Below are 118,839 nucleotides of genomic sequence, written 5' to 3'. Positions count from 1 at the left end.
TCATGGCAGACCCTGGTGTCACATGACCCGATCCCCATCAGGGCAAACCCTGGTGTCACATGACCCGATCCCCATCAGGGCAGACCCTGGTGTCACATGACCCGATCCCCATCATGGCAGACCCTGGTGTCACATGACCTGATCCCCATCACGGCAGACCCTGGTTTCACATGACCTGATCCCCATCATGGCAGACCCTGGTGTCACATGACCCGATCCCCCATCATGGCAGACCCTGGTGTCACATGACCCGATCCCCCATCATGGCAGACCCTGGTGTCACATGACCCGATCCCCATCAGGGCAAACCCTGGTGTCACATGACCCGATCCCCATCATGGCGGACCCTGGTGTCACATGACCTGATCCCCATCCCCTGGTGTCACATGACCTGATCCTCATCAGGGCAGACCCTGGTGTCACATGACCCGATCCCCCATCATGGCAGACCCTGGTGTCACATGACCCGATCCCCCATCATGTCAGACCCTGGTGTCACATGACCCGATCCCCCATCATGGCAGACCCTGGTGTCACATGACCTGATCCCCATCATGGCGGACCCTGGTGTCACATGACCTGATCCCCATCCCCTGGTGTCACATGACCTGATCCTCATCAGGGCAGACCCTGGTGTCACATGACCCGATCCCCATCATGGCAGACCCTGGTGTCACATGACCCGATCCCCATCATGGCAGACCCTGGTGTCACATGACCCGATCCCCATCATGGCAGACCCTGGTGTCACATGACCTGATCCCCCATCATGGCAGACCCTGGTGTCACATGACCTGATTCCCATCATGGCAGACCCTGGTGTCACATGACCCGATCCCCCATCATGGCAGACCCTGGTGTCACATGACCCGATCCCCATCATGGCAGACCCTGGTGTCACATGACCTGATCCCCCCCCTCCATCATGGCAGACCCTGGTGTCACATGACCCGATCCCCATCATGGCAGACCCTGGTGTCGCATGACCTGATCCCCATCATGGCAGACCCTGGTGTCACATGACCTGACCCCCCCACCCCCATCATGGCAGACGCTGGTGTCACATGACCCGATCCCCATCATGGCAGACGCTGGTGTCACATGACCCGATCCCCATCATGGCAGACGCTGGTGTCACATGACCTGATCCCCATCATGGCAGACCCTGGTGTCACATGACCTGATCCCCATCATGGCAGACCCTGGTGTCACATGACCCGATCCCCCATCATGGCAGACCCTGGTGTCACATGACCCGATCCCCCATCAGGGCAAACCCTGGTGTCACATGACCCGATCCCCCATCATGGCAGACCCTGGTGTCACATGACCCGATCCCCATCAGGGCAGACCCTGGTGTCACATGACCCGATCCCCATCAGGGCAGACCCTGGTGTCACATGACCTGATCCCCATCACGGCAGACCCTGGTTTCACATGACCTGATCCCCATCATGGCGGACCCTGGTGTCACATGACCTGATCCCCATCATGGCGGACCCTGGTGTCACATGACCTGATCCCCATCATGGCGGACCCTGGTGTCACATGACCTGATCCCCATCATGGCAGACCCTGGTGTCACATGACCTGATCCCCATCAGGGCAGACCCTGGTGTCACATGACCCGATCCCCATCATGGCAGACCCTGGTGTCACATGACCCGATCCCCCATCATGGCAGACCCTGGTGTCACATGACCTGATCCCCATCATGGCGGACCCTGGTGTCACATGACCTGATCCCCATCCCCTGGTGTCACATGACCTGATCCTCATCAGGGCAGACCCTGGTGTCACATGACCCGATCCCCATCATGGCAGACCCTGGTGTCACATGACCCGATCCCCATCATGGCAGACCCTGGTGTCACATGACCTGATCCCCCATCATGGCAGACCCTGGTGTCACATGACCTGATCCCCATCATGGCGGACCCTGGTGTCACATGACCTGATCCCCCCACCCCCATCATGGCAGACGCTGGTGTCACATGACCCGATCCCCATCATGGCAGACGCTGGTGTCACATGACCTGATCCCCATCATGGCAGACCCTGGTGTCACATGACCTGATCCCCATCATGGCAGACCCTGGTGTCACATGACCTGACCCCCCCACCCCCATCATGGCAGACGCTGGTGTCACATGACCCGATCCCCATCATGGCAGACGCTGGTGTCACATGACCTGATCCCCATCATGGCAGACCCTGGTGTCACATGACCTGATCCCCATCATGGCAGACGCTGGTGTCACATGACCTGATCCCCATCATGGCAGACCCTGGTGTCACATGACCCGATCCCCATCAGGGCAGACGCTGGTGTCACATGACCCGGTCCCCATCATGGCAGACCCTGGTGTCACATGACCTGATCCCCATCATGGCAGACCCTGGTGTCACATGACCTGATCCCCATCATGGCAGACCCTGGTGTCACATGACCTGATCCCCATCATGGCAGACCCTGGTGTCACATGACCCGATCCCCCATCATGGCAGACCCTGGTGTCACATGACCCGATCCCCATCAGGGCGGACACTGGTGTCACATGACCTGATCCCCATCATGGCAGACCCTGGTGTCACATGACCTGATCCCCATCATGGCAGACCCTGGTGTCACATGACCTGATCCCCATCAGGGCAGACCCTGGTGTCACATGACCTGATCCCCATCAGGGCAGACCCTGGTGTCACATGACCCGATCCCCCATCATGGCAGACCCTGGTGTCACATGACCCGATCCCCCATCATGGCAGACCCTGGTGTCACATGACCCGATCCCCCATCATGGCAAACCCTGGTGTCACATGACCCGATCCCCCATCATGGCAGACCCTGGTGTCACATGACCCGATCCCCATCAGGGCAAACCCTGGTGTCACATGACCCGATCCCCATCAGGGCAGACCCTGGTGTCACATGACCCGATCCCCATCATGGCAGACCCTGGTGTCACATGACCTGATCCCCATCACGGCAGACCCTGGTTTCACATGACCTGATCCCCACATGGCAGACCCTGGTGTCACATGACCTGATCCCCATCATGGCAGACCCTGGAGTCACATGACCTGATCCCCATCATGGCAGACCCTGGTGTCACATGACCTGATCCCCATCATGGCAGACCCTGGTGTCACATGACCTGATGGATCCCCAATCCTGGTAGACCCTGGTGTCACATGACCTGACCCCCCCACCCCCATCATGGCAGACGCTGGTGTCACATGACCTGATCCCCATCATGGCAGACCCTGGTGTCACATGACCTGATCCCCATCATGGCAGACCCTGGTGTCACATGACCCGATCCCCCATCATGGCAGACCCTGGTGTCACATGACCCGATCCCCCATCAGGGCAAACCCTGGTGTCACATGACCCGATCCCCCATCATGGCAGACCCTGGTGTCACATGACCCGATCCCCATCAGGGCAGACCCTGGTGTCACATGACCCGATCCCCATCAGGGCAGACCCTGGTGTCACATGACCTGATCCCCATCACGGCAGACCCTGGTTTCACATGACCTGATCCCCATCATGGCGGACCCTGGTGTCACATGACCTGATCCCCATCATGGCGGACCCTGGTGTCACATGACCTGATCCCCATCATGGCGGACCCTGGTGTCACATGACCTGATCCCCATCATGGCAGACCCTGGTGTCACATGACCTGATCCCCATCAGGGCAGACCCTGGTGTCACATGACCCGATCCCCATCATGGCAGACCCTGGTGTCACATGACCCGATCCCCCATCATGGCAGACCCTGGTGTCACATGACCTGATCCCCATCATGGCGGACCCTGGTGTCACATGACCTGATCCCCATCCCCTGGTGTCACATGACCTGATCCTCATCAGGGCAGACCCTGGTGTCACATGACCCGATCCCCATCATGGCAGACCCTGGTGTCACATGACCCGATCCCCATCATGGCAGACCCTGGTGTCACATGACCTGATCCCCCATCATGGCAGACCCTGGTGTCACATGACCTGATCCCCATCATGGCGGACCCTGGTGTCACATGACCTGATCCCCCCACCCCCATCATGGCAGACGCTGGTGTCACATGACCCGATCCCCATCATGGCAGACGCTGGTGTCACATGACCTGATCCCCATCATGGCAGACCCTGGTGTCACATGACCTGATCCCCATCATGGCAGACCCTGGTGTCACATGACCTGACCCCCCCACCCCCATCATGGCAGACGCTGGTGTCACATGACCCGATCCCCATCATGGCAGACGCTGGTGTCACATGACCTGATCCCCATCATGGCAGACCCTGGTGTCACATGACCTGATCCCCATCATGGCAGACGCTGGTGTCACATGACCTGATCCCCATCATGGCAGACCCTGGTGTCACATGACCCGATCCCCATCAGGGCAGACGCTGGTGTCACATGACCCGGTCCCCATCATGGCAGACCCTGGTGTCACATGACCTGATCCCCATCATGGCAGACCCTGGTGTCACATGACCTGATCCCCATCATGGCAGACCCTGGTGTCACATGACCTGATCCCCATCATGGCAGACCCTGGTGTCACATGACCCGATCCCCCATCATGGCAGACCCTGGTGTCACATGACCCGATCCCCATCAGGGCGGACACTGGTGTCACATGACCTGATCCCCATCATGGCAGACCCTGGTGTCACATGACCTGATCCCCATCATGGCAGACCCTGGTGTCACATGACCTGATCCCCATCAGGGCAGACCCTGGTGTCACATGACCTGATCCCCATCAGGGCAGACCCTGGTGTCACATGACCCGATCCCCCATCATGGCAGACCCTGGTGTCACATGACCCGATCCCCCATCATGGCAGACCCTGGTGTCACATGACCCGATCCCCCATCATGGCAAACCCTGGTGTCACATGACCCGATCCCCCATCATGGCAGACCCTGGTGTCACATGACCCGATCCCCATCAGGGCAAACCCTGGTGTCACATGACCCGATCCCCATCAGGGCAGACCCTGGTGTCACATGACCCGATCCCCATCATGGCAGACCCTGGTGTCACATGACCTGATCCCCATCACGGCAGACCCTGGTTTCACATGACCTGATCCCCACATGGCAGACCCTGGTGTCACATGACCTGATCCCCATCATGGCAGACCCTGGAGTCACATGACCTGATCCCCATCATGGCAGACCCTGGTGTCACATGACCTGATCCCCATCATGGCAGACCCTGGTGTCACATGACCTGATGGATCCCCAATCCTGGTAGACCCTGGTGTCACATGACCTGACCCCCCCACCCCCATCATGGCAGACCCTGGTGTCACATGACCTGATCCCCATCAGGGCAGACCCTGGTGTCACATGACCTGACCCCCCCACCCCCATCATGGCAGACCCTGGTGTCACATGACCCGATCCCCATCATGGCAGACCCTGGTGTCACATGACCTGATCCCCCATCATGGCAGACCCTGGTGTCACATGACCCGATCCCCATCATGGCAAACTCTGGTGTCACATGACCTGATCCCCCATCATGGCAGACCCTGGTGTCACATGACCCGATCCCCATCATGGCAGACCCTGGTGTCACATGACCTGATGTACTGAATGTTTTTTTTGTTGCCCCCATTAGTTTTATCTGACTCCGCTCTATGACTTCTCTCTGCAGTATTTGGGGCAGTTGACCTCCATCCCCGGACACCTCAACCCCTCCAGCCGGACAGAAATCCTGCAGCTTCTAGACAATGCAAAGGTGAGCAAAGGGGCGGAGACACAAACTACTGCAGGGAAATCTCCCCATTGTGGGAGGGGCAGAGACACAAACTACTGCAGGAAATCTCCTCATTGTGGGAGGGGCAGAGACACAAACTACTGCAGGAAATCTCCCCATTGTGGGAGGGGCAGAGACACAAACTACTGCAGGAAATCTCCCCATTGTGGGAGGGGCAGAGACGCAAACTACTGCAGGAAATCTCCCCATTGTGGGAGGGGCAGAGACACAAACTACTGCAGGAAATCTCACCATTGTGGGAGGGGCAGAGACACAAACTACTGCAGGGAAATCTCCCCATTGTGGGAGGGGCAGAGACACAAACTACTGCAGGAAATCTCCTCATTGTGGGAGGGGCAGAGACACAAACTACTGCAGGAAATCTCCCCATTGTGGGAGGGGCAGAGACACAAACTACTGCAGGAAATCTCCTCATTGTGGGAGGGGCAGAGACACAAACTACTGCAGGAAATCTCCCCATTGTGGGAGGGGCAGAGACACAAACTACTGCAGGAAATCTCCCCATTGTGGGAGGGGCAGAGACACAAACTACTGCAGGAAATCTCCCCATTGTGGGAGGGGCAGAGACGCAAACTACTGCAGGAAATCTCCCCATTGTGGGAGGGGCAGAGACACAAACTACTGCAGGAAATCTCACCATTGTGGGAGGGGCAGAGACACAAACTACTGCAGGGAAATCTCCCCATTGTGGGAGGGGCAGAGACACAAACTACTGCAGGAAATCTCCTCATTGTGGGAGGGGCAGAGACACAAACTACTGCAGGAAATCTCCCCATTGTGGGAGGGGCAGAGACACAAACTACTGCAGGAAATCTCCTCATTGTGGGAGGGGCAGAAACACAAACTACTGCAGGGAAATCTCCCCATTGTGGGAGGGGCAGAGACACAAACTACTGCAGGAAATCTCCCCATTGTGGGAGGGGCAGAGACACAAACTACTGCAGGAAATCTCCTCATTGTGGGAGGGGCAGAGACACAAACTACTGCAGGAAATCTCACCATTGTGGGAGGGGCAGAGACGCAAACTACTGCAGGAAATCTCACCATTGTGGGAGGGGCAGAGACGCAAACTACTGCAGGGAAACCTCCCCATTGTGGGAGGGGCTACTGCAGGGAAATCTCACCATTGTGGGAGGGGCAGAGACACAAACTACTGCAGGAAATCTCACCATTGTGGGAGGGGCAGAGACGCAAACTACTGCAGGGAAACCTCCCCATTGTGGGAGGGGCTACTGCAGGGAAATCTCACCATTGTGGGAGGGGCAGAGACACAAATTACTGCAGGGAATCTCCCCATTGTGGGAGGGGCAGAGACACAAACTACTGCAGGAAATCTCCTCATTGTGGGAGGGGCAGAGACACAAACTACTGCAGGAAATCTCCCCAATATGGGAGGGGCAGAGACACAAACTACTGCAGGAGATCTCACCATTGTGGGAGGGGCAGAGACACAAACTACTGCAGGAGATCTCACCATTGTGGGAGGGGCAGAGACACAAACTACTGCAGGAAATCTCACCATTGTGGGAGGGGCAGAGGCACAAACTACTGCAGGAAATCTCCTCATTGTGGGAGGGGCAGAGACACAAACTACTGCAGGAAATCTCCTCATTGTGGGAGGGGCAGAGACACAAACTACTGCAGGAAATCTCCTCATTGTGGGAGGGGCAGAGACACAAACTACTGCAGGAAATCTCCTCATTGTGGGAGGGGCAGAGACACAAACTACTGCAGGGAATCTCCCCATTGTGGGAGGGGCAGAGACACAAACTACTGCAGGAAATCTCCCCATTGTGGGAGGAGCAGAGACACAAACTACTGCAGGAAATCTCCCCATTGTGGGAGGAGCAGAGACACAAACTACTGCAGGAAATCTCACCATTGTGGGAGGGGCAGAGACACAAACTACTGCAGGAAATCTCCCCATTGTGGGAGGGGCAGAGACACAAACTACTGCAGGAGATATCACCATTGTGGGAGGGGCAGAGACACAAACTACTGCAGGAAATCTCCCCATTGTGGGAGGGGCAGAGACACAAACTACTGCAGGAAATCTCACCATTGTGGGAGGGGCAGAGACACAAACTACTGCAGGAAATCTCCCCATTGTGGGAGGGGCAGAGACACAAACTACTGCAGGGATATCTCACCATTGTGGGAGGGGCAGAGACACAAACTACTGCAGGGAAATCTTCGCATTGTGGGAGGGGCAGAGACACAAACTTCTGCAGGAGATCTCACCATTGTGGGAGGGGCAGAGACACAAACTACTGCAGGAGATCTCACCATTGTGGGAGGAGCAGAGACACAAACTACTGCAGGAAATCTCACCATTGTGGGAGGGGCAGAGACACAAACTACTGCAGGGAATCTCCCCATTGTGGGAGGGGCAGAGACACAAACTACTGCAGGAAATCTCCCCATTGTGGGAGGGGCAGAGACACAAACTACTGCAGGAAATCTCCCCATTGTGGGAGGGGCAGAGACACAAACTACTGCAGGAAATCTCCCCATTGTGGGAGGGGCAGAGACACAAACTACTGCAGGAAATCTTCCCATTGTGGGAGGGGCAGAGACACAAACTACTGCAGGGAATCTCATCATTGTGGGAGGGGCAGAGACAAACTACTGCAGGAAATCTCATCATTGTGGGAGGGGCAGAGACACAAACTACTGCAGGAAATCTCATCATTGTGGGAGGGGCAGAGACAAACTACTGCAGGGAATCTTACCATTGTGGGAGGGGCAGAGACACAAACTACTGCAGGGAAACCTCCCCATTGTGGGAGGGGCTACTGCAGGGAAATCTCACCATTGTGGGAGGGGCAGAGACACAAACTACTGCAGGGAATCTCCCCATTGTGGGAGGGGCAGAGACACAAACTACTGCAGGAAATCTCCTCATTGTGGGAGGGGCAGAGACACAAACTACTGCAGGAAATCTCCCCATTGTGGGAGGGGCAGAGACACAAACTACTGCAGGAAATCTCCCCATTGTGGGAGGAGCAGAGACACAAACTACTGCAGGGAAATCTCCCCATTGTGGGAGGGGCAGAGACACAAACTACTGCAGGAAATCTCCCCATTGTGGGAGGGGCAGAGACACAAACTACTGCAAGGAAATCTCTCCATTGTGGGAGGGGCAGAGACACAAACTACTGCAGGAAATCTCCTCATTGTGGGAGGGGCAGAGACACAAACTACTGCAGGAGATATCACCATTGTGGGAGGGGCAGAGACACAAACTACTGCAGGAAATCTCCCCATTGTGGGAGGGGCAGAGACACAAACTACTGCAGGAAATCTCACCATTGTGGGAGGGGCAGAGACACAAACTACTGCAGGGAAATCTCACCATTGTGGGCGGGGAAGAGACACAAACTACTGCAAGAAATCTCCGCATTGTGGGAGGGGCAGAGACACAAACTACTGCAGGGATATCTCACCATTGTGGGAGGGGCAGAGACACAAACTACTGCAGGGAAATCTTCGCATTGTGGGAGGGGCAGAGACACAAACTTCTGCAGATCTCACCATTGTGGGAGGGGCAGAGACACAAACTACTGCAGGAGATCTCACCATTGTGGGAGGGGCAGAGACACAAACTACTGCAGGAGATCTCACCATTGTGGGAGGGGCAGAGACACAAACTACTGCAGGGAATCTCCCCATTGTGGGAGGGGCAGAGACACAAACTACTGCAGGGAAATCTCCCCATTGTGGGAGGGGCAGAGACACAAACTACTGCAGGGAATCTCCCCATTGTGGGAGGGGCAGAGACACAAACTACTGCAGGAAATCTCCCCATTGTGGGAGGGGCAGAGACACAAACTACTGCAGGAAATCTCACCATTGTGGGAGGGGCAGAGACACAAACTACTGCAGGAAATCTCCCCATTGTGGGAGGGGCAGAGACACAAACTACTGCAGGAAATCTTCCCATTGTGGGAGGGGCAGAGACACAAACTACTGCAGGGAATCTCATCATTGTGGGAGGAGCAGAGACACAAACTACTGCAGGAACTCTCACCATTGTGGGAGGGGCAGAGACACAAACTACTGCAGGAAATCTCATCATTGTGGGAGGGGCAGAGACACAAACTACTGCAGGGAAATCTCATCATTGTGGGAGGAGCAGAGACACAAACTACTGCAGGAACTCTCACCATTGTGGGAGGGGCAGAGACACAAACTACTGCAGGGAATCTCATCATTGTGGGAGGGGCAGAGACACAAACTACTGCAGGGAAATCTCCCCATTGTGGGAGGGGCAGAGACACAAACTACTGCAGGAGATTTCCCTATTGTGGGAGGGGCAGAGACACAAACTACTGCAGGGAAATCTCTCCATTGTGGGAGGGGCAGAGACACAAACTACTGCAGGGAAATCTCCCCATTGTGGGAGGGGCAGAGACACAAACTACTGCAGGAGATCTCACCATTGTGGGAGGAGCAGAGACAGAAACTACTGCAGGAACTCTCACCATTGTGGGAGGGGCAGAGACACAAACTACTGCAGGAGATCTCACCATTGTGGGAGGGGCAGAGACACAAACTACTGCAGGAGATCTCATCATTGTGGGAGGGGCAGAGACACAAACTACTGCAGGGAAATCTCATCATTGTGGGAGGAGCAGAGACACAAACTACTGCAGGAACTCTCACCATTGTGGGAGGGGCAGAGACACAAACTACTGCAGGGAATCTCATCATTGTGGGAGGGGCAGAGACACAAACTACTGCAGGGAAATCTCCCCATTGTGGGAGGGGCAGAGACACAAACTACTGCAGGAGATTTCCCTATTGTGGGAGGGGCAGAGACACAAACTACTGCAGGGAAATCTCTCCATTGTGGGAGGGGCAGAGACACAAACTACTGCAGGGAAATCTCCCCATTGTGGGAGGGGCAGAGACACAAACTACTGCAGGAGATCTCACCATTGTGGGAGGAGCAGAGACACAAACTACTGCAGGAAATCTCACCATTGTGGGAGGGGCAGAGACACAAACTACTGCAGGGAATCTCCCCATTGTGGGAGGGGCAGAGACACAAACTACTGCAGGAAATCTCCCCATTGTGGGAGGGGCAGAGACACAAACTACTGCAGGAAATCTCCCCATTGTGGGAGGGGCAGAGACACAAACTACTGCAGGAAATCTCCCCATTGTGGGAGGGGCAGAGACACAAACTACTGCAGGAAATCTTCCCATTGTGGGAGGGGCAGAGACACAAACTACTGCAGGGAATCTCATCATTGTGGGAGGGGCAGAGACAAACTACTGCAGGAAATCTCATCATTGTGGGAGGGGCAGAGACACAAACTACTGCAGGAAATCTCATCATTGTGGGAGGGGCAGAGACAAACTACTGCAGGGAATCTTACCATTGTGGGAGGGGCAGAGACACAAACTACTGCAGGGAAACCTCCCCATTGTGGGAGGGGCTACTGCAGGGAAATCTCACCATTGTGGGAGGGGCAGAGACACAAACTACTGCAGGGAATCTCCCCATTGTGGGAGGGGCAGAGACACAAACTACTGCAGGAAATCTCCTCATTGTGGGAGGGGCAGAGACACAAACTACTGCAGGAAATCTCCCCAATATGGGAGGGGCAGAGACACAAACTACTGCAGGAAATCTCCCCATTGTGGGAGGAGCAGAGACACAAACTACTGCAGGGAAATCTCCCCATTGTGGGAGGGGCAGAGACACAAACTACTGCAGGAAATCTCCCCATTGTGGGAGGGGCAGAGACACAAACTACTGCAAGGAAATCTCTCCATTGTGGGAGGGGCAGAGACACAAACTACTGCAGGAAATCTCCTCATTGTGGGAGGGGCAGAGACACAAACTACTGCAGGAGATATCACCATTGTGGGAGGGGCAGAGACACAAACTACTGCAGGAAATCTCCCCATTGTGGGAGGGGCAGAGACACAAACTACTGCAGGAAATCTCACCATTGTGGGAGGGGCAGAGACACAAACTACTGCAGGGAAATCTCACCATTGTGGGCGGGGAAGAGACACAAACTACTGCAGGGAAATCTTCGCATTGTGGGAGGGGCAGAGACACAAACTTCTGCAGGAGATCTCACCATTGTGGGAGGGGCAGAGACACAAACTACTGCAGGAGATCTCACCATTGTGGGAGGGGCAGAGACACAAACTACTGCAGGGAAATCTCCCCATTGTGGGAGGGGCAGAGACACAAACTACTGCAGGGAATCTCCCCATTGTGGGAGGGGCAGAGACACAAACTACTGCAGGAAATCTCCCCATTGTGGGAGGGGCAGAGACACAAACTACTGCAGGAAATCTCACCATTGTGGGAGGGGCAGAGACACAAACTACTGCAGGAAATCTCCCCATTGTGGGAGGGGCAGAGACACAAACTACTGCAGGAAATCTTCCCATTGTGGGAGGGGCAGAGACACAAACTACTGCAGGGAATCTCATCATTGTGGGAGGAGCAGAGACACAAACTACTGCAGGAACTCTCACCATTGTGGGAGGGGCAGAGACACAAACTACTGCAGGAAATCTCATCATTGTGGGAGGGGCAGAGACACAAACTACTGCAGGGAAATCTCATCATTGTGGGAGGAGCAGAGACACAAACTACTGCAGGAACTCTCACCATTGTGGGAGGGGCAGAGACACAAACTACTGCAGGAGATCTCACCATTGTGGGAGGGGCAGAGACACAAACTACTGCAGGAGATTTCCCTATTGTGGGAGGGGCAGAGACACAAACTACTGCAGGGAAATCTCTCCATTGTGGGAGGGGCAGAGACACAAACTACTGCAGGGAAATCTCTCCATTGTGGGAGGGGCAGAGACACAAACTACTGCAGGGAAATCTCACCATTGTGGGAGGGGCAGAGACACAAACTACTGCAGGGAAATCTCCCCATTGTGGGAGGGGCGGAGACACAAACTACTGCAGGGTAATCTCACCATTGTGGGAGGGGCAGAGACACAAACTACTGCAGGAGATATCACCATTGTGGGAGGGGCAGAGACACAAACTACTGCAGGAAATCTCCCCATTGTGGGAGGGGCAGAGACACAAACTACTGCAGGAAATCACTCCATTGTGGGAGGGGCAGAGACACAAACTACTGCAGGGTAATCTCACCATTGTGGGAGGGGCAGAGACACAAACTACTGCAGGGTAATCTCACCATTGTGGGAGGGGCAGAGACACAAACTTCTGAGGGGGAAATGTGACGGGTGACTCTTCTTCTTGCAGAGATTGCATCACCTCCCGGCACAGCTCACCCAGGAGCACGACGCTCTCATCAGCCTGTCCGCCTACAACGTGAAGGTGGTATGGAGGGACAGAGAGGACATCATTCTCAGGGTTCCCATTCACGACATTGCGGCCGTCTCCTACATTCGAGACGATTGTCTACACTTGGTGCTTCTCAAAACCGGTAAGATAATAAATATGACGGATGTGATGATGTAATAATGAGAACAGCGCTGCATTCATTTGTCCTTTGTATCTGCCTGAAGTTCACCTTAAAGCTTCCAAACACAGGGATGGGGGTCGCACTGAATGCTGGGGGGGGGGGGGTTGCACTGAATGGGGGTGGGGTCACACTGAATAGGGAGGGGGGAGGGGTCACACTGAATAGGGAGAGGGGGGGTGAGGTCACACTGAATAGGGGGGGGGGGTCACACTGAATAGGGAGGGGTCACACTGAATAGGGAGGGGGGAGGGGTCACACTGAATAGGGAGGGGGGGTGAGGTCACACTGAATAGGGGGGTGAGGTCCTACTGAATAGGGGGGTGAGGTCCTACTGAATAGGGGCGGGGGGGTCACACTGAATAGGGAGGGGTGAGGTCGTACTGAATAGGGGGGGTGAGGTCGTACTGAATAGGGGGGGGGGTGAGGTCACAATAAATAGGGGGGTGAGGTCCTACTGAATAGGGGGGGGGTGAGGTCACAATAAATAGGGGGGGATGAGGTCACACTGAATAGGGGGGGGGGTGAGGTCACAATAAATAGGGGGGTGAGGTCCTACTGAATAGGGGGGGGGTGAGGTCACAATAAATAGGGGGGGATGAGGTCACACTGCATAGGGGGGGGGGGGTGAGGTCACAATAAATAGGGGGGTGAGGTCCTACTGAATAGGGGGGGGGTGAGGTCACAATAAATAGGGGGGGATGAGGTCACACTGAATAGGGGGGGGTGAGGTCACAATAAATAGGGGGGTGAGGTCCTACTGAATAGGGGGTGAGGTCACAATGAATAGAGAGGGGGGTGAGGTCACAATGAATAGGGGGGGTGAGGTCCTACTCAATGGGGGGGGGGGGTTTGCATGCATAGCGTGTAGAATTCATGGCGGTTTGTCTCTGCGCAGCGCCGGATCCCGGAATCTCTCCCAATCAGAGTCTGTCTGCCGAGAGCGCCAAAGTTCTGACGTCCGGGTCCTTGTCGGAGTGCGGGAGCGGCCCCGTGGAGTCCTGCTGTCTGGTTATTCTGGCCACAGAGAACAAGGTAACGTTCAGTCCTCCTGCTGTACACATACCTGGGGGGCCTCACCTCACCTGGGGGGTCTCACCTGACATTTCCTGCTGTACACATACCTGGGGGGGTCTCGCCTGACATTTCCTGTTGTACACGTACCTGGGGGGGTCTCACCTGACATTTCCTGTTGTACACATACCTGGGGGGTCTCACCTGACATTTCCTGCTGTACACATACCTGGGGGGGTCTCACCTGACATTTCCTGTTGTACACATACCTGGGGGGGCCTCACCTGACATTTCCTGCTGTACACATACCTGGGGGGGCCTCACCTGACATTTCCTGCTGTACACATACCTGGGGGGGTCTCACCTGACATTTCCTGTTGTACACATACCTGGGGGGGGCCTCACCTGACATTTCCTGTTGTACACATACCTGGGGGGGTCTCACCTGACATTTCCTGCTGTACACATACCTGGGGGGTCTCACCTGACATTTCCTGTTGTACACATACCTGGGGGGTCTCACCTGACATTTCCTGTTGTACACATACCTGGGGGGGCCTCACCTGACATTTCCTGCTGTACACATACCTGGGGGGGTCCTCACCTGACATTTCCTGCTGTACACATACCTGGGGGGTCTCACCTGACATTTCCTGTTGTACACATACCTGGGGGGGGGGGTCTCACCTGACATTTCCTGCTGTACACATACCTGGGGGGTCTCACCTGACATTTCCTGTTGTACACATACCTGGGGGGGTCTCACCTGACATTTCCTGTTGTACACATACCTGGGGGGTCCTCACCTGACATTTCCTGTTGTACACATACCTGGGGGGGTCTCACCTGACATTTCCTGTTGTACACATACCTGGGGGTTCTCACCTGACATTTCCTGCTGTACACATACCTGGGGGGTCTCACCTGACATTTCCTGCTGTACACATACCTGGGGGGGCCTCACCTGACATTTCCTGCTGTACACATACCTGGGGGGGCCTCACCTGACATTTCCTGTTGTACACATACCTGGGGGGGCCTCACCTGACATTTCCTGCTGTACACATACCTGGGGGGGTCCTCACCTGACATTTCCTGCTGTACACATACCTGGGGGGTCTCACCTGACATTTCCTGTTGTACACATACCTGGGGGGGTCTCACCTGACATTTCCTGTTGTACACATACCTGGGGGGTCTCACCTGACATTTCCTGTTGTACACATACCTGGGGGGGGGGTCTCACCTGACATTTCCTGTTGTACACATACCTGGGGGGGGGGTCTCACCTGACATTTCCTGCTGTACACATACCTGGGGGGGCCTCACCTGACATTTCCTGCTGTACACATACCTGGGGGGGTCTCACCTGACATATTTCTTGTTGTACACACACCTGGGGGGTTCTCACCTGACATTTCCTGCTTTACACATACCTGGGGGGGGTTCTCACCTGACATTTCCTGCTGTTCACATACCTGGGGTGCCTCACCTGACATTTCCTGCTGTACACACACCTGGGGGGTCCTCACCTGACATTTCCTGTTGTACACATACCTGGGGGGTCTCACCTGACATTTCCTGCTGTACACATACCTGGGGGGTCTCACCTGACATTTCCTGTTGTACACACACCTGGGGGGGGTCTCACCTGACATTTCCTGCTGTACACATACCTGGGGGGGGTCTCACCTGACATTTCCTGTTGTACACATACCTGGGGGGTCTCACCTGACATTTCCTGCTGTACACATACCTGGGGGGGTCTCATCTGACATTTCCTGCTGTACACATACCTGGGGGGGGTCTCACCTGACATTTCCTGCTGTACACATACCTGGGGGGGGTCTCACCTGACATTTCCTGTTGTACACATACCTGGGGGGTCTCACCTGACATTTCCTGCTGTACACATACCTGGGGGGTCTCACCTGACATTTCCTGTTGTACACATACCTGGGGGGTCTCACCTGACATTTCCTGTTGTACACATACCTGGGGGGGTCTCACCTGACATTTCCTGCTGTACACATACCTGGGGGGGTCTCACCTGACATTTCCTGCTGTACACATACCTCGGGGGGGTCTCACCTGACATTTCCTGCTGTACACATACCTGGGGGGGTCTCACCTGACATTTCCTGCTGTACACATACCTCGGGGGGGTCTCACCTGACATTTCCTGCTGTACACATACCTGGGGGGGTCTCACCTGACATTTCCTGTTGTACACATACCTGGGGGGGGGGCCTCACCTGACATTTCCTGCTGTACACATACCTGGGGGGTCCTCACCTGACATTTCCTGTTGTACACACACCTGGGGGGTCTCACCTGACCTTTCCTGTTGTACACATACCTGGGGGGGGGTCTCACCTGACATTTCCTGCTGTACACATACCTGGGGGGGTCTCACCTGACATTTCCTGTTGTACACATACCTCGGGGGGGCCTCACCTGACATTTCCTGCTGTACACATACCTGGGGGGGGGCCTCACCTGACATTTCCTGTTGTACACATACCTGGGGGGGTCTCACCTGACATTTCCTGCTGTACACATACCTGGGGGGTCTCACCTGACATTTCCTGTTGTACACATACCTGGGGGGTCTCACCTGACATTTCCTGTTGTACACATACCTGGGGGGGGGTCTCACCTGACATTTCCTGTTGTACACATACATGGGGGGTCTCACCTGACATTTCCTGTTGTACACATACCTGGGGGGTCTCACCTGACATTTCCTGTTGTACACATACCTGGGGGGGGGGTCTCACCTGACATTTCCTGTTGTACACATACATGGGGGGTCTCACCTGACATTTCCTGTTGTACACATACCTGGGGGGTCTCACCTGACATTTCCTGTTGTACACATACCTGGGGGGGGTCTCACCTGACATTTCCTGTTGTACACATACATGGGGGGTCTCACCTGACATTTCCTGTTGTACACATACCTGGGGGGGGGGGGGGGTCTCACCTGACATTTCCTGTTGTACATATACCTGGGGGGTCTCACCTGACACATTTCTTGTTGTACACATACCTGGGGGGGGTCTCACCTGACATTTCCTGCTGTACACATACCTGGGGGGTCTCACCTGACATTTCCTGCTGTACACACACCTGGGGGGTCCTCACCTGACATATTTCTTGTTGTGTATACAGGCCGCAGCGGAGGAGCTGTGTACTCTCCTGGGACAGGTCTTCCAGATCGTCTACACCGAATCCACCATGGACTTCTTGGACCGCGCCATTTTCGATGGAGCGTCCACACCCACCCGCCATCTGTCCTTACACAGCGGTACGGAGAATTGTAATCTATGTAAACCTTCATCTTTTCTCTCTGGGGCTCACAATGTGAAAACGAACTAAAAAACTTAAAGAATTTTTTTAACCACTTGAGGACCGCCGCGCGACTAAATACGTCGGCAGAGTGGCGCGGCTGGGCACAGGGGTGTACGGGTACGTCCCCTTTAAGATCTCAGCCGAGGGTCACGAGCGCGCCGCCGATCCCGGTCCTCTTCTCCGTGACCATTCCCGCAGGACCCGATCACCGCCGGTGTCCCGCGATCGGGTCTCGGAGAGGAAGAACGGGGGAGAGGTGAGTGTAAACAAACCTTCCCCCGTGCTTCCTAGTGAGCCTGTCATAGGGAACGACGATCAGTGACATCACACGCCCAGCCACGCCCCCCCCTCACTGTAAGAATCACTCCCTTAGATCACAGTTAACCCCTACAGCGCCAATCCTCCTGGTTAACCCCTTCACTGCCAGTGCCATTTTCACAGTATTCGGTGCATATTTATAGCGCTGATCGCTGTATAAATGACAATGGTCCCAAAAATGGCGTCAAAAGTGTCCGCCATAATGTCGCAGTCACGATAAAAATAGCTGATCGCCGCCATTAGGAAAAAAAAAATTATTAATAAAAATGCAATAAAACTATCCCCTGTTTGGTAGGCGCTATAACTTTTTAACTGAGGACGTTTTTGTTTTTTTTATATAATATGTTTTTGGGGGATATTTATTATAGCAAAAAGTAAAAAATATTTTTTTTTTAAAAATTGTCGCTCTATTTTTGTTTATAGCGCAAAATATAAAAACCGCAGAGGTGAAGTGTGGGGGGGAAAAAGGACGCCAATTTTGTTTGGGAGCCACGTCGCACGACCGCGCAATTGTCAGTTAAAGCGACGCAGTGCCGAATCGCAAAAACTGGCCGGGTCCTTTAGCTGCAAATAGGTCCGGGTCTTAAGTGGTTAACCACTTAAGCCCCGAACCATTTTGCAGCTAAATGCCCAGGCCAGGTTTTGCGATTCGACACTGCGTCGCTTTAACTGACAATTGCGCGGTCGTGCGACGTGGCTCCCAAACAAAATTGGCGTCCTTTTTTCCCCACAAATAGAGCTTTCTTTTGGTGGTATTTGATCACCTCTGCGGTTTTAATTTTTTGCGCTATAAACAAAAATAGAGCGACATTTTTGAAAAAAATGCAATATTTTTTACTTTTTGCTATAATAAATATCCCCCAAAAACATATATACATTTTTTTTTCCTCAGTTTAGGCCGATACGTATTCTTCTACCTATTTTTGGTAAAAAAAATCGCAATAAGCGTTTATCGATTGGTTTGCGCAAAATTTATAGCGTTTTACAAAATAGGGGATAGTTTTATTGCATTTTTATAAAAAAATTTTTTTTTTACTACTAATGGCGGCGATCAGCGATTTTTTTCGTGACTGCGACATTATGGCGGACACTTCGGACAATTTTGACACATTTTTGGGACCATTGTCATTTTCACAGCAAAAAATGCATTTAAATTGCATTCTTTATTGTGAAAATAACAGTTGCAGTTTGGGAGTTAACCACAGGGGGCGCTGTAGGAGTTAGGGTTCACCTAGTGTGTGTTTACAACTGTAGGGGGGTGTGGCTGTAGGTGTGACGTCATCGATCGAGTCTCCCTATAAAAGGGAACACACGATCGATGCGCCGCCATAGTGAAGCACGGGGAAGCCGTGTTTACATACGACTCTCCCCGTTCTTCAGCTCCGGGGAGCGATCGCGAAGGGGCGACTATAAACGAATAGCCGCGCCGTCGTCCCGGATCGCTCCCCGCGGGAATCTGCCCGCCGCATGTAGCGGGGGGGGGGGTCACGATCGGACCCCCCACCCGCTAGAAGGCAGGGACGTATATACGCCCATTTGCCTGTCCGTGCCATTTTGCGGACGTATATAGTCGTGTGGCGGGCGTTAAGGGGTTAAAGTGATGTCCCACTTACCTGCTCTGTGTAATGGTTTTGCACAGAGCAGCAGGTTTTATTTAGTTGAGAAGAGGGGAACAATAGAACGCAAAATATAAGAAAGTTTGAACTTCAGCTTTCAATAAAGTGAAGGCCGGGGGCAGGGCCTCCTGTAATAACAACATTCATGGATCGATCAATCGATACGGAAACCAGTAAGCGGGGAAATAATTGGAGACTTGGGATTTCTGGGTGTTTATTACCTACGTGTGAGAGATGAGCTCAGGGACCAGTGTTTGTATTAGGTTGTCATATGTTGTCGTTGGCTGTGAAATGATGGAAGAATCATAATGTTGCCCATTCATGTGTTTCAGACGATTCTTCCAGCAAGGTGGAGGTGAAGGAATCCTATGAGCTGGAGGCCGGAGTTTTGTAAGTCTCCGCTGTGGATGTGGGTTGTATGCTGGGACATCTGTATATAGGAACACTAGTTGGATCTCCTTTCCTTATGTATCCCCCTGGGGGGTCTGGGGTACCTTGTTTTTCCTGAGGGGTCTGGGACCCATGTGCCCCTCTATTGGGGGGAGGGGGTTCCTGGATCCCATGTGCCCCTCTATGTGTGGGTCCTGGATCCCATGTGCCCCTCTAGTGGGGTCTGGGACCTCGCGTTCCCTTGTAGGGGGGGGGGGGGGTCTGGAAACTCACGTTCCCTTTAAGGGGGGGGTGGCTCTGGAAACTCACATTCCCTTGTAGGGGGGGGGGGGGGTCTGGAAACTCACATTCCCTTGTAGGGGGCGGGGTCTGGAAACTCACGTTCCCTTGTAGGGGGGGGTCTGGAAACTCGCGTTCCCTTGTAGGGGGGGGGTCTGGAAACTCGCGTTCCCTTGTAGGGGGGGGGGTCTGGAAACTCGCGTTCCCTTGTGGGGGGGGGGGTCTGGAAACTCGCGTTCCCTTGTGGGGGGGGGGGGGGGTCTGGAAACTCGCGTTCCCTTGTAGGGGGGTCTGGAAACTCGCGTTCCCTTGTAGGGGGGGGGGTCTGGAAACTCGCGTTCCCTTGTAGGGGGGGGGGTCTGGAAACTCACGTTCCCTTGTAGGGGGGGGTTCTGGAAACTCGCGTTCCCTTGTAGGGGGGGGGGGGTCTGGAAACTCACGTTCCCTTGTAGGGGGGGGGGTCTGGAAACTCGCGTTCCCTTGTGGGGGGGGGGGTCTGGAAACTCGCGTTCCCTTGTAGGGGGGTCTGGAAACTTGCGTTCCCTTGTAGGGGGGGTCTGGAAACTTGCGTTCCCTTGTAGGGGGGGTCTGGAAACTCGCGTTCCCTTGTAGGGGGGGGGGGTCTGGAAACTCACGAAACTAACCCCCCCCCCCCTTTCACTCACACAGGCCCAGAGCTGAGGCTGTCAGTCACAGGCTGTGTGCTGGAGCTCCCACCCATGTCACCATTTTTTCTCTTGGTGTCAGGAAAACTTGTCAGAAGTGACTCCTGCAGATAGCAGAGGAAGGAGACAGCAGACAGAAAATACACTTGGTGCTCTGGACTGAGATCAGTACACACTATAGAGGGATGTGCTTTGTTCAGATTTCATGTCTGAGGTTTACAAACACTTGAAATGCAGAGCCTGACATTCCCCCAGAATTGGGATCAGGGACGCGGGTTGTTTATGTCCTTCAGATATAATAGTAATATAAATCCTCACACTGTTCTCTTCTCTTCAGCTCTTTCCAGGATTCTCCTGACGGCGACGGGAATTCTCCTCATAACAAGACGGCCAGCGAGAGCGAGCTGAGCACTTCAGCGGCAGAGCTGCTCCATGATTACATGATGACTGTAAGAAGCCCCTCCCACTGGTGGTCATGTGACCGCGTTTTATAGACGTAGTGAATGTTTTTTATTTGTCTGATTTTTAAGATTTTATTTTTTCAAAAGTCACTTGTTCATCACCACTTCCCGCCCGGCCTATAGCAACATGATGGCGGCCAGGCTGGACGTCGTATGACTTCCTCACGGGCGCGATCTGTCACCGCCGATGACAGATCATTGTACCAGCCCGCTGCTGGTACCATGTCAACCCCCAGTGACCAATTGTGCAGGTCACATGACGGCTGTACACAATGGATTCCCTTTTCAATGCTGTGATTGGTCACAATGATCACATGGTACAGACAGGGCCAATCACAGCAGATCACATGACAATTGTACACAATGGATGGCTTCCTTTCATGGCCTCCATTGTGTACAATTGTGTTGCTAGCTGGGATTGGTCACCGTAATCACATGGTACAGACAGGGCCAATCGCAGCAGATCACATGATGGCTGTACACAATGGATGGCTTCCTTTCGTTCAATCTGTTGTGTACAATTGTGTTGCTAGCTGTGATTGGTCACAATGATCACATGGTACAGACAGTCAATCACAGCAGATCACATAACAATTGAAAACGGTGGATGGCTTCCTTTCATGGCCTCCATTGTGTTGCTAGCTGTGATTGGTCACCGTAATCACATGGTACAGACAGGGACAATCACAGCAGATCACATGACAATTGTAAACAGTAGATGGCTTCCTTTCATGGCCTCCATTGTGTACAATTGTGTTGCTAGCTGGGATTGGTCACCATAATCACATGGTACAGACAGGGCCAATCACAGCAGATCACATGATGGCTGTACACAATGGATGGCTTGTTTTCATGGCCTCCATTGTGTACAATTGTGTTGCTAGCTATGATTTGGTCACCGTAATCACATGGCACAGACAGGGCCAATCACAGCAGATCACATGACAATTGTAAACAGTGGATGGATTCCTTTCATGGCCTCCATTGTGTTGCTAGCTGTGATTGGCCCTGTCTGTACCATGTGATTACAGTGACCAATCACAGCTAGCAACACAATAGTGGCCATGAAAGGAAGCCATCCACTGTTTACAATTGTCATGTGATCTGCTGTGATTGGTCACTGTAATCACATGGTACAGACAGGGCCAATCACAGCAGATCACATGACAATTGTAAACCGTGGATGGCTTCCTTTCATGGCCACCATTGTGTTGCTAGCTGTGATTGGTCACTGTAATCACATGGTACAGATAGGGCAAATCACAGCAGATCACATGACAATTGTAAACAGTGGATGGCTTCCTTTCATGGCCTCCATTGTGTACAATTGTGTTGCTAGCTGGGATTGGTGACCGTTCTCACATGGTACAGACAGGGCCAATCACAGCCAGATCACATGATGGCTGTACACAATGGATGGCTTCCTTTCATTCAATCTGTTGTGTACAATTGTGTTGCTAGCTGTGATTGGTCACAATGATCACATGGTACAGACAGTCAATCACAGCAGATCACATGACAATTGTAAACAGTGGATGGCTTCCTTTCATGGCCGCCATTGTGTTGCTAGCTGTGATTGGTCACTGTAATCACATGGTACAGACATGGCCAATCACAGCAGATCACATGATGGCTGTACACAATGGATGGCTTGTTTTCATGGCCTCCATTGTGTACAATTGTGTTGCTAGCTATGATTTGGTCACCGTAAACACATGGTACAGACAGGGCCAATCACAGCAGATCACATGATGGCTGTACACAATAGAGGGCTTCCTTTCATTCCATCTGTTGTGTACAATTGTGTTGCTAGCTGTGATTGGTCACAATGATCACATGGTACAAACAATCACAGCAGATCACATGACAATTAAAAACGGTGAATGGCTTCCTTTCATGGCCTCCATTGTGTTGCTAGCTGTGATTGGTCACTGTAATCACATGGTACAGACAGGGCCAATCACAGCTAATCACAACAATACATACTGAATGAACCAGTTTCATTCAGTAAAAATGGTTGGCTTATACCACTGAAATTCACTGGTTTAAAGGGGTTGTAATAGTAGAAGGTGTCGCCCCCCCCCCCCCCCCCCCCCCAATGCACTGAAACCTCGGATTGCGAGTAATGCGGTTAACGAGCGTTTCGCAATACGAGCATTGTGTTTTGTTTTTTTGTCTCGCAAAACGAGCCGTGTCCAAGCCAGAGCGGTGTGCAGTACCGCGTTTGGTCTGAGGGGGGGCGTTCGTAAATGCTCAGAAAAACTCGGAAATACTCCGTTCCCGAGCCTTTCCGAGTTCAGCCGAGTTGTCCCCGGGCCTTTCCGAGTGTTTCAGAGGCTCTCCAGCGCCCCCCCCCCCCCCCACCACTGGTCACATGCGGTATTGCATGCCATTGAAGTCAATGTGGAACAAATTATTTTAGTTTCCATTGACTTCAATGGGGAAACTCGCTTTGATATGAGAGCGCTTTGGATTACGAGTGTTCTCCTGGAACGGACTACCCTCCTAATCCGAGGTTCCACTGTACTTACCTGCTACGTTTTTGTATCGGAGATCTAATCCATTCCTGTGTTTTTTCTTGTTTTCAGCTGAGGACCAAGCTGTCCTCGGAGGAGATCCGGCAGTTCGCGATGCTTCTCCACGAGTACCGCAACGGAGCCTCCATCCACGAGTTCTGCATCAATCTCCGACAGCTGTACGGCGACAGCCGCAAGTTCCTGCTTCTGGGTAAGAAGTCGCACAGCTGGGGGGGGGGGGGGGGGAGGATTTTTTAGGTGCCAACACATTGAAAACAGAGAATTTATATATAAAAACATATTTTATTAATACAAAGATAAACGATTAAAACGTTTGTTATTATTTAACAAGTATAGACATCAAAAACGACTTGTCTTATAGTATGCCATCAAAGAGGACGTTATCTTCTCACATAGACGGCGACGGTTATGTATGTAGTTATCCCGACATGTTTCGCCACTGTGGGCTTCCTCAGGGGGATATATTGATCCTGACATGTTTCGCCACTGTGGGCTTCCTCGGGGAGATATATTGATCCTGACATGTTTCGCCACTGTGGGCTTCCTCAGGGAGATATATTGATCCTGACATGTTTCGCCACTGTGGCCTTCCTCAGGGGAATACCGTATATACTCGAGTATAAGCCGAGTTTTTTAGCACATTTTTGTTTAGTGCTGAAAATGCCCCCCCTTGGCTCATATTCAAGTCAACTTTTTGCGCCTGATCTCCAGGACCCCTGGACCCCAAACTTGGCACACATGTAGCTCCACTCTTCCTCTTCAAGTGTGCAAAGTTTGTTGGTTGGGGAGCACAGATTATTCAAAGCCGGGCACCCCTTCCATAGACTCCAATATTAAACGGTCATTTCTACGGTGACTTTTGGGGACCCGGTACCGGCCGGTAGTAGGTCCCCTGGACCCGGAACTTGGCACACACGTAGCCCCATTTCTCTTCTACAAGTGTGCAAAGTTTGTTGTCCGGGGGACCTACGGCCGGGAAGCACCGATTTTTCAAAGCCGGGCACCCCTTCCATAGACTCCCATGTTAAACGGTCATTTCTCCGGTGACTTTGGGGCCCCGGTTACGGCCGGTTGTAGATCCCCTGGACCCGGGTCTTGGCACACATGTAGCCCCATTTCTCCTCTACAAGTGTGCAAAGTTTGTTGACTGGGGAGCACCGATTTTTTTCAAAGCCGGGCACCCCTTTCCATAGTCTCCCATGTTAAACGAAAGTCTAGGCATGGGCACAGTGAGGCATGGGCAAAGTGAGGGATGCAGATGGACACCCTAGGATTATACGTTTTAAGTTTTCCCATTTTTTGGTGGTAAAATTGGGTGCCTCGGCTTATGTTCGGGTCGGCTTATACTCGAGTATATGCGGTATATTGATCCTGACATGTTTCGCCACTGTGGGCTTCCTCAGGGGATATATTCCAACATGTTTCACCACCATGGGCTTCCTCAAGGGATATAATTCTAGCACAATGTATATCACCAACTCGACTTCCCATTGCCTCCAAACAAGAGCACAGGATGATGTGACAAAAACTGGGGGGCACAGGATAGCTGCAAGGGCCCAGATAGAGCGAAAGCACAAGTTGTTGATGTGCAAACAAGCCAAGGGTGCCGTGATGGAGTTAGAACACCGATTTGTCAAAAAGATAGAGGCAGACGATGGAATGCTTTCATGGAACTGCAGCAGTGTTTGGTCACAGGGAGCCGAGTACAGGGATCCGCAATCAGACCTCCCACAGAACTGGTTCTGGCCAGGTGGACCCCCAGTCCCTATCAGGAGCCTTGGGCCCCGGGGGATCTGGGCTATGGTCCTTTCTCTTCAGAGGAGGACTATGTGTACACCCTGTGCACTTTTTGTGTTCCACCTTTTGGTGTGCACACTCCACGGCTTTAAAAAAAAAATGGAGACCGTAGATGACATAAAATGCACTGGGGTGCACTGGAGTCATGGTTACATTGGGGTCACTAGATATCTTGGGATGCTCAGTAGGGCACTGGAGTCACGGGGGGGCCACAGGAACACACTGGTCATTGGATGACACAGAAAGTTGTTACTATATAACTCAGGATGTTAAGTCACAGAGACACACTTGGGTCACTAGATGAAATGGGGTGCTCTGGGGTCAAGGTTGCGTTGGAGTCACTGGAGGACTCGGGATGCTCAGTGGTGCAGCGAAGTCGCAGGATGTACAGGCGCACACTTGGGTCACTAGATGAAATGGGGTGCTCTGGGGTCAAGGTTGCGTTGGAGTCACTGGAGGACTCGGGATGCTCAGTGGTGCAGCGAAGTCGCAGGGTGTACAGGCGCACACTTGGGTCACTAGATGAAACTGGGTGCTCTGGGGTCAAGGTTGCGTTGGAGTCACAGGAGGACTCGGGATGCTCAGTGGTGCAGCGAAGTCGCAGGATGTACAGGCGCACACTTGGGTCACTAGATGAAACTGGGTGCTCTGGGGTCAAGGTTGCGTTGGAGTCACTGGAGGACTCGGGATGCTCAGTGGTGCAGCGAAGTCGCAGGATGTACAGGCGCACACTTGGGTCACTAGATGAAACGGGGTGCTCTGGGGCCAAGGTTGCATTGGAGTCACTGGAGGACTCGGGGTGCTCAGTGGTGCAGCGAAGTCGCAGGGTGTACAGGCGCACACTTGAGTCACTAGATGACACCAGAATGTTGTCTGGGGGTGCACTAGAGATGCTATATAACTTGGGGTGCTTGGTGGGGCATGGGATGCACAGGGGCACGCTTGAGTCAGAGGACACAGGATGTCCTTTGGGGTCACTAGATGACTCAGGGGGGCTCGGTGGGGCACTGGAGTCATGTGGTGCACAGGGGCACACTTTGGTTAGTAGATGACATATGCTTTCTGGGGTGTACTGGAGCCACGGGCCACTCTGGGATTGGATTCGCAGGCTGCGAAGGGGCACACTTGGGTCACTAGACGATATAGGATGCTCTCTTGGTTGCATTGGAGCGACAGTCACACCTGGGTCACTATATGACTTGGGATGCTCAGTAGTGCAATGGAGTCACGGGGTGCATAGCGGCGCACAGTTGGGTCACTAGGTGACACTGGATTCATGGGCGCACTGGAGTCACTAGATGTCTTGGGATGCTCAGTGAGGCACTGGAGTCGCAGGGTACACTGGGTTCACTAGATGACTCGGGCTGCTCAGTAGTTCAGTGGGGGTCACAGGATGCACAGAAGCACTAGAAGACTCGGGATGCTCAGTGGTGTGCAGGGGCACACTTGGGTCACTATATGACACGGAATGCTCTTTGGGGTGCAGTGGGATCACTAGATGACACAGAATGCTCTTTGGGGTGCAGTGGGGTCTCTACATGTCTTGGTTGGTATGCTCAGTGGGGCACTGGCGTTGTGGACTGCTCAGGGGGGTAAACTTGGGTCACTAGATAACACAGAATGCTCTGGTGTACACTGGAGGCACAGGCGCCCTGAGGTTACTATGACTCAGGATGCACAGTGGTGTATTGGAGTTACGGGGTACACTTGGGTCACTAGGTGACCCAGAATGCTCTTGGTGCACTGGAGTCACTAGAGGACTCGGGATGATCAGTGATTCATTGGAGTCACAGGGGCACAGTTGGGTCAATAGATGGCACGGGATGCTTTCCGGGGTGCACTGGAGTTAGTCACTTGGATCACTATGTCACTCAGGATGCTCAGTGCAGTGGCGTCACAGGGGCACAGTTGGGTCACTAGATAACACAGTATGCTCTCTGGGACGGGCTGCTCAGTAGTACAGTAGGGTCACAGGAGCACTAGATGACACAGGGCGCTCTGAGGGGGCACCAGAGCCACAGGGGTGGACATAAGTCACTTAATGACTTGAGATGCTCTGGGGTGCACTTCTAGACACAGGGGCACGCTAGAGTCGTATGGGGAACTAGAGAAATAGGGGCACTGAAGAAATGGGGGTACGCTAGAGTCGTGGGGGCATGCTAGGGGCACTGGAGAAATGGGGGCACGGAAGAAATGGGGGCATGCTAGAGGCACTGGAGGAATAGGGGCATGCTAGAGTCGTGGGGGCTCACTAGGGGCACTTTGGAGAAATGGGGGCACACTAGGGGCAAGTGAGAAGTGGGGGCACACGAGAAATGGGGGCATGCTAGAGTCGTGGGGGCACGCTAGAGTCGTAGTGGCACTGGAGAAATGGGGGCACGCTAGAGTTGTGGGGGCACGCTAGGGGCACTGGAGAAATAGGGGCACACTAGGTTTGTAGGGGCACTGGAGAAATAGGGCACACTAGCGTTGTGGGGGCATACTAGGGGCACTGGAGAAATGGGGGCACACTAGGGGCACTGGAGAAATGGGGGCACACTAGGGGCACTGGGGAAATGGGGGCACACTAGGTGCACTGGAGAAATGGGGGCACACTAGGTGCACTGGAGAAATGGGGGCACTGGAGAAATGGGGGCACACTGGGGGCACTGGAGAAATGGGGGCACTGGAGAAATGGGGGCACACTGGGGGCACTGGAGAAATGGGGGCACACTGGGGGCACTGGAGAAATGGGGGCACACTGGGGGCACTGGAGAAATGGGGGCACACTGGGGGCACTGGAGAACTGGGGGCACTGGAGAAATGGGGGCACACTGGGGGCACTGGAGAAATGGGGGCACACTGGGGGCACTGGAGAAATGGGGGCACACTGGGGGCACTGGAGAAATGGGGGCACACTGGGGGCACTGGAGAAATGGGGGCACATTGGGGGCACTGGAGAAATAGGGGCACATTAGGGACACTGGATTGATTTATTGTTATATGATTGACTTGCAATTTAAGTGGTCAGTTATTTTTGCTCGATTAGCCTTTGATGAAAGCTGTAGAATGGCACTGAAAGCCCCGTGACCTGCAGTATATGGAGTAGATTCCCTCCCCAAGTATCCTCCCCCTCCCCAAGTATCCTCCCCCTCCCCAAGTATCCTCCCCCTCCCCAAGTATCCTCCCCTTCCCAAGTATCCTCCCCTCCCCTTCCCAAGTATCCTCCCCTCCCCTTCCCAAGTATCCTCCCCTCCCCTTCCCAAGTATCCTCCCCTCCCCTTCCCAAGTATCCTCCCCTCCCCTTCCCAAGTATCCTCCCCTCCCCTTCCCAAGTATCCTCCCCTCCCCTTCCCAAGTATCCTCCCCTCCCCTTCCCAAGTATCCTCCCCAAGTATCCTCCCCCTTCCCCAAGTATCCTCCCCCTTCCCCAAGTATCCTCCCCCTTCCCCAAGTGTCCTCCCCTCCTGTAACGTTTTGTCTTTCCTCCTTCCCTCAGGTCTCCGGCCGTTTATACCCGAGAAGGACAGTCAGCATTTCGAGAACTTCCTGGAAACGATCGGCGTGAAGGACGGACGCGGCATAATCACAGACAGCTTTGGCAGGTACAGACGGACTATGAGCACCGCCTCCAACTCCACCACCAATGGCAACGGTGCGGCGGAAGGCTCAGACGACCAGTCCGCGCCCTCGGAAGGAGACGAATGGGACCGCATGATTTCAGACATAAGTAATGACATAGAGGCTCTGGGATGTAGCATGGACCAGGATCCGCTCCAAGGATCTGCAGCTTCCTGACTCCCGAGTCAACCCTTTACGATGCCCTCACAGTAACTGCCAGCAGGGGGGGCCCTATAACCAAAAGCCTCATCTGGCCTTTACATTTCTACAGCTTCCACCACAGTGGGAGTTTAGCCCAGCATGGAACTCTGGGGGAAAAAATATTCTGCTAAGTGCAGCGGACCGTTCCCTGCTGCACCACCCCTGTTACCAGAAAGGTTTTAGCGCCCAAGTTTTGTTGGGTCTTGCGTGTATGAGACGGACGACGTTTGTAACCTGAAGTGCTTTTGTTACATTTGACAAACCCTCGGCGTTGAAGTTATCCCCGGGCGGGTTTGTACATTGAAGTGACACTTTTTTCCTGTTTGCACATGAACTTATTTTGTTACACTTGAGACTATATTACTTTTTTTTTTTTTTTGGGATTTTCGTTTTTATATATAGAAGTTATTGCTGGGTAAAATAAGAGACGTCAACATTTTTTTAAAAGTCAACGTTTACCACAATGTGAATCGCTCAAGAGGAGAGGACCGTCAGCAGAAGATGGTAAAGAAGGAGCGAAAAGTTTTACTTCAATGCTGGTTGTTGTGCGCGTGTGTTTTTGTTATCCCTTCAATGTGTGCGTGACTACGTGCTCGCCGGAGGTGCCTGGCATGTGTGCTCGGGCGGAAAGACAAGTCAAGCAGTGCTCTGCAAAAATAAAAAATGCTGGCAACGCTCCTGGAGAAGGCTGCTCAGCTTCCTGAAGAAGGTTGCTCGGCTTCCTGAAGAAGGTTTGCTCAGCTTCCTGAAGAAGGTTGCTCGGCTTCCTGAAGAAGGTTGCACGGCTTCCTGAAGAAGGTTGCTCGGCTTCCTGAAGAAGGTTTGCTCAGCTTCCTGAAGAAGGTTGCTCAGCTTCCTGAAGAAGGTTGCTCGGCTTCCTGAAGAAGGTTGCACGGCTTCCTGAAGAAGGCTGCATGGCTTCCTGAAGGAGGCTGCTCGGCTTCCTGAAGGAGGCTGCTCGGCTTCCTGAAGGAGGCTGCTCGGCTTCCTGAAGGAGGCTGCTCGGCTTCCTGAAGGAGGCTGCTCGGCTTCCTGAAGGAGGCTGCTCGGCTTCCTGAAGGAGGCTGCTCGGCTTCCTGAAGGAGGCTGCTCGGCTTCCTGAAGGAGGCTGCTCGGCTTCCTGAAGGAGGCTGCTCGGCTTCCTGAAGGAGGCTGCTCGGCTTCCTGAAGGAGGTTGCTCGGCTTCCTGAAGAAGGTTGATAATAAAAAATAAGTATACTCACCACCTGAAGAAGGCAGCTTGGCTCAGGCTTCCTGAAGAAGGCAGCTTGGCTCAGGCTTCCTGAAGAAGGCAGCTTGGCTCAGGCTTCCTGAAGAAGGCAGCTTGGCTCAGGCTTCCTGAAGAAGGCAGCTTGGCTCAGGCTTCCTGAAGAAGGCAGCCTGGCTCAGGCTTCCTGAAGAAGGCAGCTTGGCCCAGCCCTCCTGGAGAAGGTTGCTCAGCCCAGCCCTCCTGGAGAAGGTTGCTCAGCCCAGCCCTCCTGGAGAAGGTTGCCCAGCCCTCCTGGAGAAGGTTGCTCAGCCCAGCCCTCCTGGAGAAGGTTGCTCAGCCCAGCCCTCCTGGAGAAGGTTGCCCAGCCTCCTGGAGAAGGTTGCTCAGCCCAGCCCTCCTGGAGAAGGTTGCTCAGCCCAGCCCTCCTGGAGAAGGTTGCCCAGCCCAGCCCTCCTGGAGAAGGTTGCCCAGCCCTCCTGGAGAAGGTTGCCCAGCCCAGCCCTCCTGGAGAAGGTTGCCCAGCCCAGCCCTCCTGGAGAAGGTTGCCCAGCCCTCCTGGAGAAGGTTGCTCAGCCCAGCCCTCCTGGAGAAGGTTGCTCAGCCCAGCCCTCCTGGAGAAGGTTGCTCAGCCCAGCCCTCCTGGAGAAGGTTGCTCAGCCCAGCCCAGCCCTCCTGGAGAAGGTTGCTTTGCCCAGCCTCCTGGAGAAGGTTGCTCAGCCCAGCCCTCCTGGAGAAGGTTGCTCAGCCCAGCCCAGCCCTCCTGGAGAAGGTTGCTTTGCCCAGCCTCCTGGAGAAGGTTGCTCAGCCCAGCCCTCCTGGAGAAGGTTGCTCAGCCCAGCCCTCCTGGAGAAGGCAGCTCTTTACCGTCTCATTCTGCCCAAATCCTTGTGACCAATTTAATCTGTTGTCTAGAGTAATGCCACCAAGTTTAACAATTGGCTACATTGGAGCTGTGTGCAGTTTAAAGCCCAACACTTTTTATTGACAATGAAAAATATCTATTACCTGACTGGGACCAACATTTCCATGCCATTATCAAAGAAGTCTTACCAGTTCAACTTGTATTCGTGTCTTCTGTTCCCCAGTGGGGACAGTACACGTGGTACATGTCATTTGTTCCATCCTCTAAGCCTAGCTATGAGGTCGGCCAAGGATACCTCTCTTCCCACCATGACATTCCGACAACCCAACTAGCAAGGAGTCCTGTTCCTGCCGTTTTGTCATAGCAGCCGTCTCCTTGCTGGCTGTGTTTTCGGAAATCCATGTACTTTGTCCCCCTGGGGTAGAGAACACCTCCAATAAAAATGGTAATTTGGTTCAATTCCAGAAAGCTTTATGCAGATGCACAATCGCTTTGGTGACATTAGTCTAAATGAAGGCGCTGTGAATTTCGCAGCTGGTAGCGCGGTTACCGGAGCTGCCTGGCGAGGGCGCAGTTTGATTTGGATCGTCCGTTTTTGTTACACGCTTTTATACAAAGTCATGTTTACAAGAAACAACCAAACCTTTTATTTGGTCGGGTTACAAAGTGGCGGATTTCTGATTCCACTCGTCCGCCTTTCCCAAGTTTACCGCCAGCGTGCCAAAGCCGGTCGCGTTGTGCGCACCGAGAGGGCGTTTTCAGTGTTTTTATTCAGTTGGTCGTAGCAGTTTTTCTGTTAGAATGTTACTTGTGGTGTATGTGTGTTTTGTTTTTATTTTTTTATTTTATTTTTTGTTTTTTATATTTAAATGATTGGCAGAATACCGGCGTGTTTTTAGATTTTTTTCCTTTTCTGTATCTGAAATTTTAGTCGTGATTTTGTTGAACTCCAGGACCCCTCACCATTTACAGTGCTCTCTATCCCCCCCCCCCTCCCGCCCCATTTCATGGGCTCCATTTATACCATATGATGTAAAATTGGGGATTTAATTTACCTGTGACATCATTAAAGAAGTCTCACCTCTTCTCCAGTCCCTCCTGTGGGTGGAGCACTTTGCCCTGTTTGTGATTTGTGCTGTGGATGCCGAGCTAGCAGGGTCGGCAGTAATTTTTTGCTATTATAATGTGCCTGTGGGATCTTTAGGTCTGGCTCTAGTCACTGTACTGCTGTTCCCAAGCCAATGAAAAAACACATCCCCAGGATCCCTTTAGACATGCATGCTCCTGGCGGCGAGGTGCTGAAGACTTTAGCTTGTGCAATCTGCCAATTACTCTGTTAGAGCTTAAAGGGGTTGTAAATTTCTTGTTTTTTCACCTCAATGCATCCCACATTTTTTGCATTTATAATGTGCCTGTGGGATCTTTAGGGCTGGCTCTAGTCACTGTACTGCTGTTCCCAAGCCTATGAAAAAACACATCCCCAGGATCCCTTTAGACACTGGGTGCTGAAGACTTTAGCTGTGCAATCTGCCAATTACTCTGTTAGAGCTTAAAGGGGTTGTAAAGGTTCCTGTTTTTTCACCTCAATGCATCCCGCGTCGTGGATCTTTTCCCGGCCGTCTCTGCTCTTCATTGGATAGATTGATAGCAGCGCAGCCATTGGCTCGTGCTGCTGTCAATCAAATCCAATGACGCGGGGGCCAAGTCCTGCACTCGGCAGTGCTATGGACACCGAATACAGGTCTCCGGAGCGCGCCCGCAAGGCAAGCCCCCTTTGGGAGAGCGCTTCCCAGAGGGGGTTATCTGAGGCGGGGAGGAGGCGAGAGAGCCGCCGGGGGACCCCAGGAAATGAGCTGCACAGTATGACATATTTGTTATTAAAAAAAAAATTGAACCTATAGTATCACTTCAACCGGTTCCTAACCCGGGGGGAGGACGACGATGTACGTTGACATAATGGCACGGCTGCGCAAATGGGCGTACAGGTACGTCCCTTTTAATTTGCGAGCCGTGTGGTTTTGTTTGGGAGCCACGTTGCACGACCGCGCAATTGTCAGTTAAAGCGACGCAGTGCCGAATCGCAAAAAGTGGCCGGGTCTTTAACCAGCCAAATGGTCCGGGGCTGAAGTGGTTAAAGGAGTTTTAAAATCTCTGGGTTTTTCACCATAAACCTTCTGTGCTTCAGCTGCCCCCCCCCCCCCCCCCCCTTTTTCTTACCTGAACCCAATCGTTCCAACGCTGTGTACAAGCTCAACAGCTCCAGCCGCTGTCTCTGATCCCCATTGGATAGATTCATAGCAGCCGGAGCCATTGGCTCCCCCGTCCTGTCAATCAAATCCAGTGATGTGGGGGCGGGGCCGGGGCCCAGTCCTGCTGTTTGTCGATGGAAGCAGCAGCAGGACTCGGGAGCGCGCCCGCACAGGTGTCCCCATGGAAATCGACTCTCCGAAGAGGAAGAGCTGGGAGCGCTGCTGTGGTCCCAGAAAAAAAACCCTTACACAAATCAGGTAAGTATATGTTTTTTTTTTTTTTAATAACAAACGATTACAATCACTTTAATCAAGCTACTTATCAGCAGATTGCACAGCTAAGGTCTGCAGCGCCCACCAGCAAGTAGGGAGGAGCATGTATGTCTAAAGGGATCCTGGGGATGTGTTCTTTCAAATACTGTACTGCTGTTCCTGAACATTGACTTAGAGCCAGCTCTAAAGATCACGCCCACACATGACTAATAGAAAAATATGACTGATGGCAGAGAAGGCCAATCGTTTTGAAGGACCGGCTAACTACGGGTACTGTTCAGGGGGAGAGAAGATTGATGATGACTGAAGTCGCGCAGCAGCCAGTAGGGAGGAGCATGCATGTCTGAAGGGATCCTGGGGATGTGTTCTTTCATATAATGTTCGGGAACAGCAGTACAGTGACTAGAGCCAGCTCTAAAGATCACACCCACACGTGGCAAAAAAGGACCAATGGCAGTGAAGCCAAATAGTTTTGAAGAACAGGCTAATGACAGTATTGTTCAGGAGGAGAGAAGATTGAGGGTTGAAGTCATGCAGCACCCAGCTGGGAGGAGCCAGGGATGTTGTTCTTTTTATATTGGACTCGGGCTGTTGAAAGAAGATCCGAGGCCAAAGAGTCAGACGTGTACAGGAGCCAGCCAGGCCCCTCCCACCAAACCCAGTCTTATCCCAAAGCAAAGGTCAGCAGAAAGATTTCATTGGGTCTCAAAATGTTATTTTAAAACCATGCCCCCCCCCCCCCCCACACACCCAAATTGTCTTCATAGAACCTATAGTCACCCCTACGTACTGCGTCACAGGCACTTAACCAACCAAATGGATGTAAACGCATGAGCCTAACCTGGTGGAGGGGATGGGTAGTGGGGAATGGGTCTGTGCTACATTTAGCGGGGGAGGACTAGAGCCCCATTGATGGTGTCAGCGGGGGAGGACTAGCGCCCCATTGATGGTGTCAGCGGGGGAGGACTGGCGCCCCATTGATGGTGTCAGTGGGGGAGGACTAGAGCCCCATTGATGGTGTCAGTGGGGGAGGACTAGCGCCCCATTGATGGTGTCAGTGGGGGAGGACTAGAGCCCCATTGATGGTGTCAGTGGGGGAGGACTAGCGCCCCATTGATGGTGTCAGTGGGGGAGGACTAGCGCCCCATTGATGGTGTCAGCGGGGGAGGACTAGCGCCCCATTGATGGTGTCAGCGAGGAAGGACTAGCGCCCCATTGATGATGTCAGCGGGGGAGGACTAGAGCCCCATTGATGGTGTCAGCGGGGGAGGACTAGCGCCCCATTGATGATGTCAGCGGGGGAGGACTAGCGCCCCATTGATGATGTCAGCGGGGGAGGACTAGAGCCCCATTGATGGTGTCAGCAGGGGAGGACTAGCGCCCCATTGATGGTGTCAGCGGGGGAGGACTAGCGCCCCATTGATGGTGTCAGCGGGGGAGGACTAGCGCCCCATTGATGGTGTCAGCGGGGGAGGACTAGAGCCCCATTGATGGTGTCAGTGGGGGAGGACTAGCGCCCCATTGATGGTGTCAGTGGGGGAGGACTAGCGCCCCATTGATGGTGTCAGCGGGGGAGGACTAGCGCCCCATTGATGGTGTCAGCGAGGAAGGACTAGCGCCCCATTGATGATGTCAGCGGGGGAGGACTAGAGCCCCATTGATGGTGTCAGCGGGGGAGGACTAGCGCCCCATTGATGATGTCAGCGGGGGAGGACTAGCGCCCCATTGATGATGTCAGCGGGGGAGGACTAGAGCCCCATTGATGGTGTCAGCAGGGGAGGACTAGCGCCCCATTGATGGTGTCAGCGGGGGAGGACTAGCGCCCCATTGATGGTGTCAGCGGGGGAGGACTAGCGCCCCATTGATGGTGTCAGCGGGGGAGGACTAGAGCCCCATTGATGGTGTCAGTGGGGGAGGACTAGAGCCCCATTGATGGTGTCAGCAGGGAGGACTAGAGCCCAATTGATGGTGTCAGCGGGGGAGGACTAGAGCCCCATTGATGGTGTCAGCGGGGGAGGACTAGCGCCCCATTGATATGAATGGGATGAATAATGCTCCATCAATGGTGTTCCATTATTGGTGTCAACTGGAGTAAAAGTGTCCCAAGGGCCAGATAAAGGCAAGCAAAGGGCCGTCTCTGGCCACAGTTTGGAGACCAATGCCCCTTAGCTAAATGCGCCGCAAACCTGCTTCAGGTTTTCTCCATTAAACTGCATGGTGTGCGCCAATGTCCCTCTGCCCACCTCTGCCCTTTAACTCAATTGTCTTTTTTCATGTTGTCTGGTGGTCGGCAGGAAATCGAAATTGCCTTCCTTCCGAGTTCTCTCTTGTTGTCCAGTGGTGATGGACGTAACTCATACATTTCATGGATCACCATTGCCCGGGTTCCCAAATGTTCTGTTTTTTCACCGACCCTCTGCTTTTCTCTATTTTGGAGAATCCAAATGATGATTCGGTTCCTCTGCTCATTGAATGACACCTACTGGCCTTTCTGCTCCTTGAATGACCCCCTACTGGCCTTTCTGCTCCTTGAATGACCCCTACTGGCCTTTCTCCTCCTTGAATGACCCCTATTGGATTTTCTGCTCGTTGAATGACCCCTACTGGCCTTTCTAGTCATTAGATGAACCCTACTGGCCTTTCTTTTTTTGAATCAAAAGGTTTTTATTGCTCAAAAAACATACTGTTACAGGAATACGATAAACAGAATGACATCTTGCATCAATACATTTTAGTCTATTACAACAGAATTGCTGGTCATACATCATAGACTTTACTACACAACAGTGCTCACATGTCCTATGCCACTAAACCCCACCAAGTAGCCTAGTTTGCACCAATTCCAAAGGGCTTAGGCCAGGTATCGCAAGCCAGGGATCCCAAAGTTTAAGGAACTTCCCTGCGTTACCTCTATGCTGGTAGATACATTTCTCCATTAGCAGTGTCTTACCCATATGCTGGACCCAGGTCTTTAGCAAAGGCGCCTCCCTTGATTTCCAATGTATGAGAATGAGCTTTCTTGCCTGAAATAGAGCTCTAGCGAATGCCACCCTGGTGCCTTCCTCCTCAATCACCCCCTCCAGGACACCTAGTAGGCAATGGAGCGGCTCCATAGGGACGTTGGTCTGGAACACCGAATTCAGCGTAGCCAGAACCTCAGTCCAGTATCTGTGTAACTTGGGGCATCGCCAGAGCAGGTGAATCAGATCCCCCTGAGCCGCCCTACAGCGACCACATAGCGGATCCGGAGATCTGCCCATTCTAAAAAGTTTGACCGGGGTGAAGTGCACCCTTAACAGTATGTAGAGCTGGGAGACTTTCTGTGATACATTTAGTGAACAGGTATTAACGGCCTGCAGCGCCTCCTCCCATGCCTCACCCTCCAGGGGTCCCAAGTCTGTCTCCCACTGTTCCGCCACCTTCATCGGGTACCCCTCAAGGAATGACGCCAAAAGCATGCCGTAGCATTGCGATATCATGCCCCTGGTGTCCTGCGCGGAACTTAACATTCGGAAAACGGGTGTGGGGGACTGAACCCACTCTACAGCTACCCCCTGGGCCTGCACTGCGTGCTGCAATTGCATATAATAAAACTGCATGGTGGGTGGCAAGTTAAATCTGGACCTCAGCTCACTAAAGGACATCAGAGCCCCCCTCCGAAAAATATGCCTAAGGTGCGTAATCCCCACGGATCTCCATCTGTGGCCCTGGTCAAGTTTGGCCAGTTCCACATATGCGTCATTCTCCCAAATGGGACTAAACTCAGTAAACCCCAACACATCTTGAAGCTGCCTGACCTTGTTCCACACCTTCTGGACAAGAGCGTAGGTGGGCATACGTTTGTTGGATCTATGGAACCTGCGGGCCTCCAACCCCTCAGGGATCGAGGCTGCCCCAGATCCCCGCAGCATAAGCCTAGCCGAGGAGGTCGTGGGCAGAGGATCCATGACCCCTATTAGGTGTTGCAGCTGTGCCGCCAGATAATACAACCATGGATTGGGCAGAGCCAGGCCTCCCCCCTTCTTTGGGCGCTGGAGCTGTTCTAGCTTTATCCTAGGGGGTTTAGTGTGCCACAGCAGCTGTCGAAAGAGAGAGTTGACTACACGAAATATTTTTAGGGTGATAACAATCGGCGCGTTATGAAGGAAGTACAGCAGTTGCGGCATTAGTATCATTTTGATAAGGTTGGTTTTACCCGCCAGTGACATCTTCAGTCTATTCCATATCTGAATTTTATCCCTGAATCTGGACAATAAGGGGTACACATTGAGCTTACAGTAATCGGTTATCAAGGGGGACACCCAGACCCCTACTGGCCTTTCTAGTCATTAGATGAACCCTACTGGCCTTTCTGCTCCTTGAATGACCCCTACTGGCCTTTCTGCTCATTGAATGACCCCCTACTGGCCTTTCTGCTCATTGAATGACCCCTACTGGCCTTTCTGCTCATTGAATGACCCCCTACTGGCCTTTCTGCTCCTTGAATGACCCCTACTGGCCTTTCTGCTCCTTGAATGACCCCCTACTGGCCTTTCTGCTCCTTGAATGACCCCCTACTGGCCTTTCTGCTCCTTGAATGACCCCTACTGGCCTTTCTCCTCCTTGAATGACCCCTACTGGCCTTTCTGCTCCTTGAATGACCCCCTACTGGCCTTTCTGCTCCTTGAATGACCCCTACTGGCCTTTCTGCTCCTTGAATGACACCTACTGGCCTTTCTCCTCCTTGAATGACCCCTACTGGCCTTTCTCCTCCTTGAATGACCCCTACTGGCCTTTCTCCTCCTTGAATGACCCCTACTGGCCTTTCTCCTCCTTGAATGACCCCTACTGGCCTTTCTCCTCCTTGAATGACCCCCTACTGGCCTTTCTGCTCCTTGAATGACCCCTTGCTGGCCTTTCTGCTCCTTGAATGACCCCCTGCTGGCCTTTCTGCTCCTTGAATGACCCCTACTGGCTTTTCTGCTTCTTGAATGACCCCTACTGGCTTTTCTGCTCCTTGAATGACCCCCTACTGGCCTTTCTGCTCATTGAATGACCCCCTACTGGCCTTTCTGCTCCTTGAGTGACCCCCACTGGCCTTTCTGCTCCTTGAATGACCCCCTACTGGCCTTTCTGCTCGTTGAATGACCCCTACTGGCCTTTCTGCTTGTTGAATGACCCCCTACTGGCCTTTCTGCTCCTTGAATGACCCCCTACTGGCCTTTCTGCTCCTTGAATGACCCTTACTGGCCTTTCTGCTCGTTGAATGACCCCCTACTGGCCTTTCTGCTCGTTGAATGACCCCCTACTGGCCTTTCTGCTCGTTGAATGACCCCTACTGGCCTTTCTGCTCATTGAATGACCCCTACTGGACTTTCTGCTCATTGAATGACCCCTACTGGCCTTTCTGCTTGTTGAATGACCCCTACTGGTCCTTCTAGTCATTGGATGATCCCTACTGGCCCTTCTGCTCATTGAATGACCCCCTACTGGCCCTTCTAGTCATTAGCTGATCCCTACTGTCCAATCAGAATGTTTTGTGGCTGGCTTTGAAGGTTCTCCCCCATTTTAGATCAGTGAATTGCGTTTCATTGAAGGCTTTTTTTATTTTCTATGATTGCTGAGCATTGGCGTGCGTGCCGGGGGGGGGGGGGGGGGGGTTGTGTGTTTTGTGGTTTTTCATTCCAGTTTTTATCCAGTGCTTTTATACACTTTGTTTACTTGGCTGTCTATATGCTTTATTTTGTATGTATTATTTGTATCTGTAAATAAATGTGTGCATCTACACGAGTCTGTGTCTGTGTCTGCTCTCTTCTCATCTATAGGATGACAGGACAATCCGGGCTAATATATAAAAAAAAAAAAAAAACACGATTTAGTTCCCTTTTTCCTCGTAACGTTGTAATTTGACAAAGGGAGTGTTGGTGGAGTGCTGAACCCATTCCATTGGTGGGTACGATGGGGTTTGGGGTCCAAATTGTGAAGGCCGCTCTGTAAGCGGGGGGTAAGCTGGGGGAGAACCTGGCGTAGTCTCAAAAAATATTAAAAGGACGAGGGGGCCCACAGATTTAGGGAAGGTCCAGTAAGTAAAAGAGTGGCAGTTTAGGGGTATTAGAATAGTTCACTGATTAGGAAATCAGTGATCACGCACTTTACTCTGCTCCCGATTTAGTAGGTCAGGGGTGCCCAACCGCTGGCCCTGCGGCGCCCTCTGATGTTCCTGACCCGCCATCCCGGAGCATCGGTCTGAAGAATGTAGCCAGTGGGTAGAGCAGCGGCCGCCAGCCGTACCCGCCCTGGGGCAGAGCAGCGGCCGCAAGCCATACCCGCCCCGGCGGGAGAGCAGCGGCCGCCAGCCGTACCCGCCCCGGCGGGAGAGCAGCGGCCGCCAGCCGTACCCGCCCCGGCGGGAGAGCAGCGGCCGCCAGCCGTACCCGCCCCGGCGGGAGAGCAGCGGCCGGTACCCGCCCCGGCGGGAGAGCAGCGGCCGGTACCCGCCCCGGCGGGAGAGCAGCGGCCGGCAGCCGTACCCGCCGGGAGAGCAGCCGTACCCGCCCCGGCGGTAGAGCAGCGGCCGGCAGCCGTACCCGCCCCGGCGGTAGAGCAGCGGGCGGCAGCCGTACCCGCCCCGAGAGCAGCAGCCGTACCCTCCCCGGCGAGAGAGCAGCAGCCGGTACCCGCCCCGGTGGGAGAGCAGCGGCCGGTACCCGCCCCGGCGGGAGAGCAGCGGCCGGCAGCCGTACCCGCCCTGGCGGGAGAGCAGCGGCCGGCAGCCGTACCCGCCCCGGCGGGAGAGCAGCGGCCGGCAGCCGTACCCGCCCCGGCGGTAGGGCAGCCGTACCCGCCCCGGCGGGAGAGCAGCAGCCGTACCCGCCCCGGCGAGAGAGCAGCAGCCGTACCCGCCCCGGCGAGAGAGCAGCAGCCGTACCCACCCGGCGAGAGAGCAGCAGCCGTACCCGCCCCGGCGAGAGAGCAGCAGCCGGTACCCGCCCCGGCGGGAGAGCAGTGGCCGGCAGCCGTGCCTGCCCCGGCGGGAGAGCAGCAGCCGTACCCGCACCGGGGGGAGGGGGGGAAGCAGCGGCTGGCAGCCGTACCCGCCCCAAGGGGGGGGAAGAGCAGCGGACAACAGCCGTACCTGTTCTGTGTTGAGTTGCAATCCTGAGAATTGTGAGCTGGGAGGCCGCCCCCCTCTCCATAAATAAAGTCCAGGCACAATGTGGATGTAATCAGCACGGTTTATTGAGCAGCATAGTTGGTGCATCCTAGTCGGAGTATATGTCTAATACAGAGGGGTAGTTAATGATCAGCTGTGCACTATACAGAGTGAGGCAGGAAGAAGAGGCTTGAAGGTTCTCGGAGGAGGAGGAGGGGGAGGAGGAGGAGGAGGTCCAGTCTGACCCGCAGCTACATAGTCAGTTCCTACAAAACAAAAAGAAAGATGCAAATCAGCGACCTCGGGAGCAACACTCCGACCTTCCACCAGAACTTTCCATTATTCTTAACAGAGGCGGCTCTAGGCTTTGTGAGGCCTTAGGCAAAACTTAACATGGGGCCCCCACTCACGCCCATGATGGGGGAAAAATAATTCAAGGACAAGAGCCTCTTCCCCACAACCCTGGTCGGTGGTTGTGGGGGTCTGCGGACAGGGGGGCTTATCGGAATCTAAAAGCTCCCCTTTAACAAGGCGGCCCCCAGATCCTGCTCTTTAATAACTAAGGGGCGGGGGCCACCCGGTGATGTCACCTGGTGAACCCGCCCCCTTGTGACGTCATTGACTGAGGGCATGCTGGGTCATTGATGTCACAAGGGGTGGTGTCACCGATTTTATTATCGCTGATTGTTAGGGATGCTGGCGGCCCTCCCACTCCTGAGTCAGGGCTCTTAACACTGCCTGAGCACAGCAACGTTAAGGTCCCCTGTCCCTCATCACTAGGGTAATGCATTGGGCAAGTTGGGCGGCCACGATGCCCCTGTGAGTGCGAGGCCTTAGGTGACCGCCTAATTAAAGGGCCGCCTCTGATTTTTAAAGTAGAAGTCAGTCAAATACTATCAGAGCTTGAAACCTGTTCCCAACCACTCTCTACGTCCTATACGAACTACCCTGTAAAGGATAGAGGTCTATACTCACCTATTCGTGATTTTCATGTGATTCAGAATGTCTTCTATAGGGCAACCCATTTACTTCAATGTGCGTTTTTTTTTTTTTTTTTTTACCCGTCCTTTTTTGATGACTGGCTTAGCACAGAGGCGTAACTAGACTCTTCAGGGGCCCCAGTGCAAGAAACCATGATGTGCCCCCCCCCCCTGATTAAGCCGACCCCCCCATTCCATCCGAACCTGGACCTTCCAGTTCTGGGACAGGCCCACCTGGGGTGCACATTCAACATGGTCTGTGACAGCTGATCACAGATAACGGTAAAGGGCCGATCACAGCGGCTCTTCACCATGTAGCTGATCGCATGTAAGCAGACTTGCCAGTTATCGGCAGTCCTTTCCTCCCACACAATGCCACCTATCGGTGCTCCTCGTGTTTACTACTCTGTTGGATTTGTGTCATCTGTTGCAAGTATTGGACTTTGTTTTGTGTTGGAAGTCAATAAAGTTCATCTCTCTGGAAGAATCGGGTTGCTGCAGAAGATTACTTACTTCATTATAATAACTGCTAATTAATTATCTAACCACTCTAGTACATCACTACAAATGCCACCCATCGGTGCTCCTCAATGCCACCCATCGGTGCTCCTCAATGCCACCCATCGGTGCTCATCAATGCCACCTATCGGTGCTCATCAATGCCACCTATCGGTGCTCATCAATGCCACCTATCGGTGCTCATCAATGCCACCTATCGGTGCTCATCAATGCCACCTATCGGTGCTCATCAATGCCACCTATCGGTGCTCATCAATGCTACCTATCGGTGCTCCTCAATGCCACCTATTAGTGCTAATCAATGCCTCAATGCCACCTATCAGTGCTCCTCAATACCACCTTTTGGTGCTCTTCAATGCCACCTATCTTTGCTCATCAATGCCTCAATGTCACCTATCTTTTCTCATTAATGCCACCTATCGGTGCTCCACAGTGCCACCTATCTTTGCTCATCAATGCCACCTATCTTTGCTCATCAATGCCACCTATCAGTGTTAATCAATGCCACCTATCGGTGCTCCTCAATGCCACCTATTAGTGCTAATCAATGCCACCTATTAGTGCTAATCAATGCCACCTATTGGTGCTCCTCAATGCCACCTATTGGTGCTCCTCAATGCCACCTATTGGTGCTCCTCAATGCCACCTATTGGTGCTCCTCAATGCCACCTATTGGTGCTCCTCAATGCCACCTATCGGTGTTAATCAATGCCACCTATCGGTGCTCCTCAATGCCTCCTATTAGTGCTAATCAATGCCTCAATGCCACCTATTGGTGCTCCTCAATGCCACCTATTAGTGCTAATCAATACCACCTATTGGTGCTCCTCAATGCCACCTATCTTTGCTCATCAATGCCACCTATTAGTGCTAATCAATGTGACCTATCGGTGCTCCTCAATACCACCTATTGGTGCTCCTCAATGCCACCTATCTTTGCTCATCAATGCCACCTATTGGTGCTCCTCAATGCCACCTATTAGTGCTAATCAATACCACCTATTGGTGCTCCTCAATGCCACCTATCTTTGCTCATCAATGCCACCTATTAGTGCTAATCAATGCCACCTATCGGTGCTCCTCAATACCACCTATTGGTGCTCCTCAATGCCACCTATCTTTGCTCATCAATGCCACCTATCCGTGTTCCTCAATGCCACCTATCCGTGCTACTCAATGCCACCTATCCGTGCCACTCAATGCCACCTATTAGTGCTAATCAATGCTTTAAGATCCCTCCACCTTTATAGAGTGCTGACGGCCTGGACTGCTATAGAGCCAAGTGTCAGGACCTGGATCTGAACCTGCAACCTATTCTGTGTCTGCCAGTATCTCTTCTTCCCGAGATGCGTGGCAGTTCCCTGCCCGACTCCTTAGACAACCTTGCCATGTGTCTTGTTTCTCGTGAACCTTGAGCTCTTTGCTCCTCCCATGAGCATCTTATGTAAGCCACGCCCTTTACACTTTCTGTTTGCCAGATTATTGTGCTCTCTTCAGCCAATATCTCGCTCTTGAAATTTCTGCCCATTGGGGTCTCTGGTGTCACCCTCAACATCATCAAATTTCTGCCCATCGGGCTCTCTGGTGTCACCCTCAACACTACCACCAGCATCAGGCCCTCTGGTGTCACGCCCAACACCATCACCCCCCCCATTGGACGCTCTAGTGTCACCATCAACACTACCACCTTCATCGGGCTCTCTGGTGACACCCCCCAACACCATAAACCCCCCCATTGGACGCTCTAGTGTCACCATCAACACTACCACCTTCATCGGGCTCTCTGGTGACACCCCCAACACCATAAACCCCCCCCATTGGACGCTCTAGTGTCACCATCAACACTACCACCTTCATCGGGCTCTCTGGTGGCACCCCCATCACAATCACACCCTCCCATTGGTGTCTCTGGTGGCACCAGAGGGCCAGGTTTGATAAAGTGAACATGCGTGGGGGGCCGACCATTTTGCCTGACATTCTTTGAACCATTAAAATTTGGTCTAAGCGTGTTCGTCCGAGCAACCAATACACTACCCAACAAGAATTGTTTGCCTTTGTGTCTGTGTGGTGAAGAGATGAGACCCCCTGTTGACCCCCAATTGCCATGAATGCAGAACTGACCATTGCCAGTAATGCACCCACCATTGCCAGGAATAGGGGCGGACTGACCATTCGGGCACTATGCCACTAGGGGGCCCCATCAGGGTTGCCAGCCTCAGTAAAACCAGGGACAGTATGTAAAAAAAATCTGTGTTTTTTTTTTTTAAATCCCAAGATTATAACTGCCCCGCCTCTTCAGTACCATTTCAGAGTGCGTGTACGTATACTGTGTGGCCTCATAATCTCCTATTGCCCGGGGGCTCCATAATCTCCTATTGCCCGGGGACCCCATGAGTTGTCAGTCCGCCCCTGGCCAGGAATGCAGCATCGACCATTGCCAGTAATGCGCCCACCATTGCCAGGAATGCAGCACCAACCATTGCTAGTAATGCACCTACTATATCCAGGAATGCACCCACCATTGCCAGGAATGCACCCACCATTGTCAGAAATGCAGCACTCACCATTGCCAGGAATGCACTCACCATTGCTAGGAATGCACTCACCCTTGCCAGGATTGCAGCACCGACCATTGCCAGGAATGCACTCACCATTGCCAGGAATGCAGCACTGACCATTGCCAGGAATGCAGCACCCACCGTTGTCATCAGTGCAGCCTTCGAGGGGGTGGGGGGGGGCAGGACGAGAGCCAAAGATTATCTACAGGAGAATCTCCTGTTTACACAGCAGCCTCTTTAATAGAAAGTCCCGCCTCCTTTGATGGACAGAATAGTCGCCCAATGGCAGCGCAGGGGACGGGACTTCCTATTACAGAGGCTGCTGTGTAAACAGGAAGTACTCCTTTTGTGTGCACGGCACTCATCCCGCCTCCTACCTGCCCCTTCCAAGGCAGCCAGCCTTATATATTTTTTGTGGCCCCGGCGCTGGGAGATCGCCGGGGCGGGGGCCACAAAAGATATATATGTTTAGATAACCAGGCGTGCCGTTCAAAACCAGACCGCGATTGGCCCGCGGGCCGGGCTTTGGACATGCCTGGCTTAGACCCTCCTAGAGGGGCAATCCTGAGGACCGTGACCTGGTACTAACAAAGCAAAACCCACCCCCGATATCAGGAGCTTTGGAGAATACTGGGTGGTACTTGGACCCCGCACCCCCTGGTAAGCCCACATCACCCGTCAAGGTTGCTGGTTGGAGGGAGCCTGTCTACTACTATAACTTCTGGTCTCCTGGCCTATAACGGTGACACTAAGAGACTGGACAAGGCGGAGCACAACCCTTACCATGATGGCGTTTACAATGTCGTTGTTGTTGTGTCGGAGCGCCCGCACTGCCTTTGCTCGGGAAACGTTGGCCTGCGCCATCACCAGCTCGATGTCTCTGACTTCCAGTCCGCTCTCGTCAACCTGCAAGTACAAGAGGAATGGTGATAATTCGAGGTGGAACCGCAGTGTAAGCTGGCCCAACGGTTCGAGTTACTTTCACGCCATGCGGGTGCAACGGAGCGCATGCGCGTAGGGCAACGCGTTTCTTTTTTTTTAATGCACGAGGAATCCATTAAAGATATCCCTGACCCTTTTTTTTTAGAATCGCAGCACCATGCGGGTTTGGCACGCACATTAGCAGATATGGGGGGGTGAACAATTAATGGCACCGTCGCGTATCTGCTAACCAATAATATAAGCTCTCCCTATCTCCATTCCTTGGACGACAGAGTACCAGACCCCCTGTTATTGGGCAGGGGTGTAGGCAGGTGCAGTTAGATACTTTGCCACTAGGTGGCTCTATACGAGAATAGTGTCTGGTTAGGCACTAGGTCCCTTTTAGGTAGAGTGCTCTTGCAGTGATGTCATGGGTAAGTCGGCACCCTGTTGTAAGGCAGGTTGGGAGGAGCCCTAGCAGCAGATGGGGCATATGGGCCAAACTCCCCACACCAGCACAGACGTAATCCGCACTTGGAGGCAGTGGCGTCACTAGGGTTGTGTCACCTGGTGCCGTAAAACATGGTGTCACCCCATCAGACTCTCTGGTGTCACCCTCAACACTAGCACCACCATCGGTCCCTCTGGTGTCACTCCCAACACCATTACCCCCCCACCGGGCTCTCTCTCTGGTGGCACCCTCAACACCATCAACCCCCCCATCAGACGCTCTGGTGTCACCCTCATCACTACCACCACCATCGGGCCCTCTGGTGTCACTCCCAACACCATTACCTCCCATTGGGCTCTCTGGTGGCACCCCCAACACATCAACCCCCCCATTGGGCTCTCTGGTGTCACCCTCAACACTAGCACCACAATCGGGCCCTCTGGTGTCACTCCCAACACCATTACCCCCCCATCGGACTCTCTGGTGTCACCCTCAAAACTACCACCACCATCAGGCCCTCTGGTGTCACTCCCAACACCATAACCCCCCCATATCGGGCTCTCTGGTGACACCCCCAACACCATAAACCCCCCATTGGATGCTCTAGTGTCACCATCAATACTACCACCTCCATCGGGCTCTCTGGTGGCACCCTCAACATTGGGCTCTCTGGTGGCACCCCATCACAATTCCCCCCCCCCTCCATTGGGCTCTCTGGTGGCACCCCATCACAATCACCCCCTCCCATTGGTCTCTCTGGTGGCACCCTATCACAATTACCCCCCCCCCATAGGGCTCTCTGGTGACACCCCCAACACCGTCACCCCCCCTCCCATCGGGCTCTCTGGTGTCATCCCCAAGACCACCACCCCCATATGGCTCTCTGGTGTCATCCCCAAGACCACCACCCCCCCATATGGCTCTCTGTCAACCCCCAACACCATGACCCCCCCCATCGGGTCCTCTGGTATCAACCCCAACACCATGACCCCCCCCCATCGGGTTCTCTGGTGTCAACCCCAACACCATGACCCCCCCCCATTGGGCTCTCTGGTGACACCCCCAACACCGTCACCCCCCCTCCCATCGGGCTCTCTGGTGTCATCCCCAAGACCACCACACCCATATGGCTCTCTGGTGTCAACCCCCAACACCATGACCCCCCCCCCCCATCGGGTCCTCTGGTGTCAACCCCAACACCATGACCCCCCATCAGGCTCTCTGGTGTCAACCCCAACACCCCCACCATTGCAGTTGGATATCAGTTATTACTGGATGGTGTCACCCAGGCGCGTGGAGGCCCTGCACAGGGCTGAAGGCAAGAAGGAGTGGACCTGTACTCCAGTAGTCATTCTGTCCCTTAAAGAGGTGGGGCTAAGGTGGATTGCAAAAGGCCTTTTAGGCCAGGTCACAGATCCCTGTGTGAGGCTGCTTCCCTGGAGAGTCCTGGGAGAGATGTACCTAGCAAGAAGGTGACTACAGTCCTGAGAGTATTAATGGCCCCGGGCACAGGAGAGACTGTAAGGGAGGTTGCTGCAGAGGTGCTGCACATGCTTTCACCTGTGACTGCTGCGGACCGTCCACTAAATCTGTTTGACGATGTAATGTTGGGAATGTATGTCCTTGTGATGGCGTTTCCTAAATACCACCAATAAGATGCAGCAAAACTATTTCTTGTGTGGACATTCCTTCCCAGGGCATACAAAGGTTTATGGCCAGGAATGTCGTGTGGAGGCCTCTGGCAAGGAGCAGGACACAAGATGGTGGAGGGTTCAGCCTCAGCAGGTGGGGAACAGTGTGCTAGCAGGACAGGAGCGGGGCTAGGGACTAAAACCAGCCAACCAGGAATCTCCTCTTACAAAGATGTTCTGTAGTTCTTGTACACCTCTGGTCCTAGGGTGATAATGCTACATCTATATGGATTCAGAGCATTGAGTGTTGTCACCCTATTATACAGTGAGGGGAAAAAAGTACGGTGGAACCTCGGATTACGAGCATAATCCGTTCCAAGAGAATGCTCGCAATCCAAAGCCCTTGTGAGCTTCAATGGAAACGAAAATAATTTGTTCCAAATTGGCTTCAATGGCATGCAATACCACCAGGGGCGCCAGAGAGCCTCGGAAACAGCCGGAAAGACCCGAAGACAGCTCGGCAAACCTCAGGAAAGACGTATTTTTTCTGAGTTTTTCCGAACATCGGCTCCGGCGCTCCCCCCCCACCTCAGTCCAAACGCAGTACTGCACTTTGCTTTGGCCTGAATCCTGCTCGTTTCGCGAGACGACACACGCAAACCGAGTTAGGATTTTATCAAAATTCAGCTCTCGTATTGCGGAACGCTCGTTAACCGCATTACTCGCAATCCGAGGTTCCACTGTGTTTGGCCCCTTGCTGATTTTGTACATTTGCCCACTGACAAAGAAATGGTCAGTCTCTGTAATAATGTGAGAGGTGAATAAAGCTTTGGATCCATTCTGGAGATCTATGGTGTGCTGGTGACGTTGTCTCGCTTAAGCCATGAACAAGGGGCATCTTCACAGTGACCTTTAGATGCAGGGCCGATCCTGGGCAGGTGCACGGGGTGCAGCGCACACAGGCGCCACAGAGGTGGGGGCGCTGAAGCGCCAGAGTGCTACCCTTCCGCCTCCTCCTCCTTTTCCTGCCTGTGTGCAGAGGCAGCTCTCCCTGCTGGCAACTGACAGGAGCTGTGTTTCCTGCCCAAGTCCATCCTCCTTCCCTCCTCCTGTCAGAGGAGGAGAGCAAAGCAGCCGGAGACCATAGCGGAAGTCTCTGACCATCTCCTGTATAATATCTGCAGTCTCTGAGCATCTCCTGTAGTATGTCTGCAGTCTCTGACTATCTCCTGTACTATGTCTGCAGTCTCTGATCATCTCCTGTACTATGTCTGCAGTCTCTGACTATCTCCTGTACTATGTCTGCAGTCTCTGACTATCTCCTGTACTATGTCTGTAGTCTCTGAGCATCTCCTGTACTATGTCTGCAGTCTCTGACCATCTCATGTACTGTGTCTGCAGTCTCTGACCATCTCCTGTATCATGTCTGCAGTCTCTGACCATCTCCTGTACTATGTCTGCAGTCTCTGACTATCTCCTGTACTATGTCTGCAGTCTCTGACCATCTCCTGTACTATGTCTGCAGTCTCTGACCATCTCCTGTACTATGTCTGCAGTCTCTGATCATCTCCTGTACTGTGTCTGCAGTCTCTGACCATCTCCTGTATTGTGTCTGCAGTCTCTGATCATCTCCTGTACTGTGTCTGCAGTCCCTGATCATCTCCTGTAGTATGTCTGCAGTCTCTGAGCATCTCCTGTACTATGTCTGCAGTCTCTGACCATCTCCTGTATCATGTCTGCAGTCTCTGAGCATCTCCTGTACTGTGTCTGCAGTCTCTGACCATCTCCTGTACTGTGTCTGCAGTCTCTGACCATCTCCTGTACTGTGTCTGCAGTCTCTGATCATCTCCTGTAGTATGTCTGCATTCTTTGAGCATCTCCTGTACTATGTCTGCAGTCTCTGACCATCTCCTGTACTGTGTCTGCAGTCTCTGACCATCTCCTGTACTGTGTCTGCAGTCTCTGATCATCTCCTGTAGTATGTCTGCATTCTTTGAGCATCTCCTGTACTATGTCTGCAGTCTCTGACCATCTCCTGTACTGTGTCTGCAGTCTCTGACCATCTCCTGTACTGTGTCTGCAGTCTCTGATCATCTCCTGTAGTATGTCTGCATTCTTTGAGCATCTCCTGTACTATGTCTGCAGTCTCTGATCATCTCCTGTACTATGTCTGTAGTCTCTGAGCATCTCCTGTATTATGTCTGCAGTCTCTGATCATCTCCTGTACCATGTCTGCAGTCTCTGATCATCTCCTGTACTATGTCTGCAGTCTCTGACCATCTCCTGTACTATGTCTGCAGTCTCTATCTCCTGTATCATGTCTGCAGTCTCTGAGCATCTCCTGTACTATGTCTGCAGTCTCTATCTCCTGTATCATGTCTGCAGTCTCTGAGCATCTCCTGTATTATGTCTGCAGTCTCTGACCATCTCCTCTATTTAATCTGCAGTCTCTGACCATCTCCTGTACTATGTCTGCAGTCTCTGACCATCTCCTGTATTTAATATGCAGTCTCTGACCATCTCCTGTACTAAGTCTGCAGTCTCTGATCATCTCCTGTACTATGTCTGCAGTCTCTGATCATCTCCTGTACCATGTCTGCAGTCTCTGACCATCTCCTGTATTATGTCTGCAGTCTCTGACCATGTGGGGGCTCCAGAAATATTTCTGCACCCAGGCGTCTGTGACCCTGGGATCAGCCCTGTTTAGATGGAGACTCGATCTCCCGAGAGAGGTGATCGTTATCAGTTTCTTTTCCTCGGTCTCTAGTGGCAGAAGACGTTGACTAGACTTGGGCAGAGACGTTCCTCGCAGAGAGGAGGCCGCGCTCTGTCCATCTCGGGAACGACTTCCGAGGACCATGTGAGGAGTGGAAGAATTATCAGTAGATGTTCTTCTCTGATCCTCACCTCCTCCTCCTCCTCGCTCTCCTCTTTGATGGTCAGGGTCGGGGCGCTCTCCGTGATGAGCGGCGAATGTTCCATCGGGACTTTGAACTTCTCGGCGGCCGCCTTGTGAACTTGCTGTGATAAGTCTTCAATCTGGAAGGAGAAAACAAGGTTAGGAATCCGATTCCTCCGGCCCGTCCAATCAGGACCAGGGCCCCTCTGTTCCCCGGGGCACATTGCAGGTGGCAAACTACGCAGTGGGGTGTCAGCACCCGGGGCAAGGCAAGTTATTTGTGCCCCTCCCAACTCTTGGACTTTGATACCCCCATCCTAATCACCCCCCAGATACCCCCCCACTCTGATAAAACCCCCTCAGATACCCTCCTACTCTGATTATACCCCCACCCTGATCACACACCCCCAGATACCCCCCTACTCTTATCAAACCCCCCCAGATACCCCCCCACCCTAATCACCCCCCAGATACTCCCCCACTCTGATCAAACCCCCCCAGATACCCTCCTACTCTGATTATACCCCCACCCTGATCACACCCCCAGATACCCCCCTACTCTGATTATACCCCCATAGATTCCTCCACTCTGATCACACTCCCAGATCCCCCCACCCTAATCACCCCTCAGATACTCCCCCACCCTGATCACACCCCCAGATACCCTCCTACTCTGATTATACCCCCACCCTGATCACACCCCAGATACTCCCCCACTCTGATCAAACCCCCTCAGATACCCCCCTACTCTGATTATACCCCCACCCTGATCACCCCCCCTAGATACACCCCACTCTTATCAAACCCCCCCAGATACCCCCCACCCTGATCACACCCCAGATACCCCCCTACTCTGATTATACCCCCACCATGATCACACACCCCAGATACCCCCATAGATTCCTCCACTCTGATCACCCCCCCAGATACACCCCAATTCTTATCAAACCCCCCCAGATACCCCCCACCCTAATCACCCCCCAGATACTCCCCCACTCTGATCAAACACCCCCAGATACCCCCCTAGATTCCTCCACTCTGATCACCCACCCTGATCACACCCCCCAGATACCCCATAGATTCCTCCACTCTGATCACCCCCCCCCCAGATACTCCCCCACCCTGATCACAACCCCAGATACCCCCCTAGATTCATTCACTTTGATCACACTCCCAGATCCCCTCCACTCTGACCCCCCCCCCCCAGATACTCCCACTCTGATCACACTCCCAGATACCCCCACTCTGACCACACACCCCAGATACCCCCACTCTGACCACACCCCCAGATACCCCCACTCTGACCACACACCCCAGATACCCCCACTCTGACCACACCCCCAGATACCCCCCCAAGATTCCTCCACTTTGATCACACTCCCAGATCCCCTCACTCTGATTACACCCCCAGATACCCCACCAGATCCCTCCACTCTGATCACACCCCCAGATACCCCACCAGATCCCTCCACTCTGATCACACCCCCAGATACCCCCACTCTGATCACTCCCCCAGACACCCCACCAGGTCCCTCCACTCTGATCACACCCCCAGATACCCCACAAAGTCCCTTCACTCTGATCACACCCCCAGATACCCCACAAAGTCCCTTTACTCTGATCACACCCCCAGATACCCCACAAGGTCCCTTCACTCTGATCACACCCCCAGGTACCTCCACTCTAATCACACACCCCCAGATCCCCCCCCTAGATTCCTCCACTCTGATCTAACCCCCCCCCAGATACCCCCACTCTGATCACACCCCAAGATCCCTCACAAGGTCCCTTCACCCTGATCACACCCCCAGACACCCCATCAGATCCCCCCACTCTGATCACACCCCCCAGATCCCCCCCACTCTGATCACACCCCCCAGATCCCCCCACTCTGATCACACACCCCCCAAACCCCCCCTCTCTGATCACACCCCCAGATCCCCCCACTCTGATCACAACCCCCCCCCCAGATACTCCCACTCTGATCACACCCCCAGATCCCCCACCAGGTCCCTCCACTCTGATCACACACCCCAGTGTCCAGGAAATGACAACCCTTGGGGTAGGGTTCACGGATTGACAGAGTGCCGGCTGGTGAAGATGCATTGCTGAGGCAGCAAGAGCTTTTGCTGACAACCCAGTGCCTTTTCTGTACTGAAATCTCCAGCAGAGTTGTCAGCTACAGAACTCCACCCATCCCCACGCCCCTTCTCTGTTCTATACCATGTCCATAAATTGAACATTTTGTAAGGCAAAACTGTGCTGCTGCATTGACTTCCAAGTGCCCACCCAGCCACTGGATGAAGGAAAGGGGGTTCTTGGGAGATGTAGTTCTGGGGGTGTGTCCAGCAGGGACTGACCTCCCAGCAGCTGCCACTGCAAGTTTTTTTTCAAGCCTGGTGATGGCGTCACAAAGAACGAAAGCCGTTGTGTTCAACAAATGCTGGAGCTCAACTGTAGATCTCCAAATCTATCATTGGTAATAATCCATGGTTTTGCCGATGACACCAAATCAAATGCGTTTCGGCTGCTTGGTCAAAACGCGTTTGCTTTTGTGCCGCTGCGTTAACAATGGACTTTTAACAACAAAGGGCTTTGAAATTCACATTCAAGCTTCAACGTTTTTAGTACTTGGAAATTCAAAAATTCGGAAATTCAAAAAGCCCAATTTTCTGATTTTCACATTTCAGAATTTTCGAATTTCGAATTTTTTTTACATTTTTCGAATTTTCAGATTTTCGAATTTCCCAAAATTTCAATATTCCGAAATTCCGATTTCCAAAATTTCGAATTTCCGATTTTCCGAAATTTCGAATTTCCAAAATTTCAAATTTCTGATAATTCGGTATTCGAAAATTTGCAATTCAGAAGTTCGGAAATTCAAACATTTGGAAATTAGGGAATTCGGAAATTCGAAAATTCCTAAATTCAAATTTTCCGATTTTCACATTTGCGATTTTCCAAAATTCCGATTTTCCAAAATTCAGATTTTCCACAATTTCAAATTTCCGAAATTCCGATACTCCGAAAATTCGGAATTTGAAAATTCGGAAATTTGGAAATTAAAAAATCCAAATTTTCTGATTTTCACATTTCCGATTTTCCAAAATTTCGATTTTCCAAAATTTCGATACTACGAAAATTCAAAAATTCAGAATTCGGAAATTCTGAAATTCAAGATTTTGGAAATCCGAAAAATTCTGAAATTGAAAAATCCTGAAATTTTGCGGAATTAAGAAATGTTCTTGTGGTCACCTTGGCTTCTCCGAATACGATGTAGATGTCGGATGCTGGACTCTTGAAGACGTCCGGCTTGGTGATGACGAATAGGATGTTCTTGGATTTCCGGATGGTGATCCTGGTGACGCCGTGTATCTGCCGGAGACCGAGCTTGGACATGGCCTGGAGAGAGGTGGGGAGGGGAAGGAGAAAATACTTGGTGTCAAAGGAAGACTAGAGGAGCCGGGAGGGGTTGTCGGGGCTTTTTATTACGTTTTGTTTCTCTTTCTCTTCGGCCAATAATATTTGTACGTAGAATTTCCATCTCTACAAACAAGTCAAGCTGTAGATTTGAAGACTGCACACCATTCTCCAGGGTAGAGGGGAACTCTGCAGACTCGGGGGTGGAGGGGAACTCTGCAGACTCGGGGGTGGAGGGGAAATCTGCAGACTCTGAGGTGGAGGGGAACTCTGCAGACTCGGGGGTTGAGGGGAACCCTGCAGACACTGGGGTGGAGGGGAACTCTGCAGACTCGGGGTAGAGGGGAACTCTGCAGACTCTGGGGTGGAGGGGAACTCTGCAGACTCTGGGGTGGAGGGGAACTCTGCAGACTCAGGGGTGGAGGGGAACTCTGCAGACTCAGGGGTGGAGGGGAACTCTGCAGACTCCGGGGTGGAGGGGAACTCTGCAGACTCTGAGGTGGAGGGGAACTCTGCAGACTCTGGGGTGGAGGGGAACTCTGCAGACTCGGGGGTGGAGGGGAACTCTGCAGACTCTGGGGTGGAGGGGAACTCTGCAGACTCTGAGGTAGAGGGGAACTCTGCAGACTTGGGGGTAGAGGGGAACTCTGCAGACTCTGAGGTAGAGGGGAACTCTGCAGACTCAGGGGTGGAGGGGAACTCTGCAGACTCTGAGGTGGAGGGGAACTCTGCAGACTCGGGGGTGGAGGGGAACTCTGTAGACTCGGGGGTGGAGGGGAACTCTGTAGACTCGGGGGTGGAGGGGAACTCTGCAGACTCAGGGGTGGAGGGGAACTCTGCAGACTCGGGGGTAGAGGGGAACTCTGCAGACTCGGGGGTAGAGGGGAACTCTGCAGACTCGGGGGTGGGGGGGAACTCTGCAGACTCTGGGGTGGAGGGGAACTCTGCAGACTCTGGGGTAGAGGGGAACTCTGCAGACTCTGAGGTAGAGGGGAACTCTGCAGACTCGGGGGAAGAGGGGAACTCTGCAGACTCGGAGGTAGAGGGGAACCTCATCATCCTATCTCTATCTCTTCTGTGGATGTTGTTACCGACTCCGCCCCCTGCGCTGCGTCTACAGAATCCCCCTCCCCCAATCTCAGCACAGCCGGCCTCATGAATTATTCACTCACCTTTCTGGCTTTCTTCTCGCTGCGGCTCTGCTTGGCTTTGCTGACGCATTCCTCTCCGGAACCCACACAGTGAGCCAGCTGGTTCTGTGGAGACACAAGGGGGGAGGGGAGATGGATGGTCCCCTGGGGGCCCGTCATTGGAAAAAAAAACGCACAGCGGATCATTGCAATTTTAATGCCTCATCTCTACCCGGCGATACTTCCTCTCCAGACACGATGATCCGTACAGAATATACTTCCACTTTCCTGGAATACCCAGAATGCATCATCGAGGCGACATGGACTCCCAGATTATTATTTTTCGTTGTTTTCTACTTATCCACAAAATTACGTTCCATTCAACGCAAATACCGCGCTACATAAAAAATTGCAACCACCACATTTTTATTCTATAGGGTCTTGGCTAAAAAAAAAATATATATATATTTGTGTGTGCTTTTTGTAGGTTGTACTCCAGTGTTTGCTTTATTAAAGGGGGTCCTGGTGCTTTTGGCTATTTATGATCCCTACTGGTCCTCTATTTATTGGACAGATCGGTGTTCCACCCGGTAAAGTGATTGCGCCGTACCTGGCTGGACGATGTCCTGGGCTCACTCATGTCTGGCTCCTCCAGTTCAGGGAGGGAGTCGTCGTTGCTTTCCGTGTCATTACACGAGCCTGTGGTGCCAAACACAGAGGAGAGGATATTAGTGAATGATATCGTCCTGGACCTACACTTCCGTCTGCCGTATGATCTACCTGTGTCATGCGAGAGTCACCCATACATGGGTAGGCGGAGGAGACACCAGAGATTGTTGATCCAGGGAATATCCGATTGCCGAGGAAAAGATGATCCGCACTCCGGTCGTTGCTCTTTAGAAAAAATTTGTCATCGCAAATGCGAACAGTTGACGTGTTTCAGCCTATAAGGCCTTAGTCATAACCTTGTGGTTATGACTAAGGCCTTATAGGCTGAAACAGGTCAACTGTTCTTATTTGCGATGACGATTTTTTTTTAAAGAGCAACGACCGGAGTGCGGATCATCTTTTCCTCATTACTCTACTAAGCCAGCGACTGTGGATCGAGCACCGGGGATCTCTGCTTTCTATGTGATGTATGGGTAGTAGCACTGACTTCTTTGTTAATATCCGATTGCCTCCTGGGGGATCAATTTTTTTTTGCCGCTGGACCCCGTCTTGGTACCAGACTGCCTATTTAAGTAACAGAACCGAGCGAGGAAGGATGGTCTTCAGCTGTTACTCTGCAACTTGGACCTTTCCCATTGTTGGCCTGGCCTGCTTTTGGACTTGTCTAGGATCCGCCTTTTGCTATTGACTTGTCTCTGTTGATTCCCAGGTTTGACCTCGCTAGTTCCTGAGCATGGCTTGTCTCTGCTGTTTCCTATTTTTGACCTTGGTCAGTTTACGACCACAACTTGTCTCTGCTGATTCCCAGTTTTTACCTCGGCCAGTTCCTGACCCTTGGCTTGTCTCTGCTGATTCCCAGTTTTGACCTCTGCTAGTTCCTGACCCTTGGCTTGTCTCTGCTGATTCCCAGTTTTGACCTCTGCTTGTTCCTGACCCTTGGCTTGTCTCTGTTGACTCCCTGTTTTGACCTTGACTAGTTCCTGACCCTTGGCTTGTCTCTGTTGATTCCCAGTTTTGACCTCGGCTAGTTCCTGACCCTTGGCTTGTCTCTGTTGATTCCTAGGTTTGACCTCGCTAGTTCCTGACCCTTGGCTTGTCTCTGCTGATTCCCAGTTTTGACCTTGGCTAGTTCCTGACCCTTGGCTTGTCTCTGCTGATTACCATTTTTAAACCTCTGCTAGTTCCTGACCCTTGGCTTGTCTCTGCTGATTCACGGTTTTTGACCTTGGCTAGTTCCTGACCACTTCTTTTCATTGCTTAGTCCCTGTTTTTGGCCTTGGCTAGTTCCTGACCCTTGGCTTGTCTCTGCTGATTCCCAGTTTTGACCTCTGCTTGTTCCTGACCCTTGGCTTATCTCTGCTGATTCCCAGTTTTGACCTTGGCTAGTTACTGACCTTGGCTTGTCTCTGTTGATTCCCAGTTTTGACCTCTGCTAGTTCCTGACCCTTGGCTTGTCTCTGCTGATTCACAGTTTTGACCTCTGCTTGTTCCTGACCCTTGGCTTGTCTCTGCTGATTCCCAGTTTTGACCTCGGCTAGTACCTGACCCTTGGCTTGTCTCTGCTGATTCACGGTTTTTGACCTTGGCTAGTTCCTGACCACTTCTTTTCATTGCTTAGTCCCTGTTTTTGGCCTCGGCTAGTTCCTGACCACAGCTTGTTGCTGATGATTTACAGTTTTTGACCTCAGCTAGTTCCTGATCCTTTGCTTGTCTCTGCTGATTCCCAGTTTTGACCTCAGCTAGTTACTGACCCTTGGCTTATCTCTGTTGATTCCCAGTTTTGACCTTGGCTAGTTCCTGACCATTGACTTGTCTCTGCTGATTCCCAGTTTTGACCTCTACTAGTTACTGACCCTTGGCTTGTCTCTGCTGATTCACAGTTTTGACCTCTGCTAGTTCCTGACCCTTGGCTTGTCTCTGTTGATTCACAGTTTTGACCTCTGCTAGTTCCTGACCCTTGGCTTGTCTCTGTTGATTCCCAGTGTTGACCTTGGCTAGTCCCTGACACTTGGATTATCTCTGTTGATTCCCAGTCTTGACCTCGGCTAGTCCCTGACCCTTGGCTTGTCTCTGCTGATTCCCAGTTTTGACCTCGGCTAGTTCCTGACCACAGCTTGTCTCTGCTGATTCCTGGTTTTGACTTCAGCTAGTTCCTTACCATGACTTGTCTCTACTGATTCCCTGGTTTGACTTTGGCTTGCCTCCTGACTACGACTCTGCTACCCTGTCTGCCGTCTGTCTCCTTGGCTACCGACCACTACCTGTCCAGACTATGCTTCCAGCCTGTGGTGTGTTCTAGTGTACTGGTCAGCTGCCTTCCAGTCTATCTCTTCCTGGAGACAGTCCTAACAGCCAAACCTGCTTCCAGAAGGGCCTGGACATCCGGACCCTGTGCCACTCTGTGCCCTCCCATTCTGTATACTACACTTCAGGGGTGTACGGGAAGCCTTCTTGTCATCTCAGCCTCTAGCCAGGTACATGATACAAGTACTGGCTCACAATCGGCATTCCAATTCACCCCAAAGGTGTTCAGTAGGGTTGAGGTCAGGGTTCTGTGCAGGACACAAGTTCCTTCACACCAAACTCATAAAAACAAAGGCCCAGATTCACAAAGACTTACGACGGCGTATCTCCAGATACGCCGTCGTAAGTCCGAATGGCCGCCGTCGTATCTCTGCACCTGATTCATAGAATCAGTTACGCATAGATTTGGCCAAGATACGAGCGGCGTAAGTCTCCTACGCTGTTGTATCTTGGGTTGCAATAATCATGCTGGCCGCTAGGTGGCGCTTTCTTGATTTCCGCGTTGAATATGTAAATGAGCAAGATACGCTGATTCACGAACGTATGCATGCCCGTCGCAATTAGTTACGCCATTTACGTAACACATACGCCGGCGTAAAGATAAAGCTGGTCTCTAGGTGGCGCAGCCCATGCAAAATATGGACGTCGGGAACAAGCGTGTCTTTTTACGTCGTTTGCGTAAGTCGTACGCGAATAGGGCTGTGCGTAAGTTACGTTCACGTCACAGGCATTGAGCCGACATATCTTTGGGCTTAATACGACGTGATACTGAGCATGCCTGCGCAATGCGCCGTTCGTTCGGCCATGCATCTACATGGGGTCAAGCCTCTTTAAATACAACACGCCCCCTACCAGCCTACTTTGAATTAAGCGCGCTTACGCCGGCCTATTTACGCTACTCCGCCGTAACTTAGGACGCAAGTGCTTTGTGAATACAGCACTCGCCTCTCTAAGTTGCTGCAGCGTAGCGTAAATACGATACACTACGCCCGCACAACGTAGAGCGGCCGTACGTGAAGTCTTTATGGAGTTGGCTTTGTACACAGAGGACAATTGTCTACAACAGGGGTCCTCAAACTAAGGCCCGCGGGCCGGATCCGGCCCGCCAGTGTGATTTACCTGGCCCGCGGACTGCCCCATTAATATCACAGCAATCCCCCTCCCCTCTGCTACTTTTTATCACACAAGATGAGAAACATGACAGGTCCGGACAAAAGGCGGGTTTTTTGAGTTAAGCAGCAGGGCGGTTTCAGCAATCAAACACCTGCCTTTCACTAGCAAAGCCCTGCTCCTTTGTCCGGATTTGCCATGCTTTGCGTCTTGTGTGATTGAGGTAGCAGAGAGGCGGAGTGCTGGGATGTTATAGAAGGGGCAGCAGTGTAATATCGATGGGGGGATCTGTGATAGGGTGGGAGATTTGTGATAGGGAGGCCTGTTATGGGGGGCTATGTGAGGAGAGGAGTTTGTGTTGGGTGGGCTTTGTGATGGGGGGGAAGTCTGTGATGGGGAGGATCTGATATGGGGGCTTTTTGATGGGGGAAATCTGTGATGGAGAGGAGTCTGTGATGGGGGATCTGTTATGGGGGGGGGGGGGTCTATGATGGGGTGGTCTGTTATTGAGGGCTTTGTGATGGAGAGGAGTTTTTGTTGGGGGGCTTTATGATGGGGAGGATCTGTTATGGGTTTTTTTTTGATGGAGAGGAGTTTGTGGTGGGGGGTAGGTTATTGGGGGCTTTGCGATATAGAGGAGTTTGTGTTGGGGGGCTTTGTGATGGAGAGAAATTTGTGTTGGGAGGGCTTGTGATGGGGGGCCTAATATGGGGGAATCTGATGGGGGAGGAATCTGTAATGGGGTGGTTCCGTGATGAGGGGGGTCTGTGTTGTGGAGGGGTTCTGTGATGAGGGGAGTCTGTGAAATACTAATATGTTTATTAAAATTGTTCTTTATTTTAAATATTGTATTGTTTTTTTTCCCTGTTTTTTTAAACTATAGTCCGGCCCCCCAACAGTCTGAGGGACCGTGAACTGGCCCCCTGTTTAAAAAGTTTGAGGACCCCTGGTCTACAATGTCTTTGTATGTTGTAGTTTTACCAGTACCCTTCACTGGTAACAGCTGAACCCCATCATTTGAAGGGGGTCCCACCTACTTTGGGTCATGTAGGTAAAGTGTGATGGTCCGGTGTGCACAAAGTGTTGGCCATACAATGTCTCCGAGGGGCAGAAATAAGGAAATTGGCTGCACAGAGGTCATCTAAGGACCACAAACATTGTCTAGTCCTAACCTCATTTTTCTGTGGGCCCCCCCATCCCCAATCCCTGGGTGGGTTGTGTTACCTCTATGACTCAACATTTCACAGCCGCGCTGCCTCAGGAGCGGTTTGGTGACGCCCAGAAGTGTCACCTCCGATGTGTCCCTTAGGAGAGGCATCTCTTGGCCCCGGGAGGTCAGCTCGCTGTCGCTGGATGAACTGGGCTCAGATGGGGGGCAGGTCAGTTGGATTTTCTTTCCCACTTTCTCTTGGAGTGGAATGACTCGGGGGCACCGGCTAGTCACCGGGGTCTCTGAGCTTTGGAGGGCGGCAGTAGAGCTGCTTTCTGGAACCGCTGATATATAAAAAAAAAATGACAAAAGGGATAATTGTGTTACTTTCATCTAGCACGTTCAAGATCTTCTGGACAGTTAATACAGAGTATCCTAAAAAAAAAAAAAAATTCCTATTGTTCAGAATTGACATGCAGCATATGTGTGTTGTGGGGCGCCGGACACATGTATTCCAATGGGTTTTTTTTTTTTTTTTGAAGCACGTGATTAGAGCCAGATGCTCTAATAGGCTTTAAAAAAGGGTGGGCTCGGGGCGCAGAGCACTGTGCCCTGATCCCACCTAGTTGTGTGACAATAGTGAATGAATATTCGCTATTATCACACTGATTCTCCTCCTGGCCAATCGGGAAGTGGGTCATGAGGAGGAGAAGCAAGCTCATTGTCCTAGGAGAAGAAGGAGGGAGGAGGAGGAGGGAGGAGACACATGGCCATCATGTTACAGGGGAGGAAGACGAGTCTTACTGATTCTCCTCCCAACCAATCAGGAAGCGGGTCCTGAGACCCATTTCCTCGATTGGCCGAAAGGAGAAGGAGGGAGGAGACGCACGGCCGTCGTGATACAGGGGAGGAAGACGAGACTGCCAAGACGCAGGGGAAGCCGCCGCCAGTGCCATAGATGGGGTAAGTACAGAACTGGTATCCGACCCGACCACCGGGGGGGGGGGGGTTTTGTGTGGGGGACCCACGGGGTGTCTGTGGGGGCATTGTTTGCCGCCCCCTCCCACCAAAAATAAAATAAAAGATCTGCATGCAGTAACAAGTTTTTCAGACGTTCAGAAGTGCGCATTGCTTGGTATAATCGGGATCTGATTATCTGACAGGCAGGGTTGCCAACCTTTCCAAGGTGAAATTTACTGACATGACACCAAAAATTTACTGACTGAGACAATTTTTTTACTGCCATGACACTAGAAGTTTAATGACTGAGACCATTTTTTTTTCTGCCGTGACACATAAAAATTACTGGCAGAGAACTTTTTTACTGACATGACAGAAAAAAAAAATGCTGACGGAGCCAAATTTTTACTGACAGTTCAAAAAGTTCACCAAAATTACCATTTTACATGAAAGTCAGGTTAATATAACCCAGAACAGTTTCCCCTTACATCATAGTCTGCAGGTTTCTCCTTTATGTTGCAAGAGGGAACTCTGTGGGCCCTGAAGAAAAAGGGAACACTGCGGACTCTGGTGTAAAGGAAAAATCCTAAGGTCCACAGAGCTCCCCTTAACGCCACAGTCCAAAAAGTTCTCCCTTACATTGGAGTGCACAGAGTTCCCCTCTATATCAGAGTCTGCAGGGTTCCCCCTTTACAGTGCAAGGGGGGAACTGTATGAACTCTGATGTAAAGGGAAACTCTGATGTAAAGGGAAACTCTGATGTAGAGGGAAACTCTGATGTAAAGGGAAACTCTGATGTAGAGGGGAACGCTGATGTAAAAGGAAAAGTTCTCCCTTACATTAAAGTGCACAGAGTTCCCCTCTATATGAGAGTCTGCAGGGTCCTACTTAAAAGTGCAAGATGGAACTCTATGAACCCTGATGTAAAGGAGAAAGCTGTGGACTCTGCTGTAAAGGAGAACCCTAAGGTCCACAGAGCTCCCCTTTACATCACAGTCAACAGAGTTCTCCTTTATGTCACAGTCCACAAAGGTCCCCCTTACATTAAAGTGCACAGAGTTCCCCTCTATATGAGAGTCTGCAGGGTCCTACTTAAAAGTGCAAGATGGAACTCTATGAACTCTATGAATCCTGATGTAAAGGGGAACGCTGATGTAAAGGGGAAAGCTGTGGACTCTGCTGTAAAGGAGAACCCTAAGGTCCACAGAGCCCCCCTTAACATCACAGTCAACAGAATTCCCCATTACATTCCAGTCCACAAAGTTCTCCCTAACATCAGAGTGCACAGAGTTCCCCTCTATGTCAGAGTCTGCAGGGTTCCCCCTTTACAGTGCAGGGGGAAACTCTATGAGCTCTATGAACCCTGATGTAAAGGGAAACTCTGATGTAAAGGGGAACGCTGCGGACTCTGGTGTAAAGGAGAACCCTAAGGTCCACAGAGCTCCCCTTAACATCACAGTCAACAGAGTTCCCCTTTACATCAGACTCCACAGAGTTCCCCTTTACATCACAGTCCACAAAGTTCTCCTTTACATCAGAGTGCACAGAGTTCCCCTCTATATCAGAGTCTGCAGGGTTTCCCCCTTACAGTGCAAGGGGGAAATCTATGAACCCTGATGTAAAGGGAAACTTTGATGTAAAGGGGAACGCTGCGGACTCTGGTATAAAAGGGAGCTCTAAAGTAAGGTTGTCTCGGATCACCGGAGCCCCCACTACATTATGGTCCGCGGCGTTCCTCTTTACATCAGAGTTCCCAGTTACGTCAGGGTCAGCAGAGTTCTCCTTTGTACTGTAAGGGAGAATCCTGCAGACTCTGATGGAAAGGGGAACTCTGAGGTCCCTGATATAAGGGAGAACCACAGACTACCTTCTACAGAGTGAATACACTAAGGTAAGGGGGGGTTACTGATAAAAGTTTGAAACCTTTATATCAGTGTCCCCCCCCCCTTACCTTAGTGTATTCACGTCCCCTTGCATCACTGACCCCCCCATAGACTTTGTGTGGCCTGGCTGGAGGCTGGAGCTGTCACTGACCCCCCCATAGACTCTGTGTGGCCTGGCTGGAGGCTGGAGCTGTCACTGACCCCCCCGATAGACTCTGTGAGGCCTGGCTGGAGGCTGGAGCTGTCACTGACCCCCCGATAGACTCTGTGTGGCCTGGCTGGAGGCTGGAGCTGTCACTGACCCCCCATAGACTCTGTGTGGCCTGGCTGGAGGCTGGAGCTGTCACTGACCCCCCCCCCATAGACTTTGTGTGGCCTGGCTGGAGGCTGGAGCTGTCACTGACCTCCCCATGGACTTTGTGTGGCCTGGCTGGAGGCTGGAGCTGTCACTGACCCCCCCATAGACTTTGTGTGGCCTGGCTGGAGGCTGGAGCTGTCACTGACCCCCCCATAGACTTTGTGTGGCCTGGCTGGAGGCTGGAGCTGTCACTGACCCCCCCCCCCCATAGACTTTGTGTGGCCTGGCTGGAGGCTGGAGCTGTCACTGACCCCCCCATAGACTCTGTGTGGCCTGGCTGGAGGCTGGAGCTGTCACTGACCCCCCCCATAGACTCTGTGTGGCCTGGCTGGAGGCTGGAGCTGTCACTGACCCCCCCATAGACTCTGTGTGGCCTGGCTGGAGGCTGGAGCTGTCACTGACCCCCCCGATAGACTCTGTGTGGCCTGGCTGGAGGCTGGAGCTGTCACTGACCCCCCCCCCCCCCATAGACTCTGTGTGGCCTGGCTGGAGGCTGGAGCTGTCACTGACCCCCCCATAGACTTTGTGTGGCCTGGCTGGAGGCTGGAGTTGTCACTGACCCCCCCATAGACTTTGTGTGGCCTGGCTGGAGGCTGGAGCTGTCACTGACCCCCCCCCATAGACTTTGTGTGGCCTGGCTGGAGGCTGGAGCTGTCACTGAGCCCCCCCCCCGATAGACTTTGTGTGGCCTGGCTGGAGGCTGGAGCTGTCACTGACCCCCCATAGACTCTGTGTGGCCTGGCTGGAGGCTGGAGCTGTCACTGACCCCCCCCCCATAGACTCTGTGTGGCCTGGCTGGAGGCTGGAGCTGTCACTGACCCCCCCCCATAGACTTTGTGTGGCCTGGCTGGAGGCTGGAGCTGTCACTGACCCCCCCGATAGACTTTGTGTGGTCTGGCTGGAGCTGTCACTGACCCCCCCGATAAACTTTGTGTGGCCTGGCTGGAGGCTGGAGCTGTCACTGCCCCCCCCCCCATAGACTTTGTGTGGCCTGGCTGGAGGCTGGAGCTGTCACTGTCCCCCCCATAGACTCTGTGTGGCCTGGCTGGAGGCTGGAGCTGTGACTGACCCCCCGATAGACTTTGTGTGGCCTGGCTGGAGGCTGGAGCTGTCACTGACACCCCCATAGACTTTGTGTGGCCTGGCTGGAGGCTGGAGCTGTCACTGACCCCCCCATAGACTTTGTGTGGCCTGGCTGGAGGCTGGAGCTGTCACTGACCCCCCCCATAGACTTTGTGAGGCCTGGCTGGAGGCTGGAGCTGTCACTGACCCCCCCCCCCCCCATAGACTTTGTGTGGCCTGGCTGGAGGCTGGAGCTGTCACTGACCCCCCAATAGACTCTGTGTGGCCTGGCTGGAGGCTGGAGCTGTCACTGACCCCCCCCCATAGACTCTGTGTGGCCTGGCTGGAGGCTGGAGCTGTCACTGACCCCCCCATAGACTTTGTGTGGCCTGGCTGGAGGCTGGAGCTGTCACTGACCCCCCCCCCATAGACTTTGTGTGGCCTGGCTGGAGCTGTCACTGACCCCCCCCCATAGACTTTGTGTGGCCTGGCTGGAGGCTGGAGCTGTCACTGACCTCCCCATGGACTTTGTGTGGCCTGGCTGGAGGCTGGAGCTGTCACTGACCCCCCGATAGACTCTGTGTGGCCTGGCTGGAGGCTGGAGCTGTCACTGACCCCCCCATAGACTTTGTGTGGCCTGGCTGGAGGCTGGAGCTGTCACTGACCCCCCCATAGACTTTGTGTGGCCTGGCTGGAGCTGTCATCACTGACCCCCCCCCCATAGACTTTGTGTGGCCTGGCTGGAGGCTGGAGCTGTCACTGACCCCCCCCCCCATAGACTTTGTGTGGCCTGGCTGGAGGCTGGAGCTGTCACTGACCCCCCCCATAGGCTTTGTGTGGCCTGGCTGGAGGCTGGAGCTGTCACTGACCCCCCCCCCCCATAGAGACTCTGTGTGGCCTGGCTGTAGCTGTCACTGACCCCCCCATAGACTCTGTGTGGCCTGGCTGGAGGCTGGAGCTGTCACTGACCCCCCCATAGACTTTGTGTGGCCTGGCTGGAGGCTGGAGCTGTCACTGACCCCCCATAGACTTTGTGTGGCCTGGCTGGAGGCTGGAGCTGTCACTGACCCCCCCCCCCCATAGACTTAGTGTGGCCTGGCTGGAGGCTGGAGCTGTCACTGACCCCCCCATGGACTTTGTGTGGCCTGGCTGGAGGCTGGAGCTGTCACTGCCCCCCCCCCCCCATAGACTTTGTGTGGCCTGGCTGGAGGCTGGAGCTGTCACTGACCCCCCGATAGACTTTGTGTGGCCTGGCTGGAGGCTGGAGCTGTCACTGACCCCCCCCATAGACTCTGTGTGGCCTGGCTGGAGGCTGGAGCTGTCACTGACCCCCCCCCTATAGACTTAGTGTGGCCTGGCTGGAGGCTGGAGCTGTCACTGACCCCCCCATGGACTTTGTGTGGCCTGGCTGGAGGCTGGAGCTGTCACTGACCCCCCCCCCCCCCATAGACTTTGTGTGGCCTGGCTGGAGGCTGGAGCTGTCACTGACCCCCCCCATAGACTTTGTGTGGCCTGGCTGGAGGCTGGAGCTGTCACTGACCCCCCCCCCATAGACTTTGTGTGGCCTGGCTGGAGGCTGGAGCTGTCACTGACCCCCCCATAGACTTTGTGTGGCCTGGCTGGAGGCTGGAGCTGTCACTGACCCCCCGATAGACTTTGTGTGGCCTGGCTGGAGGCTGGAGCTGTCACTGACCCCCCCCATAGACTCTGTGTGGCCTGGCTGGAGGCTGGAGCTGTCACTGACCCCCCCCCTATAGACTTTGTGTGGCCTGGCTGGAGGCTGGAGCTGTCACTGACCCCCCCCATAGACTCTGTGTGGCCTGGCTGGAGGCTGGAGCTGTCACTGACCCCCCCCCTATAGACTTTGTGTGGCCTGGCTGGAGGCTGGAGCTGTCACTGACCCCCCGATAGACTTTGTGTGGCCTGGCTGGAGGCTGGAGCTGTCACTGACCCCCCGATAGACTTTGTGTGGCCTGGCTGGAGGCTGGAGCTGTCACTGACCCCCCCCATAGACTCTGTGTGGCCTGGCTGGAGGCTGGAGCTGTCACTGACCCCCCCATAGACTCTGTGTGGCCTGGCTGGAGCTGTCACTGACCCCCCCATAGACTCTGTGTGGCCTGGCTGGAGGCTGGAGCTGTCACTGACCCCCCCCATAGACTCTGTGTGGCCTGGCTGGAGGCTGGAGCTGTCACTGACCCCCCCCCCCCCTATAGACTTTGTGTGGCCTGGCTGGAGGCTGGAGCTGTCACTGACCCCCCCCCCCCCATAGACTTTGTGTGGCCTGGCTGGAGGCTGGAGCTGTCACTGACCTCCCCATAGACTCTGTGTGGCCTGGCTGGAGGCTGGAGCTGTCACTGACCCCCCCCCTATAGACTTTGTGTGGCCTGGCTGGAGGCTGGAGCTGTCACTGACCCCCCGATAGACTTTGTGTGGCCTGGCTGGAGGCTGGAGCTGTCACTGACCCCCCGATAGACTTTGTGTGGCCTGGCTGGAGGCTGGAGCTGTCACTGACCCCCCCCATAGACTCTGTGTGGCCTGGCTGGAGGCTGGAGCTGTCACTGACCCCCCCATAGACTCTGTGTGGCCTGGCTGGAGCTGTCACTGACCCCCCCATAGACTCTGTGTGGCCTGGCTGGAGGCTGGAGCTGTCACTGACCCCCCCCATAGACTCTGTGTGGCCTGGCTGGAGGCTGGAGCTGTCACTGACCCCCCCCCCCCCTATAGACTTTGTGTGGCCTGGCTGGAGGCTGGAGCTGTCACTGACCCCCCCCCCCCCATAGACTTTGTGTGGCCTGGCTGGAGGCTGGAGCTGTCACTGACCTCCCCATAGACTCTGTGTGGCCTGGCTGGAGGCTGGAGCTGTCACTGACCTCCTCTGTTGCTCGCTCAGGTGCAGCCATAGGCTTGGTGGCTCCTCATCACTACCTCTGTCCTCCTCTTCTCCTCCAGAGTCCCCCATTTCTCCAGTGACAGTCCCGACGGGCGGCCGGCGGCGCTCCCACTCTGGAGTCCCAGCGCCCCCTTCCAGTCCTGCTGTAATTCATAAAAGGTGCCAAGCGGCGCTATGATGTCACTGCGTGCCCGCCCCCTCCTGTCCAAGACCACCTGTGCCCTGCCCGAGGAGCCCATATTTATTTTTACTGACAGCAGCTGTCAGTAACAGACATTTATGAACAGTTTGTAAATAAGATGTTTTTTTTTAATTGTCTGAAACCTTACTGGCGGTTGGCAACCCTGCTGGCAAGTCAATGAGATGCAAATCTTTGCAAAGGAGCTTAAAGAGGAACTTAACTCTGCCTAACACCCCCCCCCCCAAAAAAAAAAACATTAACACTTATCACTGCTCTGATTGAAAGAAAACAATACCTACTAGACGATGGAGTCCAGCGTTGTCCTGCTTGAAGCAAGCGCCCCACCTTTGCTCTTCTTTAGTGGCGCCATCAGACACTCTGTGAAGCTTTGCCAGTTCTGAGGGTACCATGCTACTGGACCTGGCAGAGACATCTATAGGTACCAGTCTATGGGACCTGGCAGAGAAGTCTATGGCAGCACCAGCCTATGGGACCTACCTGGCAGAGAAGTCCCACTTTATGGAGACCTGGCTGAGAAGACTATGATACTTCTAGTCTATGGGACCCGGCAGAGAAGTCTATGGCTGTACCAATCTATGGGACCTGCCAATCAAGTCTATGGTAGTATCAGTCTATGGCACCTGGCATAGAAGTCTATGGGACCTGGCAGAGAAGTCTATGGCAGTTCCAGTCTATGGGATCTGGAGGAGAGGTCTGTGCTAGTACCAGTCTATGGGACCTGGCAGAGAAGTCCCACTTTATGGGGACCTGGCTGAGAAGACTATGATACTACTAGTCTATGGTACCTGCCAAAGAAGTCTATGACAGCACCAGTCTATGGGACCTGGCAGAGAAGTCTATGGCTGTACCACGTTATAGGGACCTGGCAAAGAAGTCTATGACAGCACCAGTCTATGGGACCTGGCAGAGATGTCCCACTTTATGGGGACCTGGCTGAGAAGACTATGATACTACTAGTCTATGGGACCTGGCAGAGAAGTCTATGGCAGCACCAGTCTATGGGACCTGGCAGAGAAGTCCCGCTTTATGGGGACCTGGCTGAGAAGACTATGATACTTCTAGTCTATGGGACCTGGCAGAGAAGTCTATGGGTACCAGGCTATTGGACCTGGCAGAGAAGTCTATGGGTACCAGGCTATTGGACCTGGCAGAGAAGTCTACGGCAGCACCAGTTTATGGCACCTGGCAGAGAAATCTATGGCAGTACCAATCTATGGGACCTGCCAATGAAGTCTATGGCAGTACCAGTCTATGGCACTCTATGGCACCTGGCATAAAAGTCTATGGGACCTGGCAGAGAAGTCTATGGCAGTACCAATCTATGGGACCTGCCAATGAAGTCTATGGCAGTACCAGTCTATGGCACCTGGCAGAGAAGTCTATGGGACCTGACAGAGAAGTCTATGGCAGTTCCAGTCTATGGGATCTGGAGGAGAGGTCTGTGCTAGTACCAGTCTATGGGACCTGGCAGAGAAGGCTATGGCAGTACCAATCTATGGGGCCTGGCAGAGAAGTCTATGGCAGTACCAGCCTATGGGACCTGGCAGAGAAGTCTATGGCAGTACCAGCCTATGGGACCTGGCAGAGAAGTCTATGGCAGTACCAGCCTATGGGACCTGGCAGAGAAGTCTATGGCAGTACCAGTCTATGGGACCTGGCAGAGAAGTCTATGGCAGTACCAGTCTATGGGACCCGGCAGAGAAGTCTATGGCAGTACCAGTCTATGGGACCTGGCAGAGAAGTCTATGGCAGTACCAGTCTATGGGACCTGGCAGAGAAGTCTATGGCAGTACCAGTCTATGGGACCCGGCAGAGAAGTCTATGGCAGTACCAGTCTATGGGACCTGGCAGAGAAGTCTATGGCAGTACCAGTCTATGGAACCTGCATGTGTGACATCTCATAAACGGCTTCTGGAATGACACCATCACACATGTCTAGACCACCCCAGCAGTGTATCTGTGCATGTGGGGGGGAGGGGTCACACATCTCAAGAGGCATGCATGAGATATTGCATATGTGTATCTTGCCATGGGTTCAAGGAGACTTAGTGTACCAGCCCATTCTGGGGGGGGGGGGGGGGGAGATGACATCATTCTGGCCTACGCCAAGGAAGGAAGTACATTTTGCTAGGGGAGGAGACAGGAGAGAGGACCATGTACAATTGGGAAAAGTTCAGCTTTAATTACACATCTCACCCCATTAACATAGATAAAGCTATAACAGAAAGACATTTTTCATATTTATTTAACAATTCTCAGAGCTATTCATCCTGTAAAACTGCATGTACATTTGTTCTGTGTGAATAGAAGAAAAAGTCAAATGTTAGTGGGTTGTTTTTCTCTCCAGGTCCCATGTTCTTCATTCATATAGAAAAGTGTGCGTCTGGAAAATACCACAATGTGACCACTAGATGGAGCTAGTGATCATATTTAGGTATGTATTCCTTATGATCATCAGCTCCATCTAGTGGCCACAATGCAGATCAATTACAATTACACTTTGAGTAGTGCGGATTCAAGGATTTTTTTATTCTTAGACAGTCTATGGAACCAGGCAGAGAAGACTATGGCAGTACTAGTCTATGGAACCAGGCAGAGAAGTCTTACTAGACTTCTAGTCCAGCGTTGTCTTGCTTGAAGCAAAAACTTTCCATTTGCCTTTCTTCTCTAGCACCGCCATCTTAATTGAGATCTGGTGCATATGCAAACACACTGTGAGGCTTTGTTGGGTCTGAGGGTACCACTCTATAGAACCTGGCAGAGAAATCTATGGCGGTACCAATCTATGGGACCTGGCAGAGAAGTCTATGGCGGTACCAGTCTATGGGACCTGGCAGAGAAATCTATGGTGGTACCAGTTTATGGGACCTGGCAGATAAGTCTATGGCAGTACCAGTCTATGGGACCTGGCAGAGAAATCTATGGCGGTACCAGTCTATGGAACCTGGCAGAGAAGTCTATGGCGGTACCACTCTATGGGACCTGGCAGAGAAATCTATGGTGGTACCAGTCTATGGGACCTGGCAGATAAGTCTATGGCAGTACCAGTCTATGGGACCTGGCAGAGAAGTCTATGGTGGTACCAGTCTATGGGACCTGGCAGAGAAATCTATGGTGGTACCAGTCTATGGGACCTGGCAGAGAAGTCTATGGCAGTACCAGTCTATAGGACCTGGCAGAGAAGTCTATGGCGGTACCAGTCTATGGAACCTGGCAGAGAAGTCTATGGCGGTACCAGTCTATGGGACCTGGCAGAGAAATCTATGGTGGTACCAGTTTATGGGACCTGGCAGATAAGTCTATGGCAGTACCAGTCTATGGGACCTGGCAGAGAAATCTATGGCGGTACCAGTCTATGGAACCTGGCAGAGAAGTCTATGGCGGTACCACTCTATGGGACCTGGCAGAGAAATCTATGGTGGTACCAGTCTATGGGACCTGGCAGATAAGTCTATGGCAGTACCAGTCTATGGGACCTGGCAGAGAAGTCTATGGTGGTACCAGTCTATGGGACCTGGCAGAGAAATCTATGGTGGTACCAGTCTATGGGACCTGGCAGAGAAGTCTATGGCAGTACCAGTCTATGGGACCTGGCAGAGAAGTCTATGGCGGTTCCAGGCTATAGAACCTGGCAGAGAAATCTATGGCGGTACCAGTCTATGGAAACTGGCAGAGAGGTCTATGGCGGTACCAGTCTATGGGACCTGGCAGAGAAATCTATGGTGGTACCAGTCTATGGGACCTGGCAGAGAAGTCTATGGCGATACCAGTCTATGGGACCTGGCAGAGAAGTCTATGGCAGTACCAGTGTATGGCACCTGACAGAGAAGTCTATAACAGTACCAATCTATGGGACCTGCCAATGAAGTCTATGGCAGTACCAGTAAATGGGACCTGGCAAAGAAGTCTATGGCAGTACCAGTCTATGGGATCTGTTAGAGAAGTCTATGGCAGAACCAGTCTATGGGACCTGGCAGAGAAGTCTGTGGCTGTACCAGTTTATGGGAAGCTGGCAGAGAAGACTATGACACTACCAGTTTATGGGACCTGACAGAAAAGTCTATGGCAGTACCAGTTTATGGGACCTGGCAAAGAAGTCTATGGCAGTACCAGTCTATGGGATCTGTTAGAAAAGTCTATGGCAGTACCAGTCTATTGGACCTGGCAGAAAAGTCTATGGCGGTACCAGTCTATGGGACCTGGAAGAGAAGTCTATAGCAGTAACAGTCTTCTGGGACCTGACAGAGAAGTCTATGGTGGTACCAGTCTATGGGACCTGGCAGAGAAGTCTATGGTGGTACCAGTCTATGGGACCTGGCAGAGAAGTCTATGGTGTTACCAGTCTATGGGACCTGGCAGAGAAGTCTGTGGCTGTACCACTTTATGGGCAACTGGCAGAGAAGACTACCAGTTTATGGGACCTGACAGAAAAGTCTATGGCAGTACCAGTCTTATGGGACCTGGCAGAGAAGTCTATGGCGGTACCAGTCTATGGGACCTGGCAGAGAAGTCTATGGTGGTACCAGTCTATGGGACCTTGCAGAGAATTCTATGGCAGTACCAGTCTATGGGACCTGGCAGAGAAGTCTATGGTGGTACCAGTCTATGGGACCTGGCAGAGAAGTCTATGGTGGTACCAGTCTATGGGACCTGGCAGAGAAGTCTATGGCAACACCAGTCTATAGAACCTGGCAGAGAAATCTATGGCGGTACCAGTCTATGGAACCTGGCAGAGAAGTCTATGGCAATACCAGTCTATGGGACCTGGCAGAGAAATCTATTGTGGTACCAGTCTATGGGACCTGGCAGAGAAGTCTATGGCAGTACCAGTCTATAGAACCTGGCAGAGAAATCTATGACGGTACCAGTCTATGGAACCTGGCAGAGAAGTCTTATGGCGGTACCAGTCTATGGGACCTGGCAGAGAAGTCTATGGTGATACCAATCTATGGGACCTGCCAATGAAGTCTATGGCAGTACCAGTTTATGGGACCTGTTAGAGAAGTCTATGGCAGTACCAGTCTATGGGACCTGGCAGAGAAGTCTATGGCAGTACCAGTCTATGGGACCTGGCAGAGAAGTCTGTGGCTGTACCACTTTATGGGAAACTGGCAGAGAAGACTATGACACTAAGGCCCAGATTCTCAAAGGAGTTACAACGGTGTATCTCCAGATACGCCATCGTAACTCTGAGTGTGAGGCGTCGCATCTCCGCGCCTGATTCATAGAATCATATACGCCTCACAGTTGCCTAGATACGAGCGGCGTAAGTCTCTTATGCCGTCGTATCTTAGGGTGCCTATTTACGCTGGCCACTAGGGGCGCTTCCGTATATTTCCTTGTCGAATATGCAAATTAGCTAGATACGCCGTTTCCGTAAGGCGTCGGACCGGCGTAAAGTTACCCCTCATAAAGCAGGGGTAAATCATGTTAGGTATGGACGTCGGAAACGTCCGAACAGCGTCGTAATTTACGTTGTTTGCGTAAATCGTCCGTGAATGGGGCTGGGTGTAGGTTACGTTCACGTCGCCTAAGCATTGAGCGGGCGTAATTTACTTTGAAAATTCGACGTGATACTGAGCATGCGCGCGCATGTGCCATTCGTTCGGCCATGCATCTACATGGGATCACGCTTAATTTAAATACATCACGCCCACGACCTGCCTACTTTAAAATATGCGCGCTTACGCCGGCCCATTTACGCTACGCTGCCGTAACTATGGGACCTGCCAATAAAGTCTATGGCAGTACCAGTCTATGGGACCTGGCAGAGAAGTCTATGTGACCTATCTATCTTGCACATTAGCAAAATGTACTTCCTTCCTTGGGTTTACTTACACTTGAAAGAAACTCGACCTGGAGAGAAAATAGCGATGTTGCCCCATTTGCACAAAACTAATATATTTGCAGTTTGACAGGATTAATAGCCCTACCTTTCCTAAGTTCCACTTTAAACAAAATTGTCCCATAGGGGTGGTTGCAAAGTCAAAGTCAGAGTTTCGAACTTGCATGCAAACTTACCAGAGGAAAGCTTTTTGGCTCCCAGCATTTCAGAGGCAGCCAGAGGTCTGACCACTTTCTGGTCACGAAGACTGCCACCAGGTACGGGGTTAGGAGATTTTGCAGGAGGCACTTTGCTTAGAGGGGAGCGAGGCTTTATTGTGTCCAGACTCTTTTCGCCAGGAGGCATTGCAGCTTCGGCACGGGGGGTTACATGCGTGGAACGGGGGAATTCATTGTCCATTTCCGACAGCTTGACCTGGTAATTCGCTTTGCTGCTGAACTGCTCCGCCTGAGACTTCTTGGAAGTCCTCAAATCACTCAAATAACTACTCTTTACACATCTGTCCTGTTCTGTGCTATACACCTTGGGTTGCCTTAGTGATTCACGTAATAAGGAATCATTGACACAGCAAATGTTCTCTACTGGCTTAAGTCTCTCTTGGGCATGATCTTCCTCAGAAGAAGTACTACCACTCATGAAGACCATGGAGGCCCTTCCTAGAAGGCTCCTATCAGAGCTAGATGCTGTAGATGTTTCTTCAGATAGTCCCGGCTTGTCTGGACATCCTTCAACTTCCTCTTGTTTTTTCTCAAGAGTATTAAAATTTTTCGGCTCAAAAAACTCTCCATCCTTGACCTTGGATGTAGCCAATGACACACCGGTCTCAACGTTGTCTACAACCTTGGCTGTTGAGGGCACGCTTGTGATTGCTTCTGAAGAACTACACCGAATGCATTGATCAAAAGTCTCGGTTTTACCAAAGGACCCTTGTAGCAACTTACTCATCTCTAGAATGTTGTTGGACATCTCCACTGTAGGCATACCTGGCTTCGAAGCTACACCAAAAAAGGCACTGTCAGACCGTGGGTGAACATCACGTCCCGAGATGCTAGATGACGTAGGCTCTGTATCCACCAACTGTGGGGATGGTTCTGGGGTTTTAGTAGCAGCTTGCTTTGACCTATCAATCATCTCTGACGAGAAATCGTCATAATTAGTATCTAGTTTAGAAGCAGCACAAAAGTTTTTATCTACATTGTGTTTGGGAAGTGTTTGGTTCTCATGGATCTCTGATTGATCTGTAGAGTCTTTGGCATTTCTAGAAGGGGTGGTTTTCATGGGTTCAAGCAGCTCCTTTTCTACGATCTGTCCAGTGAAAGGGGCATTTGGTTGTACTGATGTACGACTAGGAAATACCGGTAACTCTTCTTGGGTGGACTTGTCTAAATTCTTCACCGATTTTTTAATAATGGGTTCTTGGTTCTCAAGACTCTGAAACTTGCTTTCTAAACACACAGCTTCACTTGCCCTGTTACAGCTCGCAAAATAACCATCACTGAGCTGACTCAACTTGTGTTCTGATTGGGTAACAGCAGGCTCCTGCTTTTCACCGATTATCTCCAAATTACTTTCATACACTGATTTGTTCTTCAGCCCAGTATCCAAGGAAACGTTCTGCTGTAATTTTGGTTTGTCACCATGAAGGGCGCTCTGCTGGCCATGTGGTTCTTTGCAAGTAGAGCTATCCTCTTCATCTTTGGACACTTCAATTTCCAATTTTGTGGAATTTTCATTTTCTATGGATAATGTTTCCTGCGTCTGATGTTGAAGAATGACTTTGGAAGTTCCATCACTAACCGGAATGTCAGGCTGTAACGAATAGGGACATTTTTTGGGAGTGACTTGAACTTCACAAATTGTTTGGGCATTTTCTGTTACCTCTTTGTGTTTGTTACCTCTGCAGGATTCAAAAGACTCCTCGGGAGTGCCTTCAACGTCACCAATAATTTGGGCATTTTCTGTTGCCTCTTCACGTTTGTTACCTTTCCAGGATTTTTTGGGAGTGCCTTCAACATCATCAATAATTTGGGCATTTTCTGTTGCCTCTTCACGTTTGTTACCTTTCCAGGATTTTTTGGGAGTGCCTTCAACTTCACCAATTATTTGGCCATTTTCTGTTGTCTCTTCGTGTTTGTTACCTCTCCAGGATTCAACAGATTTCTCAGAAGTGACTTCAACTTCACCAATTATTTGGCCATTTTCTGTTGTCTCTTCGTGTTTGTTACCTCTCCGGGATTCAACAGATTTCTCAGGAGTGACTTCAACTTCACCAATTGTTTGGGCATTTTCTGTTGCCTCTTTGTGTTTGTTACCTCTCCAGGATTCAACAGATTTCTCAGGAGTGACTTCAACTTCACCAATTGTTTGGGCAGTTTCTGTTGTCTCTTCGTGTTTGTTATCTCTCCAGGATTCAACAGATTTCTCAGGCGTGACTTCAACTTCACCAATTGCTTGGACATTTTCTGTTGCCTCTTCGTGTTTGTTACCTCTCCGAGATTCAAAAGATTTTTCGGGAGTGACTTCAACTTCACCAATTGCTTGGACATTTTCTGTTGCCTCTTTGTGTTTGTTACCTCTCCGAGATTCAAAGGATTTTTTGGGAATGACTTCAACTTCACCAATTGCTTGGACATTTTCTGTTGCCTCTTTGTGTTTGTTACCTCTCCGGGATTCAAAAGATTTTTTGGGAGTGACTTCAACTTCACCAATTGCTTGGACATTTTCTGTTGCCTCTTCGTGTTTGTTACCTCTCCGAGATTCAAAAGATTTTACGGGAGTGACTTCAACTTCACCAATTGCTTGGACATTTTCTGTTGCATCTTTGTGTTTGTTACCTCTCCGGGATTCAAAAGATTTTTTGGGAGTGTCTTCAACTTCACTAATTGTTTGGACATTTTCTGTTGCCTCTTCGTGTTTGTTACCTCCCTGGGATTCAAAAGATTTTTTGGGAGTGTCTTCAACTTCACCAATTGTTTGGACATTTTCTGTTGCCTCTTCGTGTTTGTTACCTCTCCGGGATTCAAAAGATTTTTCGGGAGTGACTTTAACTTCACCAATTGTTTGGACATTTTCTGTTGCCTCTACATGTCTGTTACCTCTCCAGGAGTCAAAAGATTTTTCGGGAGTGCCTTCAACTTCACCAATTGTTTGGGCATTTTCTGTTGCCTCTTCGTGTTTGTTACATCTCCAGGATTCGAAAGACTCTGTTGCTTGATCTTCAGGACAAGCTGACTGAGAAGTTACATGGTGTGTTTGTGTGGATGAAGCTTTGTCTATCTCTTTGATTTTGGTTTCAGACATATTTTCATTGGTTGACTCTGACCAGTTTAGTCGGTTTTGTTCCGGGTGGTTCCTCTGTTGAGCATTGCCTTCAATTGATTTAGAAGTTTTCTTGCCAGTAGTGGAAACAAAAGTTTCTACTTTATGCTTATCATAAACCAGCAATGTTTCCATCTCATCGGTTTCACCAGTAACTTGTATTGAAAACTCATCGGTATGATATTTTTCATGGACGTTGGCACTGGTATGTAAAGTGCCATTTGCTTCAGAACTTGCTTCTGTGATGCTTTCATCAGCATTTGTGTTGTCTGCTTGTACTTCTTGACTTTTTAAATCATTGATGTAAGATGACTGGTTTGCAATGTAATTAGCAGCTTCTTCTTGTTGTCTGTAAATCTCAGCAAGAATGGACGAGCGATCCAGAAACATGACATCTTCTGAATCTTCCCCAGAGTCGTAACATGCAAACACGCACTCTTCTTCAGGCATGTCTTCTAAAGGGGCATCCTGTAATATTTCAGCCTCGGTCGCTGTATCTTGAGTTTCGAGTTCAATGATCTTTAGGTTCTTGCTTTCTTCAAAGTCCACATTTTCTTCTGCCTGTTGTTGTGGTTTCTCAATATCTTCTTCACGCTGAGCTGCAAAATAATTCCCATCTTCGGGTAGCCTTACCCCCAAGGAGGTCTGCCTTCCGCTTTGATTTCTTCCTCTGCCTTCATCCAGTAGACTTTGTGGAGTCGTGTTTAATGGTGGAAAAGAGTCTAGTTCTTCATCGGTGTCAAAGCAAGCGATTAAACATTCCCCAACGTTCCCAATCCCTGCTTTAAGGACCAGGTCCATTTCTGACGATGATGTGGACTGTTGTTCTACTGGGCTGTCAGACCAGGTTCTTATTGCCCCATGTCTTTCTTCTAGTCTCTGTGAGGAATCTGGACTTTCGAAATGGGGCTCAAGCTCTGAAGTTACAACTAAGGTGCTTCTGATGGGTTCTTGAGGTGCATTGCTGGTGCTGGAGTCTTCAAGTTCACTTGAACTGTCTTGAATAGTACAAGACTCCTTTGACACTGAGAGTGGAAAATCTTGTGCTAACGAATATGATGCAACACTATCTCCATGCTCCTCATCACTATTTAATTCTTCTTCATCTTCGAGTGTGACAGAATCTTCGTTTACGCCAGAAGTTACTTCTACAATTTTTTCCACAATTTCGCCAGCATCTTCACAGTCGATGTCAACAGCTTCATAAACAGCACCCTCCTCATCGGTCTCTGACATGTCGGAAGATGTTTCCATCTCGCTCTCGCATCCGGAATTGGAGGAGTCATGTTGGGATTTAGCCGCAGCTTCGTCGGCATGGGCGGTGGAATCAGTCGTTACAGCGTACGGCTCTGTGCTGTACTTTTTCTCATCTTCTTCCGCATTGTAGGATGCTGAATCCGAGGACTCCGAAGTGTCATCTTGATAGGCAAATGATTCATCCACTCCTTCGTTAATCGAAGTTTCGGATAAGGAATGCAGATAGGAAGCCGAGGTGCTATCTTCGTTGTCGTCCTCCTTATCTTCTTCTTCTGCTTCCCCACACACGACCTCACTTTCCACCGTCTCTCCTTGAGGGAACAACGTGATCTCCATGGACTCTGCTTCGAAAATCAAACTTCCCTGGAAAGGCAGCATGAAAGCCGGAATCATGTGATCGTTTTCAGGACCGGGCATGCTAGCCCTCAATAGTTCTACTGGGCTTGCGGCTTGCAGTGCACCTTCAGGATCTGAAGAACAGCTTGCCTGTTGTAGTACCTCCTGCACAAAGGTACTGCTGGCATTGATAAATTCAGGACATAATGGGATGCTAGTAAAAGATGGTGCAAAATCTGTCTCCCATTCATCTTCATCTTCTGCACTGGATTGTTCGTCACTAGGATACCCATCCAAGAGCTCCTCGTTTTCTGGAGAGAAGTCGTCTGGATCTATATCTCGTTCGTAGAGTTCAGGAATATCTTCATCTTCGAGCATATCTGGGGACATACAGCATGGGTCCTCAGGAATACTTTCTTCGTGGGCCATCAGGTTATCTGGGTAAGGGATAGGAGATTCAACCGTTTCAACCTCGCCCATCAAATTGGGGGAATATGATGGTGAACCACTAGTGGCGGATGAGGCCCAACTACCGCCTTCTGCGGTGAAGTAGGATCCTGATGGGGATGTAGGGGGAGAGGACATGTTGTCATTTTCTATATCGACCTGGTCATCATGTAAAGCATTTTTGGAACCGGGATAGTGTCTAAACTGGGTGTAGATGCTTTTAATTGGCGTGGAAGGAGCCGTGGTGTAGGGGTCTGTCTCTGCGATACATGCGGGGTTGATCTGTAATGAATGAATATTACTCTCTCTAGTGCTGCCGGGTGACTCTTTGGTGGGTTTAAGAAAGGAAGGCACATCAGCTACTACGGCTTCACCCTGAGAAAATAAGCCACCTTTCAAAACGTACTCGTGACACATTACATTAGATTCAAAGTGCAAATCGTCCAGAGACTCAATGGCTTCACGATCACTACTTTCGTTCTCCAAATTCTCCCCCAACATTTCAGCTTTAGGGTGACGTAAGTGCATTGTTGCTTCATCCAAGGTGTCCCCAGAAGCTTCCTCGTACTCGGATAGGATGTTGTGCCCCCTGCTGGCAGACCCCGCTTCTTCCTCGTTGCTACAAGAAGTCTCTTCCCCCATTACAATTCTTGTATCGAGCATGTCCAGGGTTGAGGGGGTCTCAGCGGGGCAATGTTCCGCGGCCTCTTCTAAGTCTTGCTCCCGAGATACCAGGGCCTTATCTGCTGCCTCGGTGGCCAGGTGAAGGATTCCAGTGGCTTGCCCAGGCTGAAACTCACTGCTAGCTCCTTCAGGTTGAGGCCGGTCTCCTTCTTTGGCCTGCAGGAAAGCAGACACCAGAGCTTTGTCAGCAGTGGTGCACATGGGGCTCACAATTGGAGATTCCTCTAGAGGGCTCAGGCTTTTGGGGGTTGCAGAGCCGCTACATGGGGTTGAAGCTATAGAAGAAGCCGGTGATAAACCTGTGAGTAAAAAGAAAAAATATATATAAAAAATAATAATATTAATAATTCACAAATGCAAGAATGTAAGGTGGTTACTAGATTAGAGTGTATGCATAGATTACAGTGCCATGAAAAAGTATTCATACCCCTTGAAATTTCCCACATTTTGTCATGTTACAACTAAAAACGTAAATGTATTTTATTGGGATGTTATGTGATAGACCAGGGGTGCCCAACCAGTGGCTGGGGGGCCAAATGTGGCCTGTGGAGCACTCTGATGTGGCCCAGTCACAGTCCAGACCTAAATAACATTGATATTCTGTATCAAGACTTGAAAATTGCTGATAACAGACGCTCTCCATCCAATCTGACAGAGCTTGAGATATTTTACAAAGAAGAATGGGGCAGAAATGTCCCTCTCTAGATGTGCAAAGCTGGTAGAGACACCCCCAAAAAAGACTTGTAGAGAAAGGGGGTTCTACAAAGTATTTACTCTGGGGGGCGCCATATTTATTTGTATCATTTATCATTTTCCTTCCAGTTGACAATTAGGTGACACTTTGTGTTGGTCTCTCACATAAAATCCCAATAAAATACATTTAAGTTTTTGGTTGTAACATGAGAAGATGTGGAGAATTTCAAGGGGTATGAATACTTTTTCAAGGCACTGTACATACAGCATACATACAACATACAGGTCTTTGACTTGATAAAGGGACTGTTTTCTAGGACATATTGTATGGTTGCAGTTGTACAGCCTTTGTGAGTACAGTAGAACCTTGGTTTACGAGTAACGCGGTTAACAAGCGTTTTGAAAGACTTTGCGAGTTTTGTTTTGAAAAACTAGCAGAATTCAAGCTAATGGGGTGTGCAGTACCGCATTTGGCCAGAGGTGCGGGGGCGCCAATCACACGGTTCGGCGCCATCCAGAGCCGTTTGGAAATCACTCCGAAATACTCGGAGGGTTTCCGAGATCAGCCGAGCTGTCCCTGAGTATATTCAAGGCTCTCCACCCACCTCTGGCCACATGCGGTACTGCATGTCATAGAAGTCAATGCGGAACTAATTATCTTAGTTTCCATTGACTTCTATGGGGAAACTCGCTTTGATATGCGAGTGCTTTGGATTACAAGCATTCTCCTGGAACGAATTATCCGGCATCCGAGGTTCCACTGTATATCTGTACATTTTTTTATTAATACATGGTGTTTGAGGTAATCCAAGTGCACTGTTCAAGTTTAAGAATGTTCATTTGCAAAAGATCGGGAATGAGGTGAGAACACACTGAGGATGACATACATGGAGTCAGTGGCGGAACTACCAGGGACACAAAGGTCGCACTTGAGCCCGAGGCCTGGCATTCCGCCACTGTGAAGGGGCCTGAAGACAGCAGGAAGAGGTCCCCACTGCAGAACATGTGAAAGAGGGTCCCTGCTGCCAGACCGTAAGTCTCCATTCACACTGCTGCAGCCCCAAAGTCGTGCTCCTTGCTTGTGACATTGCTGTCTGTGGCACTCAAATTTCACCAAATTCACAGAAAAATAGTGCAGGAACCTTTTTTTTAGGTATCGCTGTGACTTGAGTTGCATTGATTGCGATGGCACCCATTGAAGTGTTTTGACTTGTCGTGCGACTTTCTGTCGCAGGTTGCACGATAATTTGCAGAAGTGTGATCTGGGGGCTTATAAAGGGCCCTGCAAAGGGAGTAAAAGGGCCCCAGGATCAGTGGGAAGGGCCCGGGGCTTAGAGGGATGGAAGTAGGACCGCAGGCGCAGTGGCGGCCCGTAAGCATCTGGGCCCCTAATCTATATGCGGGGAGGCGGACGCATAAATTCCAATGTTTTTTTGTTTATTTTTTTAAGCACGTGATTAGAGCAGGAGGCTCTTATTGACTTAAAATAAAGGGGGGGGGGCTCGGGGCGCTGAGCACTGTGCCCCGAGCACACCTACTTGTGTGACAATATCGAATGAATGTTCACTATTGTTCACTATTGTCTTCCTGATTCTCCTCCCGGCCAATTAGGAAGCGGGTCATGAGATCCATTTCCCCCGATTGGCCGAAAGGAGAAGCAAGCTCATTGTCCTAGGAGAAGAGGGAGGGAGGAGGAGGGAGGAGGGAAGAGGAGGAGGGAGGAGACACATGGCCATCATGTTACAGGGGAGGAAGACGAGTCTTACTGATTCTCCTCTCAACCAATCAGGAAGTGGGTCCAGAGACCCATTTCCCCAATTGGCCGAAAGGAGAAGCAAGCTCATTGACTTAGGAGAAGAAGGTGGGAGGAGGAGGAGGGAAGAGGAGGAGGGAAGAGGAGGAGGGAGGAGACGCATGGCCATCGTGTTACAAGGGAGGAAGACGAGTCTTACTGATTCTCCCCCCAACCAATCAGGAAGCAGGTCATGTGACCCATTTCCCCAATTGGCCGAAAGGAGAAGCCAGCTCATTGGCCTAGGAGAAGAAGGAGGGAGGAGGAGGAGGAGGGAGGAGACGTATGGCCATTGTGATACATGAAAGGAAGACGAGTCTTCCTGATTCTCCTCCCGGCCAATCAGGAAGCTGGTCTTGAGACCCATCACCCTGACTGGCCGAACGGGGAGAGGTGATCTGATTGGCCACCTAGGAGGAGGAGGAAGGGGACGCACGGCACACACAGAGGAGAGGAGGGAGGGGACGCATGGCACACATGGAGGAGATGCACGATGTGATGCAGGGGAGGAGAAGACGCAGGGGAAGCTGCCGTCCACTGCTCGATGAAGGAGCACTGCCCACGACCTAGATGGGGTAAGTGCGGGGCCAACCAACTGAACCAATGGGGGGGGGGGGTTGGTGGCACCCCTCCTTTGCCTTCACTTCCTGTTGGGTCATAAAGACAAAAAGTAAAAGAAAATAAATATAATCTACGGGAGCTGAAGGGGCGGCAATGGAGTCGAGTTTGGAAAGGTTAGAGCCTCTATGTGGAAGGATGTAAAGGAAGGATGTACAACACCACGGTATATGAGTAAGTGAGGATGATATAGAGTATAGACGAAGCAGTAATAATAATAATAATAATAATAATAATAACAACTGACTAGCTGAACTTGGCCACTAGGGGGTGGAATAAAACAATTCACATCATCATCTACATTTCCATTTCATCTGCAGGAATATTCATTTCACTGCAATATTGATCAGGCTGAGCCGAAAAGCTTTGATAGGAAAACGATTGTGAGATAAAATGCCGAACGTGTGCTGCGAAGGAATCGCTCCCTCATAATGGAGCTTTGCTGGGATTGTAGACGGTTGGAGTTTTGTAGAGCGATGCTGTACAGTCACACTGTATTATCTCATTCTATTATTACTGCTGAGCGCACACAATGTATTTCTGTGCCGGAGTCATGTGACCCATCCCCCTAGGTCCCGCAAGACGCACGCAGTGCTGACTCCGAGTCCGCTGCACTCTGCATGTGTCTCCATCTGCCCATCGAGGTTTTAAGGTTCAAACTACAGATTGCCTGTCAAGATTTCAATGTCCGAACTACAGATTGCACATGTAGGTTTCGAAGGTCCAAAATACAGATTACCCGTCTAGATTTAAGGTCCAAACTAGAGATTACCCATCTAGGCTTCAAGGTTCAAACTATATATTGCCTGTCTGGGTTTCAAGGTCCGAACGATAGATTGCCCATCTAGGTTTCATGGCCAAACTACAGATTGGCCTTGAATCCTAGATGGGCAATCTGTAGTTTGGACCATGAAACCTAGATGGGCAATCTGTAGTTTGGACCATGAAACCTAGATGGGCTATCGTTTGGACTATAAAACCCAGACGGGCAAACGATAGATTGCCTATCTAGGTTTCATGGCCAAACTACAGATTGCCCATCTAGGTTTCAAGGCCAAACTACAGATTGCCCATCTAGGTTTCATGGCCAAACTACAGATTGCCCATCTAGGTTTCATGGTCCAAACTAGATATTGCCTTTCTAGGTTTCAAGGTCCAAGTTACAAATTGCCTGTCTGGGTTTTAAGATCCAAACTAAATATTGCCCCTCTGGGTTTCAAGGTCCAGAATACAAACAGTCATCTGTGATTCAAGGTCCAAACTACAGATTGGACTATAAAACCCAGACGGGCAATCTGTAGTTTGGACCTTGAAACCTAGATGGGCAATCTGTAGTTTGGCCTTGAAACCTAGATTGGGTTTTATAGTCCAAACGATATATTGCCCATCTAGGTTTCATGACCAAACTACAGATTGTCCATCTAGGTTTCAAGGCCAAACTACAGATTGCCCATCTAGGTTTCAAGGCCAAACTACAGATTGCCCATCTAGGTTTCATGGTCCGAATTAGATATTGCCTTTCTAGGTTTCAAGGTCCAAGCTACAAATTGCCTTTCTAGGTTTCAAAGCCCAAACTAGAGATTGCCCATCTAGGTTTCAAGGTCTAAACTACAGATTGCCTGTCTGGGTTTACAAGTCCAAAATATAAACAGTCATCTGGGATTCAAGGTCCAAACTACAGATTACCTGTCTAGATTTAAGGTCCAAACTACAGATTGCCCATCTAGGTTTCAAAGTCCAAACTACAGATTGCCCATCTGGTTTTATGTTCCAAACAATAGATTTCCCTTCTAGGTTTCAAGGTCCAAACAATAGATTTCCCTTCTAGGTTTCAAGGTCCAAACTACAGATTGCCCATCTGGGTTTCAAGGGTCAAACTACAGATTGCCATCTAGGTTTCAAGGCCAAACTACAGATTGCCAAACTACAGATTGCCCATCTGGTTTTATGTTCCAAACAATAGATTTCCCTTCTAGGTTTCAAGGTCCAAACAATAGATTTCCCTTCTAGGTTTCAAGGCCAAACTACAGATAGCCCATCTAGGTTTCATGGCCAAACTACAGATTGCCCATCTAGGTTTCATGGCCAAACTACAGATTGCTCATCTAGGTTTCATGGCCAAACTACAGATGCCCATCTAGGTTTCATGGCCAAACTACAGATTTCCCATCTAGATTTCAAGGCCAAACTACAGATTGCCCATCTAGGTTTCATAGCCAAACTACAGATTGCCCATCTAGGTTTCAAGGCCAAACTACAGATTGCCCATCTAGGTTTCATGGCCAAACTACAGATTGCCCATCTAGGTTTCATGGCCAAACTACAGATTGCCCATCTAGATTTCAAGGCCAAACTACAGATTGCCCATCTAGGTTTCATAGCCAAACTACAGATTGCCCATCTAGATTTCATGGCCAAACTACAGATTGCCCATCTAGGTTTCAAGGCCAAACTACAGATTGCCCATCTAGGTTTCAAGGCCAAACTACAGATTGCCCATCTAGGTTTCAAGGCCAAACTACAGATTGCCCATCTAGGTTTCATGGCCAAACTACAGATTGCCCATCTAGGTTTCAAGGCCAAACTACAGATTGCCCAGCTATGTTTCAAGGCCAATCTACAGTTTGCCCATCTAGGTTTAAGGCCAAACTACAGATTGCGCATCTAGGTTTCAAGGTCCAAACTGGATATTGCCTTTCTAGGTTTCAAGGTCCAAACTACAAATTGCCTGTTTGGGATTCAAGGTCCAAGCTACAAATTGCCTCTCTGGGTTTTAGGTCCAAACTATGAATTACCCTCTAGGTTTCAAGGTCCAAACTACAGAATGCCCATCTAGATTTAAGGTCCAAAGTAGATATTGCCCATCTAGGTTTTGAAGTACAAACTACCGATTGCCCGTCTAGGTTTTATGGTCCAAACTACAGATTGCCCATTAAGGCTTCAAGGTTCATAGCTATGAATTGCCTGTCTGGGCCTAAAGGTCCAGAATTAAAAAATGCCTATCCGGGGGATTAAGGTTTACAAATTGGACACATGGGCCTAAAAGTCCCTAACTACAAATTGTCTGTCTGGGTTGCAAGAAGTGAAAGACCTGGAAGCCTAACCCAACCGCAACCCAACCCTTAACACTGGAACTGGACACGAATTAACTGAGTGTAATTCTCGGTATCTGTTCTCATTCTGTATGTATGGACTGGACATGATTGGACAGTGAAAGGAGAAGCAGAGTCCCTCTGGTCCTGGACCCGCCCCCCAGCCCGTGACTGGACAGTGAAAGGAGAAGCAGCACAGTCCCTCTGATCCTGGCGTGATCCCCCAGCCTGTGATTGGACAGTGAAAGGAGAAGCACAGTCCCTCTGGTCCTGGACCCGCCCCTCAGCCTGTGATTGGACAGTGAAAGGAGAAGCAGAGCCCCTCTAGTCCTGGACCCGCCCCCAGTCTATGATTGGACAGTGAAAGGAGAAGCAGAGTCCCGCTGGTCCTTGACCCGCCCCCCAGCCTGTGATCGGACATTGAAAGGAGAAGCAGAGTCCCTCTGGTCCTGGACCCGCCCCCCAGCCTGTGATTGGACAGTGAAAGGAGAAGCAGAGTCCCTCTGGTCCTGAACCCGCCCCCAGCCTATGATTGGACAGTGAAAGGAGAAGCAGCAGAGTCCCTCTGGTCCTGGAACTGCCCTCCCCCCCAGCCTGTGATTGGACAGTGAAAAGAGAAGCAGCGTCTCTCTGTCACTCTATCCTCCTATCAGCATGCTTCCTGCCAGCACATGAACTGATCTGTTCCTCGTGCATCTTCTTCCTCTCAGTGAGGGGAAATCTCTCTATCTAAGCCCCAGAGTAAAAACCCAACAGGGCTTCTAAGCCTTCCTCACTTTGTAGAAAATTAAAACGTTTGACATTTGGAGTGTCTAAAAATTCCCAGAACTCCTTGTAATGTCCGGACATTTCCCGGGTGATCTCCAAACTGGGTCCCGGGAATATCTGGATGGCGGGTCCCTGACCTGGTGGTGGCCTTAGGAGAGAGAACATTTTTGAGACTTTTTATAGTTTATTGGCAACCTAGTACATGGGGTGCAGGAGGCATAACCAGCCCGGGGCCCACAAGGAGGTCCTGGCTTCCATCCATTGGGGCCCCGATATGTAACATGTAGAGACAAGGAATGGTCCCTCACATCTCTATCCTTCATTCTACAACCATGACCATGAAAAGCTGGCATGAGGAACCCTTCAAGGCCTCACAGCGGGGGCCCAGGGGCTCTCATCTACGTCTCCGGTGCCAACCAACTACAAAAAAACCTCGGAATGCCAAAAGCCAATGCCATGGCATGATTGGCAAAGTTCAGCTATGGCACCCGGATCTTGTCTTGTTTTTGTCACCCTACGAGCATTAACCCTTGTGGAGACCCAATCCATGGACGTGACACCAAGGCCTGGCATGTCAGAAGGCAGACGAGCCAGTGCCGTGGTTCAGCCTTGGCACCTGGGCCTTTTTCTCCTTGTTTTATGTAACCCTACCAACATTTAACCTTTGGGGAGTCCCAATTCATGGAAGTGACACCAAGGCCTGGCATGTCAAAAGGCAAATCAGCAAGTGCCATGGTATCATTGGCACATTTCAGCTGTGGCACCCAGGCCTGCTCTTTTGTGGCTACTTTTGCCACCTACAAAGATTAACCCTTGGGGAGACACAATCCATGGAAGTGACACCAAGGCCTGGCAATTCAGAAGGCAGACTAGCCAGTGCCACGGCATGCCTGGCACAGTTCAGCCAAGGTCTTTTTCTCCTTGTTGTTTGTTACCCTACCAACATTTAATCCTTGGGGAGACAATCCATGGAAGTGACATCAAGGCCTGGCAGTACAGGAGGTAAACAAGCTAAAGCCATGGCATGATTGGCACAGTTTAGCCATGACACTGGGACCTGGTTAAATGTCATTAGTCACCTACAATGATAAACCCGTGGGGAGACAAAATCTATAGAAGTGACACAGAGGCCTGGCACATCAGAAGGCAGACAAGCCAGGGCCATGGTAGGCCTGGCACAGTTCAGCCAAGGCTTTTTTCTTTTTGTTTTATGTTACCCTACCAACATTTAACCCTTGGGAAGACCCAATCCATGGACGTGACACCAAGGCCTGGCATGTCAGAAGGCAAATCAGCAAGTGCCATGGCATCATTGGTACATTTCGGCTGTGGCACCCAGGCCTGCTCTTTTGAGGCTATTTTTGCCACCTACAAAAATGAACCCTTGGGAAGTCACAATGGAAGTGACACTGAGGCCTGGCATGTCAGGAGGTAAATAAGCCAATGCCATGGCATGATTGGCACAGTTCAGCTATGGCACCCGGGTCTTGTTCTTGTTTTTGTCACCCTACAAGCATTAACCCTTGGGGAGATAATCCATGAAAGTGACCCCAAGGCTGGGCAGTTCAAGAGGTAAACAAGCTAAAGCCCTGGCATGATTGGCACAGTTCAGCCATGGCACTGGGGGCCTTATACTCCTTGTCTTTCGTCACCCTAAAAACGATTACCTCAGGGCAGATTCAATCTATGGAAGTGACACCGAGGCCTGGCATGTCAGAAAGCAAATCAGCAAGTGCCATGGCATCATTGGTACATTTCGGCTGTGGCACCCAGGCCTGCTCTTTTGAGGCTTGGCATGTCAGAAGGCAGACAAGTCAGTGCCATTCTATGCCTGGCACAGTTCAGCCAAGGTTTTTTCTCCTTGTTTTTTGTTACCCTACCAACATTTACCCCTTGAGGAGACCCAATCCATTGGAAGTGACACCAAGGCAGTATAGGAGGTAAACAAGCTGATGCCATGGCATGACTGGCACAGTTTAGGATTGGCACGGGGGCCTGGCTCTCTGAAATGTCATTAGTCATCTACAAATATAAACCCTCGGCGTGACACAATCCATGGAAGTAACCCCAAGGCCTGGCATGTCAGGAGGTGATTGATTGGCACAGTTCAGCCACGACACCCCAACCTGGTTCTCTGAGAAGCCTGAGGAGATGTTGGGGAGACTCAATCCATGGAAGTCATATAGAGACCTGGCATGTCAGAAGGTAAACAAGCTGATGCCGTGGCATGACTGGCATCAAATCAGATACAGCACCCGAGCCTGGTTCCCTTGTTTTTTTTGTCACCCTACAAATGATTAACCCTTAGGGAGTCACAATCCATTGAAGTGACTCTGAGGGCTGCCTGGTCAGGAAGTAAAAAAAAGTCAGTGTCGTGGCATGGCCGGCACAGTTCAACCATGGCACTCAGACCTGGTTCTGTTTTTTCCTCCTCCTACAAATGATAGACCCTTGGGGAGACCCAATCTATGGAAGCGACTTTGAGGCCTGTCATGTCAGAAGGCAGATAACCCGGTGCCGTGGCATCATTGGCACAGTTCAACAACGGCAACCCTGGCCTGGTTTTCAGCCTTTTTCTCACCCTAGAAAAATGTAACCCTTGAGGAGGAAGTGGTACCAAGGCCTGGCATGTCAGAAGGCAGACAAGCTGGCTCTATGGCATGACTGGCACAGTTCAGCTACGGCACCTGGCCTGGTTCTCCTTGTTTTTTGTCACCCTTCAATCATTTAACCCTTGAGGAGACCCAATCCATGGAAGTGACCCCAAGGACTGGCATATTGGGAGGTAAACAAGTTGATGTCATGGCATGACTGGCACAGTTTAACTATGGCACCCGGGCCTGGTTCTGTTTTTTCCTCACCCTACAAATGATTGACCCTTGGAGAAACACAATCCATGGAAGTGACTTTGAGGCCTGGCATGTCAAATGACAGATAACCCAGTGTCGTGGCACCATTGGCACAGTTCAGCCATGGCAACCCTGGCCTGGTTCTCCGAGATATCTCTTCTCACCCTACAAACATTTAACCCTTGAGACCCAATCTAAAGAAGTGACACCAAGGCCTGGCATGTCAAAAGGCTGGTGCCATGGCATGATTGGCACAGTTCAGCTATGGCACCCGGCCTGGTTCTCCTTTTGTCACCCTACAATCATTTAACCCTTGAGGAGACCCAATCCATGGAAGTGGCCTGGCATGTCAGAAGGCAGATAACCCAGTGTCATGGCACCATTGGCACAGTTCAGCCATGGCAACCCTGGCCTGGTTCTCCGGGATATCTCTTCTCACCCTACAAACATTTAACCCTTGAGGAGACCCAATCCAAAGAAGTGACACCAAGGCCTGGCATGTCAGAAGGCAGACAAGCTGGCTCTATGGCATGACTGGCACAGTTCAGCTACAGCACCTGGCCTGGTTCTCTTTTTTTTGTTGTTACCCTACAATCATTTAACCCTTGAGGAGACCCAATCCATGGAAGTGACCCCAAGGCCTGGCATATTGGGAAGTAAACAAGTTGATGTCATGGCATGCCTGGCACAGTTCAGCTACGGCACCCAGGCCTGGTCCTGCTTTTTCCTCACCCTACAAATGATTGACCCTTGAGGAGACCCAATCCATGGAAGTGACGCCAAGGCCTGGCATGTCAGAAGACAGACAAGCTGGCTTTATGGCATGACTGGCACAGTTGAGCTACGGCACCCGGCCTTGTCACTCTACAATCATTTAAACCCTTGAGGAGACCCAATCCATGGAAGTGACGCCAAGGCCTGGCATGTCAGAAGGCAGACTAGCTGGTGCCATGGCATGACTGGTACAGTTCAGCTACGGCACCCGGCCTTGTTCTCCTTTTGTCACCCTACAATCATTTAACCCTTGAGGAGACCCAATCCATGGAAGTGACCCCAAGGCCTGGCATGTCAGAAGGCAGATTAGCTGGTGCCATGGCATGACTGGCACAGTTCAGCTACGGCACCCGGCCTGGTTCTCCTTTTGTCACCCTACAATCATTTAACCCTCGAGGAGACCCAATCCATGGAAGTGACCCCAAGGCCTGGCATGTTGGGAGGTAAACAAGCTGATGTCAGGGCATGACTGGCACAGTTCAGCTACGGCACCCAGGCCTGGTTGTTTTCCCACCCTTCAGATGATTGACCCTTGGAGAAACACAATCCATGGAAGCGACACCAAGGCCTGGCATGTCAGAAGGCAGACAAGCTGGCTCTATGGCATGACTGGCACAGTTCAGCTACGACACCCGGCCTTGTCACTTTACAATCATTTAACCCTTGAGGAGACCCAATCTATGGAAGTGACGCCAAGGCCTGGCATGTTGGGAGGTAAACAAGCTGGCTCTATGGCATGACTGGCACAGTTCAGCTATGGCACCCGGGCCTGGTTCTGTTTTTTTTCTCACCCTTCAGATGATTGACCCTCGGAGAAACACAATCCATGGAAGCGACGCCAAGGCCTGGCATGTTGGGAGGTAAACAAGCTGGCTCTATGGCATGACTGGCACAGTTCAGCTACGGCACCCGGGCCTGGTTCTGTTTTTTCCTCACCCTTCAGATGATTGAACCTTGGAGAGACCCAATCCATGGAAGCGACCCCAAGGCCTGGCATGTCAGAAGGCAGACAAGCTGGCACCATGGCATCACCGGCCCCATCCAGGTGCGCAGCAGCCTACGCCACCCGATCTGCAGATCCCGCTAACCCGTGTCACGACCTCTGGATCCCGAATCGCTCCTAATCTCAGCTGATCCCTTGTCCTTCTTCTTCGTTATCCGTGCCATGCTGCCAACCAACCCCCCCCCACCCCCATCCCCCCCGTCCTCCTCACCTGTCCCAGCCTGCATCGCCCTGACGTCTTTCTCCGGATCCTCTTTCCTGGAATCCCCCGGCATGGTCTCCTCTATTCCTGGCGATTGGGTGCCCTTCTCTCCGGGGGGAAGGGAAGGAAGGAGGGAGGGGGGGGATGTGTAGGGATCAGCGCTGTCTCTGCATCCCTCCTGTAGAAGGAGACGGTTCAGGAGGAGGCTGCGCACTGGCTGATGGGAATTAGTGCAGCTCCACTGGCTGATAAGGAGCAGCGTTGCTCGTGATGCTCAGTCATCCTGCGTGATGTCAGCACAAGGATGCTGCTGCTGCTGCTGCTGCTTTTTTCCTCCCATGCAGAAGGGGCAGGGTGTGCGCAGCCACTGCAGAGGAGGCAGGTGGAAGGAGAGACCCCCCCATGTGTCTCTTCCCAGCCCCCCCCCCCTCCTCCTCCTCCTCCTCCTCCTCGCTCCATTGTGTCCTTGCATCAGCAGCTCGCCTCCCATTATTCATCACTATTAACCCTTCGCTCACACCAGCCACACCAGCAACGCACTCATCAATGAGAGAGAGAAAGCGACGCAACGTATCCGTCTCATCATCAGAGGATGGAAGAAATAACAATGTATCAGAGAAAGCGACGCAATGTATCCGTCTCATCATCAGAGAAAAGAACAAAGTATCCATTTATGGAAGATACAAGAAAAAAAAAAAAGTATCTAAAAAAATTGTGCGCCCCCCTCCCCTATATGAACGGCGGGATCTGAGGCCGACGCTCCATTCGCACACGTTTACGGAACGCGGGGGGAAAAAATTTGGGTCGCGTTTGCAGCGCTCTTCATTGTTAATAGCATCCCGTACGCGGCGAGCGAAAAAAGTCAGCAAAATGCGCTGTAAAAAAATGCGTAAGCGCTTCGCCAACGTGTGAGAAATTTACGCTCGGGGAAAAATTTGTGTCGCATTTGCGGCGCTTTTCATTGTTAATAGCGTCCTGTACGCGGCGAGCAGGCGTGCGTTTTTGTCATGGGGTTAAATGCTTGACAAAGAGAGCAAAATGCGTGGTGAAAAAGGGCGTAAGCGCTTCGCCGACGCGTGTGAAATTTGTGCACATTTACGAAACACGCGAAAAAATGTGTCGCGCTTGCTGTGCGTTTTTATTGTTACTGGCGTCCCGTACGCGGCAAACAGGCCTGTGTGTTTTTCCATGCGTTTAAATGCGCGACAAAGTCAGCAAAATGCGCTGTAAAAAAATGCGTGATCGCTTTGCCAACGCGTGAGAAATTTGCGCTCGTTTACGAAAAACACGGGGAAAAATGCTTGTCGCGCTTGCTGTGCATTTTTATTGTTACTGGTATTCCGTACGCAGCGAGCAGGCCTGTGGTGTTTTTTACGTGCGTTTAAATGCAGGACAAAGTCAGCAAAATGCACTGTAAAAAAATGCGTGAGCGCTTCGCCAACGCGTGAGAAATTTACGCTCGGGGGAAATTTGTGTTGCGTTTGCAGCGATTTTCATTGTTAATAGCATCCCGTACGCGGCGAGCAGGCCTGTGTGTTTTTCCGTGCGTTTAAATGCGCGACAAAGTCAGCAAAATGTACTGTAAAAAAATGCGTAAGCGCTTCGCCAACGCGGGCAAAATTTGCACACATTTACGGAACGTGGGGAAATAATGTGTGTCGCGTTTGCTGTGCGTTTTATTGTTACTCGCATCCCGTACGTGGCAAGCAGGCGTGCGTTTAAATGCGCAACAACGTCAGCAAAATGCACTGTAAAAAAATGCGTAAGCGCTTCGCCAACGCGCGAGAAATTTACGCTCGGGGAAAAATGTGTGTTGCGTTTGTAGTGCTTTTCATTGTTAATAGCATCCCGTACGCGGCGAGCAGGCGTGCGTTTTTATCACGGGGTTAAATGCTCGACAAAGAAAGCAAAATGCGCGGTAAAAAAAATGCGTAAGCGCTTCGCCCACGCTTTCGAGATTTGCGCACGCTTACGAAACACACGAAAAAAAAGGAGGCTTGTGTTTTTCAGTGCATTTAAATTCCGCGACAAAGTCAGCAAAATGCGCTGTAAATAATGCACAAGCGCTTCGCCAACGCGCGCGAAATTTGCACACATTTACAGAACGTGGGGAAAAAATGCGTGTCGCGTTTGCAGTGCTTTTCATTGTTAATAGCATCCTGTATGCGGCGAGCAGGCGTGCGTTTTTGTCTTGGGTTTAAATGCGCGTCAAAGTCGGCAAAATGCGCTGTAAAAAAATGCGTAAGCGCTTCGCCAACGCATGAGAAATTTGCGCTCGTTTACGAAAATACACGAGGAAAAATTTGTGTTGCGTTTGTAGTGCTTTTCATTGTTAATAGCATCCCGTACGCAGCGAGCAGGCATGCGGTTTTGTCATGGGGTTAAATGCTCGACAAAGAGAGCAAAATGCGCGGTAAAAAAACACACCCCGACTCGTGTCGTGCTTGCTGTGCGTTTTTATTGTTACTGGCGTCCCGTACGCGGCGAGCAGGCCTGTGTGTTTTACTATGCGTTTAAATGCGCGACAAAGTCAGCAAAATGCGCTGTAAAAAATGTGTAAGCGCTTCGCCAACGCGTGAGAAATTTGCGCTCGTTTACGAAAAACACGGGGAAAAATGCTTGTCGCGTTTGCAGTGCTTTTCATTGTTAATAGCATCCCGCACGCAGAGAGCAGGCGTGCGTTTTTGTCATGGGGTTAAATGCTCGACAAAGAGAGCAAAACGCGCGGTAAAAAAAAAACACGTAAGTGCTTCGCTAACGCTTACGAAATTTGCGCACGCTTACGAAACACACGAAAAAAAGGAGGCTTGTGTTTTTCAGTGCGTTTTAATTCCGCAACAAAGTCAGCAAAATGCGCTGTAAAAAATGCGTAAGCGATTCGCCAACGCGCGCAAAATTTGCACACATTTACAGAACACGGGGAAAAAAAGCATGTTGCGTTTGCAGCGCTCTTCATTGTTAATAGCATCCCGTACGCGGCGAGCAAGCGTGCGTTTTTGTCATGGGGTTAAATGCTCGACAAAGAGAGCAAAATGTGCGATAAAAAAAGGCGTAAGCGATTCGCCGACGCGTGTGAAATTTGTGCACGTTTACGAAACGCACGGAAAAAAAGGAGGCTTGTGTTTTTCAGTGCATTTAAATTCCGCGACAAAGTCAGCAAAATGCGCTGTAAAAAATGCGTAAGCGCTTCGCCAACGTGTGCAAAATTTGCACACATTTACAGAACACGGGGAAAAAATGCTTGTCGCGTTTGCAGTGCTTTTCATTGATAATCGCATCCTGTATGCGGCGAGCAGGCGTGCTTTTTTGTCATGAGGTTAAATGCTCGACAAAGAGAGCAAAATGAGCGGTAAAAAAAAAGCGCATAAGCGCTTCGCTGACGCTTTTGAAATTTGCACTCGTTTACAAAACACACGAAAAATGCGTGTTGCGCTTGCTGTGCGTTTTATTGTTACTGGCATTCCGTACGCCGCAAGCAGGCGTGTGTTTTTCAGTGCGTTTAAATTCCGCGACAAAGTCAGCAAAATGCGCTGTAAAAAAATGCGTAAGCGCTTCGCCAACGCGTGAGAAATTTGCGCTCGTTTACGAAAAACACAGGGAAAAATTTGTGTCGCGTTTGCAGCGCTCTTCATTGTTAATAGCATCCCGCACGCGGCGAGCAGGCGTGCGTTTTTATCATGGGCTTAAATGCGAGACAAAGAGAGCAAAACGCGTGGTAAAAAAAACCACGTAAGCGCTTCGCAAACGCTTTTCGAAATTTGCGCAACGTTTATGAAACACGCGAAAAAATGCGTGTCACGCTTGCTGTGCGTTTTATTGTTACTAGCATCCTGTACGCGGCGAGCAGGCCTGTGTGTTTTTCCGTGCGTTTAAATGCGCGAAAAAGTCAGCAAAATGCGCGGTAAAAAAACGCGTAAGCGCTTCGCCAACGCTTTCGAAATTTGCGCACGTTTACGAAACACACGAAAAATGCGCGTCGCGCTTGCTGTGCGTTTTTATTGTTACTGGCATCCCGTAAGTGGCGAGCAGGCCTGTGTGTTTTTCCGTGCGTTTAAATGCGCGACAAAGTCAGAAAAATGCGCTGTAAAAAAATGCGTAAGCGCTTCGGCAACGCTTTAGAAATTTGCGCACGTTTACGAAACACACGAAAAAATGTGAGTCGCGCTTGCTGTGCGTTTTTATTGTTACAAGCATCTTGTACGCGGCGAGCAGGCCTGTGTGTTTTTTACGTGCGTTTAAATGCGCGACAAAGTCAGCAAAATGCGCTGTAAAAAAATGCGTAAGCGCTTCGCCAACACGTGAGAAATTTGCGCTCGTTTACGAAAAACACGGGGAAAAATGCTTGTCGCGTTTGCAGTGCTTTTCATTGTTAATAGAATACCGCACGCGGCGAGCAGGCGTGCTTTTTTGTTATGGGGTTAAATGCTCGACAAAGAGAGCAAAATGCGCGGTAAAAAAGGCGCATAAGCGATTCGCCGACGCTTTCAAAATGCGCACACGTTTACGAAACACGCAAAAAAATGCGTGTGGCGCTTGCTGTGCATTTTTATTGTTACTGGCATCCCGTATGCAGCAAGCAGGCGTGTGTTATTTCCGTGCGTTTAAATGCACGACAAAGTCAGAAAAATGCGCTGTAAAAAAATGCGTAAACGCTTCGCCAATGCGTGAGAATTTTTGCGCTCGTTTACGAAAAACATGGGGGAAAATGCTTGTCGCGTTTGCAGCGCTTTTTCATTGTTAATAGCATCCCGCATGCAGTGAGCAGGCGTGCGTTTTTGTCATGGGGTTAAATGCTCGACAAAGAGAGCAAAATGCGCGAAAAAAAAAAATGCGTAATCACTTCGCCGTCGCGTGTGAAATTTGCACTCGTTTATGAAAAAACACACAAAAAATGCGTGTCGCGCTTGCTGTGCGTTGTATCGTTACTAGCATCCCGTACGCGCCGTGAGCAGGCGTGCGTTTTTTTCTCTGTGCATTTAAATGCTCGACAAAGGCAGCAAAATGCGCTGTAAAAAAATGCGTAAACGCTTCGCCAATGCGTGAGAATTTTTGCGCTCGTTTACGAAAAACATGGGGAAAAATGCGCGTTGCGTTTGCAGCGTTTTTCATTGTTAATAGCATCCCGTACGCAGCGAGCAGGCGTGCGTTTTTCCATGCGTTTAAGTACTTGTCAAGGTCAGCAAAATGCGCGGTAAAAAAATAAAAAATAAACGCGTGAAGCTCGGGATCTGAGCTTTATTCACACCTAAACGATTCCCGAACGCACGCAAAATTTGTGCACGATTACGAAACGCGCAAAAAAACACGTGTTGCGCTTGCAATGTATTTCACTGTTAATAGCATCCCGTATGCAGCATCCCGTAAGGCAGCAAAATGCGCAGTAAAAAGAAAAAACGCACAAGTGCTACGCCAATGCGTTTGCGTAATTTGTGAATGTTTATGAAACGCGGGGGAAACATTTGTGTTGCGTTTCCAGTGCTTTTCATTATTAATAGCATCCCGCACGCAGCGAGCAGGCGTGGGTTTCTCCGTGCGTTTACATGCTCGACAAAGGCTGCACGTGCAAAATGTGCGAACGTTTACGGAACGTGGGGAGAAAAAAATAGCATCCCGTGCACAGGTAAGCGTTTTTTTTCTGTACGCAGCAAAATGCGCGGTAAAAAAAACAAAAACGCGTAAAGGCTTTGTCAGCGCGTGCGAAATTTGCGAATGTTTACGAAATGCGGGAAAGGTGCGTGTTTTACGAAATTTGTGTCGCGTTTGAGGTGCTTTTCATTGGTAATAGCGTCCCGTACGCAGCGAGCAGGCGTGTGCGTTTTTTTCCGTGCGTTTAAATGCTCGACAAAGGCGGCAAAATGCGCGGTAAAAAAAACGTGTAAACGCTTTGTCAGCGCGTGCAAAATTTTGCTCAGAAGAGCTGACAATCTATTAGGACACGCGTGATGTTATTAATCTCCGAGATTCCTCATGTCTTCCCGTCCCGAGCTCCGCGCTGCGCCGCCGCGCTCCGTCATTTCTGCGGGTTGCATCACCGGGGAAAGCGGCGAGCGTTCTGCTATTCCTGGGTCTGCGTTATCTCGCCGAGGATAAAAATAACCGTCTCGTGGGGGCGACGCCCAGGAGGAGGAGTCACCCAACTCCCTGTGTGTATATATACACTATATTACCAAAAGTATTGGGACGCCGCCCTTTGTGCACAGACATTACCCCCGCCTCCAGACATTACCCCCCGCCTCCAGACATTACCCCCCGCCTCCAGACATTACCCCCGCCTCCAGACATTACCCCCGACTCCAGACATTCCCCCCGCCTCCAGACATTACCCCCCGCCTCCAGACATTACCCCCCGCCTCCAGACATTACCCCCGCCTCCAGACATTACCCCCGCCTCCTGACATTACCCCCGCCTCCAGACATTACCCCCGCCTCCAGACATTACCCCCCGCCTCCAGACATTACCCCCGCCTCCAGACATTACCCCCGCCTCCAGACATTACCCCCGACTCCAGACATTCCCCCCGCCTCCAGACATTACCCCCCGCCTCCAGACATTACCCCCCGCCTCCAGACATTACCCCCGCCTCCAGACATTACCCCCGCCTCCTGACATTACCCCCGCCTCCAGACATTACCCCCGCCTCCAGACATTACCCCCCGCCTCCAGACATTACCCCCGCCTCCAGACATTACCCCCGCCTCCAGACATTACCCCCGCCTCCAGACATTACCCCCCGCCTCCAGACATTACCCCCCGCCTCCAGACATTACCCCCCGCCTCCAGACATTACCCCCGCCTCCAGACATTACCCCCGCCTCCAGACATTACCCCCGCCTCCAGACATTACCCCCGCCTCCAGACATTAGCCCCCGCCTCCAGACATTACCCCCCGCCTCCAGACATTACCCCCCGCCTCCAGACATTACCCCCGCCTCCAGACATTACCCCCCGCCTCCAGACATTACCCCGCCTCCAGACATTTCCCCCGCCTCCAGACATTACCCCCGCCTCCAGACATTACCCCCCGCCTCCAGACATTACCCCCGCCTCCTGACATTACCCCCGCCTCCAGACATTACCCCCGCCTCCAGACATTACCCCCGCCTCCATACATTACCCCCGCCTCCAGACATTACCCCCGCCTCCTGACATTACCCCCGCCTCCAGACATTACCCCCGCCTCCAGACATTACCCCCCGCCTCCAGACATTACCCCCGCCTCCAGACATTACCCCCGCCTCCAGACATTACCCCCCGCCTCCAGACATTACCCCCGCCTCCAGACATTACCCCCGCCTCCTGACATTACCCCCGCCTCCAGACATTACCCCCGCCTCCAGACATTACCCCCGCCTCCAGACATTACCCCCCACCTCCAGACATTACCCCCCGCCTCCAGACATTACCCCCCGCCTCCAGACATTACCCCCGCCTCCAGACATTACCCCAGCCTCCAGACATTACCCCCTCCTCCAGACATTACCCCCGCCTCCAGACATTACCCCCGCCTCCAGACATTACCCCCGCCTCCAGACATAACCCCCGCCTCCAGACATTACCCCCGCCTCCAGACATTACCCCCGCCTCCAGACATTACCCCCCGCCTCCAGACATTACCCCCGACTCCAGACATTACCCCCGACTCCAGACATTACCCCCGCCTCCAGACATTACCCCCGCCTCCAGACATTACCCCCCGCCTCCAGACATTACCCCCGCCTCCAGACATTACCCCCGCCTCCTGACATTACCCCCGCCTCCAGACATTACCCCAGCCTCCAGACATTACCCCCGCCTCCAGACATTTCCCCCTGCCTCCAGACATTACCCCCGCCTCCAGACATTACCCCAGCCTCCAGACATTACCCCCTCCTCCAGACAGTACCCCCGCCTCCAGACATTACCCCCGCCTCCAGACATTACCCCCGCCTCCAGACATTACCCCAGCCTCCAGACATTACCCCCGCCTCCAGACATTACCCCAGCCTCCAGACATTACCCCCCGCCTCCAGACATTACCCCCCGCCTCCAGACATTACCCCCGCCTCCAGACATTACCCCCTCCTCCAGACATTACCCCCCCCGCCTCCAGACATTACCCCGCCTCCAGACATTACCCCCCGCCTCCAGACATTACCCCCGCCTCCAGACATTACCCCCGCCTCCAGACATTACCCCCGCCTCCAGACATTACCCCCGCCTCCAGACATTACCCCCCGCCTCCAGACATTACCCCCACCTCCAGACATTACCCCCCGCCTCCAGACATTACCCCCCGCCTCCAGACATTACCCCCCGCCTCCAGACATTACCCCCGCCTCCAGACATTACCCCAGCCTCCAGACATTACCCCCCGCCTCCAGACATTACCCCCCGCCTCCAGACATTACCCCCGCCTCCAGACATTACCCCCGACTCCAGACATTACCCCCCGCCTCCAGACATTACCCCCCCGCCTCCAGACATTACCCCCGCCTCCAGACATTACCCCCCGCCTCCAGACATTACCCCCGCCTCCAGACATTACCCCCTGCCTCCAGACAGTACCCCCCGCCTCCAGACATTACCCCCGCCTCCAGACATTACCCCCGCCTCCAGACATTACCCCCACCCCCAGACATTACCCCCGCCTCCAGACATTACCCCCGCCTCCAGACATTACCCCAGCCTCCAGACATTACCCCCCGCCTCCAGACATTACCCCCGACTCCAGACATTACCCCCCGCCTCCAGACATTACCCCCGCCTCCAGACATTACCCCCGCCTCCAGACATTACCCCCGCCTCCAGACATTACCCCCGCCTCCAGACATTACCCCAGCCTCCAGACATTACCCCCCGCCTCCAGACATTACCCCCCGCCTCCAGACATTTCCCCCTGCCTCCAGACATTACCCCCGCCTCCAGACATTACCCCAGCCTCCAGACATTACCCCCTCCTCCAGACAGTACCCCCGCCTCCAGACATTACCCCCGCCTCCAGACATTACCCCAGCCTCCAGACATTACCCCCCGCCTCCAGACATTACCCCCCGCCTCCAGACATTACCCCCGCCTCCAGACATTACCCCCGCCTCCAGACATTACCCCCTCCTCCAGACATTACCCCAGCCTCCAGACATTACCCCCCCGCCTCCAGACATTACCCCCGCCTCCAGACATTACCCCCCGCCTCCAGACATTACCCCCGCCTCCAGACATTACCCCCGCCTCCAGACATTACCCCCGCCTCCAGACATTACCCCCCGCCTCCAGACATTACCCCCGCCTCCAGACATTACCCCCCGCCTCCAGACATTACCCCCGCCTCCAGACATTACCCCCGCCTCCAGACATTACCCCCGCCTCCAGACATTACCCCCCGCCTCCAGACATTACCCCCCGCCTCCAGACATTACCCCCCGCCTCCAGACATTACCCCCGCCTCCAGACATTACCCCCGCCTCCAGACATTACCCCCTCCTCCAGACATTACCCCCGCCTCCAGACATTCCCCCCGCCTCCAGACATTACCCCCGCCTCCAGACATTACCCCCGCCTCCAGACATTACCCCAGCCTCCAGACATTACCCCCGCCTCCAGACATTACCCCCGCCTCCAGACATTACCCCCGCCTCCAGACATTACACCCGCCTCCAGACATTACCCCCGCCTCCAGACATTACCCCCGCCTCCAGACATTACCCCCCGCCTCCAGACATTACCCCCGCCTCCAGACATTACCCCCGCCTCCAGACATTACCCCCGCCTCCAGACATTACCCCCACCTCCAGACATTACCCCCGCCTCCAGACATTACCCCCCGCCTCCAGACATTCCCCCCGCCTCCAGACATTACCCCTGCCTCCAATGATCACACCTCATGAGTCTGATTCCTCTTGTAACAAACTGTGCAAACTGTTGGCACCAAATAAATCCTGTATAATAATAAAAATAATAATAATAATAATAATAATAATAATAATAATAAAAAAAAAAATAATAAAAAATATATAATAATAATAATAATAATAATAAAAAAAAGTAATAAAAAATATATAATAATAATAATAATAATAATAATAATAATAATAGTAATACAAAATATATAATACAAAATTATAATAATAATAGTGTTTAATATATTTGTATTAATAAATATTAATTTATTAATAATAATAATAATAATAATAATAATAAATCTGATCATTGGAGTAACAATGGTAACAATGGTATACACATGAAGAACACATTGCTGGGATCTGCTGCCACCTGCTGGTCACATTGTGAATTTTGCTCTCACAATAAAAATGTATCTCATTCTACAAACAATTTACAACAATGACACTGGCCCAGATTCAGGTACATTTGCGCTCTATTTGCGGAGGCACAGGGCAACGATTTTTCCCTGCGCCCCCGCAAATTTTCTGCGCTACCCGCGATTCACGGTGCAGTAGCTCCGTAAATTGCGAGGGCGCGCCGGCAAAAATTGCCCGGCGTAAGCGCGCGCAATGTAAATGATCCCGCCGGGAATCATTTAAATTAGGCGCGTTCCCGCGCCGATCGTAAAGCGCATGCTCCATCGGGAAACTTTCCCGACGTGCATTGCGGCAAATGACGTTGCAAGGACGTCATTTGCTTCAAAGTGAACGTGAATGGCGTCCAGCGCCATTCACGATTCACTTACGCAAACGACGTAGATTTTAAATCTCGCGACGCGGGAACGTGGGTATCCTTTAGCATCGGCTGCGCCTGCTATTAGGATGTGTAACGTTACGCGAAACCCGACGTACGCAAACTACGTAATTTGCGTACGCAGGGCTCGCGCAACGTTGTGAATCGGTGTTAGTATGCAATTTGCATACTATACACAGATCACAATGGGAGCGCCCCCTAGCAGTCATCGCAAGAATGCAGCCTAAGATATGCGTGGCGTAAGAGCCTTATGCCACGCAGATTTTAGGCTGCAGTCGGCGTTACGATGTTCCTGAATCAGGAGAACTCATTACGCCGGCGCAAGTCAGCAATTGCGTTGCGTAACAAATGGTTACACAGGCGCAATTGCTTATGGAATCTGGGCCATTGAGTTTTCTTTTTTTCATTATTTTTTTTGAATTGTCATTCAGTGACCCACTTCCTGTCCCAGGGTGACAACACTGACCCACCGTACTGTGTAGGGACACCAAAAACTAGATAGGACTACAAAACCCTCCCCCTCTCCTAGTCTCTATTACAGGGGTAAAAATCCCCGTCATGGTGCCTTTTACATCTGTGTCCCCATCATAGTCTCCCCTTACATCAGGGTCCCCATCATAGTCTCCCCTTACATCGGGGTCCCCATCATAGTCTCCCCTTACATCAGGGTCCCCATCATAGTCTCCCCTTATATCAGGGTCCCCATCATAGTCTCCCCTTACATCAGGGTCCCCATCATAGTCTCCCCTTACATTGGGGTCTCCATCATAGTCTCCCCTTACATCAGGGTCCCCATCATAGTCTCCCCTTACATCAGGGTCCCCATCATAGTCTCCCCTTATATCAGGGTCCCCATCATAGTCTCCCCTTACATCAGGGTCCCCATCATAGTCTCCCCTTACATCAGGGTCCCCATCATCCCCTTACATCAGGGCCCCCATCATAGTCTCCCCTCACATCAGGGCCCCCATCATAGTCTCCCCTTACATCAGGGTCCCCATCATAGTCTCCCCTTATATCAGGGTCCCCATCATAGTCTCCCCTTACATCAGGGTCTCCATCATAGTCTCCCCTTACATCAGGGTCTCCATCATAGTCTCCCCTTACATCAGGGTCTCCATCATAGTCTCCCCTTACATCAGGGTCTCCATCATAGTCTCCCCTTACATCAGGGTCTCCATCATAGTCACCCCTTACATCAGGGCCCCCATCATAGTCTCCCCTCACATCAGGGCCCCCATCATAGTCTCCCCTTACATCAGGGTCTCCATCATAGTCTCCCCTTACATCAGGGTCTCCATCATAGTCACCCCTTACATCAGGGCCCCCATCATAGTCTCCCCTCACATCAGGGCCCCCATCATAGTCTCCCCTTATATCAGGGCCCCCATCATAGTCTCCCCTTACATCAGGGTCCCCATCAGAGTCTCCCCTTACATCAGGGTCCCCATCATAGTCTCCCCTTACATCAGGGTCCCCATCATCCCCTTACATCAGGGTCCCCATCATAGTCTCCCCTTACATCAGGGTCCCCATCATCCCCTTACATCAGGGCCCCCATCATAGTCTCCCCTCACATCAGGGCCCCCATCATAGTCTCCCCTTACATCAGGGTCCCCATCAGAGTCTCCCCTTACATCAGGGTCCCTTTCATAGTCTCCCCTTACATCAGGGTCTCCATCATAGTCTCCCCTTACATCAGGGTCCCCATCAGAGTCTCCACTTACATCAGGGCCCCCATCATAGTCTCCCCTTACATCAGAGTCTCCCCTTACATCAGGGTCTCCATCATAGTCTCCCCTTACATCAGGGCCCCCATCATATTCTCCCCTTACATCGGGGTCCCCATCAGAGTCTCCCCTTACATCAGGTGTCCCCATCATAGTCTCCCCTTACATCAGGGTCCCCCATCATAGTCACCCCTTACATCGGGGTCCCCATCATAGTCTCCCCTTACATCAGGGTCTCCATCATAGTCTCCCCTTATATCAGGGTCCCCATCATAGTCTCCCCTTACATCAGGGTCCCCATAATAGTCACCCTTTACATCTGGGTCCCCATCATAGTCACCCCTTACATCAAGGTCTTCATCATAGTCACCCTTTACATCGGGGTCTCCATCATAGTCTCCCCTTACATCAGGGTCCCCATCAGAGTCCCCCCTTATATCAGGGTCTCCATCATAGTCTCCCCTTTACATCGGGGTCTCCATCATAGTCTCCCTTTACATCGGGGTCTCCATCATAATCTCCCCTTACATCAGGGTCCCCATCATAGTCTCCCCTTTACATCGGGGTCTCCATCATAGTCTCCCTTTACATCGGGGTCTCCATCATAATCTCCCCTTATATCAGGGTCCCCATCATAGTCGCCCCTTACATCAGGGCCCCCATCATAGTGTCCCCTTACATCAGGGCCCCCATCATAGTCGCCCCTTACATCAGGGTCCCCATCATAGTCGCCCCCCCCCCCTCCTGTAGTCATATAAAAAAAAAAACGGCCCCTTTAAGAATTTTTATTTTTCCTAAAATGTCGTTTTTACTTTTTACTAGCTGCAGTGATGGCGGCCGTCTATAGAGGGCGCTGCAGCCCCACCCCCTCTCGCAAATAACACACATTCATGTATTGTATTGCACTAATGTATGTTATTGTTGGTTGCCAGCTGCCTGCTCTATTCAGAGATGGCCGGACCTTAGGGCGCCGGTTACCTGAATAGCGGCAGCTGGTTGGCTGTGTGGAAGTGCCTATCAGAGCCCTCGTCTCCCGGATGTCTTATCCTCGGAAAGCACGGTGTGCGTTCATTGAAAAAGACTGACAGGCGTCTCAGCCAATCAGGTAATCTGATTCTGGTAATCGGTAACCTGATTGGCTGAAGCGTCATCGAGGGCGGGACAAGGGACATTGAGGGACGGTAGAAGCACGGCTAGGCTGACCCCAGAAAGGTAAGTGCCCGGGGGTAATCTCCTTTTCCTAGCTGCTGTTCATATGTGGAATGAATTGGATACTTGCTAGATGGTATGGACAGCAACCAGCCGCGGGTCCCTCTGCTCTGCTGGGACTTGTAGTGCTGTGGTATGTTCTGGCTCTGCTGGGACTTGTAGTGCTGTGGTATGTTCTGGCTCTGCTGGGACTTGTAGTGCTGTGGTATGTTCTGGCTCTGCTGGGACTTGTAGTGCTGTGGTCATCTATGTTCTGGCTGTGATGGGACTTGTAGTGCTGTGGTATGTTCTGGCTCTGCTGGGACTTGTAGTGCTGTGGTATGTTCTGGCTGTGATGGGACTTGTAGTGCTGTGGTATGTTCTGGCTCTGCTGGGACTTGTAGTGCTGTGGTATGTTCTGGCTCTGCTGGGACTTGTAGTGCTGTGGTCATCTATGTTCTGGCTGTGATGGGACTTGTAGTGCTGTGGTATGTTCTGGCTCTGCTGGGACTTGTAGTGCTGTGGTATGTTCTGGCTGTGATGGGACTTGTAGTGCTGTGGTATGTTCTGGCTCTGCTGGGACTTGTAGTGCTGTGGTATGTTCTGGCTCTGCTGGGACTTGTAGTGCTGTGGTATGTTCTGGCTCTGCTGGGACTTGTAGTGCTGTGGTCATCTATGTTCTGGCTGTGATGGGACTTGTAGTGCTGTGGTGAGTGCCCATCAGTGCGGCCTATGAGTGCCCAGTGCCGTCTATGAGTGCCCCATCAGTGCCGCCTATGAGTGCCGCCTCATCGGTGCCCATCAGTGCCACCTCATCAGTGCCCATCTGTGCCACCCATAAGTACGCATCAGTGCCACCCATGAGAGCCCATCAGTGACGCCTATGAGTGCCCATCAGTGCCACCCATGAGTGCCCATCAGTGCCCATCAGTGCCGCCATATCAGTGCCCATCAGTGAAGAAGAAAACTTACTTATTTACAAAAAAAATTGACAGAAAGAAATAAAAACTTTATTTTTTTCTAAATTTTCAGTCTTTTTTTAGTTGTTGCGCCAACAAATAAAAATCGCAGAGGTGATGAAATACCACCAAAAGAAAGCTCTATTTGTGGGGAAAAAATGATAAAAAAATAGTTTGGGTACAGTGTAGCACGACCGCGCAATTGTCATTCAAAGTGCAACAGCGCTGAAAGCTGAAAATTGGCCTGGGCAGGAAGGTGCGTAAGTACCCCCCCGGTATGGAAGGGGTTAATGTAATTTACTAAATTTTCACAATCTGTTCTCAAGCAGGCGGCTTAACAGACAAATTCCGGAAGTTTGAGGTTATAACTTCCAACCAGGAATTTCACAGTAAATAGATAAATAATAAATGATTATCTTATAACATATATAATAATAATAATAATAATAATAATAATAATAATAATAATAATAATAATGGTTTATCTCGTATATATTCTCATTCTCCCTCCTAACTGTGTGAGAAAAACAGGGGATTGTGGGTAAATCTTATACACGTGTTCTTTGCTTTGTAGATAAGAGGGCGGGGCTGGAAGAGAGTATTTTTCTTTTAGACACATCCCACTTCTATGACACTGCAGTGAGAGGCGTGCCTCCACCCAGGGCCGCCGCCATCAGGAATTATGGGGCACCCAGCTTCAGTCATGGGCCCCCTTGAGCTTGGGGGGGGGGGGGTGCTGCCACCTCAAATTGAGAAGCGGGATGGGTACCGCCGCTAATTGAGAAGCGGGGGGGGGGGCCCTTTACGGAAAAAAAAGTAATGAAAAAATATATAACTTTTTTTTCTATAAAAGAAAGGGGGGGGGGGGTTGCCACCAGGCGCCTTGGGGACCTCTGGGCCCTTTAATAAAAAACAAATATATTAGCTGGATTCAGAGACGTTTACGCCGGCTTATCAGTAGATACGCCGTCGTAACGCTGAATCTACGCCGTCGTAAATTTAAGCGTATTTTGGAAACCAGATACGCTTAAATTAGGCTAAGATACGAGCGGCGTAAGTCTCCTACGTCGTCGTATCTTAGGGTGCAATATTTACGATGGCCGCTAGGTGGCGCTTCCGTTGCTTTCTGCTTCGAATATGCAAATGAGCAAGATACGCCAATTCACGAAACGTACGTGCGCCCGTCGCAATTATTTACGCCGTTTACGTAAGACATACGCCGGCGTAAAGATAAAGCTGCTCCCTAGGTGGCGCAAGCCCATGCAAGGTATGGACGTCGGAACAGGCCTATCTTCTTACGTCGTTTGCGTAAGTCGTACGCGAATCGGGCTGGACGTAATTTACGTTCACGTCGGAACGGCGTACTTTGGAGCAATGCGCACTGGGATATGTCCACGGACGGTGCATGCGCCGTTCGTTTAAAAACGTCACTCACGTCGGGTCACCAGTCAGTAACATAAAACACGCCCTCCTGTTCCACATTTGAATTAGGCGCGCTTAGGCCGGCCCATTTCCGCTACGCCGCCGTAACTTAGGAGGCAGGTGCTTTGTGAATACAGCACTTGCCTCTCTGACTTACGGCGGCGTAGCGTATAAGCGATACGCTACGCCGCCTCAAAGTTATGCCAGTCTTTCTGAATCTGGCTATATATATATATAAACATTTTTTTTTTTATAAAAATAAAATTAAAAAAGGGGGGTTGCCATCCAGGGACCTGTGGACCTCCGGGCCAATTAATAAAACATATATATTTTTTTAATTATAAAAAAAAGGGGGGGGGGGTTGCCATCCGGCACCTTGGGGACCTCTGGGCCCTTTAATTAAAAAAAATATATATAAACATTTTTTTTTTAAAGAAATAAAAAAAAGGGGGGTTGCCATCCAGGGCCCTGGGGACCTCTGGGCCCTTTAATAAAAAATATACATATATAAAAAAAAATTATATAGTGGCGGCGATCAGTGGTGGCAATTATTGGCGCCGATTATTGGCGGCGGTCAGTGGTGGTGGTCAGTGGCGGTTGTCAGTGGCGGTGGTCAAGGGTGGTGGTCAGGGGTGGCGGTCAGTGGCGGCGGTCAGTAGTGGTGGTCAGTGGCGGTGGTCAGGGGTGGCGGTCAGTGGCGGCGGTCAGTGGCGGTGGTCAGGGGCGGTGGTCAGTGGCGGTGGTCAGGGGCGGAGGTCAGTGGTGGTGGTCAGTGGCGGTGGTCAGGGGTGGCGGTCAGTGGCGGCGGTCAGGGGCGGTGGTCAGTGGCGGTGGTCAGGGGCAGTGGTCAGGGGCAGTGGTCAAGGGTGGTGGTCAGGGGTGGCGGTCAGTGGCGGTGGTCAGTGATGACGGTCAGTGCCGGTGGTCAGTGGCGGTGGTCATGGGCGGTGGTAAGTGGCGGTGGTGGTCAGTGGCCGCGGTCAGTGGTGGTGGACAGGGGCGGTGGACAGGGGCGGTGGTCAGTGGCTGCGGTCAGTGGCGGTGGTCAGGGGCGGTTGTCAATGGCGGTTGTCAGTGGCGGTGGTCAAGGGTGGTGGTCAGGGGTGGCGGTCAGTGGCGGCGGTCAGTAGTGGTGGTCAGTGGCGGCGGTCAGTGGCGGTGGTCAGGGGCGGTGGTCAGTGGCGGTGGTCAGGGGCAGTGGTCAGTTGCGGTGGTCAAGGGTGGTGGTCAGGGGTGGCGGTCAGTGGCGGTGGTCAGTGGCGGTGGTCATGGGCGGTGGTCAGGGGCGGTGGTCAGTGGCGGTGGTCAGGGGCGGAGGTCAGTGGTGGTGGTCAGTGGCGGTGGTCAGGGGTGGCGGTCAGTGGCGGCGGTCAGGGGCGGTGGTCAGGGGCGGTGGTCAGGGGCAGTGGTCAGGGGCAGTGGTCAGGGGCAGTGGTCAAGGGTGGTGGTCAGGGGTGGCGGTCAGTGGCGGTGGTCAGTGGCGGTGGTCAGGGGCGGTGGTCAGGGGCGGAGGTCAGTGGTGGTGGTCAGTGATGACGGTCAGTGCCGGTGGTCAGTGGCGGCAGTCAGGGGCGGTGGTCAGTGGCGGTGGTCATGGGCGGTGGTCAGTGGCGGTGGTGGTCAGTGGCCGCGGTCAGTGGTGGTGGACAGGGGCGGTGGTCAGTGGCTGCGGTCAGTGGTGGTGGTCAGGGGCGGTGGTCAGGGGCGGTGGTCAGGGGCGGTGATCAGTGGAGTCGGTCAGTGGTGGTGGTCAGTGGCGGCGGTCAGTGGCATTGTTCAGTGGCGGCGGTCAGTGGCGATGGTCAGTGGTGGCGGTCAGTGGCGGCGGTCAGTGGCGATGGTCAGTGGTGGCGGTCAGTGGCGGCGGTCAGTGGCGGCGGTTAGTGGCGGCGGTTAGTGGCGGCGGTCAGTGGCGGCGGTCAGTGGCGGCGGTTGATGGTTGTACACACGATCACACCAGAGTCCTCACATTGGGGGTTCAGCAAATTATACTTTAATGTGTAACATCAGGAATATCAGATAATAACAAGTGAGAGTCCAGAGACGAGACAAACTCCGGGGGGTGGACCGGCGATCACCAGGAAAAAGAAGATTTGCGCAAATCTTTGGGCGCAAAAATTGTGGCTTCAATTCCGTTGTTTGTTGATGGCGTTTGTCCAGTTTCTTCAGCAATTTCTATCTTTGCAGATAATGCAATCTATGGAAAATATTGAAGCACTGGTTCCTGGGTGGAGATTACCATAATCTCCCAGTTCCTGGGTGGAGAAAGATTGTAAAAAATAATGAATGTTAAAAAAGACGGAACATAAAAAAATAAAAAAAATAAAATGAATCATTTAACCACTTCAGCTCCAGAAGACCCTTTTCCTGACCAGGCCATTTTTTTCGATTCCGCACTGCGTTACTTTAACTGACAATTGCGCAGTATAAAAATGTATATATTTTTTTTTTCAAGAAATAGAGCTTTCTTTTGGTGGTATTAGATCACTAATGTGTTTTTTTTCTATTATATAGATTAAAACATTAAAAAAAAAACAAAGAAAAACAATATTTTTTACTTTCTGTTACAAAACACATCCAATAAAAAGCCCTTTTTTTCCCACAAATAGAACTTTCTTTTGGCGGTGTTTGATCACCTCTGCCGTTTTTATTCGTTGTGCTATTAACAAAAAGCAACCAATAATTTTGAAAAATAAAAAAAAAACATTATTTTTTACTTTCTGCTATAAAACATCCAATATAAAAAAAAAAATCAAATTTCTTTATCAATTTAGGACAAGGGGTTATCAGGGGGCAATGAAAGGGTTAAATGTGTTCCCTAGGGAGTGTTAGCTAACTGTGTGGGGGAGGAGCTTGTACTGTAAGAAGACAGAGATCCGTGTTCTTGCTTAGCAGAAACACAAGATCTCTGTCCTCTCCTGTCACAGAACGGCGATCTGCCGTGTTTACATAGGCAGACTGCCGTTCTGTCTGCCTCTTTTTGGTGCATTTAGGTGCATCCCAGTGCATTTTTCCTGTGTTCCAGTAACATTTTTTTTTACTATTAATGGCGGCGATCTGCAATTTTTATTGTGACTGCGACATTATGGCGGACACATCGGACACTTTTGACACTATTTTGGGACCATTGTCATTTATACAGCGATCAGTGCTATAAAAATGCACCGATTACTGTGTAAATGTGACTGGCAGTGAAGGGGTTAACCAGTAGGGGGCGACCAAGGGGTTAAGTGTGTCCTAGGGAGTGATTCTAACTGTTAGGGGGCGTGGCTTACAGTGACACAACACTGATCACTGCGAGAGGGAGCAGAGAATCAGTGCTGTGTCACAAGGCAAGAACAGAGAGATGCCTTGTTTACAAAGGCATCCCCCCCATTCTGCCGTTCTGAGACCCGATCGCAGGACACCGGCGGACATCGAGTCCACAGGTCCCGTGGGCGCGGTCACGGAGACCGTGGCGCGCACGCGTGCCACTAGGGGGCAGGTTCAAAGCAATGTATATATAGGTTGTTTAACATGCCCATTCTGCCGACGTAAATGTGCGTGAGGCAGCCGGCAAGCAGTTAAATATAGTGCTTGGGGGGCCCCCTTAGTATGCCTGTAAAGTAGCGCATCTTTCCTGTGTTTATAATTCCTCGTACACACGAGCGGAATTCCCGTCGGAAAAACCATCCAACTTTTTTTCTGACGGGAATTCCGCTCGTGCGTACGGGGGAACTCCACTCAAGCTTGGCTTGGATTACACACGGTCACACAAAATTTCTCTGAACTTTCGAGCGTTAAGAACGCGGTGACGTACAAACACTACGACGAGTTCAATACTTCTGGGCATGCGTCAAATTGTTTCTGAGCATGCGTTTTTTTGGGGGTTTTTTTGCACGCCGAAAAAGCATACAGGTCCCTCGGGAAAATTGAGAACCTGCTCTCAATCTTTTGCTGGCGGGAATTCCGACAGCAGAAGACCGATGGAGCGTACACACGGTCGAGATTTCCGACGAAAAGCTCACATCTGACTTTTTCTGTCGGAAATTACAGTACCGCAGCATAATTACATTTAAAACGGCTTTATAGATAAAATATCATAAAAAAAAAAAAAAAACAACGCCATGGGTCCCCCCCCCCCCAGTCCATTACCATTAACAACTTCAGTCCCGGAACATTTTACCCCCTTCCTGACCAGAGCACTTTTTACAATTTTTACTACCTCTTCTCTCTTCTTCTGTCTTTTTCCCCCTCTCCTCTCCTTTCCTCTTTCCACCTCTCTCTTCTTCTAGTAAAAATTTTTTCAAAAAAAGCTCCTTAACACAAATTCACATGACTTGCACCCTCTTACCCAGATGTTTTTGGTGCGACACCAACAGCCTGAGCAACCTCCAAAAACACAACATCTTTGTCTGTCCTCCTCCTCCTCCGGAAGGGCCAGCGCTGAGATGAAGGCCACGGATAACCCAACAAGGAGAAGAGTCCACAGCCACCTCATTGTTAGGTGTGATGGGTGGAAAGACGATCAAACCGCCAACGTTATATTCCACGGTGCGCTCCGTCCGCTCCCAGCCACCGATATCAGAGCCGCGCACAACTCCCCGCACTTTATATCACACATCGCAACCTGTAATTATGCAAATCATATCATTTATACATTTTATAATGGTTGCAGAGTTGTGAAAGATATTAATGATCTTTTAAAATGACACAATTATTAAAATTTCCTATAAAGTGGGTAAACCGGTTCTCATTACAAGACAGAACAAAGTCAGTGGGGAGACTGGGAGGGGTTCCGAGGGGGAGGGGGGTGAAGGATGAGAAAACTCACCTAGAATATTTATTACAATAAAAGTTTTCATCATTGTGCCAGGAGGGTGCCAGTTCAACTGTGAATGCTGGCGGAAAAATGAACCACTTTCCATCCAGGACAATTTTGACATTTATAACACACTTGGAACCCCCCAAAAATGATATTAGTTTTCAAAAGTAGAGGACCTGGAGAATAAAATGGTGTTGCTGCAGTTTTTGGGCTCCGGGCACAGAGCACAGCGTACTGGCATCATCTTCAAAACAGGGGGATACCTTACGGATGTTTTTGTGTCATTCTGGGCTAGGCTATCGATCTGGTAGATCTACCCATCTGCCCACTACTGTCCAGCCCACCCTACCTAGCATACAAACCACCGTTTGACTATACCCCTGGATCAGATATTTGTATGATTGCTTACCAGCAATTGACTGCCCTACCATCCTACGCATTTTTGCCTGCGTTTTAATGATACTACCCCTCCAATAGGCTGGATCAGTTTATTTCTGAATTACAGCCATTGTGGGGCTAACGTACAACCGCACCTTGTCTACACCCAACGCGGCCCAATTGTTACTCAAATATCTATGCTCCTGAGGAAGCGCTATTCCAAAGCGCGCAACATGTAGAGCAAGCCCTCCATATCCTCCGGATCACTACTCGGGTTACACAATATAAGATTATATCTATGACTCTGCTTTATATTGTAACGTTACGCCGGATATTATTTGAGAGTTAGGATCTCAACTGCGGAGACTACTCAGTTTCGGACCCAGGTTTCACTCTCTTGTGTGCAGAGAGTTTGGAATCCTACCATCACAGTCTCAGTCAAGAAACATGGCGCATATTCCTTCATAGGCGCCAGTGAAAACTCAAACAAATAAGAATAAAGTACAGGTAGAACTGATACTAGTTAAATGCAGAAGTAGCCGAGCATGCGTGGCATGTAAAAAACCTTAACGGCAAAGTCCTCAAAGTAATAGGTAGTATATGTGCACACATTGGTGACTTAGAATGTAGAAATCATGGCAGGATCCTTATTAGAAGTACCAAACATAGAGAGACTATGGCTGCAGCAATTCCTGGTATAGTTAGCATACATAATTAACAGGCAGGGCAGTTCACAGGATAGTAATGCATAACAACATCAGGGTACTTGCGATACTGAAGTGAATGATGCAGGCATAAGGTCAGGCTCCAAGGGTCCAGACGGGTAAGGCTGGTGAAGCAGGCAGTGGAGACTCCTGGTCCAGGTCAGGAAGCTGAAGTTCAGAGTAGGTGCGTCTGGATACCCAACCGACAGAGGCGTTGTGTCAGCCAAAATAAAGGAACACTTCCTGGTTAGTGGTAGGAGCTTAAAGCGGGGGTTCACCCTATCGACGGGAAAATTTTTTTTTTTTTTTATTTTACCTTAAAATCAGGCATTGTAGCGCGAGCTACAGTATGCCTGTCACGAATTTTTTACCGCCGTACTCACCTTGTAGTCGTCCATCGAAGATTCCAGGGAATGGGCGTGCCTATCGAGACGGAGGATGATTGACGGCCGGCTCTGGCGCGTCACGCTTCTCCGGAAATAGCCGAAATAGGCTCGGTCTTCACGACGCGTGCGCATAGCCTGTGCGCAGGCGCCGTGAAGAGCCGAGACCTACTCCGGCTGTCTTCGGGGAGAGTGACGTGCCAGGGCCGGCCGTCAATCATCCTCCCTCTCCATAGGCACGCCCATTCCCCGCGGGAGCCGGAATCTACGATGGACGACTACAAGGTGAGTACGGGGTTAAAAAAATCGGGACAGGCATACTGTAGCTCGCGCTACAATGCCTGTCTCGATGGTAAAATGTGTCGGGGGGGGGGGGTGAACTACCGCTTTAAATAGGCCGCCTAGCAGCTTAACAGGAAATCACAGGCTAATTAGAAAGAAGGAAGTAACTATAGTTGAACTTCGAGTGAGAGACTCTTCAGGAAGAAGGTTTGGGAAGGAAGTAACGGATGAGAGTTAACTGGGAAAGAAGTACAATTGTATTTAGTGCAAAATTGTTCGTGAGACGTTACATATATTTAAGCCTTTGTATATTGAGATCATATAATTATTGTGATAACCTGTGTAGAACCAGCTATTCATTTAATTTCTATTGTGATTTTATGTTTATAACTGATTTTATGATATTTCCATACCAATAAATTTTCTAGTTTTTTCATATGAATTGTACCGTGTGCCTTTAAAGCCCAAACCATTAGTTTTCATTCAAATTCCCTCAATATCGGGGCGGTGGCACACTTTAAGATCGGTGCATTGGCAGTATCACCCTGCGATTAATGCACGTTAAAATAGGCACAACAAATTGTGCTGGCCCTCCTGTACATCAGCCCCATAAAGTAACCAGAGACCAGCGCTGTGAATAGCCGGGACAGGACAGCAACTCTGGTTATTCCAGCACTGGTCCACACCGGGAGGATTCCCCCATCCCCCTATAATTGTTGTCCTTCCAGACATTTTAATGGCCTGCAGAGGACAAAATCAGTACACACACCTCGTAGCTTTAGGTGCAAACTGCAGAGGACACGGGCAGTACACACCAAGTAGCTTTAAGTGCAAACTATACAGCACGAGTTCAGTACACACCAACATAGGTGTGCGCAGCCTATTGCATTAGGGTGTGCACCCCAAAGTTAAAACACACACTACCGATCACTCACGATGAAAGAGAAGGGGCTGGTAAGTTACATATTTACCGGCCCCTTCCCCCACTCATCCTAAAACATCCCCTCAGCAACAGCCGAAGGGAGAGGAGAGGAGGGAAGCCGGAAGCACTGCGAGAAGAAGGAGGGGGAGCCAGGGCAGTAGGGGGAATCTGTGGTGCACAGTGTGATTAGGGTGTGCCTGGGCACACCTGGCACACCCTGTGCGCAGGCCTATGCACACCAAGTAGGTTTAGGTGCAAACTACAGAGCACAAGTGCAGTACACACCAAGTAGGTTTAGGTGCAAACTACAGAGCACACGGGCAATACAACACGTGAGAATACTGCAGCTAGCACAATCTACTGCCTTACAGTAAATTAGGAAGAACTGATCTAGCTAAACTATACAGTGTATAAATATATGTACAACACCTGGGATGTATATATATCCTCTACACACTGTAAATTTAACTGACTAGCCTACCTGCTCTATCTACCTATAAAAAAAAGACTCTCTCTCTCTCTCTCTGACTGATCTCTAACCAGCGCCACAACACACTACAAGAGGCCACCCTGCAAGCGGCCTTTTATAGTGTGGGGCTTGTACTAAAGCCCTGAGCCATAATTGGCCAAAGCCACCCTGGCTTTGGCCAATTACGGCTCTCTGTACTGACGGCGCTGTGATTTGGCCAAGCATGCGGGTCATAGTGCATGCTTGGCCAATCATAAGCCAGCAATGCCACAGTGAATTATGGGCCGTGGCGCGTCACTCGAATTTGGCGCGAACGACCCGTTTTGTTCGTATTTCGACGAACGATCGAACATACGATGTTCGAGTCGAACACGAAGCTCATCCCTAGTGAGACGCCATGTGGGGGAGGGGACACAGCCAACATGTGGAAAAAGGTGCTCTGGTCACATGACACCAATCTTTTACTTTTTGGCCTAAAAGAAAAACGCTATGGGGTGGATTCACATAGACTTACGACGGGCGTATCAGTAGATACGCCGTCGTAAGTCCGAATCCCCGCTGTCGCAACTTTAAGCGTATGCTCAAACTGAGATACGCTTAAAGGTTGCTAAGGTACGACCGGCGTAAGTCTCCTACGCCGTCGTATCTTAACTGCATATTTACGCTGGCCGCTAGGGGCGTGTACGCTGATTTACGCCTAGAATATGTAAATCAGCTAGATATGCCGATTCACGAACGTACGCCCGGCTGTCGCAGTAAAGATACGCTGTTTACGTAAGGGGTTTTCAGGCGTAAAGTTATTCCCCCAAATACATGGCGCAGCCAATGTTAAGTATGGCCGTCGTTCCCGCGTCGAAATTTTAAAATTTTACGTTGTTTGCGTAACTCGTGCGTGAATGGGGCTGGCCGTAGTTTACGTTCACGTCGAAAGCATGATGATTTGCCGACGTCATTTGGAGCATGCGCACTGGGATAGGTCCACGGACATCGCATGCGCCGTTCATTAAAAACGTAAAAAATACGTGGGGTCACTAGTATTTTACATAGAACACGCCCCCAGCCAGCCTATTTTGAATTAGGCGGGCTTACGCCGGCCCAGTTACACTGCGCCGCCGTAAGTTTCAGAGCAAGTTCTATGTGAATACAGGACTTGCTGATCAAACTTACGGCGGCGTAGTGTATCTGAGATACGCTACGCCCGCATAATTCTACCTGAATCTAGCCCTAAGTGTGGGGGAAAAACTAACACTGCACATCATCCTGAACACACCATCCCCACCGTGAAACATGGTGGTGGCAGCTTCATGTGGTGGAGCAGAAGGAGGCCCATTCAAATAGATGGTGCCAATTCCAAAAACGCTCCACTAAAAAAAAGAAAAAAAAGCTCCAAAAACGTGGTACAGAAGCTATCGCTGTGCAACCCTCCGGTGTGAATGGAGACGAATTGTTTTGGTTCCCCTTTATTTTCTTGGAGGTGACCACATACACTCTACGACTAGGGACACATTATCGGGGATTAACTCCTCCTTTAATTGCAATATTCGCCATCTCATCTATTTCATCACCTGCAGATTGTGGGAAAACAATATATAGGAAGAACGCTTAGGCGTCTCAGAGAACGTTTCCAGGAACACCTTTACAGTATTGAGAAAATCCACTCTACCGATGTGGCAAGACATTGTAATGATTGCCGTGCCGGGAACCGGGGCGGGGCTACACTTTTATTTTTATCTTTCTTTATTATTTGTTCCTTCTTTTTGTGGATTTTGGAATAGGATGGGAGTTCATAAAGATGTTCTTTCTCTTTTTTTTGTTCACCATTGGTTTCTAATCAACTCATGTCTCTGTCAAGTGTTTATTGCTATACCCTGAATATACACTATACGCTAGATTCAGAAAGGTCAGCGGATCTTTAGATCTGCGTAACCTATCTGATTTAAGATCCGCCGGCGCAAGTTTTTGAGGCAAGTGCTGTATTCAGAAAGCACTTGCCTCTAAAGTTGCGGCGGCGTATCGGATATCCCCCGGCGGAATTCAAATTCCGCGGCTAGGGGGCGTGTAGAATTTAAATCAGGCGTGTCCCCGCGCCGAACAAACTGCGCATGCGCCGTCCCCTAAATTTCCCAGCGTGCATTGCTCCAAATGACGTCGCTAGGACGTCATTGGTTTTGAAGTGAAGGTAAATTACGTCCATCCGTTTTCGCGACCGACTTACGCAAACGACGTAAAAAATTCAAAATTCGACCCGGGAACGACGGCCATACTTAACATAGGATGCACATTGCATATAGCAGGGGTAACTATACGCCGAAAAAAGCCGAACGCAAACGACGTAAAAAAAAAAAGCGCTGGACGGTCGTTCGTTTCTGAATCGGCGTAACTCCTCATTTGCATATTCGTCGCGTATACAAACGGAAGCGCCACCTAGCGGCCAGCGTGAGATTGCAGCCTAAGATCCGACGGTGTAAGTCACTTACACCTGGCGGATCTTAGTGAGAGCTATGCGTAACCTGATTCTATGAATTGGTCCCATAGATCCGACCGACGGAAGTCAGAGATACGACGGCGTATCTGTTTTCAGCGGATCTTGTCGGATCAGATGCCGGGCAGGTGTCACCGGATTTCCAGCGGATCTTGTCGGGTCAGATGCCGAGCGGGTGTCAATGGACACATATCCGCAGACATCCGCTTTCCCATAGAAGTCAATGGGTGGCCCAATCGGATCCGCCTGAAAAACGGACAGGCAGATCCGATCGGTCCGATCACGTGAATGGGTCCTAAGAAAAAGGGCATATCAAAAATCTGAGCTCCAACTAAAAAATGTGTGGGAGAAGCTAATGTTGATGTTGCCACCAAGCCCGGTGGTGCGTTTGCGTGGTGATAGCATTGCGCACATAAGCATGGTG

At 51.4% G+C, this 118,839-nt stretch overlaps 2 protein-coding genes and 1 long non-coding RNA gene across 11 annotated transcripts in view; 1 reads left to right on the top strand and 2 right to left on the bottom strand.

The window, feature by feature from the left end:
- Nucleotides 1-32,673, top strand: part of CCM2 (CCM2 scaffold protein) — a 77,162-nt gene extending 44,489 nt beyond the window's left edge. For 2 of the 6 annotated variants that reach the window (XM_040355257.1, XM_040355262.1), the window contains exons 4-12: nt 5,690-5,773; nt 13,068-13,251; nt 14,186-14,322; nt 17,476-17,611; nt 19,922-19,979; nt 21,261-21,372; nt 23,973-24,111; nt 29,197-31,163; nt 31,294-32,673. In XM_040355257.1, coding sequence (XP_040211191.1) covers nt 5,690-5,773; nt 13,068-13,251; nt 14,186-14,322; nt 17,476-17,611; nt 19,922-19,979; nt 21,261-21,372; nt 23,973-24,111; nt 29,197-29,495 — 1,149 coding nt within the window. In that variant the 3' untranslated portion in view covers nt 29,496-31,163; nt 31,294-32,673. Of the gene's footprint in view, nt 1-5,689; nt 5,774-13,067; nt 13,252-14,185; nt 14,323-17,475; nt 17,612-19,921; nt 19,980-21,260; nt 21,373-23,972; nt 24,112-29,196; nt 31,169-31,293 lie in introns of those variants that run through there. The other 4 variants (XM_040355260.1, XM_040355258.1, XM_040355259.1 and 1 more) reach the window with 4 other exon arrangements.
- Nucleotides 32,674-41,307: 8,634 nt separating this feature from the next.
- On the bottom strand, nt 41,308-92,339 carry LOC120941697. Of its 4 annotated transcripts, XM_040355254.1 has the most exons (10): nt 92,030-92,339; nt 77,316-80,528; nt 74,364-77,228; nt 61,062-61,331; nt 56,365-56,453; nt 55,797-55,919; nt 54,460-54,606; nt 51,213-51,344; nt 46,086-46,208; nt 41,308-41,511 (listed from the first exon to the last, which is right to left on the bottom strand). In XM_040355254.1, exons 1-10 carry the CDS (start codon nt 92,091-92,093, stop codon nt 41,497-41,499), a joined length of 7,041 nt encoding a protein of 2,346 aa, XP_040211188.1. In that variant the 5' UTR covers nt 92,094-92,339; the 3' UTR covers nt 41,308-41,496. The 4 variants fall into 4 exon arrangements, with proteins under 4 accessions (XP_040211188.1, XP_040211186.1, XP_040211187.1 ...); XM_040355252.1 differs by having other exon boundaries at nt 74,364-80,528; nt 92,030-92,338; XM_040355253.1 differs by having other exon boundaries at nt 55,797-55,880; nt 74,364-80,528; nt 92,030-92,337.
- Nucleotides 92,340-109,961: 17,622 nt separating this feature from the next.
- LOC120939706 lies at nt 109,962-112,604 on the bottom strand. Its single transcript, XR_005749361.1, has 2 exons — nt 112,325-112,604; nt 109,962-110,246 (listed from the first exon to the last, which is right to left on the bottom strand). It is a non-coding gene; the product is annotated as an uncharacterized LOC120939706 (long non-coding RNA).
- Between the last annotated feature and the right edge of the window lie 6,235 nt (nt 112,605-118,839).

The sequence above is a fragment of the Rana temporaria genome, chromosome 5 (genome assembly GCF_905171775.1).
Source record: "Rana temporaria chromosome 5, aRanTem1.1, whole genome shotgun sequence".
Taxonomy (NCBI): Eukaryota; Metazoa; Chordata; class Amphibia; order Anura; family Ranidae; genus Rana; species Rana temporaria.
Note: the sequence above shows the minus strand (reverse complement) of the source record. Positions and strands in the feature narration are given on the sequence as shown.

What these genes read in the sequence shown, in the direction of transcription:
- LOC120941697 (XM_040355252.1), bottom strand. Translation starts at nt 92,093, where the DNA reads ATGCCGGGGGATTCCAGGAAAGAGGATCCGGAGAAAGACGTCAGGGCG. An exon ending in CCAGGACATCGTCCAGCCAG is followed by an intron (nt 55,920 to 56,364) that starts GTACGGCGCAAT and finishes ACGGGCCCCCAG; the next exon opens with GGGACCATCCATCTCCCCTC. An exon ending in GCGAGAAGAAAGCCAGAAAG is followed by an intron (nt 54,607 to 55,796) that starts GTGAGTGAATAA and finishes ACCTCTCTCCAG; the next exon opens with GCCATGTCCAAGCTCGGTCT.